Source organism: Pinus tabuliformis, chromosome 8, assembly GCF_031772625.1.
Source record: "Pinus tabuliformis cultivar Carrire ecotype Pingquan chromosome 8, CPIR1, whole genome shotgun sequence".
NCBI classification, from domain to species: domain Eukaryota; kingdom Viridiplantae; phylum Streptophyta; class Pinopsida; order Pinales; family Pinaceae; genus Pinus; species Pinus tabuliformis.
Window position 1 is genome coordinate 1,245,708,633 of NC_142294.1, and position 144,179 is coordinate 1,245,852,811.

The 144,179-nt window shown below is 38.5% G+C and overlaps 1 protein-coding gene across 1 annotated transcript; it reads right to left on the reverse strand.

Annotated features, from left to right (window-relative positions):
* Positions 1–42,453: 42,453 nt before the first annotated feature.
* LOC149239893 (chloroplastic import inner membrane translocase subunit TIM22-2-like) lies at positions 42,454–119,197 on the reverse strand. The gene is made up of 5 exons (XM_089373579.1): positions 118,899–119,197; positions 43,581–43,645; positions 43,263–43,335; positions 42,950–43,003; positions 42,454–42,843 (listed from the first exon to the last, which is right to left on the reverse strand). Exons 1-5 carry the CDS (start codon positions 119,062–119,064, stop codon positions 42,590–42,592), a joined length of 612 nt encoding a protein of 203 aa, XP_089229705.1. The 5' UTR covers positions 119,065–119,197; the 3' UTR covers positions 42,454–42,589.
* Between the last annotated feature and the right edge of the window lie 24,982 nt (positions 119,198–144,179).

The window sequence follows — 144,179 nt, forward strand, 5'->3', positions numbered from 1 at the left end:
TCCATGATATTCATGTTTTTGTTTGAAGAACACAAAGGAGTTAATAAGAACATAATAATATCAGAAGTAATTATCAATATAATAAAATATTTTTTCCTTTCCGATTTTCTAACAAGCCTCACTCACCTACTCTGTATAGAAGGAAGAGAATGTCTTTGTCTACACTATACTCATTATTCCATCTATATAATTGACATGGATAGTTCTTAGTGCTTGTGTTATTCAATAGAGGAAGACCTAGAGTTTGTGATGTAAACCCTAGAGAAGAAATGAAGATGAATGCTAGCACTAGAGATGATTTTACTCTTAGCAATTATTTTCCATATGGTAGGATGAAGGGTGTATTGAGGTCTAAAACAATTGATTTGTGTATGTATATATATATATATATACATTAAATGAATTAATCCTATGTACAGACATGGCTATTATAATAGGAACATTTACGATGTAGGCATGTGTTGGAGCCTATTTGAACTTTGAAGGCCTGGTTTGAAAGAAAGGACCTGAAACTCTATAGGACACTTCCTTTTCTAGTCCTATGGGGAGTATGGTTAGCGCACAACTTGGTGATTTTTTCAAAATAGATTTATTCCTACATTCTAGACTACATAACAAGTATGCCCACTATTCCAGCTCTATCAGACCCTTATTAATCCTAAAACAATTAGACAAGTGGGGCAGGTGACCATAGATCTTTAGATGCAGTGTGAATTAGTTTTTCGAGAAAATAATGAATAAATTCAATTGACATACTTATTTGTGATTACAACCTTTAAAATTTATGTTGTAGTACGGAGAGAAGAACATAAAGAAATTTGAGGTTTAAAGCATAGGGCTAAACAAAATCCTATGCATTAGATCTAAAGTAGAGAGTATGAAATGAAAGAAAATAAGATGCAAATACTGTCGAGCACTTCATTAAGGTTTCTTAAATAAAATTCACAGGTATATCAACTATTCGCACAACATTGATAAATTTGTTAATGAAAGAAACCAACAACTTCATTACACAGGTCTCAGAAGAAGAATAACACAAAAGAAAATCTATCAAGAAACACCTCTTTAGTTGTCCACTTTCAAGTTTTGATAATCAAGATGAAATGGGCTTCTATTACAACATATGATGTTACAACATCTATTATGGCATCTTTTGTTACAGCATCTGCTATTACAACATACGTTGTTACAGCATCTGCTTCTCAATCTATTGTTACCTATTTTTGTGCTTGTTTATTTGTTTTCTTGATCCCCCAAGTGTTGGTGTAGTGTTGGGTGGCAGAAACACCTCTTTGGTTTCCCACTCTCAAGCGTTGACAAGCAATATGAAATGAATTTCTAACCCCAATATGTTCACAGTATTTTTTGTTACAACATTCGATGTATGGTCATTGTTTCAGTAGTTTCAATAGTAGCAGTTGTTATAGCATCAGCGTTTGCAGTAGTTTCAACATTTTCAATAGTAATGGGTGTTACAACATTAGTTGTTACAAAATTTTCGACAGATTTAACATTAACATGTTGTTATGGCATGTGTTGTTACAGCATCTGTTATTACAACATTCGTTGTTATAGCATATGCTTCTTAATCTGTTTTTACCTATGTTTGTGCTTCTTAATATGTTTTCTTAATCCCCCAAGTACTGGTCTAGTTTTTGGTGGTAGAAACACCTCTTTGGTTGCCCACTTTCAAGCTTTGACAAGAAATATGAAATGGTTTTCTACCCCCTCAATTATTACAACATTTGTTGTTACAGCATCTACTTCGATGGTCACTGTTTCAGTAGTTTCAATAGTAGCAGTTGTTATAGCATCAGCTTTTATAGTTGTTTTAGCATTTTCAACAGTAATGAGTGTTACAGCATTAGTGGTTACAACATTTTCAGCATATTTAACATTGACATGTTGTTATGGAATTTGTTTTTATAGCATCTATTGTTACAACATCCATTGTTACAGCATCTACATCTCAATCTGTTGTTACCTATGTTTGCGCTTCTCAATTTTTGTTCTTGATCCCCCATGTTGTATCTTTGTAGACAATCATTGGCTAAAGAATTGTGCCAAAGCATCAATGTGATGTATTTATATGAAGTGGAGAACCCAAAAGATTCAAGAATTTCTTTATTCCTATAATTTTTTTCCCCTAAGACTAAACAATGTGTTGGTGTTTCATTATAACAGCATACAATTTTTATTAGTTTTTGAGGGAGGAATTGAGAAGAAATTAGAAGGCTAAACATTCTCCCTGAACATTTAATCATCTAATAATATCAGAGACGTATATATGAACCTCTATATTCAACACAAATATATCCAAGTACAACATAGAAGCGACAATCTAAATTTCTATGTAGTAAATTAAACTAATTGTTCAAATTCTAACTCAATTGTGAACATAACTTTGCAAAGATATGTCAGGGAAATTGATACTCAATCTAGCCCTTCCGAATGTCCTATATTATTCTCAAATGTATGTAGAAACAAACTATGAAATTACAAGAAGAACAAACAAGTACAAAATTGTTGTTATGAACGAAAACCAAAACCCTTTCATTATATCCAAGTTGAAAGTGTTATAGCAATATTACAAAAACTTGCTCCAGATATCAACTCTTTCTTATTCAAAAATAAGGTATATATAGACTTATTTACAAAATATCCTTTCTTAAAATATTTACATTCAAAGTATTCTTTATCCAAAACTTTGGATAATGTTTAAACAACCTTTAACTAAAAATAAAAAAATTGCTCCAAAAATGTCTGCAACTGCGCTTGATTTCTTCATTCAGGTTTAGTGTATTTGAAACTACTATGTTCTTGTTTCTCGAAATTCTCAATAGTTGTGATCTGTTACTAATATGTTGCATTGATAAGTTGAATTTATTGAACAACTTTGACCAATTTCTCCCATTCATCATCTATTGTGTAACTGAGATCAATCATATGTATGTATGATTCATCTGCATCAGTATACCTTTCAAAAGAAGGTTTTACTATGAAAAAGTGTTTGATTTCGTAGCAAATGAAAAGGTCATCAACTAATATTTGAAGTAGAGTCTCACCACTAGTATCTCCCTTGGTTCTAGCGAAATTTGTCATGTCCCCTCCCTCTCTGTTCAACAATCTTTCATATTGATATTTTGTTACCATCTGATCAGATGAATTCTTAAGAGATGGAGTACCTTTCTCTTATAGAATATAAAATTTTCTGTAGAATTTATTGAATTGCACTTGAATATTTTCACACTTTTCCTTTGTCTTCAGCATTAGAGTTTTCTTCATAAGAATTTTTCTAGTCTAAATAATTGATTATGTTTTGTCTTCAATTCCTAGTTCTTCAAGTTCTTCTTTGGACCTTGTGTTTAAAGCTTTTATTATATGAATTGCTTGTCCATGTTTATTTCCCAATTGTATTTTGATTTCATTAATAGATTCTTTGGCTCTTTCAATCAACTCCTCTTGTTCTACAATAATCTCTATGGACTTTCAAATATCAAACACACATGACATCATTCCTATCCAAATTTGTTCTTTGGCCTGTGATAAATTGCTCAAACACTATTCTAATTGTTTTTGTAAATTTGCATTGTTCTTTAGTTCCTCAACTAAGGTATTGTCAGATTTAATTTTGTTTATCTCAACTCTGTCTAATTTTTCGTTTAAACTATCAATTTCAACATCCTTTAGGTTAAGAGAAGATAATGTATGTGATAATATTTTTGTAGCAATACCTTCTGTGGAACTTGTTTCTGTAGTTGGAATTACTGCACTGCCAATTTGGGCCTTCTCTTTTAACAACTCGTCCATCATTTATTGCATTTTATAAATCTGCAGGTTATGTTCAATTCTAAAGGATAATGGAGTTTCCTTATCCTTCTCCAATTCCGTAATTTCTTGTGTTTGGGGATGCTTTGTTGTGAGCAGCTTCAATTGTCTTCTAAGTGCTCGAATATCTTCATTTTTCTTCTTAACAATATCTTGAGTTGCATCCACATTTTTGGGATCAAAACCTAATTTAATTACAAGTTCTTCCAATGATTTGATTCTAACATATTTCATCAGAGAAGAATACTTTTCCATTTTAAGTTTCGCAATAGTATTATTCAAGTAATTTTGAAATTTTTATACATTTGAAGTAGAACTAGTGAGAGAGGAATATATCATCTCATAAGTTTGTCTATGCAAACCAATCTGATCTATAGGATGGATTTGTTTAGTATTAAAAGATAAAAGAAAAGTCTTATAATCTCCAGCAAGTTTAGGAGTAGAAACTTTAGGTTCAATAAATGCTAACTTAAATTCACATTTTTAAATATCAAGAGTTGAAAGCAACCTGTTTTTAGCAGAAGAAGTTTGCTTCTAGAACTTTGTATAATTTACTAACTTCAAAGACTATTCTTTTTCTTGATTTCTGAAAACTCAAAAAAAAAGATGTTTTGGTTAGAAGAAGAAGGAGAATATTATTTTATCCCTGGATCCAATTCTTGCATTATGAAAATAGGGTCACCTGAAACAACCATAGTAGTTGGTGAAGAAATGTCGTATGATACAATTTTTTATACCACTTTCTCCATATTGTTTGTCTTCTTTCTCTTGTATACTCTGAACTATTCCATTTTTGGCTCTAATAAGCTTTGAGTTGTCCTCTTGAATTATTTTTCTTTCATTTGAGGTGTAACCAAAATTTTATGTCCTACTGACTGCTCCAAAGTTTGTTCTTTTGTCACTTCCTGCAAAGCGTTTTCCTCCCAAGTGTCCTTATTAGAAAACTTCTCTATCTCAGGCTTGGAAAAATGAAAATGAGGTGGGTATTTTTGTTGAACTTTGATGGTTGAATGGGGTCATAATGCCAAGTAAACCCCAATTAAAACTTCATTTGTGCTAATAATTGTTCCACCTCTTTGTCTATTGACCTCTGATTCACCATAAATGGTTGTACGTGTGCCTTCATTTTAAACAAGGTTTGTTTCATTTTAGGTAAAAAAATTCACTTGTTCTACATTTAGGATTTATCTCATGAATTCAAGCGCAAAAATATGCATAGGAAAAAAATTGGAAACTGATAGGGTGGAACTTCACACCCATACAATCTAATTTATGTAAAATGTTGGTACAAATACTAATAACCAACCCTTGTTTGTTCACTAAGCTACAAATCCTTTTGATTTCAGGTGAAATTACGGGAGGACTATCACTAATCAATACACTGTAGCATATGTGAATAAATTTGTTCACAAAATCAGTGAAAGAAAACTCCTCATAATTCCTTCTGACCAAGAAATTCCAATGAATCATAGACCATTGATTCCCTTGAAGATCGTGCTTTTGTAATTGTATTGGGAACATGTCTAACTAATAATATAAAAAAAAATACACCAGGATTGAATGATATTTAAAAGCTTTTTCAACTCTAAATTTAAAAAACTGGTCATGAATGGCCTTAGATAAAACTGGATGAAATTGAATAAGGTTTGTGATTTTTTATTTGGACAAAAAATCTAGAACTACTTCATCCACTTTCTCATCACTCTGATACCCTAAAATACAACATAAAGTGGATATGATTTGCCTTGAAAATTTTGGAAACATTAATGAAGGGTAATGTTGAGAATGCAACATGATGATGGAGCTTAGTGGAAAGAAGTCGCCTTCACTAAGTGGGCCCGTAGGCTATTTTTTGCGCAAAGTCTATTTTTAGACTATGTATATTTTTAGACATATGGATCATGGTCTATGAGTTGCAGGATGCTATTTGTGGATGATTGGTCAAGTTGGTAAAAATAGATGGACTTCTATTTTTAGACATATGGGCGGTTTCTATTTTTAGACTGTCAATCTAAGAATAGAACAGTCAAATATTATTTTCTCATAATAATATTTGGACTATAAACATTATCTTATCCTCTTGGAGCACTTCAGTTTTAGCTACAAATGTGGCACATGCAGCTGTCAGAAGGAAATACACTTTTCTTGTGGGTCAGTTGAGCTATTGCATGCAGGACTTCAGTTAGAACTCATGTGGTTGAGTTTGGTGGAGTTGATTGTGGAGTTGATGGAGTTGTGTTCAGTTTGACTTGGTTAAACTAGTTGTATTTTAGTTTAACTAAAGAATATACTAGTGATGAGTTGTGTGAATTAATTATTAATTAATTCACTAATTATTAACTCATAAAGCAACTAAAGAATACATCAGTTAACTCAGTGCATGTACAGTTCAGTGGAGACAGGTGTTAGAGGTTGAGATTGCTATCAGTTGTGACTATAGTTGTGCATGAGATTTGCACATGCATGGATGGAGATTTCCCATGAGGCTTGCGTAGTATAACCAAGGGAATTCAATTTCACAGAGTGATTGATTCTCATGCAGGATTGCACAGTGGAGGCAAGCAAATAGTGGAGGAGATTTGAGGCTTCAGATCTGAGCTAGTTTGTGTGTAACAGGTGGATATAGTACTGAGTACTTGTGAGGAGTATTGTACTATGTATTGTTACATGTTCTCTATCATTATAATATACAGATAGTGTGGGGTTTTCAGCTGTATTCTTTCCCCGGATTACATACTATGTTAATGTGCGCATGCGATTGATGTTTCATTGTTTTTAATGCTGCTAAATTGATGATCAACGTAGAGGAGGTTATGTATTGTGCATGTATTCCGCAATAGTGTATAATCGGGATAATCTCTGTGAATAAGTGTCATATTATTCAAAATTTCTACATGGTATCAGCGCAGTTGATCATCAGATCTATTATTCAGAAAGTGTTTACATTTTATTTCTTCGGGCAGAGTCTGTAATCGGGCCAGGTAGCCTCTGGATTCATCCTTCCTTTGGTAGGTGAGATATCCAGTAAAAGCCCATACAGCCAATCTCTATACGAGAAATACTTTGTTCTCACGAATTCTAGATCAGAGGCGGTTGAGTTTTGAGCTGGTGGAATTCGAATTTGCAGCAGTATTTTCTTGGTGTCAACGTTGCGATGTCTTTCAACGGATTGCGATTGGAGTATGCTCTTGAGGGCAGCTCAAACTATATTGCATAGAAGGACAGGATGGAGGCGGTGTTAGATGATAATGGGTTGAAGGAGTTCACAGAGGCTGAGGTCCCAAAGCCTACTGATACTGCGCAAGTTGATGCTTGGCAAAAGAAGATAGCAAAGTGTCGAAGGATTCTGTTGGAGGGCATGAAGGATCACATTGTGTCCAGCCTGCATGGAAAGGCTTCTCCATACTTGATGTGGAAAGCATTAACAGATCTATTCCAAAGCAAGAGCGATCAGAGGAAGCTGGCGCTCAAGGATAAACTCAGAAACATTAAGTGAGAGAAGGGAGACAGTATGCCCAAGTATCTCACGAAGTTCACTCAGTGCAGGGATGAGCTTGGAAGTGTGGGGGTGACTGTCGATGATGAGGACTTGGTGAGCTTGGATCTCCTTGGTCTTCCGAAGAGTTGGAATTCCTATCAGGACTCTGTCAATGGTCGGGAGAAATTGCCAAGATGGGAGAGACTTTGGTCAGATCTTGTGCAAGAGGAGATCAGGCGGAATACCAGGGACGGATCTTCATCAAAGGGACCTGATGAAGAAAATTGTGCTTTGGCTACCAAAGCAAAGAAGGGGAAGAACAAGAAAGCTTCTCATTCCAGTGCGAAAGGAAAGAAGCAGGACATGTCCAAGGTGAAGTGTTTTCACTGTCACCAGCACGGACACTATGCCACTAATTGTCCGCAGAAGAAGAAAAACAAGCAAGTTGTTGGATCTGCAGCAGGAGAGGCCTTAGCCTCGCAGTTTGAGCTTGATTTTTCGTTGATCGCATGCTTGGTTTCAAGTGTGATAGGATCGGTGTGGTTCTTGGATGGTGGAGTGTCTTTTCACATGACAGGAGATCGAGATTTGTTCTGTGATCTGGAGGAGAAAGATCTTGGAGTGCACATCAAGATGGGTGATGATGGTAGATACAGTGCGACCGGTATCGGTACCATTTCCTTTAAGAGGGATTCTGGTAAACCCTTCGTATTGAAGGAAGTGATGCATGTTCCAGGATTGAAGAAGAATCTTATCTTTGTGGCGATGTTAGAAGACAAGGGATATGATGTTGTTTTCAGCGAGGGAAAGGCTTTCCTACGCAGTAAGACAACTGGAGAAACCCGGAAGATAGGGTTCGAGTGAGGAACCTTTATCAGTTGCATGTAGATGGCTACGCAGCAATGGCATGCAATGCAGAATGATTGGTGAGCCAGGATGATGGCGAGCTGTGGCACAGGAGATTGGGTCACCTTCACCATGGAGCCTTGAAGATACTGCAGCAGATCACTACTGGGCTTCCTAAAGGTACTCTTGCGCAGTCAGATCAGTGCAAGGGGTGTACTTTGGGAAATTTTGTGAAAGCCACTTTTCACGAGAAGGATAGTCGCGCCATGACGATCCTTGAGAGAATTCACACAGACGTGTGTGGACCTTTCTCAGTAGCTTCGACAGCAAAGCACAAGTATTATGTGATATTTGTTGATGATTTCTCTCGAAAGTGCTGGATCTTCTTCATGCAGAAGAAGAGCGAGACATACTCAAAGTTCTGTGAGTTCAAAGCACTGGTCGAGAAGGAGTCGAGGAAGAAGGTGAAGGCTCTTAGGAGCAACAATGGTGGTGAATACATCTCTAGTGAGTTCAAGGATTTCTACAGTGTAGAAGGGATTCAAAGAGAGCTCATAGCTCCCCATAACCCACAGCAGAACGGGGTTGTTGAGCGGAAGAATAGAACGATCGTGGGTGTTGCATGGGAGATGTTGCATGATCAGGACCTACCCCTTCACTTGTGGGCGGAAGCATGCAATACTACAGTATATGTGCAGAACTGTTGTCCTCACAGGATACTTAGCATGAGTACACCCGAGGAGGCTTATTCTGGTAAGAAGCCTGATCTTTCTCATTTGAGGATTTTTGGTGCTAACGTTTACATGCATGTGACGAAGGATGCCAGGAAGAAGTTGGAGCCGACTGCAGAGTTTGGGATATTTGTGGGGTACACTGATACGCCCCACAACTATCGTGTGTATTTTCCAGACAGTGGCAAGACTGTTGTGCGACGGGATATAAAATTTCAGGAGGAGAAAGCCATGAAGTGTTCGCTTGAGAGGGAGCCACACTTGCATGTAGATGAGGAGCTATTAGTTCCTAAGGATGAGCTTTAGGACGTGGATCAGCCACAGGACGAAGTTCATGGAGTGGAAGAGACCACTCATGCAGCGCCAACCATCAGAGGGCGAAAGCGCTTGACAGAAGCTGAGCGACTGGCTCAAGATGCAGAGAAGGTTGTAGGACCACCTACAGCTCAACGTAGACAGAGACAGTCATCTGATCGGTACACTGGATACATGGCTCTTGTGAGCAAATGTGTTGTGACTGAGCCATCCTCTTTCGAGGAAGATGTGGAGGATCCCGCATGGGTAGATACCATGGTGGAAGAGTATGATTCGATTGTCAGAAACAGTTCATGGGAGATTGTCCCAAGATCGGAAGGGAAATCAGTGGTGGGTTCGAGATGGATCTACAAAGTTAAGCATGCAGCTGACGGGAGTGTGGAGAAGTACAAGGCAAGATTTGTTGCCCAGGGCCTTGCACAGATAGAGGGGATCGATTATGAGGAGACCTTTGCACCTGTCGCAAGGTATTCTTCCATACGGACGATTCTTGCTCTCTCGGCGCAAATGGGGTGGCACATTCATCAGATGGATGTGAAGACTGTGTTCCTCAACGGAGTCATTGAGGAGGAGGTGTACATAGAGCAGCCCGAAGGTTTTGAGATCTTCATCAGCGAGTCGCATGTGTGCAGGCTCAAGAGATCGTTGTATGGGTTGAAACAAGCACCACGTGCTTGGTACACACGGATAGACAGTTATTTCACCGGACTTGGATTCTCCAAGAGTAAGGCAGATCCTAACCTATACCAGATTGTGGTGGAGGGTAAGTTGCTTATCGTTGTACTTTATGTAGATGATTTGATTCTAACAGGTGATGAGCTGTTGATACTTTCATGCAAGGATGATCTTGCTAAGGAGTTTGAGATGAAGGACTTGGGCCTCCTTCATTATTTCCTGGGATTGGAAATTTGGCAGCGCAGTGATGGACTATTTGTTTCTCAGGGTAAGTATGCTTGGGAGATACTGGAGAAGTTCAACATGCATGGCTGCAAGCCTGTTGATACTCCTCTTCCTGGAGGTTGGAGGAAGGAGGATGCTACTTCAGCAGAAGTAGTGGATGCCACTATTTATTGACAGTTGGTGGGGTCGCTTATGTATCTTGTCAATACACGACCCGATATATGCTATGCTGTTAACTAGCTTTCACAAGCTATGGTTAAGCCAACCAAGCTATTCTGGAAGGCAGGAAAGCATGTATTGCGTTATCTTAGAGGCACATCGGGATATGGTTTGTGGTACAGACAGGAGGATGAGGTGAAGCTATGTGGCTTCACGGATGCAGATTGGGCAGGGAGCCCAACGGACAGAAAGAGCACATCAGGAGGGGTCTTCAGTATCGGGTCGACAACAGTTTCTTGGTACAGCAGGAAGCAGAGATCCGTGGCACTTAGTTCAGCAGAGGCCGAGTATATGGCAGCAAGTTTGGCTGCATGCGAGGCAATATGGATGAGGAAGATCCTGGTCGGGTTGTTCGGTTCTCACTTGGAGCCTACAGTGATTTATTGTGATAACCAAAGTTGCATTAAAATCTCAGCTAATCAAGTATTTCATGATAGATCCAAGCACATTGACATCAGGTACCATCATATCAGAGATTGTGTGCAGCGGAGAATCATGTTACTTTCATACATTCCAACGGAGGATCATAATGCTGATATCTTGACGAAGGCGCTCACCAGAAGCAAGTTCGAATACCACCGAGGCAGGATAGGGTTGCTAATAATCCATATCTTGTTGAGAGGGAGTGTTGAGAATGCAACAAGATGATGGAGCTTAGTGGAAAGAAGTCGCCTTCACTAAGTGGGCCCGTAGGCTATTTTTGGCGCAAAGTCTATTTTTAGACATATGGATCATGGTCTATGAGTTGTAGGATGCTATTTGTGGATGATTGGTCAAGTTGGTAAAAATAGATGGACTTCTATTTTTAGACATATGGGCGGTTTCAAATATTATTGTCTCATAATAATATTTGGACTATAAACATTATCTTATCCTCTTGGAGCACTTCAGTTTGAGCTACAGATGTGGCACATGCAGCTGTCAGAAGGAAATACGCTTTTCTTGCGGGTCAGTTGAGCTATTGCATGCAGGACTTCAGTTAGAACTCATGTGGTTGAGTTTGGTGGAGTTGATTGTGGAGTTGATGGAGTTGTGTTCAGATTGACTTGGTTAAACTAGTTGTATTTTAGTCTAACTAAAGAATACACTAGTGATGAGTTGTGTGAATTAATTATTAATTAATCCAATAATTATTAACTCATAAAGCAACTAAAGAATACATCAGTTAACTCAGTGCATGTACAGTTCAGTGGAGACAGGTGTTAGAGGTTGAGATTGCTATCAGTTGTGACTATAGTTGCGTATGAGATTTGCACATGCATGGATGGAGATTGCCCATGAGGCTTGCGTAGTATAACCAAGGGAATTCGATTTCACAGAGTGATTGATTCTCATGCAGGATTGCGCAGTGGAGGCAGGCAAACAGTGGAGGAGATTTGAGGCTTCAGATCTGAGCTAGTTTGTGTGTAACAGGTGGATATAGTATTGAGTACTTGTGAGGAGTATTGTACTATGTATTGTTACATGTTCTCTATCATTATAATATACAGATAGTGTGGGGTTTTCAGTTGTATGCTTTCCCTGGATTACATATTGTGTTAATGTGCGCATGCGATTGATGTTTCAATGTTTTTAATGCTGCTAAATTGATGATCAATGTAGAGGAGGTTATGTATTGTGCATGTATTCCTCAATAGTGTATAATTGGGATAATCTCTGTGAATAAGTGTCATATTATTCAAAATTTCTACAGGTAAGGCAGACTGTGAGTGGGAATACCAATCCCTTCAGGCGTGAATAATTAAAAAATAGCTACTCTTTTTTCAAAAGTTAACTTCTGATATATTTCCAAGATAATTTCACTAAAGAATGGGTGCAAAGAGTTGGGCAAAGATATGCATAGGGCCTTTAAAATGGACTCAAAAGTTACAGAAAGCAAGGTTTCATTGTTTTGAGCAATTATGGTTTTTTCATGAGGTAAGTACATGTCTGCACATCATACTACAAATTCTAGAAAAGGATGAGTTTGAGGAAATATAAATTGGGGTAAAAAGGACTCCCACAGAGAAAACGCATCATTATTATCTTGAAACCTTTGGAAATCCCAATTCTGCAATTCATATAGGTCAATGTTTGATTTTGTATCTTCTATTCCGCCTTCCCTACCACCTAAGGGAAATTCATCAATTTTTGGGAGGGTTTCATACTGAACCTAAGACTCTTTTCCTTTAGTTGAACTCATTTTGAACTATCAATTCATAGCAAGGAGAAGAATTACCTATAAAATGTACAGTTGTATTTCTGAGTTGTCTTTGAGGGCTTACTGTAATTCTACACTTTGATTTTCTATGTTTGGTGACTGAAAGAAAGGTAAGAGGGGGTAGACAAAGATGAGAGTGATTAAATTATGAACGGGAATGAAAACAAAATGGAATGAACATTCGGATAAGGGTTATATTTAGAATTAAATTGCAAACTGTATTCAGAATTAAATGGAAAATGGCCAATAAAATGGTGGAAGCAGATATTAATTAAAAAAAAAACAGGAATGGTCTTTTATTGAGGGGTAGGTAGTAAGTGGTAATGAGTGAGGGGGGTGTGCAATTCATATTTGCTGCCATGTTGCGAAAATTGTTTTGGAAAAACAAGTTCCCCCCCCCCCCCCCCCCCCCCCGCCCTTTCATTAAATGTTGAGTAAGTGGGTGGCCATGCAATATAACAAGATTCGTCGATCACCAAAGCATCGATCACCACTGTGTGGTGGAAATTTGACATTTTATTTATTAAAATAAAACAAAATAATGTATTGTGGCATTATACATTTGTGCGCACACTATTACAAAGTGCAATAAAAACAATCTTTTTTTTTTAATTTTAATCAAAATTTTGAAATTTTCAATGTAACAAGAAAATGTTACAACACCCCAAATGTTGGTGTAGTGTTAGGTGGCATAAACACCTCTTTGGTTTCCCCCTTTCAAGCTTTGAAAATAAAGATGAAATGGCCTTCTACCCCCTCCATTGTTATAGCATCTGATGTTACAACATTCGTTGTTACATCATCTGATGTTATAGCATCTGCGGTGATGGTCATTGTTTATGTGGTTTCAATAGTAGAAGTCGTTATAGTATCAGCTTTTACAAGAGTTTCAGCTTTTTCAACAATGATTGGTGTTACAACATCAACTGCTACAATATTTTCAGCATATTTAACATTGACATGATGTTATGGCATTTGTTGTTATAGCATTTGTTGTTACAAAATTTGTTGTTATAGCATTTGTTTCTCAATCTGTTGTTACCTATGTTTGTGCTTCTAAATTTGTTTTATGGATCCCCGAAGTGTTGATGTAGTGTTGGGTGGCAGAAACACCTCTTTGGTTGCCCACTTTCAAGTTTTGACAAGCAAGATGAAATGGCTTCTTTTTACAATATATGTTGTTATAACATCTATTATGGCATTTGTTGTTACAACATCCATTGTTACAGAATTTGTTTCTCAATCCTTTATTACCTATGTTTGTGTTTCTCAATTTTTTTTCTTGATCCCTCATGTGCTGGTGTAGTGTTGGGCGGCAGAAACACCTCTTTGGCTTCCCACTTTCAAGTTTTGACAAAGAAGATGAAATGGTTTTCTACCCACTCTATTGTTATAGCATATGTTGTTACAGCATTCGTTGTTACAGCATATTTTGCTACATCATTCATTGTAATGGTCGTTGTTTCAGTAGTTTCAATAGTAGCAGTTGTTATAGCATCAATTTTTACAGCAGTTCCAACATTTTCAATAGTAATGGGTGTTATAGCATCAGTTGTTACAGTGTTTTCAGCAAATTTAATATTGACATGTTGTTATGGCATCTATTGTTACAACATCTACTATTATAAAATCTGTTGTTACAGCATCTGCTTCTTGATCCATTGTTACCTATGTTTGTGCTTCTCAATTTCTTTTGTTGACCCCCCAAGTGTTGGTGTAGTGTTTGGTGGCAGAAACACCTCTTTGGCTGCCCACTTTCAAGCTTTGACAAGCAAGATGAAATGGATTGTTGTTACAACATCTGTCCTTACAGTATTTGCTTCTCAATTTGTTGTTACCTATGTTTGTGCTTCTCAATTTGTTTTTTTTATCCCCCAAGTGTTGGTGTAGTGTTGGGTGGCAGAAACACCTATTTGGATGCCCACTTTCAAGCTTTGACAAGCAAGATGATATGGATTTCTACCCCTCAATTTTCTCCTCAAGGTGCTACATCTCCTTCAAGACCACAAATTCAACTACTTTGATAACATATGATCCAGAAACAGTAGACCTATGGTATGTTTATTTCATCAACATGGATCATTGTGAAAATAAATATAAAAGAAAACAATGATGTCTCTAAAACTCAATGAATGTTTCCAATGCAATTCATTAATTAGTTATCAATGAAATTCATTTACAAAACCAAGACTTTGTCAATCCGAGTTCAAGGATCATTTATTAGTCCAAGTGAGTTAAATAATCATGCCCATGATGCATGGTTGCAATTCATGTAACCAATGCTCAACCTTCAACTTGTATACAATTGACCAAAAGAAGCATTTGTTGGGATCAATGTTCTTGACCAATAAAGGGCATAATCAACTGTGTTTGCATTAGCTTTCAAGCCTAATTCCAAATGGATTCCAACACCATTCTAATTCATCAATAAGAGGCTATTTCATAAGGAAGTTCAATTTTTTTAGTTGAAAATAGTTGCAACATCTAAAATACATAGTTTCACCAGTGAATAGAGATATATCATGCCCAATCTATGAAGTGAACAATGCTAATTCATAGATTCCAAAGATTATCTTGATTTTGACTTTGACCCCTAATTACTAGCCCTAGCAAACTCTACCTTGAATATATTCTCAAATTGTTAGGCAAGCACAAAAAAATTGCAACAATTGTCTATATGGAAAGTGTTTACCCTATAGAAGTTGCAATGAATAATCAGCTTATGATTTTAGTGCAGACCTGTAGAAACCCTTTAAGACAGCCCTAGGTCACCTCTAAGTCACCTTCCTTACCTTCATTCTTAGACTAAAGTCAATTTCTTTCTTCCTCCCAAAAGTCGTTGACTTATTTTGACCTCTAAGCTTAAGCCAAGGATGGAACATTCCCTCTATCTCCTAGTTATTTTACAAGTGAGCTTCAAACACGGCCATTTCTCCAAGATGTGACATAGACAAAGGGAAGCTCCCATTTACCACTTCTTGCAACTAAAGAGTCAACGCTACTAATTGCAATTGCACTTGTGTCATTCATGTTAATCCTTCTTCTCCACCTAGAGTTGACTCTAGTCTCATTCCTCATACCCATTTCATCTTCAACACCTTTACTATATCTAGTTACTCAACATTGAAAGGAAACATTGACCATTCCTTCACTTGAGTGTGGAAATGTAGTGTATATATATATCAAAAAATGGAGAGAGTTTGTACTTAAGCTTATGTACAATTGATAGTTAAATTGTATAACAATTTTTTATGATCTTTCCTGATGTTTATTAGAATTGTTGAATGTCTTACATCATTGGAACAACATCTTAATTGTAACTTATTTGAAATTCTATTATCGTATGTGCACTTTGATATGATGTAATATGATTATCGTTTCATTTAATATGTTCTAATATTAGAAATATAAAGAGAAATTAATTATTGCATGAACTAAATAATAGTTTTTCATTCTAAATGGTTTTTTTGCAGAACAAGGATCTTCTAGAAGATTTGAATGATCATCATCACATAGATCCAAATCGTGTTGAGTTTGATGTTGAGATGGCAAATGATGCTCATGATGACACAAATACAGATGACAACGAGGTTGATGTCGATACAAATGACGAGGATCATGATCATGATCACGATGGTGATGATGATCATGAGGCAATTGTTGGTAGTAGTCGGTGACATTCATGATCATATACATTGCATCATGGATCATTTTTGATATATTGTTATCATGTCAATTTTCATGGTTACTATCATATGTATCATTTTGATGGCCTCCGGTACCATATTATTGAGTGGTATCTCTTTTATATGTATAATTTTGACTTATATCATTTGGACATGACGTATCATATTGACTTGTATCATTTTGTCTTGCATAATTTATCATTTGTATTTATATCATTTGTACATGATGTATCATTTTGACTTATGTCAATTGTTGGACATGTATCATTTTCACATGTTATTTATCTACTAGTATATTTGAATTTCACTTGTTATAGTTATATATGATGATGATATTATCAGGATTGACTTGTCAATTTTTTTTATTAAAAGTGGTTGATGATTTCGATGCATATTTATTATGTATGATGGTTTTGATTTACTGCTCATGATGGATGTTGTTAAATTCACTTAAATTATATATATTTGACTCACTTGTTTTAATTATAGATGATCATGTTATACTAATTATCTTGTTATTTAATATATATAATGGATGTTGTGGATTTTATTTTTATGGAGATTTAATAAGTATAATAATGTTGTTAATTTATATGGATGTTTGTTTCCCTAAAAGTTCTTTATAAATGTTATCCTATAAAATATTTCAAATGCATTCATATGATTTATTGTATAATCATCTAACTTATTTAAGAGACATGATATATTTAACTAATTAAATTGAAATAAAACATATTAATTTAACCATATGCAAAACAATAATCATTTTTTGAAGCAAAAAAAAAAAAGCAACAATGGAAGAAAAATTGGAAGCCACACTAGAAGCAAAACTGGATGCCAAATCAGAATCCAAATTGGACACAAATCCTAGCATTATTCTCAACACTTTAGAAGCAAAAAAATAAGCAACAATGGAAGCCAAATTGGAAGTCACATTAAAAGCAAAACTATACGTAAAACTAGAAGCCAAATTGGAAGCAAATCGTGGCACTAATTCTGGTTATAAAACTGGCACTATTCTCAGCACTATTCCACGCATTATTTCTGGCATTATGCCTGGCATTATTTACAGCGTAATTTCTGACACTACTTCTAGCAAGATTTCTGGCGCTATTTCGGGTGATATTACTGACGCTATTTACAACGTTATTTCCAACGCAATTTCTGGCGCCAAATCTGGCACTATGGTAAACATACATGGTTGCACCCATTTTTGTGTCGGGAGAAGTGTCCAATTCGTGAACTGAAAAACTAAATTTTGACGCTATTTTAGGCACTATTTGCTTGTTCTATTGTAGTGTATATAGAGAACTCAATCAATAGGAAAACAAGTTATCCAAGGAGGATCTTCAACTCCCAACAGGTTCTTTTGAACAGTACGAGCTCCAGAACAATCAAGAAATAAATGGAATGGAATTCCATTTTTAAACCTATTAGTGAACACTTTTTTGTTTTTCCTCTTAAAATTTTATATAATCATGTACTAGAATAATCTTTTTTTTTTGGGACAATTTACCTTTATTTTTTTTAATCTGCTTTCCAAGAAAGTTGTATCAACCCTGATGGACCGCACAATGTATTTCTCTTTGAAATATAACTTTTTTTTTCTTATGGAAAAGAAAAACTTCAAGCATTGCCACCAAAGCAGGAAAATGATTTTTCCATTAAACCTAGTATATAATCCATCTCCAAGGCTCCTTACCACATAACTACACACACGTTATGGGAATTACACATGTAGCTTTAGAAGTTATTCGATTTGGGCATGATTAGACCTAATGTATTTGTTTGGGGTGCACCAACCATTTTTGTGAAAAATAATTATGGATCTTTACACTTTATGCATTAATTATAGGCAATTGAACCACGTGACAATTAGAATCAGCACCCTTTGTCATAGATTTATGATCCTTTTGATTAAATGAAAAGAGCTACTATTTTTTCTAAGATGAATTTATAGCCTTGATACCACAATTAAGGGTGAAGAAGGAAGATATTCCAAAAACTTCTTTCCAAACTCACTTTGGGCATTATGAATTCGTGGTAGTTCCTTTTGGGCTAATTAATGCCCCTATTGTATTCATGAGTTTGACGAATGGTAGGGCATTATGAATTCGTGGTAGTTCCTTTTGGGCTAATTAATGCCCCTATTGTATTCATGAGTTTGACGAATGGAGTATTTACGAAGTACTTGGATAAGTATGTACAAGTATTCATGTATGATATTATTATCTAATCCAAAACATATAAGGAGCATGAAAAACACTTGAGATATGTTTCACAATGCTTATGAGAGAATAAACTATAAGCCAAACTCTCAAAATGTTCGTTCTTCTCATCAAAAATCCATTATTTGGGTCATATTATTTCTAATGAAACCATTGGGATGGATCCAATAAAAGTTGAAGCTATTACTAAACGGACAGCACCAACAAATATGCATGAGGTGTGTGGTTTCATGGTTATGGCTAGTTACTATAGAATATTTTTTGAGGGGTATTCTCAAATTGCCAACCTAATTACATCATTTACAAGAAGGGAGCAAGATTTATGTGGAGCAAAGAATAAGAGCACGATTTTTCTAAGATTAAGTATTTTTTGACATCAACGCCAATGTTGAAAGTTCTTGATATGGATCAACCTTTTATGCTATGAATGGATCCATCCAAGGCAATATTGGGAACCCCACCTTCCCAATATGGGAGAGTGGTAGCATACACCGAAAGTTAAAACCCCATCAGCAAGACTATGAAACTCATGACATAGAGTTGACAGCAATAGTCCATGTTTTAAGATTATGGTGGCACTGTTTAGTAGGTCAGAAGTTTGGGTTAAAAATTGATCACAATGGGTTATAGCCTTATTTCCTCACAACATGATCTAAATGGAAGGCAGAGGCATTGGTCAAAGATCCTAAATGAGTATGACTTTGACATAACATATGTTAAAGGGATTTTAAACAAGGTCGTTGATGCACTTAGAAACAAAGACCTCAGATTTTCTTTGTAATTCCCTTAAAGTTGGATTTAAGGGGTCGTATCCTCCGTGCTCAAAAAAATGGCAGTTGGTGCCAAGACATAGAGGATATTCTTTTTGGACAAGCAATACGAAATCCCATGTTTGAAGAATGCTCTTTTGATGAGGATGGGATACATTTCTAAAAATAATTTATGTGCCACAAGGGAAGGTCTTTCATGAACTAATGTTAAGAGAAGTTGAACATTATTTGTATGCAACACATCCAGGTATAAAGAAAATGTATGTGGATTTGAAGCCTAACTTATTTTGGATATGTATGATAAAGGACTTGGTTGCCTTTGTAATGAAGTGTTGAAATGTCATCTTGTAGGTGAAGCATTTTCATCCTATAACCCTATTATAGCCTCATGACATTCCTGAGACTAAGTGGGAAGTGATATCGATCGATTTCATAATGAAGTTACCATTGACTGTTAGGAAATGCAACTTTATCTTTGTAGTAGTGGATAAACTCACCAAAAGAACCCATTTTATTCTGGTGAAAGATACTTATAAATCTCATGAGATAACATAGGTATTTATCATGGATATTGTGAGACTTCACGATTTTCTAAAGAAAATCATCTTTGACAACACCTCTATATCTACCGAGAAATTTTGGAATGTATTCCAAACAACTCTTCAAACTCTATTTAATTTTACATGGCACACCATTTTAAGACTAATGGCTAGACTAAAAGGGTTAATCAAGTTCTAGAATACATACTTCATATGTATGTTATGGACCAACAAACCATATGGGAAGAACACCTTCCACGGGTGGAGTTTATGTAATAATAATATATACTAGAGTTCTATTGGCATGGAACCATTTAAATAATACATGGTAGACCTTGTAGACATCTCTTAAGTTGGGATAGACTAGAAGATCGAATCTTCTTGGGGCCTAAACTCATTCATGAAATGGAAGAGAAAGTATATTTATTTAGGAAAATATTAAAGGAAGCTCAAGATTGTCAAAAGAGATACGATGATGCACACAGAAAGGATTGTAGCTATGAAGTGGGGACCACATATTCCTATAAGTTAAACCAAAGAAAATTTCCATCAAATACGGAAAGCTATCCAAATTATCCCCTCGATTGTGGGGCAAATTGAATTCTTGGAAAATATTGGACTTGTACCTTATCGTCATGCTCAACCACCAATATTGCATAGCATACATAATGTTTTTCATTTATCTATTTAAATTATCATATTCCTAATGCATCTCACATTTTAGATTGGAAACGACTAAATCAGTTGTAGCTCACCAACAAAGAGGTTCTAAAGGCAAATCCCATATGCATATTGGACCATTGTGCTTGGTAGCTCAAGGAACAACTAGTGGACCAGGTAAAGGTCTAATGTGATCTGTATACTCTGAGTTATGTTACTCGGGAGGATGCAACAATTATGCACCTGGAATTTCCACAGTTGTTTATTTGAGAAACTTTGAGGCAGAGTTTTGATTTTAAGAGGGGGAGTGTGCAATGTCCCTCTTATGTGAACTTGTGAAGTATATTTTATAGATCATTTTGATTACTATATTTCACATGTGTACATTTATTATTTAGTTCAACAATGAATCACATGGATGTAATTATGCGGTAGACATATTGATTATATTTTGCATGTGTACATATACTATTTAGTTTTTTATGAGGAAGCAATGATGAATCATATGTTGATTATAATGATGTGGTATAATCTAACAATGATGAATCATATGTTGATTATAATGATGTTGTATACTTTAACTTGTTTTGTTTTATATATGTAATTATGGACAATTGATATGGTATAAAATAAAGTACTAACGTTGTGAATTAGTAAAACTTTACAAGGAAAGCAGGGTACTTAGGAAAAAACTGATGACTTGTGGAAGGGAAAACATATATATATCGAGTAATTGTGTATGTGTGGGCTACAGGTTGAGGCCTTTCCAACTATATATGAGCTCACAATCAGGGCTTGATGAGTCTAGAGAAGATGTGGATTCTTTAATGATTGAAAAAGGTACTTATGTGATAGAGACAAGAACGTGGATTTTATCTTGCCTAATAAGATCAAGGGTTCACATAAGTAAAGGTGTGAAATCCTTACTCCCCAATTATTAGCTAACACTAAAGCTCTTGGAGGATTATGGAGAGTGATTAATTAGTCATTTGGGAATGTATAATTCAATTAATTATATATTGTGCATATAATAAGATAAGTAAGTATAATATATATATATATATATATATATATATATATATATATATATATATTATTGAAGTAACCATTAAGTAATAATGAATAATACAACAAAAATGGGAAGGGCACATGTTGATGTAGTTGTAGCCTTACAACATTGAGTTTAGTTTGAATTAAGAGGAAAAAATAAAAGGTAATAGATTGGAAATTGCATGAAACGATGAGGTGATGGTCATGGGTGTGTTTACAATTGGAACGTTGCATGAAAAAAAGGTGGTGTTTATCGTTGGTGGTTTTATAAATACAAGGGTCGAGGGGAGAATGGGGAGAACAAAGAGGAAATATATAGAAGTGTTGCCAAATTTTGGAATGAAGGGCGACTAAGCATAAATTTGAGGAATAGTGGTAGAGGATCTATGAACTATTGGGGTTGTCTGGTTGGTCACACCTTGAGATTGAGCTCATACATTTTCGGGTCTCAGGGGAAGGTTTTCCCTATAAAAGGCTTGATGGAAAACGAGTTGGTGGTTAGCAGTTGGCATAGGCAAAAGGTGAAGCTATAAAGGGAGTTTTGCTATGATAACGAAGGATGACACACAGGTAATAAACTCTCATAAATTCTAAAAATAATCATTATGAGAGAATCTTGAATAAAATAGTTATTCTTTACTGTTGAAATATTACTAAATCCAATACAAGCTAATCTTATTTGAATTTATGTGCAATTATTTGGTGAAAATAAATTAGTCTTATAAAAGTTGATCTTTTCAATCAATGTCAACTTTAGGGTGGGGCTAAGTTTCTTTGTACATAATTACCAAATTTTGTGCACAAAATTTTTCTTTTGTGAGAATCCTTGTGTTATTTCATATAATACATTTCGTAGTTGCTTCTTTGGTTTTCGTTTTATATTTAGTTGTACTTTGCCATTATATATTTAGCTACAAAACTATAGAAATCTAATATTCATGATAAGTATAGTTTTGTTATAGGTTATTCTAATTTTCATTATTCAAAGGGTAACTTATGCTACCTAACATCTTTCTTTTCATTCTAGTTATGACTTAGCTTGAATTAAATGTTGGACATTAGGTTCAGTGCTTCCCGTGTGTTTCACAACATGGACTAATCGCCTCTCGTGGATCCTAACTCTAGCGATTGTGGTGGAGAATAATGCCTACAAGTTTTGGTCTAACTGCAATCGTGATTCCAACAAGTGTTATCACAGTGACAAGTCTCGAGTTCGAAACTCACTCAGCGCGCATTGGGGGGGAGATTGTTGGACTAGGCTCCATGCTCCCCGTGTGTTTTGTGTCATCGACTAACTACCTCTCATGGATCCTGACTCTGGAAATTGCAGCGGAGACTAATGCTTGTGGGTTTTTGTCTAATAGCAATTGTGATTCCAACAGTGAACAAGTGGTAAGATAACTATTTCATGGGTTTATTGTGTTTATTAGCAAGTTTTCATATATATATATATGGAAATGAAATCATACGCAATTTGTTCTATTTTTATTAAATCTCGTTAGTGCAATTAGATTTGGAGGGTTTCATTCTATTAAAAAGCCAAGGTTTGAAACTCGCAGCAGTCGACAAGAGACACCCAAAAAAAAAATCCATCCGTGTTAACGGTTGGCATAGCCCAAGCCAAATATGATCCCCGAGTTATTTTGATGGCTTAGATGCCCCTACGTCACGCTTTCTTAGACCGCAAGACAATCCTGCAAGTCATGGACAAGCTAGTGAACAAAAAAAAATGCTCTGACTTTGAATGGATATCTGGAGCTAACTATTAAACTAATATGTCTAAACAAATTGTTTTTATTGTATAATATCCCTATACAATCCAAGTTATGTGAAGATAAATGATGAAGTTGTTGTGCATTGTATGGTTTTCTGCATGCTAGTGTTTTATGATCTCTGATTTATTTGTGTTTCCAATATTTGATTTGACTTTCCCTAATGTAAAAAAAAAAAGTTTCCCTGCTTGGTAATGTTGAATCAAGATATAGATGTAGTTAATCCTGCAAAAAAAAAAAAACATTTCGTTATGATTTGAATACATGAAATATTATAATAAAGTAGAAGTACACACCATGTACACTAATGTGAACATGCAACACAACTCCAATATAGATAAGATGATAAGTTACACAATAACTCCTTATATAATGGCAGAACCTCCTCAAAATACCCAAATACATTCATACATTTCAAATCACATGTTCTCAATTATAACTACATGATCTCTATATATACATATTGACACATTACACATGTCACCTTTAGGTATTGTCATTGCTTCTTAATTTAAGTCTAACCAAAACTCTCCACTTACAAATTGAATATATTAATAATAGTGATATAAACAAGTTATGATCCTTTTGTAAGTATACTCTTTTATATTTCTCTTTCCAATGGCTTTTGAATCACCTTAATTGGACATCCCAATCAAAGTTATAAACCCAAGGAAGGGCATATATTAATATACATGTACATCTAATGTGTAAATGTATATGTAATAGCGTCAACTTAATAATAAAGGGACCATACATACAATGTGTGAATAGGTATATAGAATTAGATGTATGAATGTATTTGGAGGGAGTTCTATTCTTTAAGGAGTTATTGTGTAACTAATCTCTCATATCTATTTTGATGTCGTGTTCCACATCACATTGGTGTACATGGTCTCTATTTTTGGTTTCTTATGATATTTTGAGTATTTGAAACATAACAGTTGGATACCCTATGTGTGTTATTTGCACGAGTTTAGTATTTTAGATGGATAAGATTTGTGTCAACTTTTATCATTGTGATTTTGATAGATCTAATCCAATTGTCTTGGTCTTGTATTGGGATATAACCATCTTTGCAAGAAACTTTGAATATATCATGATGTGTTATTTAACAATTTTGGCCCATGCTGTTGATATGAAGGATACTTGAATTTGACAAGTTGCTTATAGTCCATGGTTATGTTCCTCCAATTTCATAAGCGGTTAAGAGCCTAGCAAAGGGGAGGGTCAAGATTTTGAGATAATATCTTATTTTGTCGTATACAATGATAGTTCTAAAGCTTACAAGGTCAACAATCCAATGCAGTGGAAGATTGGGGTAAGTAGAGATGTGAAGTTTGATGAGAAAGTATGGTCACCTAAATCACAAGGATCTCCTTCAATGATTAAAGGGAATGAAAAGTTGTTCCAAAATCTAATTCACCTGTTAGAGAAGATTCAAATCTAGGTGTGGACAAATAGAGTTTAATGAATTATATAAACTCACCTTCTACTCTAGCTCAAAAGAAGTCATAGGAAGTCAAGATAGCTTACTTAGACATTGCAAGATGCATTGTTGCATGTAGAAGTGCCCTAGGTTTAGTGAGGGCATGTATACCTCCTAGGAGATTATAACCATATTGCATTGGCTACATCCATTTGTGAGTCTTACAAAAATTTTGAAGAGGTGAATTGTGAGGTCTTGAAGGAGGAGAATGGTATCTGGATAGCAATTCCTTTCCAAAGAACCATTATTGATTTCAACAATTTCACAAATTGCAAGCTCAATGGAGATGCTAAAGAAGATCATTGGTATTGGTGAAAATATTTCCTTAGTAAATAGTAAATGTTCTTTTTTTGGAGTTACTTTGAAAGTGTTTACACTATGTTTTAGGTTTCTCTATGTAATGTAAGGTGCATATTATATTATTTACCCTTGGTTGTACCATGATGGACATAAACACTATAAATAATTTATTCATGGATTGTTATACCCTGACTTGATGCTTATGTGGTGCACCTTTTTAGGAGGTTGGAGGCATATGTGCCTTAGTGACATCATAACATATGCACATTGAGGCTTAGTTGTTTACTTGGAACGAAAACCCATTAGGAGGAGAAGTGTTGGGCATCTAGGAGAGCATTAAACCCTAGGTAGCATTATGACACTTGATTGTTGCATGGAGGCTTACAAATTTCTTAAACACATGAGAAGTCTTCATGTAGGTGCAATGGACCTAGAGACACATGGCATAGGAGGAAGCATTAGAGCATTGTAGGCCTTTGGAAGTGTTGGACATTTCTTGTAGCATGATCACTATGGGACCTTTGCTTAATGGGTGTGCATAGATGAGGAATTGCCATGTATCACTTAAGAGTTGGAACACTTCACATGTGGACCTATCTAGTGATTAATTAGGTTGTTCATTATGGACATTATATTCACTTTGTTATTATTGGTCTCTCTCGCCTTTCATATAACTAAAGGTGGGAGAGAAAGCATTTCCATTTATCATATCAAATACATGTTGGGATTAGAGATGTGAGAGCTAGAGCAAACTCTTTTCTTCCCTGTATACTCTTCTTCATTGTACTTTTTCTCGTCTTTAGCACTAGGGTTCTTGTGTTGATGCAAAGAAGGATTTTGGATAAGAATTTCCCTAAGAATGCATAGGAAGGTAGGGTTTGAAATAATACCTAGAAAAAAAAAGAGCATTTGTTCTTATGGTTCTCTTACGAGAGAAGAATATGATTTTGTGACGTTTGAAAACCCTAATGCTACTAAGAGTGCTTCATGTGGAGAAGATAGAAGAAGACAAGGCTTCTTGTCTCTTGCACACTTATGTGATGCAAGTGTAGGTGCCAAAGAAAACTTCTTTTTATGTATGCTAGCTTATTGTGGACCTTCTCTAGAGTAACTAGCTTTAGACGGATGTGATTTCTAACTAGGAGTTAATTGCTAAGAGTTTCCTATGGTTTCTTTAAGATTCGGAAATCATTGGAAAAAAACTGCTTGTTATAAGTTTGAAGGACTAACTTGTGCAACCTTAGAAAAGTTATTGGTATATGCATTTAACTTCACCTTATATATATATATATATATGTGTATGAAGAGTTCCTTGTTGTCCAAACTCTATGGACGTCCAAAAGAGTTCCTTGTTGTCCAAACTTTGTGGACGTCCAGATTTGATTTTTAGAATATTTTCCCTTAATGATTGAATAGTTTCTAATGTTAGTTATGCACATTTATTTGGGCTCCCGATGATCAGAGTTTGTTAAGTGTATTTATAAGTTTGAAGGACTAACTTGTGCAACCTTAGAAACTTTATTGGTATATACATTTAACTTCATCTTTTATATATATATATATATATATGAATGAAGAGTTCCTTGTCCAAACTTTGTGGACGTCCAGATTTGATTTTTAGAATATTTTCTCTTAATGATTGAATAGTTTCTGGTGTTATTTATGCACAATTATTTGAGCTCCCAATGATCAAAGTTTGTTAAGTGAATTGACAAATATATTAAAGTTGTGGGCAGATTTATGGTTGTAATGATCTATTGAAATGAATCATTGTCAAAAATGTTTTAGCATTGATAAGTGTGCCCATTGGCTGTAAAATATTTTCCTCAAAGTACAATAGTTTAGTGTTTAGTTTCTTTAGCTACCTTGTGTATTTGGTTGAGCAGAAGTAAATATATATATTGTTGATATCTATATGTCAAATTCAACCTCGAAGTTTAAAGTTCACAACAAATAGATCCAAAAAACTGTTGACCTAGGTTGTCATTGATGTCAAATGGCAATATTCTGGATACTAAAGGATGACATGAAGCCAAGGGGATGCAGAGCAAATTCATGAAGAGACAGGAGCAAGGCCATCAGGATAGCCAAGCCATAAGCAAAGAGGAGCTACCTAAGGAGGCATATGAAAGCACATAACAGGATATTGGAGCAAGAGAGGCATTCATATATGCAAGGAGGTCTTTGGAAGACACTACCAAGCCAGAGGAGCAGATGGAGAAAAGAGGAGCAGACAGAGCTACAAGAGGAGCCACACACACACACACACATATATATATGCGAACAGAGTTAGAGGAGCTGCAAGAGGAGCTATAGGACGAGTCATATATATATATATATATATATATATATATATATATATATATATGCGGAAACAGAATTAGCGGAACTACAGGAGCAAACTAAGCGAGTAGAACAGAGCCAAAGAAGAGGAGCACACAGAGTTATCGAGGAGGAGACAGAGCCACCAAGAGGAGCAGACGGAGCCAAGAGGAGAAAACGGAGGAGCCATATATATATATATATATATATATATATATATATATATATATATGCGCCAAATAGAGGAACAAACAGAGCCATGGGACGCAACAAACACAGCTGGCGGAGCCATAGAGGAAGCAAACACAGCTATCGGGAGCTATCAGGAGCCATATATCCACAGATAATACTATCGGGAGCTATCGGAGGAAAAACCCATATATATATATACATGAACAGCTATTGGAGCAACATAAGCGAAGAAGCATAAAAACAAAGTTAAAACAGCGGAGCATATAAACAAAGTTAATATGCACGGACCCATGGGACCATTGCAATACGTTGCAATTTAATATCGCATCGGGAGCATGTATCGGGAGCAGTAAAGGCCCTGCCTCCGATTGCGATAATATACGCGGACCTGATGGCATATCACAGTGTGATTGAATGCTATATCGCATCCGCGGTAATCGCGATGTATAAGGGGCTATCAACCATAAAAAGCCGATTACGATATGTACGCGGACCCAATGCGGGATTGTGTTATAGTTGAATCTATTATCGCATCCGCCCATCGCAATGCTACATGGAAGGTTGTCTGACCAGAAGCGCCGATTTCGATAGAAGTATGGACCTGACGGAGTTATTAAAACAATTTAAAATAATATCGCGTCCGGGTATCGAGGAATTGGCTATGTTATATGCAAATCTGCCAATTGCGATTGTAAGAACGGACCCGATGCTATATTGCGATTTGTCTTAATGTCTTATCGCATCCATCGGCCATTGGCGACTGTCGATATGTTGCGAGCGCCGATTGCGATGAATGTTGTGGACCCGATACAGTTTAAATGCGGGTGAATTAAAATTGAAGTCCGGCTCTTTAATAAGTTTCGACTGTTTCACTCATATTTCCTATGTATTTACATATTTGCCTTGCGCGTGGTTTGAAGGGCCAACGATGCCGGTGGTAATGTGACATGTGGGCTCGCCCTAATGGTATAGTCTCTCCGAATGAAAGCCTCCGTAAACATTGTAAAGCCCTGTGTATGTCAAATAATTATGGATAAAAGGAGCGTTGCTACAGATTTAACTTGTAATAAGTATTCTCTGTGTATGTGGCCTCTCTTCCTCTTGTATGTGTCCTGTGAATATTGGAACGTTTGGATAGACAGAGGAAACTGAAGTTCGGGAAGCCGAAGAAGCAAGCAAGCGAGGAGGTAACTGAGAGAATAAGCGATCATTGAGGAAGCCAAAGAGCCTGCGGAGAAAGGAAGCCAAAGAGCCAGCGAGTAAGAGGAAATGAATGGACAGAGGCACAGGAATGCATAAAAGCAGCAAAAACAGAGGATTGTTGAGGCTGTTGGTATTGCGAAGAACCAGAGTGTGAGATAGCAGAAGCAGCAGCAGTGAATGTTGTTGAAGGTTGTTGAATGCTGTGGAAAATAAGCTAGAGGAGACAGAGGTAGCGAGAGGATGCAGCAGAACAGAAAGAGGGCAGCAGGGCTAACAAGACAGCAGATAGTCGAAGGGGAGAAGCAGCCAGCTGAGAACATAAGCTTGAACAAGAAGTTGTTCTTTATGCAGAGCTTAGTTCAGCTAACAGTAGACTGACTAAAGCTGCGTGAAGACATTATCAGAAGTCATGAAGGGTACTGGACACTCTGTGTGGGCAGTATGAAGAATTGGGAAGACTACTTCAAGAGAAGACTGGTTGTCATTGATACTGTAGTTTGGAGACTACAGTGAAGCTGTAAATAGACAGAACTCAGCAGAAAAGAGTTCTGAGAGAAGAAGTAAGCAGGATTGGAGTCCTTGGGGCTGGTGCCTCAAAAGCAAGAAGGATAGGAGTCCTTGGGGTTGGTGCCTCAGAAGTAAGCAGGATTGGAGTCCTTGGGGTCAGTGCCTCAGAAGCAAGAAGGATTAGAGTCCTTGGGGTTGAAGCCTCAGAACTTAACAGGATTGAAGTCCTTGGGAGTTGGTGCTCCTAAGTCCAAGATTGGTGTCTTGGAAAAACAGATTTGGTGCTCTGGAGGTTGGAGCCTCACCAAAGTCCAAGTTGGAGCTTGGCAACTGTTTGTGACAATCTATATATTGTATCTATTTTACTGCATAGTTATATTAATAAAAGCATTTATTCTTGCTGTTCATCTTGTGTTCTGAATATATATGTTTTAACTGGTAAAACAATAGTGGGAAAAAGAAATACTGATTCACCCCCCCCAGTATTTCCAACAAAAACCTCAAAGGTTTAGGTGAAATGCCTAAATTTGCATTGAAAAACATTTCCAAGAAATTTTAACTTAGTACACTACTTTATCGTGTTTTCAATGTTTTCAATTTTTCTTTTTATGGTTGCTTCTTTCCAAAGTAGAGCGTCATGAGGCACGATGCAGTCCCATTAGCAATGGGGATATAACCCATTAGGTACTTTTTTATGGTGTTTTATTTTAAACTTTTATTTTTGTAAGGTATAGAGATGATGTTTTATGGGAAAACAAATCTACATTCTTATAACAGTACTGAGACTTTCTCCACGTCCTACTCATACAATGGTCATTTATGAATAATCAACATCAAAATCGACCACATTTGAATAGTCGATAAATCAAATCTCTACAATTTAGGAGGGATTTTTTTTTTGTAACTAGGTTGAACTTGGCGAGGCCAGCCCGTCTACTAGATGGAAGAATGATCTACCCATAGTGGGATGTTATAACAAATATTGTGCAAAGCTCGATCAAGCTTGGATGCCCCTCGGGATAGTTTCATTCCCCCAAAAGTGACTTACATCCGCAACCCCTCCCCATGAGGTTTGAATCTGAGACCGGATGGGCACTAAACCTGACTTGAACCGACTTGTCTACACCCCATGGGTTAGGAGGTTTTACGGTAAAATAATACAACTAAATTCTCAATCTCAATGGCCCATACTCTATCAGAGTTTCTATGAAATTGGTTAGATCGTTATGTTTCCATTTTTTAATTAAGAATTCTACTAGGGTTGGCCCATAATCGATGGGAGTTCCTATGAAATTGGTTAGATGTAATGTCTCTGATTTTTTATTAAGAATTCTAGAATCCAAACTTAAGATTGTGTGGTGCAACACATTTCTCAAATGACTTTAAGTGGAGGTTCAAGTCCTCCCAAGGGCATACCTATTTATAACCATTTTTTAGAAATAAATATATTATAAAAAAATCACTATAGCTAACCAAATTTTTTACAAATAAATATATTGAAAAAAAAAATTAGGGCTAACTACATTTCCATGTATACCTTGTTCAAAAAATCCATTCCCCTTCTCTAATGCAGAATGTACAATTTCAATCTTCGATGTGAATTATTAATATTTGAAAAGAAAATCCATGTTTTGGAAAAAAAGATAAAATGTAACACAAGGTATGTTGCATGAAACATGGAAACATCTAGAAGTTTCCAAAATGGGAAACACCTAGAAACCATAGGTTTTCCCATTGTTTTCCACTTATGAAGAGCTTGTCACTTGTGATAAAATATGGGTGGAAAAATTTTGCAAATATACACCATTTGCCCCATGACAAGTCCACCATTTAACCTAGTTCATGCTCCTCTTCATTCAAAGATGATGTGTCCTCGAAATCCTCTAATCCACCAGCAAAACAAGTGAATGTGTCCCTTCAATTTATAAAGAAGTTGCACACAACCTTTGAAAGGCTTTCTTCATTCCATTGGCCACCTCCTTGTCTTTATGTGGGACCTTCCCCTTCCCATTGCTTTGAGCAATTAAACTTTCATCATAAAATATTAGCTTTAGATCATGTGCCAAAGTGTTGAATGGAATGTTAAAGACATTCCACCTCATAAAAATTATGGATCTCACATGCTCTACCAAATCAACGTCAACAAAAAGAAGAGTGGAAGTCTCTTGTATAATAATTTCCATAGTTTTCTCAACCATGGTATCCATGGCATTATAAATCTCTCACAAGAAAGGTTTGTTAGTGTCTACATCTAAAAGAAGCTTAAATGTAGGTAATGTGCACTTAAGAACGAGCTCTATCATGCTCCATTAATCCTCATCAATCAACACCATGTGCACCATACATCCCCCCCTCTATGAATCAACATATCTCACTTAGCCCAAGTTGCACCCACCATCGCACTCATGAATGCGATTTTGACCTCAACAAAGCGACGCAACATGAAATAGATTGAGGCATATCTTGTCTCAATGACTTTAAGCAATTCTAATTTGGAGTACTCTTGACATATTGTTTGACACTGGGGGTGGTTGGTGATGAAATTTATGATCTCCTTAGCCTACCCTATGATCTCCTTAATCCATGTAGTTTTAGCCTCAATGTCTTCTATAATCATATTTAGATTACGGGCAATGCAAAGAGTCCAAAAGTTATGATTGTATCTACTTTCAAAAATCAAACTTGCAACTTTACACTCATTGCACCACATTTTGTGCCCTACTTGTTCAATAGTAGCAAAGAAATTACTATCTTTCACCTCACCTAAAGAATATTTAGATTACAGGCAATGCAAAGAGTCCAAAAGATATGATTGTATCTACTTTCAAAAATCAAGCTTGCAACTTTACACTCATTGCATCACATTTTGTGCCCTACTTCTTCAATAGTATCAAAGAAATTACTATCTTTCACCTCACCTAAAGAATATTTTGCTCTTAAAAATATTGCTCCTTTTGGTGATGTTGCAATGACATTGATCAATGGACTATGCTTTGTATCAATGCATCCTTTTGCGATAATGGAAGCCCTCATGCTACTCTATGAGCTACAAATTGGATTGAAAACATCCTCAAGAAGTTGCCTCTTTTTCTTGAGCAAAAATGTTCTATATTTTTCATAATTTGGCCCCTTGAAACCTCGAGGGGCTATGTTAATTGCCCTCGCCAAATCTTGTCAATAGGGAATGAACCACATTAAAAAGGATACAAGAAGCAAAGATGGCCCTTGGCTTGGCTTCTTATTTCCCTTGCTTGTGGAGCGTTTTCAACAATTTGTTATCTTTAATTTTAGCTGCAAGTTCGGATATCTCTTCATCTTCTTGTATTTTTCTCTTCCTTGCTTCATGAACAATCATTGGCTCATTGCTAGTACCTAAGTCATAATCGTTAGTACTATCCACACTTATGCTCTTTCTGAAATGCAATCCTCACCTCTGTTAGATGATCCAAAAATACAATCTTATCATAGGTTATAAAATAAGAATAAAATAATTATTAATTTAAGATATTAATTTAATAATTATTATTCTAGAATGTTTTAGAATTAGTATATTGTTGTAACTAGATATGACTCTTCAAATGTGTCGTATCTTAGGCTCTATTTTAGGAGATTTGTTAGCTAGTTGGTTTGAATAGCATTTATTGTAAATGGACACTTGTTATTTAATAAGTGATCCATAATTAAAGGTAGTTAAGACATGGAGCTTATAAATAGCTCATTGCAAGAGTGTTTGGATGTTCGGGTGTAAACTCTTGCAAAATCAAATTATGTAATTATTTTTTCTGATTAATAAAATTACGTGTCTGAGGACACTTCTGCCATTATTGTGGTATCAGAGCTCCAGTAATGTTGCAGTGGATGTGAAGAGGAGATTCCAGCTCTACAAGTTTTTGAAAACTCCATTGAATTGATCAGCGAATGATTGATCTAGCAGAAGAAATGAGAGACCTGGACATCAGTCGGGATGCCATTCACGGAATTGAAATCAAACAATCGTACACCGTTGGGTTTGGTGCAGTGATGGTTGGTGCTATGTGGAAGAGGGAATTCCACGCGGAGTTGACATAATTTATGTGTATTCGCCTGATGTTTACGTGTTTGAAGAAGACTTGCAAACATTGTTGCAGCAGCGCCTTGTTATTTTCTCTAATTCTTTTTATTCTTTTATAATAGTTTCCTTCTCCGATTAATTTAAATCCTGCACTCCTCTCATCAGTGATTGACGACTCCGCACATATGTCAAGGGGAATTTAGTGTGCCAGTTGCTTATTGCTATGCAATATTTGGTGCCCAGCGAATTGCTTATTTTGTGCAAAAGAGCCCTTCATTCTCATCGGCAATGCCATGACGCCCACGCTATAATTTGCTCCGTTTCTCTTCCTCCGAACTTGATGATAAGCCAGCCGGCGACAGCCTGCCAGCAAGAAGCCAACCTAAGCCAGCAAGAAGCTAGCATGAAACAAAAATTCAGCCTCTTAAAGCGTTTTTTATTTGAAAGTTAATCGTTGAATTGAAGTTTGAAGAAATGAGAAATATTTTTTAATTTTGTAATGTTAATGGAGTGATAAGGATTTTTTTCTGTTGTTTGTAATTTTGTGAATTTTGTGGAGAAATAAGGAATATTGTATTTTGGAGTAATAAGGGGATTTCAATTGTAATTTTTGAAGGGATAAGTGTAACTCAAAGTAATTTTACTTTGAGAGGGGGTAACTTTTTTTACCAAGTTTTGCAAGAGCATCATTGTAAAAGTCAAATTTTGAAAGTTACCTTGTAATTTTTTGAGAAATTGACTAGAGCCAAGTGCAAAACTCAGTCATTTTTCTCCTGCTTCAACGACTATACGAGGGTCAAGGCCAAGCCCCGATAGATCGTGTTTTTTGCGTGGTGTGTTGTGTTGTCCATCTTGTCATTTCTGTTCTGATTCTTGGTGCGAAGTTTCAACGCTACAATGTCTAAGTTGATTAATTTGTTTTCTGATTCCGACAAACTTGAAGGCACAAAATCTTATAAAACATGGCATCATCTCATCAAAAACACTCTCATTTACAATGAATTATGGCAGGGTATATGTGATGGAGATGTTAAGCCGAATAAACCCACAGATGCAGCTGCACTAGCAAAATGGGAAGTTAAAAATGCCAAAGCTTTAGCTCTTATTAAATCTGTTGTGAATGATGAAATGTATGTCCATATAAAAAATGCTACAGATGCATGGTCTGCTTTGAAAACTTTTAAAGACCTCTTTGATACTCAGCCTGAATCAAAGAAAGTTGATCTACATTTAAATTGTTACAACAAAAATTGACTGAAGGAGGTGATGTACTTGAATATATCTCAAAACTTAGGAATATTAGGCAGGAAATCATTAATGTTGGTTTTCCAGCAATTGATGATCGCTTTATGGTCACAATTGTAATCGTTGGACTTCCTTCTTCCTACACGCATTTTTTGGAGACTTTACAATTAACTGGAAAATTAGAGAAACTAAAGTTTGATGAGCTCTGTGAAATGTTGACCCAACATGATAAAACTTTTGGGAAGAAGAAGAAAGTAGGTGAAGATGTTTTTCTCACAGAGGCTAGCACTAGCAAATCATCAACAGACAGTTCTCATGGCAGAGGCAGAGGGAATCAAAATCAAGCAGCACATAATGTACAAAGTCGAGGTCGAAGCCAAAGTAGAGGAAACAACTTTAACAAAGGCAACAACTCAAGAAGGAGTAATTTTCAAGGTAGAGGAAACAACCGAGGAAGAGGCAATTTTCAAGGACAAGGAAATAATAATCAAGGTAGAGGACAATCTCAACATAGAAGTCAAAGCAGAGGCAGAGGACAACTTCAAGAAGAGAAAGAGACTTAAATCAAATTGTGTGTCTAAGATGTAACAAAGTTGGCCATTACGCTGAAGATTGTCGAACTTCACTTAATAAAATTCCGAAGTTTCAGCAGCATTCAGCGCAATTTGCAAATGATCAAGATGATGATAACTCAGAATATGTTTTTACTTCCTCGCCAGCATCACAACTTTCATCCCATCTTAGAAGTGACTATGAAGATGCTTGGATCCAGGATTCAGGGGCAACTCAGCACATGACTTGTCGACGTGATTTTTTTTGGAATTTTCAAGATTGCCAACTTAATTCCATTTTTCTTGCTGATGATACAAAACATACTCCTTATGGAAAAGGAGCAGTTAAAGTTTTTCTCCCTGGCATTGGAGAAAAAATGATTTCCAATGTATGGTATGTACCAAGTTTTAAGAAAAATTTGCTCTCTTTAGTCACGATTCGACAAGCGGGACATCAGGTGATTATGGAAGATGGTTTAGTCAAGATTAATTCAGTCAAACAGAACTTGAAAATTGTCATGACAGGTTATGAAGATGGGAAACTGTTACGGATGAAAGGGACAGTTATTCCAAGGCATTCTGATTTTGCAGGGGCAGTGAGTACAGGTATTTCACCTGTAAGACTACAGCATGTAAGATATGCACATTTGAATTTTGAGAGTCTTTCCCAACTGCAAAAACAAGGAATGGTTAAAGGACTTCCCACATTCAAAAGGGAAAATGAAAAATGTGAAGCTTGCATTTATGCAAACAATGTCGAGAAAGTTTTCCAACAAGTTCATGGCGTGCAAATAGGCGGCTACAACTAGTTCACAGTGATGTTTGTGGACCACTACAAACTTCATTTGGTGGTTGCAAATATTTCTTACTATTCATTGATGATTTTAGTAGGATGACTTGGGTTTACTTTTTGAAGAACAAGTCAGAAGCATTTGAGAAGTTTAAAATTTTTCGCCAACTTGTTGAAAATGAAGTCAAAGAAAAGATAGGTACTCTCGGGACGGATAATGCTGGAGGATTCACTTCAAATGAATTCAAAACTTATTGCAGTGAAAATGGCATAAGACGACATCTTACTAATGTTTACACTCCACAGCAAAATGGAGTAGTCGAAAGAATGAATCGCACCTTGTTAGGAATGGCGAGATCCATGTTGACTTTCAAGAGGTTAAGTCCAACATATTGGGCAGAAGCAATACATACAACGGTCTACTTAAGAAACAGATCTCCCACTGCTTCTTTAGACGGAATCACACCTTATGAAGCTTGGTTTGGTTTCAAACCTTGAGTTAAACATCTTAGAGTTTTTGGATCAGTATGTTATGCCTTAGTTCCGAAAGAAAAACGAACTAAGCTTGACTCAAGAAATTTAAAATGCACAATGATTGACTATTCCGATGAGAAGAAAGGGTATCGTCTTTTGACCAATGGAAAATTCATTGTGAGCAGGGATGTCATTTTTTATGAAACTGAGAGTAAAAGTGTTGAAGAAATCGAAAATCTTCTTAACAAGTTAGAAACTAAGGGAAGTAAAAGAAATGGAAAAATGCAAAGTCAACCAACTTCACCAAATTGGTATGAACTTTATTTTCCTTCCTCTGAAGATGAGTCATCCAGTCCCTCTACATCAACAACATCATCTAGGTCTTCTAGCAGTTCATCTGCATCTCCAAGCAGCAGTGGTTCTTCTGATAGTGATTCTCCACACTCTTCACCTGAACGAAGAACATCAGTTTATATTAATCCTCTTTACAATGATGGAGATTTTACAGAAGCGCAAACAAGTGAGCACCAACTACCGAAATGGGCAGTTCAACTTTTGAAAGATGTAAAGCCTGATGAGCAGAATAAAACGGGCACCAGAAGGGCACATAGAAGTGAAGGCAATTTTGCCTTAATAGCAAATGATTTTACTAAACCTTCCACATGCAAAGACGCAGTAAAACATAAAGAATGGCAACAAGCTATGGTTGAAGAATATCAAGCAATAATTGATAACAACACTTGGAAACTTGTTGATTGTCCATCAAATGTTAAACCCATAGGATTCAAATGGGTTTACATAATTAAGTATAATCAGAAGGGAGAACTTGAAAAGTATAAAGCACAACTTGTTGCAAAAGGTTTTACGCAGCAGGAAGGCATTGATTATGAGAAAACTTTTGCTCCTACCGCTAAATGGAACACCATCCGATTAACACTTGCATTGGTCGCTCAGAAAGGATGGAAAGTTCATCAAATGGATGTGAAAAGTGCTTTTCTCAATGGGGATTTACAGGAGGAAGTGTATATGACCCAACCGCCAGGTTTTGAAATTAAAGGACAAGAACATAAAGTCTGCAAATTGATCAAGGCTTTATATGGATTAAAACAAGCTCCCCGAGCTTGGCATGCAAAGATGGATGAATACCTTAAGAAAGTTGGTTTTCAACGAAGTGAATCTGATGATACTTTGTATGTGCGACAACAGGGAAAATATCTGGTAATTCTTGTTATGTATGTAGATGATTTGATCATTACTAGCAACCATGATGATCATATTGCACAGGTGAAAAAGGAGTTACATGCAGGTTTTAAGATGACAGATTTGGGATTACTTCACTATTATCTTGGAATTGAAATCTTCCAACCTCCGCATCATATTTTCAGTTCTCAGAGTAAGTATGCAACAGAGGTTCTTCAACGATTGGGCATGCAGGATTGCAACCCTGTTCTCACCCCCATGGAGCAAAACTTGAAACTTTCAAAATTTGAAGGGGGGGAAAGGTGGATAGTACAACTTACAAACAGTTGATTGGCAACGATTTATTTGACAAATACTCATCCTGATCTATCTTATGCAGTCAGTATTCTTTCACGTTTTATGCAGGAACCACGAGACAGCCACTGGAATGCAGCCAAAAGAGTTCTCCAATATATCCAAGGAACAAAAGATTTTGGTCTTCCTTACACAAAGACTAAAAATTTTGTACTTGGTGGATATTCTGATGTCGACTTTGTTAGGAGTATTGATGATCGAGCATCAACATCAGGTTATTTAATGAACATGGGGTCAGCAGCGGTATCTTGGAGTTGTAAGAAACAAGCTACAGTGGCCACTTCTTCAGCAGAAGCAGAGTACATATCAGCATGGGAAGCAGCATGGGAAATTGTTTGGTTGCGCAGAATTTTGCAGGACTTGGACATTTCTCAGACAGAAGCTACATCATTATTCATTGACAGCCAGTCAGCGATCAAACTTGCTAAGAACCCAGTTTTTCATTCAAAGACAAAGCATGTGGACACCAAGTATCATCATATCAGATCTCTCATTATGAAAGATGTCCTCAAGCCAGTTTATTGTCCTTCCGAAGATCAAATCTCCGACATTTTCACGAAACCGCTTGGCAGAATAAAATTTACTAAGTTCAAGGATGAACTTGGTATCTGTTGTAATGTATCTTTGGATCATGGGGGAGAATGTTAGATGATCCAAAAATACAATATTATCATAGGTTATAAAATAAGAATAAAATAATTATTAATTTAAGATATTAAATTAATAATTATTATTCTAGATTGTTTTAGAATTAGTATTTTGTTGTAACTAAATATGACTCTCCAAATGTGTCGTGTCTTAAGCTCTATTTTAGGAGATTTGTTAGCTAGTTGGTTTGAATAGCATTTATTGTAAATGGAAACTTGTTATTTAATAAGTGATCCATAATTAGAGGTAGTTAGGACATGGATCTTATAAATAGCTCATTGCAAGAGTGTTTGGATGTTCGGGTGTAAACTCTTGCAAAATCAAATTATGAAATTATTTTTTCTGATTAATAAAATTACGTGTCTGAGGACACTTCTGCCATTAACATCCAGATTTATAATATGTGTACAAACATCAATGCCCTTTACCTCTTCATCCAAAATGTGAGCGTTGAATCGTGTAAGAGCCCTTGTAGGACTAGCCACTGTCAGATGAATCCCCACCACGCATTTGTTTGAGCTTGTTAACATACTTCCAAAGTGGATAGAATTCTAGCTACTTGTTTGCTAGAGGAGCTCTAGGGGCATTAGAAATGACAGTGAGAGCCAAGAATGTTGCAAAACATTTACTCAGCAAATAATTTTGCTACCCACGCCCTTCTTCTTGCTACCCAGAATCATCCTCTTGCAAGAAATGCACCAAAGCTTGCTCATAAATTTGCTACCCACACCCTCCTTGTTGCCCAAAATCATCCTCTTGCAAGAAATACACCAAAGCTTGCTCCTAAATTTTGCTAACCATACCCATCTTGTTGCCCAAAATCATCCTCTTGCAAGAAATGCACCAAAGCTTGCTCCTAAATTTTGTCCAAAACACAAGTTAAATGTTTGTTGTTGTTGTAGGAAGCTCTTTTTGTTGAACAAAGTGTGAGGTATGAGCACATGAAATGTTTTCTTATAGAAAAAAAGTTGTTATGGTTTCTAGAGAACTCTAAATTTTCTTTTTTTCAAATAAACGTAATAAAATAGTTAATTATGTGGAGTGATTAGATATGTTTATAAGTGGTTAATTAAGTGGGTTTTTGCCCCATGACGGTCCCACACTCTTACTGGTGCTTGGACAAGCCCAACAACAAAAAAAGGACATCAAGACGGCTCCGATCTGCGCCAAAATGACGTGGAAATGTTGTCATGTATATTATACGACATTTCCAAATCAAGTCATGTGCCCTTGCTGGTCACTTCAACAAGCCCACCCAAGAAAGAAAAGACATTGAAACAACTAGAATTTGCGCTAAAACAACATAGAAATGTCGTTGATTGTACCATATGACATTTCCAAATCAAGAACATTTCCAGGTTGTTTCTTACATGTTTTCACATTTCAAACCATTCTGAATATGCTCGCTCGGGTCAGGGGAGGGGGAGTGTTTCCTACAACATAGAACATAAGCAATTATGAATAGAAAAGGCAAGGTGGGAGAAAGATTAGAGACATTTGTATCATACGAACATGTAAACCCATCTAGAGGAGAGACTAATCTTTTTGTGCATGTTCAAGGGCAGGCGAGAAATTCTTTATAACTACTACACATACATGATAGACTTCAACCCATTCAATACCCAGCACCTAAACAAAGACTCCTTAGTCCTACTAGGTCCAAAGAAGACCAATGATAAGATTGACCCCCGTGTTGGCTTCTGTCTCAACTCTTTTTCCAACACTTTCTCCCCTCGTAGTCTACCTACCTTCTCTCTGTGTGTATGATTAAGAAATGTCAAATGCCATTTAAGTTGATTTCCCTTTGTTTTAATTAGTAATATAGTTTGTTCTTTAATTAATTAATCATATAGTTTCATCATGCGACTTTTATATTAAGGCTTTTTAAACAATTCTGACCAAAGGATTCAGGGTCACAACATACCTAATGAATGAATGTTATGGCATGGAGCCAACCTATTCGCTAATCTTGGTAACAAAATAAACCATTGAACTTATAAGCCCTAGAATCAATGACATTGGGAACCATCCAAACATACCATGTGAGATCCTTCTAGATATATTCCATGCTCAACACTTCCATGCATAGGGTCCAATATCCCTCCTTTGACCACTTGTCATGCACTAATAAACATATTGAGAGATCCTTCTAGATATATCCCATGCTCAACACTTCCATCCATAGGGTTCAATATCCCTCCTTTGACCAGTTGTCGTGCACTAATAAACATATTGAGAGATCTTACGCATGGATTAGTCTTCACATCAAATGAGAATAACAAATATATTCCTTTCAAAAAGGGATTGATTTTTTTTAACAATAAATTAAGTTAATATCAACAACCCACAAACCAATACTAGCAAGAACCTTGACTTGGCAAGGGGTGAGACATTCAAAGACATTCCCATATAGGGGTCCCTCTCCATGAGGATGCCTCTCTTCAAGCCTTCATCACAATTTGCCAATATTGATCATATATGTATAGACTCTACCCCCTCTTAGTTTTTAACATGTAACCTCCAAAAAGGAAGCACATATTCTTAACCATTAGAACCCACTCAAGTTTGATCAAAAAAGTATTCAATTTATAAGCATCAAAATCAATGACATGGAGAACCATCGAAACATACTGTGTCAGTTCCCTATAGATACATTACATGCTCTATACATCCATGTATAAGGTCTAATATCCCTCCTTTGAACAGCATGTGTGCACTAATAATCCTATCAAGAAAGCTCATTCACGGATTAGTCTTCACATCAGATGAGGATGTAACAAATCTATTTCTTTCAAAAAGGGTTTAATTATTTTTAACAATAAATAGCTCGTAGCTAGGTACTAACATTCTGCAAACAAGATCTATAAGAAACTTGTAACTTGGCAAGGGCTAAGATGTCCAACGACACTCCCATATGGGGGGTCCCATTCTAGGGGGGCACCTACCCTTCAAGCCTCTTCACAACAGGCCAATATTAATCAGACAACATGTACAGACTCTAACCCCCCTCAGGTTTTGAATCTATAACCTTCAGGGAGAAACACATGTTCTCAACCATTAGGACCACTCAAGCTATACTGAAAAGGGATTAAAATTATAAGCGCCAAAATCAATGACATAGGGAACCATCCAAACATATTGTGTGAGATCCTTCTACATATATTCCATGTATAGGCTCTAATATCCCTCCTTTAAACAGCTTACATGCACTTTAAAATCTGTTGAGGATTAGTCTTCACATCATATCAGGAGGATGTAACAAATATATTTTCTTTCAAAATGGGATAAAAGTTATTTCATTATTTCAGCCAGGTTATACATCATCAGGATTAATGAAAATTAACTGATTGGTAAGACTGACTGCAAGATTAGGCTAGTTTGATCTCATTTAGCTTTGATACTTACAGAACCTTCTATGAATCCCAAAAGAGGACAAAGGATTTTTCTAAAATTAAGGAACGACACAGCCCCTCTACTTAAGGGCCTCCAGGACAACGACTTTCTCTTAGGTTCCAGCAATCATAAACTTCCTTCTGGCATACTATAGTCTCCAATGTGGATAAAAGTTAAGATTTTGCATTGATGTTTGCCAGTAATGAACTTTAATCCATCATTTCCCATGGTTCACTTTATCCCCAAAACATAGCACTGTTGCTGCTTTCTTTTAACGTCTCATCATTGCTGCCTTGGTGACTCAGCATCCTAGTGGTTTTGATACCATTACACTTCCCTTTCATACAACAAACTAGTCAAAAGCATAAGCAATATTATGATTTTGACAATTTAATATTCAAATTTTACAAATATACTTTTCTTGTTGGCTTGCACATAGTGTACACTATACAACTGCAACTACTGGAGCATAATTCCTAAGAATGCTTCTACAAAATATTCACAAGAATAACACATTTTGAATGAAGACTCAATAATATGAAAAAACATTAAAAAATACAACAGAATTCCCCTCGTAAAACTAGTAAGCAACTGCTCAAATAACTGTAAAAGATGAAACAAAATCAGTACAACATTTGCTGGTCAAAAACATTACAAGGTAGGCTTCCTAAATGTCTCTAACTTTGATTGATATAAGGCTAAAATGCCTTCCAAACAAGGACAAGGCAGTGTAAATGGAGGAAGAACTGGAAAGGAAACCGGCAATGAACTAGTTTGGGCCTGTTTCAGCGACCTTGCATTTGACAGGGGAAGTGCAATTGCAGCTTGTCTTTTGTTAAGCCCCTCAATAATAAAAGAAAAGGCACCAAAAGTAAGACAACCTTGCATAAGAGCTTGTGGCGACCCTGGAGCACAAGAAAACACATGCAAAGAGAGAGCCATTTCAGACTAAGCCACAAAACGTAAGTCTTTGATGATCAGTTAGTACAACCCACAATTCTTTATAAATACCTGGCATACTCAGAGCAAGGCCAGTAACACAACCTGCAACACCTGCATTAATGACTACATAGCGAACCAATCTTTTAGTTTAGAAGCCAAACCTGCATTGTAGCACCTTTCAAGATAATATAGATCATTACTTGGGATAAAGGATAGAAAGAAAACCACTAGACATAGATATAGGATACAGGAATAGAAACAATATTGACCAAAAGGAAACTAATGACACTTCTGTCCTTTGCCATGAATATAAGAAAAATGCTCCATCAAAGAAAAATCATAATAAAATCCATAGATGAAAGAAAATAAAAGATGCTCATACCATCATCTTTCCCACGTAACTTCTTCAGGTAGCATACAACCAGACTGTGAACTCCAGATAGAATGGCAAAAGTCTACGCTCATGAGGAAAGCTTGTATTAATAAGAAAGCATGTACAGAATACCTTTATGACAGTATGATGATAGCCTTGTTATCGTAGAAAATAATTACAAGGAGGTAATCACAACATGATATTCCTTGACAAATTACAAGCTTTTTCCCAAGATTATAGGATCAACTATTCCAGTAAATGCTTAAACTAGGAGAAACTATTTAAGTAGATAAAAATCCCAAGATAGAAAGAAACCTAAGGCCTCACCTTTGCAGAGGAACCTCCCTCTCCAAGCGATCCTTTGAAACCTTTCCTTTTGACAAGCCCTGAACCTGGATTAATAAAATACTGAAATCGTAAGAATGGAATCTATCATTTAAACCAGAAAAAGTTGTATATGTTATTGCTGCTGTATATGATATACCAGTCAAAAGTAAGCAGCCCGTTGACCACAGACCAGCAAACATATTCAATATGAAAGATACGTACATGGGTAAGAAATCCATAAACTGATGAGTAGATAAGGCATTTATGTTCTTCGTCTATATTGTATAACATAACAATATTAAAGAAAGATAATACAATACAGAAAGAAGGTTCTATATAACAGCAGAATATCAAGGGGTTGGATACATTTGTAAAGTCCACATCTCAAGGAATCCCATATAGAGAGGATCCAGTAGTGCAAACCATGCATGATCTGATCCCAAATGCCAGTGCAATATAGCCAGTAGTAGAGATTATCATGTGCTCCTTATAACATTATTAAATCACTCAAGAAACTCCCAATGCAAAATATGTAAGGTGTTAGAAACTAATTTCCATTTCTTACGCAAATTGCCACATCAGTATGTAACATGTCTTTATGCTGCAGAAAAATGTAGGAAATTTAGTCGAGTAGATCTAATGCATGTAATCTTGATGAAATAAGTAATCTTATGCATGTGATCTTTGATGAAGTAAAGCATGCACGCAGCTTGCATGAACTGCAATTCATTGGGATTAGATTACAATATATATACATGCAAATTAGTTAGAAGCAAATGCACAGAAATTAGTCAAGATTGTGAAAATTCCACAACAGGAACCCCTACTGCAGCAACTGATGATATTACTCCTATTTGTTAAATTCCTTGAAACAAATTACTTGCAGTTTCCTACGGCAAATATCGTAATACATACACTGCAGCCTTCACTTAATTAAATATTATGTGGAGACAAGACACTAAGCAAGAAAGAAAATACAACATAATAGACATCGTTATTTTTGGACAAATGTCCCCAGAAAAACCCAATGCGGGAAAACCGGTGCAGCAGATCTGAGGGTTTATTATTATTAAGCAGTAGCAAATTCTGCATACATCTCTGAATACCTCTCGGGTTGTTCAATTACAGAGACAAATACTGGCAGAAAGATTTGTGAGATTACCTCACACAGTCATTGAGAAAATCCCGGCTGATCCGGATACTGAATGAAGCACCTTTGGCAGGCCCTACGTTGCCTCTCCGCAGTCCTCACGCAGTCCTTGCGTCAACCTCTCTAGGCACTATGTTACCCAGTGTGTCGATCAATTTTCTGCCTAGAGTCTCTGCTCTCCGCCTCCCAGTCTCACACCCCGGCTCCCGGCTTCTCAAACTAACTCTCCCCAGCAAAATCTTGGACTCTCTGCGCTGCCTCTGCATGACCCTGTGTTAGCGTCTGTGTCTGGGCCACTGGATCACTCTTTGCCTCTCTCTACTAATGATTCTCCGGCAGAGAAAATCTCTCTCCGGATGCTATCCCTGCCCCTCAACTGCAAGAAATCTCCTCAATCAGAATTTCCTCCTAAGAACTTCTCACTTCAGAAATTCGATCTCTTGATCTCTCGGTGTGTTTTCCAAATGACCCTCAAGCCTCTTCTTATATCTTTCTGTTTGACAACCAACGGGCTAGATTAACTCCTAATCAAAGGCTCAAATCATTTTGGCTTGATCTTCTTCTAGAAGTTACACCCACAATTAGATTAATACCCATAATATTTTTAATTTCCTAAGTTTAGACTTAGGGTCCAATTAAAAAATATTAATTATTTTAATAAAATCGTTTCTGGGTGGAATTTCCCAAAACACTTTTTGGGTTCTTTGGAATACATGTGCCCAAGCCTCCTTGCAAAATTTGAGGCCTAGAGCACTCCCTGCATTGTGTGATCCCCTTTGTTCTTTAATAATTATAGGGATGATATCCTCTGCATCTTAGCTAACGGTTGCCTACTTATGTCTCTGCTAGCTAGATGATCCAGTGTCCCCTCTGTCATTGGTATTTTAGGCTTGTTTGTCTGGTCTACAATTCAACAAGGTTTGGTTAAAGTCATCATTAGTTGTGTTATGTTATGCCTAGCTTTCCTTATATACAATGCCTTGATATCGGAGTTTCATGACTAGCTCTAGCTTGCTTTGTAATAAATGTCCTTGATTGAGTTCCCAAGAGAGTATGTGATGGCTTTGGATAGATCTCATTGCATGAATGACGAGACCTAATTGTGGCATAATTAACCTTGCAACAATTCTCTTCTTGATCATGGAGCATCCATCTAATGAATCCCATTTACATGTGAATACTTAATGTGTGACGCATGGTTTCCTTCACCAAGGCCCAACTAACCTAAGATTCATTTCATGTGCACAACAAATGCAATGTCATGGTATAATTAATAACATTCATTGATTGTTTTTGAATGTGTACATTAATTGATTACTTTTCAAATACTCATGCTTTTTTACTAATGGTAATGGAAGGCGCAATGAGTGGTTGAGAGAGGGTCTACGAAGTACACAAGAGTTATAGATCACTCCTGGAGTACCAAAATAACATAAATAGCTCTCCTTCTTAAATAATTTAGCTTATATCGCTGAGTTAACTATGAATGTTGCCATTTCGAGCAAGGAAGACTATACATTGGACTTTATGGGCAACCCTAGCTATTGGAAAATTGTTTGGATATCTTTGCACATCCTCCAAAGCATTTGGGATGCTAGAGGACCAATTTTCCTATCCTTGCGAAATCGTTGGGCTTCCTTGAAAATCTCACATGCTTGTGAAGCAATTCCTTCAAATTGCCAAATTGTAGACCTCTCTTGTCAAAATTGACATTCATCTTCAACTATTTGCTTACTTTTAGTAAATCAATGACTTCTCAAGGCAGCTCGCTCCATCTCACTCTCAAATGCATATCATTCATTTACCTTGGTGAAACTGACATGCCAAGAGAGTGACATCTCTAAGCATGGTCTATTTTCCTATAAAACTATATTGTTACCTTTCTCTAAAGAATAGCACTTGTCGACTCAATCAATCAGACCATGAACCCGACTCTCAAAACATAACTTCTTGTGCCTTGAGCCATGACTATATGATAATATTTTATTTACATATCAATCACATTCACATCTCTAGAAGCATAATCTCTCAATGGACTTTTATTTGTGTTCATGAATGCAAGATGCAAGCGCAACATATTTCAAGCATGTGACCATTCAATGTATACTTACACAATGCCACATGCTATTGCAATCATCTTCATATTCTGTATTCAATACATTATTTTGATCTATATAGATTCCTTCACATTATCCTATTTATTTTGGATATTCAATTGATAACCCATTTTGGTTTGATTACATTGGTGTCACAGTCATCTAATCCTAGCATTTGGACCCACCTTTTATCAAACCTTATATGATTTCAACCGTTGACCACATATTTTCATAGTCAAATTGAAACTCTTCCTAGGCTATTATCCATTTTTTACAATGATCTGGGCAAACTTACAAGACTGAATCATATCTAAACCATATGTATTTTGAAATTAGATCAGCATTACTAGTGTCTAGGTGAGATAGCAACATAGGAGTGCCTTACACTATGAACAATAGTGCCAAACTAGTTACAAATCATACCATGTGTAACGGTTACTTCCCCACATTCTTTGTGATTGGATATAATAATGGAGTCACCAGGAAAGATAGGAAATTGAAACCACAAAAGATGTTGGTTATCAAGGGATTAGGTTATACGTTGCATAGAAATAGGTTTAACTACCACCAGGACTTTAGCTAAAAATATCATGACAATTTTCACCAAATAAAGTTCAAGGGTTACATTAATAAGCCAATTTGAACCTTGTTGAATCAGCAACTAGTCCTCAAGTCACTACCTTCGGGAGAAAATTGTACCTCTTCAAAAAAATGTTTTCAAAAATAATTTATCGTTGAAGGGAACCATATGCCGCCATTCCAACAATAAAGACGTGTCATTTGAATCACAACCCAAGTCAAAGGAATAAGATATTAAGTTATACTCCAAAAATATAAAAGCATATAAGTTCCAAAGAAAAGAAATATCGGGGAGTGTAAAGTTCTATTTCAAAATATTTGAAAAAAGAAGGAAATATTCCATTACGATATAATTCCATTACAATAAGCTCACTTACAAGATAACATGCCATGAAATTCCATCCATTGATCCAAGACAATAGCTCCAAAGACAAATGATTTGCTACAAATATCAAAATGCATCCATAGATCCGATTTGCTCCACAAGGCAAGAAGGTTGAATTACACAAGAGGACGAAATTCCATGTGTGTGTGATGATGAGATACAAATGAATCTCTCCTCTATTTATATGAGTACGAATGCATATTTTAGCCTAAAAGCCCCTAAACCAGTAAAATAATGTCACAACAAGAAGCTAGGTCACAAGCTGACCTACTAGCCAAGACAAAATACTAATATAGGAAAGCACTAACATTTCTTTGAAATGATTCCAATCCACTGGAGGATTGTAACACACATAAATACGCATCAAATAATATTAGATAACCAAAGGTCACATGTCTAAATGCATGTCTCTTCAAGCATGTGACCATTCAATGTATACTTACACAATGTCACATGCTATTGCATTCATCTTCATATTTTGTATTCAATACATTATTTTGATCTATATACATTCCTTTACATTATCCTATTTATTTTGGATATTCAATTGATAACCCATTTTGGTTTGATTACATTGGTGTCACAGTTGTCTAATCCTAGCGTTTGGACCCACCTTTTATCAAACCTTATATGATTTCAACCTTTAACAACATATTTTCACAGTGAATTTGAAACTAGCCCTAGGTTATTATCCATTCTTTACAATGATCTAGGCAAACTTACAAGACTGAATTAAATCTAAACCATATGTATTTTGAAATTAGATCAGCATTACTAGTGTCTGGGTGAGATAGCAACATAGGAGCGCCTTACACTGTGAACAATTGTGCCAAACTAGTTACAAATCATATTGTGTGTAACGGTTACTTCCCCACATTCTTTGTGATTGGAAATAATAATAGAGTCACCAAGAAAGATAGGAAATTGAAGACACAATAGATGTTGGTTATCGAGGGATTATGTTATACGTTGCATAGAAATAGGTTTAACTACCACCAGGACTTTAGCTAAAACCATCATGACAATTTTCACCAAATAAAGTTCAAGGGTTGCATTAATAAGCCAATTTGAACCTTGTTGAATCAGCGACTAGTCCTCAAGTCACTACCTTTGGAAGAAAATCGTACCTCTTAAAAAAAATGTTTTCAAAACTAATTTATCGTTGAAGAAAACCATAGGCTACCATTCCAACAGTAAAGACATGTGCCATTTGAATCACAACCCAAGTCAAAGGAATAAGATATTAAGTTATACTCCAAAAATATAAAAGCATATAAGTTTCAAGAAAAGAAATATCGGAGAGTGTAAAGTTCTATTTTAAAAGGTTTGAAAAAAGAAGGAATTATTCCATTACCATAAGCTCACTTACAAGATAACCTACCATGAAATTCATCCATTGATCCAAAGACAACAGCTCCAAAGACAAATGATTTGCTACAAATATCAAAATGCATTCATAGATCCGATTTGCTCCACAAGACGAGAACGTTGAATTAGACAAAAGGTCGAAATTCCATGTGTGTGATGATGAGATACAAATGAATCTATCCTCTACTTATATGAGGGGTATGAATGCATATTTTAGCCTAAAAGCCCCTAAAACAATAAAATAATCTCACAACAACAAGCTAGGTCACAAGTCGACCTACTAGCCAAGACAATATAAAAAATTGCCCACACATGTGAGCCATAGGGCAGAATATGATGATGTCATCCATAAGTCAACCTCTCTAGGCCCTAGGTCATACGTTGAGGTCTCTTGGTGCCAAGTTGCGTAGAAGTCTCTAAAAATCACCTCCTAAGGGTTGGCCCTTAAGTCTCTATCAAAATCTCACCGTGGGCCCAAATTGCATCTCGGGGGTCAAAATGTGGTCTCATGGGTCTCCAAATAACCATGGTGCATGTCTCTTGCTCCAACGTTGAGGGCTTCCAAGGTGGTGCTAGCCCTCCCATGTCTCAAGGAGTGAAATCGTTCTCATCTGTGTTGAAAAATCTAGGGCAGCTAGATTAGGTGATTTCTCTTTACTTCGATAACTACTTGTGATGTATTTTTACTTAACTTGATTAGCTTCTTCTTACACTTGATTATTATTAGTGTTCTTTATCATCAAACAGCTACCCAACAATAAAATCAAAGAGACAATAGGACATGAGGTGTAGGCGATTAGCCAAGGAAAAAACCTCTCCAACTGAGAGGAAAACCCACAAGAATTCTTCTCTTTTTATAGAACTTCAATTGACGAATTTCAAGACCTATGGCCCTTGACAAAGACCCTGCAAGACCAAGTCAAACCTTGATTCCTGCAACTTCTGCAATTTCGACTTGCCCAACAGATTCTTCTGGAACTTGGACTTGCCCAACACATTCTTCTGCAACCTCGATATGCCTAGCAAACTCCTCTGCAACTTCAACCTACCCAACAAATTTTTCTGCAACTTCGACCTACCGAACAAATTCTTCTACCCATCACATGTAGAAACCCTAACACAAGAGAGAGAGAGAGAGGTCCAAAAACATTGATCTAGTTCTTCTCCTTCCTTTTCCTCCTTTTTCCAGCTTTTATCTTGAGAAGATCGAACTTGCTTGAGTGAGTCACAACGAGGTCGAGTTCCTTCTTATTTATAGGCTTGTGAGGGGTATGAATGGCTCTATTTAGGCTGACTTGTCCCTTCATGTAGGCCGACTTGATCTGTGTGCCATGACGAGGTCTTGGAGGGTCTTTTGATTCTATTTTGACTCAAATAAAAAAATTTTACAATATGTAACATGCCCAAATGGGTCTTCAATACATGACAATGACTCAATTGACTTTATCACAAACCTAGAAGCACTCAATGGGTGCTTGACCTAAAAATACATTTCCCTTGAACATGAAACCCATGCCTCGAGAATAATAATAAATTTATTTTTCTCTTTTCATTAAATACATAAAATCACAATTACATATGCCATTATGAAGACCGAACCTAGTTAGATATTTCAACACTCCCTCTTAACTAGGGAGGTATTCATAATCCATACAAGGTACTTAGACATTCTCAATTTGAAGAATTCTCATAAGAAGAGTCGGATTGGTAACCCATCTGTATAACATCATATCATCCAGCGTTGTCACATAGCAAGGCCTTGACTAACAGCGCTATCTCTCCACAAGATCAGAGCACAATGCTGGCGAGACCAATGATTTATAGACTCCCTCATCATTCTCTCTCTCGGAACATACCCCCCTCAAGTTCTCTCAGAGTATGTTCCACCAGGGCTATTCTTATCTTGGATTCCCATTCCTCAAAGAAAATTGGTCCTCTACGACTACTCTTATCTTGTATGCCCTACAACATCCTCAAAGAGTATCGGATGCCAAGTGAAGACAAGAATGATGTGTCTATCTCTCCTCGTGGCCTTCACTAAGACTTACGGTTGTTAGTCCTGGTCTAGTGCATGACACATGAAGTAGAGAACCATATATGTCACTCCTGCTTATCCAGGGATGACCAACCCATTCCATAAAAGGAATGTACCCAAGCTCCCTCTTAATCAGGGACTTGCTTCCACCAGCTCTCTAGGTGGAGATCATGGGACAACCAGTTGCTTGTAGGACTCCCTCTTTCAATGTCATGAGTTTCTTCTTTATTATGGAGCCTACATCTTTTAGGACTTCTTCGTAGGGCATCAACCATCCATCACTTTCATTCATGAATCATGTCAGTCATGTCATCCTTTATTTCATCGGAAAGCAATCCATTAGTCAATATCTGGCTTTTCTTTTATACCTTTCTACCTTCTTCACATCATGTTTCCTTCAGGATCTTTCATCCTACCACATGAATATCAGTTGTAGATGACATCTACAGCTCTTCCTTTGGTAGCACTACATTAGCCCATCCAAATATTGTGCAAAAATCAAAAATGAACATTAAATCAAACTTACCTTTATGATGACCTTTTCATCATGACATCTGCTTGTTGTCACATCAACATCCTACATACATATTGACACATCTCCAAAAAGATATACAACATCAAGGGTCTCTTTCTTTTTCAAACTCTATCAAGATCTTCAAATCTTTCCCATGGAGATATCATAGTCAAATCTTCTAGTCCTTGGATGTTGATTGCCTTCTTCATTGTTGCATTTTTCATGATCTCTTCCTTTCTTTATTCAAACATTTCCTCCTAGGAACTTCCAATCACAATTCCTTCAACTTTGTCAACCACCTCATATTTCATATGAGGGCATATTATGTTGATTTCATCTAGTCAATGTGTGAACCATGCCTTCATGCATCCTTTCACAGGAGGAGATCCCTTCTTTTGATCATGCTCTTGAGGTAGAGCATTCATTCATGATATCTGCAACCATATGACATAACTCTGTTTTATCAAGTACAAGCATACATACCTCAACTCTTTCTTTTGGTCATCCAGACTTCCTTCAGCAGCTTCCTTGATTGAAAGAAATTCAATCCCTTGACCTTCTGCTTCACTTCTTTTGACATCGTACCATCATCCCATGAATCCCATACAAGTTGAAATTTTGGACGAGACACTTGCTTCTTCCGGTAGGTGAACCTTTAAATGAAGATTCCAACGGAGGATCTTGATCATCCTTATCTTGCAAATGCTCCTTTTGAATGATGTATGATGAGCTCTATACTAGATGACTTTGTTTTTCCCATTAGTACTACTTATGCTTCTAATGAGGTTACCAAAAGCTACATCCTTCTATAGGTGACAACCTTAGACTTCTATTTCAGCTATCTTTCATGCTTCTTTATGATGATGTCACAAGTTCTGGCTTTCAATCGTATGCTTCTATAATGTCATGATGCATCCTATCATGCTTCTCATGATAGTTATACTTTACAACAAAAAACATGAAACAGAAATTTGAAAAGAACTAGGTGAGGAAGAGTATCTCAATCATAATAGAGAACTTTTACCTCCTCCTCCTTGGATTTCTTCTCTTCAGCTTCTTCCACTTCTTCAATGATATGAGCTTCTTCCCTTCCTCTTTTGTTGTTGTCCTTCTTAAGCTTTGGACATTCTCTCTTGCAGTGCCCATATTCATGATAGCCATAGCATTGAACCTTCGACATGTTCTTCTTCTTTTACTAAGGACCAAGCTTCCCAAACTTCCCTTTTTCTTCTAGCCATGGTAGAAAAAGCTTGAGCTTGCTCGCTTGATCCTACATCGATTTTTGCCATCAGCCTAGTTTCTTTGATTTAACACAATGACCATAGTTCATTAAATGGAGTAGCCTCCTTCTTCCCATAGATGCTTGATGTGAAGTTGCCCCATTCCTTTGGTAGTGCATTGAGCACTATGGTAGTCATTTCCTTGTCAGGCGTTATCTCTCCCAACTCTTGCAGTTGGTTCCTTATATCAGACACCCTCATAAAGTATCATTCCTTCCTTTTGTTGAGAAATCCAAGAGGATGACAAGTTAATTGATTTCTCTTATTATGGCATTAGTTTGTGATGTTTCATTATTATTATTCTTTCGTTCGATTTATCTTTTCTTTATCATGAAGACTAATGCCAAACAACAAATAGAAGAGGACACGAGATGTAGGCACGCAGCGAGGGAAAAACCCCACTGTAGGGGAAAACCTGATCAAGAATTCCCCCTTCCACTGTGTAGGAATTTACAGGGTAAGTTCCTCAGAAAGAATACCAAGAGGACACCGCTCACAACCAGATCTCAAATCAATACACCAGTATTTTTGACGTGGTTAAAACCCTCAGAGTGCAAGGAGGGAAACAGTCCACGGCCTGTCCCAACGTGGGTACAGACAATTTATTAATCAAAGAATGAAAATTTACATAAGCTTCTCTCATGCACGGATTACCCGAACAATGACCCTCCATGCGCTTTAAATAGAACTCATGGACCAATCGGGTGTCAAGCCACGGATCAAGTGTCGATAATACCGAGGTGAGAGTGAACCGTCGGATCACTACATATCGTGACCGTCGGATTGTAAGTTACAATATGTACAACGGTAAAGAAACACACTTTACCTAACTCTATACCTAACTCTAAACTAGACCAAGTTGAACTTAACTATATCCTATGTGTCGGAATATCCTAACATCCCCCCTTAAGAACAACTTGGGATAGGATTGAAGGATTTACAAATATGACACAATAGGAGAAGGAAGGAGGCACTAGAGCCTATCCCCCCTTAGCGACAACTTCCTGAACTCCAAGCATATATCGAAGTTTAGTGAACTTCGCCTCTGTGAGAGCCTTTGTGAAGATGTCTGCAACCTGATCATCTGTTGGACAATATTGCACTTCAAGAACATGGTCATGAATGAGCTTTCTGATGAAGTGCATGTGTAGTTCGATGTGTTTGCTGCGCTGATGCTGAACTGGATCTTTGCATAGCTGAATGGCACTTTGATTATCACACCAAAGTGTGGTTGGATGCTGCTGCTCAAAGCCAAACTCTGATAGGATCTGACGAAGCCACAAGGCTTCCTTACTAGCTTCCACGGCACCACGATACTCTGCTTCTGCTGACGAAAGAGAAATGGCAGCCTGTTTCTTACAGGCCCATGTAATTGGTCCTGAACCAAGAGTGAAGACATAACCGGCAGTAGACTTCCGATCATCAGGGTCACCAGCCCAATCAGAATCAGTGAAACCAACTAACAGAGGAGCTGCTTGGGCACTGTAATGAATCCCAAACTGTACTGTACCTCGAACATAACGAAGTATTCTTTTGGCTGCTTTCCAATGACTTTCACGGGGGTTTTGCATAAAACGAGCAACAAGGCCAACAGCAAAGGAAAGATCAGGACGAGTATGGGTTAAGTACAAGAGTTTTCCTACAAGTTGACGGTATAAGGTAGCATCAACTTCAGGAGAAGTACAAGAGACTGAAAGTTTGACTCCAGACTGAAAGGGAGAAGGGGCTGGCTTACAGTCTTCCATGTGAAAATGACGAAGAATATCACAAGCATACTTGGACTGGGAAAGGGAAATACCTTCCTTGGATTGCAAGACTTGAAGACCGAGAAAATAGTGTAAGTGTCCTAAGTCTGTCATTTCAAATTTCTTTTTAAGGATAGACTTCACATGGTTTATAAGGTTGGGATCACTGCCAGTAAGGATAAGATCATCAACATAAAGAACAAGGATGATAAGAGAGTCACCCACTTTCTTGGTGTAGACAGTATTGTCAGAATGACACCTAGAAAAGCCAGATTCTAAAAGAAAGCTATCCATTTTGGCATACCAAGCCCGAGGAGCTTGCTTGAGACCATAAAGGGATTTCTTAAGTCGACACACAAGGCTAGAGTCTGTTTGTATGAAGCCAATGGGTTGTTCCATATAGATTTCTTCCTGCAAGTCCCCATGCAAGAAGGCAGATTTAACATCCATTTGATGGACTTCCCATTTTAAAGAGGCAGCAAGGGAAAGAACAAGGCGGATAGAGTTCATTTTGGCAACAGGGGCGAAGGTTTCAGTGTAGTCAATGCCTTCAACTTGTGAAAAGCCCTTAGCAACTAGACGAGCCTTATGTTTATCAACTTTCCCATCTGGTCCATACTTGGTTCTGTAAACCCATTTGCATCTAACAAGTTTGCGTCCCTTTGGTAGAGAAACAAGATCCCATGTATCATTTGTCATCAATGAATGATATTCTTCATTCATAGCTGCTTCCCAATGTGGATGGCCTGAAGCTTCTGCAAAAGTGTCAGGATCATGATTTACTGGAGCTTGAGCCAGTAAAGAAGAGGCTCTTTCAAACTGAGAACGGGTACGTCGCTGATCTGTAGGATCACCGGCAAGATCACCTGCTGCATCCCGAGTAGCACGGACCCATCTTGGAAGTTGAGGATCCTGAGAAGGTGGGGGAGGATTATCATCCTCGCTTTCATCATCAGAAGAAGAAATGTTTTCAAAGATAGAAGAGATAGGAAGAGGTGGCACATCCGCCGGACTAGGCTCGCAGGCCGATTTATTTTCATCAAATTTTACATCTCTTCTAATGATAACATTTTTGGACTTAAATGGAATAAGTCTATAACCTTTTACATCTTCAGAATATCCAACAAAAGTACATTTCTCACTCTTAGGTTCTAAGGCTTTATGCTTTTCATCTGGAATATGGGCCCATGCTTCACTTCCAAACACACGAAAGTGACTTACATCTGGTTTAATGGAACTCCAGGCTTCTTCTGGAGTGATATTCTCTAGAACCTTAGTAGGAGTGCGATTGATTATATAATTTGCACAATTAATTGCTTCGGCCCAAAAACTAAGACTGAGTCCTTTAGATTGCAGCATACAATTAGCCATTTCCTTTAAGGTGCGATTTTTCCTTTCAGCTACACCATTTTGTTGTGGAGTGTATGGAACAGTATGTTGCATTTGAATTCCATTTTCGGTGCAAAAGTTGATGAATGCATTTTTAACATATTCTCCACCATTATCAGTTCTTAGCTTAAGAATTTGATGTCCAGATTGTTTTTCAACGAATGCTTTGAAGGCCAAAAAGGTGGTAAATACTTCGCTCTTGAGTTTTAAGAAGTATACCCAAGTGCGTCTGGAGAAATCATCAATGAAAGTTAAGAAGTACTTGCAGCCAGAGAATGAAGCAACAGGAAGAGGACCACATAAATCACTGTGCACAAGCTGTAAAGGGGCTGAGGCGTGCCAAGAGGCACGTTTGTCAAAACTGTCCCGATGATGTTTTCCGAGTACACATCCGGAACAAACACCATCTTTGCAAGATACCATAGGAAGACCTGTCACCATGTTTTCTTTACATAGATGCTGAAGGGAGCGATAGTTTAAGTGACCATACCGCTCATGCCAAAGTTTGCTCACTTCATCATTATGAGCAACAAATACTGAGGGAAGATGGGATGACCCAAAGTTGTGAAACTTATACAACCTTTTGGAATCATCAGCAAGACCAGTAGCTAGAATCTGTTTAGGATCTTTTAGATCCTTGATTACAACATCATGAGGTGAAAATTCAACAATTTTACCTTCACCTGAATGAGTTATCTGATAGACAGATAGAAGGTTGCAGGATAAGTTTGGAACACATAATACATCATTGAACTGACCATTGTCTAGATGAACAGTTCCAGTCCCTACAACATTAAGAGATCTATCATCACCAACATATATATTTTTGGTGTTACAATCATTTAAAGAAGAAAACATGGCTTGGTTTTTGGCCATGTGACAAGAGGCTCCAGAATCAATGAGCCACTCATGAGAATGAGAAGAAGAAGAAGATACATTTAATGCATAACCAGACTGAGATGATTGACGATGACATGCAGAAAATGCCGTTCCGGAAGTTGAAGTTGAAGTAGGCTCCAGATGGATGTTATGTTTCTTCATTGCGGCTTCCAAGGCTTCCATCTTCTTAAAGCATTTAGATTCTAAGTGGCCATCTCGATTACAAAAGTTACAATGTCTGTCAGTCTTCTTCCATTTGTTTTTATTGGTCTTGTCATATTGCTGAAATGATCTTTCATCTTGAGGCTGAGTTGGTTTAGGACCATTCCTTTGAGGATAAGACTTCTTAGGATTCTTTGAATTTGGTTGCTGCTGGGCGGCTAACGCTTTCGAGGAAGAGTTTCCAAGATTAAGAAGACCAAGGTGTAAGAGTTTTTCTTGTTCTCTTATTAAGGAATCACAAAAGGAGTCAAAGGAAGGGGGCTTGTAGTCTTTGCCTTGACAAATGAAAGCTTCCCTGGTAGAATGGAAAGTGGAAACAAATACAGAGTAGGCTGGTCCCAACTTAGTAAGGATGGAATAAATAAGGTTACCATCTTCTTTCTTAACTTTAACACCTTCCAAGAGATATCTAAGGGTTTTGAATTTGGACAAGAAATCTTCAATGCAAGAAAAATTATTAGGATCCAAAGTAAGCAACTCATTCTCAAGTTGATGGGCTCTAATTTCATTTTTAATCCCAAAAACTTTAGCAAGTTTTTCTAATGCTTCATGAGGGGTTTCAATTTCTGCAATGTGGAATCTAAGATCAGGAGAAACAGACATTCCTATCAAACCACGTGCTTGATCTTGTCGATTTTCCCATTTTTCGGCCTTGTCTTCATCTTTGGGTTTCTTCTCTTGGTCTGTGGCTATTCTGAAGAGACCTTTACTTCTAAGTAAATCTCCCATGTAGGCTACCCATTGGAAGTAGTTAGTGCTGTCAAGAATGACTTGGCATGGACTTTCCATTTTTTGAAAAACAACTGAAGCTGAAGATGCTGAAAGTAAGTGGTCCAATGGATAGATCTCGAAAAAATAGGCGGTTTTAAAAAAAAAACGGCTCTGAAAAAGGCTTCCGGATGAAGAAGTTATGGCTTTTTGAAAAAAAATTGTTGACGTTGCCGGCAAAGTGCGCGAATGTGCGGGAATGAAAAAATCCGCCCCCACAAAATGGAGACTTGAACCCAAGACCTCTACTCTCTTAAAAGGTCTTTGAACCAATTGATCTATACAAAAATATTTGAGAGAGAGAGAGAGAGAGAGAGAGAGAGGGGGGGGGCCTCGATTTGCGTGCTTGCCTTGGGAAGACTCTTTTCCCCTACAAAACACAAAACACAAAACCCAACACGAATATCCAAAGAAAAACGAACCTTACGGCTCGAAGTTAGCTTTAGCCAAAGAACTAGAAATTTAAAAAAAAATCTCAAAGTTAGCTTTTAGCCGAAAAACTAAATATTTTTCTCAATGTTTCTGATTTTCCGAGATCACACTAAGGTGCAGGGAAAAGAGCATACGCATGAGAAAAATCCTTTCTTTCTGTTTCTGATTTGCCCAGATCGCACAGAGTCGCAGGGCAAAGAGCATACGCAGAAATGAAAGGTATAGATCCGGAAAAAAAAGGCTAAATAAACCGAAACCGAAATAAGCAGAGAGAAAATGACAGTAAACTGCAAAAAAAAACACTGTATACCTCCCGATCTGAAAAATGACGCAGCTAGGGCTACCGGAAACCTTTTCGCGTGAAACGAAAGGGGTTCCTCACTGAAACAGATGCTCCGAACGCAACAGAGCAGTCCTCTCGGCCCGAAAGCAGTCAGAAACAGCAGATCTAGGAAACGACAGCCGCATGCAGTTCTACCGGCTTCAGATTTGGATCACCAACGGACGCGGCCCTCAAATAGCTTTGATACCATGTAGGAATTTACAGGGTAAGTTCCTCAGAAAGAATACCAAGAGGACACCGCTCACAACCAGATCTCAAATCAATACACCAGTATTTTTGACGTGGTTAAAACCCTCAGAGTGCAAGGAGGGAAACAGTCCACGGCCTGTCCCAACGTGGGTACAGACAATTTATTAATCAAAGAATGAAAATTTACATAAGCTTCTCTCATGCACGGATTACCCGAACAATGACCCTCCATGCGCTTTAAATAGAACTCATGGACCAATCGGGTGTCAAGCCACGGATCAAGTGTCGATAATACCGAGGTGAGAGTGAACCGTCGGATCACTACATATCGTGACCGTCGGATTGTAAGTTACAATATGTACAACGGTAAAGAAACACACTTTACCTAACTCTATACCTAACTCTAAACTAGACCAAGTTGAACTTAACTATATCCTATGTGTCGGAATATCCTAACACACTGTTTTAAGATTCGGCCGGCTTGGAACCGACTCAGTCAAGTTGGTCTGAGTCAAGGCCTCACCGAGTCAACTCGGCCAATGAACTGATTCGGCTGGGCGGGTTATTACTGAGCCGACCGAGTTGTCTAACAACTCGGTCGGCTCGATAATAACTCGGGCGAGTCCATGCCTACTAGGCCTAGTTGGATGACAGCGGCCTGAAAACTCATAAACAACATTTTTTTTTGGGATCCCAAATAAGTTTGTAATTTGCCTATAGTTTATTTGGGGTCCATTCCCCTCTCCTAAACCCTATAAAACCCACCCAACCCCTCTCATTTCCTCACAGCCATCTCATTGCATTTGAGTGAGAACTTGAGTGAGAGTTTGTGAGGAGTTGTGGAGTTTGTTTTTGGAGCAACAGTAAGGAGTCTTGGGCAAGCATTGTAGCAGGGGTGAGGAGCTTCTTGGGCGGCCATTTGGAGCAGCATTGAAGAGTTGGTTTGTTGGGGCAACCTTGAGGAGGCAGTGTGTGCCTAGAGGTATTTTTTTTCACTTGTAAAAATATGTTTTTGCTTATTAATTTTTATGTGCAAATCTGGAAATTGAAAAGAGTGTTTTTTGTGAAAGAAATGAACATTGAAGCAATGCTATTTTTTTGTTTTCATTTTCAGAATTTGTGCTTTCATTTCCAAGTCAAAAAATGGCACCTAGAGTGAGAAATGCTGCTTGGGCATATGTTGAAATGGTTCATAGTCAAATGCATTGCAAATTTTGCCATAGAACAATTAAGGAAGGTCCTGAGGGCATTAATAGGCTGAAACAACACTTGGTGGGAATTAGAGGCCAAATTAATCCATGTGAATCAGATGAAATTGGGGAGATTAGAAAGGAATTGTTAGCCAACTTTGAGAAGTTTAAAGAAGAAAAGGCTAGGCAAAAAGAGTTATAGGCTGAAATTGGGAGGAAAAGGAATATACAAAAAATGCTGGCTACCAACCCCCATTTTGATTTTGAGGGTTCTTCCTCTATCCCTTGTACTGATGCATCCAACCCCTTCTGATATGTTCCTCCCTCTTTGGAATCTATTCAAGAAAAGGGTAAGGGTAAAACGAAAAAGAAAGTCGATATGAATATCAAAAGTTATTTCACAGTCACACTGTTAAATTTGGACAACTAGGTCCAAACTCCATGTTCTGATGCTCAGATTAAGAGGCTAATATTTTTGTTGGATTCCTCTTTCTGAGAGGTGTAAAATCCATATAAAAATAGTCTTAATCCGATGAGCAGAACTTATATTTTGAATTTATTATTCTTAATAAATTATATGTGCAAAGGTCAGCCAGTTTTGTAATGTAGGCTCACATGCCCAACAGATGTGTCACACACCCTCATTGATGGATATATATATACAGGAAAAGTTGGAGAGAATTTGAACACAACACAACTCACATCTTCCTCTCTCATCCTAAAAAGTACGAGCTACCTGGAGGACGAATTTCAGCCACACGTGGGAAGGACGAAGAGGATTTTTCTGCTGCTAGGGTTTCTGCTGCTAGGGTTTCGCAGAAGTTTGACCAGCGTTGACTTTGGTCAACGCTTGGTCCAAAAAAAGCTGAAAACTTGTGGGAGGTTCGATTTTTGAAGGCCATACTACCTGGCACAAAAATCGAGGTCAAAGGGTTGACCGTTTTGCTGTTGCGTTGACTTTTAGCTTGCTGCCCCTGCGTTGACTTTTCAGGACAGCGTTGACTTTTGTAGAACTGACTTGGGTTGACTCATCTACTGGTTGGAGGGTTGTTGTGACACATGCTGGGCTGGCTGACCAAAGGAGACTTTGCTGGTTGAAGCATCCTGTTGACCGCCGAAACAAACACATACATTTTTCTTGTTTCTGATTTGTCTTCTGTAAGATCTGCTTATATGTTCTATCTGCATTTTGCTTATCTACTTGTATGATTGTTGTGAGAAAAGTGAAATTGCTCTTAGCATAGAACATCTACAAAACTTTACATGGTATCGGAGCTGAGGTGAAGACAAACTCTATCTATAGCAATCATCATCGAAGGAAATGGATTCCTCTAAGCTTGAATTCAGGGAGAATGACAAGCTGACTGGAAGTGATGACTTCCATGCCTGGAAGATGTTATTAGATCTCAAATTAGAAGATCATGATCTCCTAGATCATGTGACAGGGAAGATTCAAGAACCTCCATCAAATGCCTCTGCTGCTGTTAAACACAAGTATAAGAAGGGAGAAATCAGAGCAAAATTGTTGATCAGGGAATCCATAAATAAGAGTCTGGTTGCCTACATATCTGAACTAGGCACATCCAAGGAGATGTATGACAAACTGATACTTATGTTCTGAGTAAACAATGTGAACCAAGTGCTATTCCTCAAGAACAAGTTGAAGAATATGAAGAAGGGCCGAGACGAGTCTATTCAAACTTTCTTTATGAAGTTGACCGAAACCAGGAACAATCTGCTAGCTATTGGGGAGACAATAGCTGATCGTGAGATGGTTCTCACCGCACTTGGAGGACTTCCATATGAATGGCAAGTATTCACAACTACCATTCTCAACAATAATACCATCCCTAACTTTGATGAGCTTCTGTCTAGATGTATGCAAGAAGAAACAAGGATGAAGGAATTTGATAATGAAAGAAATGCTGCCTATGTTGCTCATTCCCGAAAGAAGAACTCTGGTGGTTCCAAGGACAAAGGAAGGACTAAGACTCAAAAGAAGAAGGGTAAATGTTTCACCTGCCATAGGACTGGACACTATGCTAGAGAATGCCCCTTCCAGAAGAATTCTCCCGATAGTGACGACAACAACAACAACCGAAGGAATGGGAATCAAAGAAATGACAAATCCAAAGGAAAGAGGAAGGCTCACTTTGAAGGAAACCATCCACCTTCTAAAAGGACCAGAAATACCAGGTATGAGGAGTCTAATGTTGTTGATAAAAGAAATGAGTATATTCTAATATCTGCTCTCTCAGCTGCATCTCCGCCCGACACTATGGATGTCTGGCTAATCGATAGTGGTGCCTCAAGACACATCACCGGATTCAAGGAAGCACTTTCTGACATGGTTGAAAGGGATACTAATCTAGAAATTATCCTTGGGGATAATGCCACTTATCCTGTGAAAGGGACCGGGACTGTGACCCTCCACTTGTCTCAAGGACAAGTCCTCCATCTACAAGATGTACTCTATGTACCCAAATTGAAGAAGAACCTTGTGTCTGTATCTGCCATGGAAGACAAAGGATTCAATGTAACTTTCTCTGATGGAAAGGTACTCATGTGGAAGAAGAGCTTCAAGGAAGCTATCTCAATTAGTTTTAGAGTTGGTACACTCTACCAGGTTGGAGGGAGTCCGTTGGGAGCTATGACTTGTGATACTATCCGTCAAACCGAACTATGGCACCGAAGATTTGGACACCTTCATTACAAGGGTCTTCCCGAAGCAAGGAAGGTGGTGACAGGGATGCCTGATTTTGGAAATAATCATAAAGGTGTATGTAAGGGCTGTGCTGAAGGAAAACATACAAGGGGACCTTTCCCCTCAAGTTCTGATCTTTCCGGTATGTTGCCTGTAACATCCCTGGGGGGATGTTCTTACTATATGACATTTACTGATGACTTCTCTCGCAAAACCTGGATATACTTCTTGAAGAAGAAGGATGAGGCTTTCATGTGGTTCCGTACCTTCAAAGCCTTGGTGGAAAATATGACCGGAAAGAAGATCAAGATTTTGAGGACTGACAATGGCACTGAATATGAGTCAAATGAGTTCAAAGACTTTTGCAGAGAAGCTGGCATTAAGAGGGAGACTACCACTACATATACTCCTGAGCAGAATGGTGTTGCTGAACGCAAGAATAGGACTATTGTGGAAGCTGCCCGTGCCATTCTATGTGACCAGGGTATTCCAAAGTTTCTGTGGGGAGAAGCTGCAAATACTGCTGTGTACATTCAAAAGCGATGCCCTCATTCCGCTTTGGACTCCAAAACTCCCGAAGAGGTTTTCTCTGGTAAGAAACCTGATGTCTCACATTTTAGAATTTTTGGATGTCCTGTCTATTTTCATGTGCCGAAAGAAAAGAGAAGTAAGCTGGATGCTACTGGGAAGAAAGGAATGTTTGTGGGCTACAGTGAGACTTCTAAGGCATATAGAGTCTATGTACCTAGTCAAAGGGAAGTAGAGATAAGCCATGATGTCACTTTTGACGAAGATGCTTCCCTGAAGAAAGTAGTAGATCTTCCTAGATCTGAAGAAAACCATGAAGAAAGACCTGGAAATCTGGAAGAACCCCAGGATGAGACTATGCCTGATGTTGAAGGGCCAATGGACCCTATTGATCCTTCCCCTTCTCTAGGAAAGAGGCCATCATGGCTCAGGGACACCCTCGAAGATGCTGAGGGTCATGCTGCCCCAAGGGGAACATTCCGAGAAAGCAAGAAGCCATGTAGATACCAAGGGTATCTAGCTGCCATGGGAACTATTATACAATCTGAACCTGGATCTTTTGAAGAAGCCATCAAGCATCAAGTCTGGAAGGATGCTATGCATGAAGAATATGAGGCTATTATGAAGAATGATGTCTGGGATGTGGTCCCGAGACCGAAGGACAAATCTGTTGTCACCGCTAAATGGATCTACAAGATTAAACATGGATCTGATGGGAGTGCTGAAAAGTTTAAGGCAAGATTTGTTGCCCGTGGCTTCTCTCAAAAGGAAGGAATTGACTATGACGATATATTTGCACCTGTGGCTCGATATACCACCATCCGATCCATCATAGCCCTTGCTGCTACGCAAGGATGGAGTCTTCATCAGATGGATGTCAAGACCGCTTTTCTGCATGGTGCAATAAAGGAAGAGGTGTATGTAGAACAACCTCTGGGATTTGAAGTTCAAGATCGAGACACTTATGTCTGCAGGTTGAAGAAAGCCCTCTATGGGTTAAAGCAAGCACCTAGAGCTTGGTATGAGAGGATGGATAGTTACTTGATGAAGTTGGGCTTCACTCGAAGCAATGCTGATCCAAACCTTTACTTTAAGGTTGAGGAAGGAAAGCCTCTCATTCTAGTGCTGTATGTGGACGACCTCTTCCTGACAGGTGATGACCCTCTCATTCATCAATGTAAGAGGGAGCTTGCTGCTGAGTTCGAGATGAAAGACCTAGGACTGATGCACTATTTCCTAGGCCTGGAGGTCTGGCAGAGACCTGGAGAGATTTTCCTATCTCAAGGAAAGTATATTGTGAAGCTTCTGGAAAGATTTGGGATGGTGGACTGTAAGTTCGTGTCGACACCAATGGAACTCAACTTTAAGAAGTTGAGTGGCAGCGCTGCAGGGCCTATCTTGGCCAATCCTACTGAGTATCGTCAACTCATAGGAGCTTTGATGTTCTTAGTGAACACCCGTCCGGACATATGTTTTGCAGTGAATACTTTGAGTCAACAGATGGTTGAGCCTCATCATTTTCACTGGGTTGGTGCCAAGAATCTTTTGAGATATCTTCGGGGCACGATAAACCATGGGCTGAGATACACTGCCGGGAGTGTGATACTCCGGGGATATACTGATGCCGATTGGGCTGGCAGTGTGGTGGATCGTAAGAGCACATCTGGATGCTGTTTCAATCTTGGTTCTGCTTCGATCTCATGGATGAGCAGGAAGCAGAAGTCGGTGGCTTTGAGCACCGCGGAGGCCGAATACATTGCTGCTAGTATGGCCTGTTGTGAAGCAGTTTGGTTGAGGAAGCTCTTTAGTGAGCTGTTCCAACATGTGCTAGATACCACTGTAATACTCTGTGATAATCAGAGTGGGATTCGTATGACTGAGAATCCTGTGTTCCACGACCGATCCAAGCATATTGATATCAGGTACCACTTTATCCGGGATATGGTACAGCGAGGCGCCGTAAGGCTCGATCATATAGGAACTGATGAGCAGGTCGCGGATATTCTCACTAAGCCCCTGGGGAAGGTCAAGTTCCTAACCTTCCGTGAGAGTCTTGGTGTCGTGGAAAGACCCTATGATGTGGGTCCTGTTGGACGATGAGCTCTGGGAGCTCTGGGGGGCTTTGGGGATAGCTTCTCGAAGATATAAGCACTCATAATGCTTCTGCCCCACTCTTGTGATTATTGAGCTGATTCGCCACTCATTTAATCTGTGCCCCGTATGCATCCTACCCATTGAGTTCAGGGCTCATGGGAAGTACCTCTCATTTGGCCAATGAGGTGTGGAAAAGCTAGAGACTATTAGCAAAGACTGATGGACGCATCAGAGATTGCCGTACTCTCTATCTAGGATGGCATGGTCCAACCACTTGATCTGGGATCAAGATTTGTGAGGTCTGGGACCTCTGGACTGATTATGTCAGTCGGGGAATGATGTCTTTGTGACTGACCCACTTCTGTTCTGAAATAAAGAAGCCAGCAAAGCAAGTTTCGGCGGGATGACTCACGATGTTAATTGCACTAATAGATGGAGTTCTCCCTAGTTGAGAGGGAGTGTTAAATTTGGACAACTAGGTCCAAACTCCATGTTCTGATGCTCAGATTAAGAGGCTAATATTTTTGTTGGATTCCTCTTTCTGAGAGGTGTAAAATCCATATAAAAATAGTCTTAATCCGATGAGCAGAACTTATATTTTGAATTTATTATTCTTAATAAATTATATGTGCAAAGGTCAGCCAGTTTTGTAATGTAGGCTCACATGCCCAACAGATGTGTCACACACCCTCATTGATGGATATATATATACAGGAAAAGTTGGAGAGAATTTGAACACAACACAACTCACATCTTCCTCTCTCATCCTAAAAAGTACGAGCTACCTGGAGGACGAATTTCAGCCACACGTGGGAAGGACGAAGAGGATTTTTCTGCTGCTAGGGTTTCTGCTGCTAGGGTTTCGCAGAAGTTTGACCAGCGTTGACTTTGGTCAACGCTTGGTCCAAAAAAGCTGAAAACTTGTGGGAGGTTCGATTTTTGAAGGCCATACTACCTGGCACAAAAATCGAGGTCAAAGGGTTGACCGTTTTGCTGTTGCGTTGACTTTTAGCTTGCTGCCCCTGCGTTGACTTTTCAGGACAGCGTTGACTTTTGTAGAACTGACTTGGGTTGACTCATCTACTGGTTGGAGGGTTGTTGTGACACATGCTGGGCTGGCTGACCAAAGGAGACTTTGCTGGTTGAAGCATCCTGTTGACCGCCGAAACAAACACATACATTTTTCTTGTTTCTGATTTGTCTTCTGTAAGATCTGCTTATATGTTCTATCTGCATTTTGCTTATCTACTTGTATGATTGTTGTGAGAAAAGTGAAATTGCTCTTAGCATAGAACATCTACAAAACTTTACACACACCCTCCTCTCCATCAGATGCACATGGTCCTCAAGCTAGTAGAACTTTGCAGCCCACTTTAGATGACCATTGGAAGAAAAATTGAGGGAGACTGCTTGTGATTACATATGTAGATGGTGGTATGATGTTGATATCCCCTTCGATGCTTCTCGTTCACCATATTATGAGCCTATGTTTGATGCCATACATGTTGCTAGAAAAGGCTTCAAAGGCCCTAATATGCATGAGATAAGGGGGTATCATTTGCAGAATGAAATTGCCTCCATTAATGAGTATTTGAAAGATTTCAAAAAATCATGGGCAAGAACAGGGTCATAATGTCAGATGGATGGAATAATCAAAGAAACCGTACCATCATAAACTTTCTTATCTTCTACCCACAGGGAACCATGTTTCTAAAATCAGTTGATGCATCTGATAAGGTAAAAGATGGGCACTTGTTGTTTCAACTATTGGATGAGGTTGTTGAGGAGGTGGGGGTGGCTAATGTTGTTCAAGTCATCACAGATAATGCCTCTAACTATGTTCTTGCTAGTAAACTATTAGAGGAAAAACACAGAACCATCTTTTGGACCCCATGTGCTGCACATTGCATAGACCTCATGCTTGAGGATATTGGCAAATTAGATTGGGTCAAAAACATTGTAGATCATGCCAAAAGCATAACAAAATTTATCTACAATCATTCATGGATTTTGAGCCTGATGAGGAAACACACAGGGGGCAGGGATATTATTAGGCCTGCCATCACTAGATTTTCTACTCATTTTTTGACATTGCAATCTATGCTTTCACAACATAGAAACTTGCAAAAGATATTTTCCAGTGAAGAATGGAATCAAAGCCAATGGTCTCACAAACAGGAAGGCAAAGAATTGAAAAAGAAAGTTAATGAATAAATATTTTGGAGAAAGGCAGCAAAGATTGTGAAGCTTGTTGAGCCACTGGTTAAGGTGTTGTGGTTGGTGGATGGGGAAAGATCGGCTATGGGCTTCATTTATGAGGCTATGGATCAAGCAAAGGAGCAAATAAAGAGGGCATACAAGGATAAAGTGGCCAAGTATGGGCCCATTTGTGCAATCATTGATAAAGGATGAACAATCAACTCCATCGCCCTATATATGCAGTTGGGTATTTTTTGAACCCACGGTATCACTATAAAGCTAAGGAGATAGGAGCTTTGAAGGGGGAGGTTAGAGATGGATTGATCGACTGCATTGATCGCATGATCCCATTGGAGTGTGATCAGTTGGAGATACACTGATAGGCCACAACCTTTTGCAATGCCTCAGGTACCTTTGGGAAGAACCTAACAAAGATTGCAAGGGACGCAGATGAGCCAGGTAAACAAAAAATTTCAATTTTCAAATTCTTAATACTTATTTTGTTAAATCGTTTATAATTTGAAAGTTGGATATAATTTGTAATTTTGTTGAGCTAACTCATTACACTCCTATGTTTTTTGCGCACAATGGTGGGAGGCTTTTGGTAGCCATTGTCCTGAATTGCCGAAGTTTTCAATTCGTATTTTGAGTCAAACTTGCAGTGCTACTGGGTGTGAGCGCAATTGGTCCGCCTTTGAGAGGATTCACACGAAGAAGAGAAACCGTTTGGATAAAAAACAGTTAAATGATCTAGTGTCCAATATGACCTCTAACTCAGACGCAACCAATTGCTGAAACAAAAGCCCTAATTCAGATCCCATTGTGTTGGAAGACATTGATCCAACATCAAATTGGGTAGTGGAGAGTCATCCAGCAAAGTTTCATACTGATGAGGATATTGATTATGATTATGAGACGATAGCATCACTTGAACATAATGTTCAGTTGAATGCAGATCTTGATCCACTTGTACCAACCTCATCCTCAAGGCCAGCAAGTCCTCAAGTTGCAAGCGCTTCCTCTACTCAGCCACGACAGAAGCACATATCTCGTCTATCTCAACTTGCAGCTGCTACACAGCCTACTAGTGCTACCACTTCTACAGTTGCAGTTGAGAACGATGATGAGGAGGAGCCATGGGGCCCCCTGTCTGACTTTGATCCAGAGGTTGATCCAGATGATCTTGGCTCCTCTAGCAGTAGCCAATAGTACTGGTCACAGTTTACTTTTGTTGTAGAGGCCATTTCTAGCCTACTTGGTTATGTGTTTTTGTTTTGATCTCTATATCATCATCATGTATGTATTGGACAGTGCACTAGGTGCCATTTTGATATAATGGATACATACATGAGCCTACTTTGATAATATGTTGTCTTCTATCTATATTCTAATGCTGTGTGTTTGGAAACATGAATGAAAATATTTAAAATTATGTTTTTTTATAAATATATATATATATATACATATATATATTTAATGTATTTTTTACAATGACCGAGTCATTGAAATCGAGTCAGCCAAGTTGATACCGAGTCAGAATCGGAGTTTTAAAACATTGCTTCCTTCAGTCGATTGAAAACAAGATGAGATGACCAAGACCCTCACAACCTAGACTAGAGACTCCTTCCATCAAGTCAACCTTGTTTATTCTTCTTCAGTTCTTAGTCCTGTGTGTAGTAGTTAATTCTTCAATGTGTACTCAACACATCTTTCTTGCAACTAGGAGATCACCTTTGACAAATTTCCGTGAGATGCATCAGTCATGCTTTGGTTCTTTATGTAATGACACATTCAAGTAATAGGCTTCATATTTTCGTTCTATATGGGTAGTAAACATATGATAACTCAGCCACATAACAAAGTTATGTCTCGGTCCTGTAATGATATCCCTGTCTTCGGTCTTGTAGAAATAGCAACACAATCCTGTAATAATGGCACAGATCGTTCTGTAATATAGTTTCAGTCCTTAGTACTGTGGAGATAGCCCAAGCTTCGGTCCAGCAATGATGACAAACACTGTAATACAATCATGCCTTCGGTCCTGTGGTGACAGCCCTAACTTTAATCCTCGGTCCTATGTTGGAAGACTTAAACATTTCGGTTTTGCAACTTTAAACTTCCCTTATTGTGATACACCGAGTTCTCTTACTGTGATACACCGAGCTCTTTTGAAATTTCTGAGCCTCATCTCTAAGGTACATTGAACTTGTCACTCTATAATATCCGAACTTCTCTTTGAAATTTTGAACCGAACTCATGTTTGCCATTTTGATCGAAGCTTACACGCATATATATATTTGTTTCCCTTTGTAATGAGCCAACATGAGTCCAATTAGTGAAGCCGACTTGTTGACAGTTAATTTGAAGGCTAACTTGCAAGGAGACTTGATGGAGGAGTTTTTGACCAAACAAAATTGAACTTTTTTTTACTTAAATAAAAATCCTAAAGCCTGCAATGGAGGCTTGACCTATGACAAGTTGACCCAAGCATGAAACGCATGCTTTAACAAGTCAATGCAATTAATAATAAAAATTATTTTGCCTTCTTTTGATAAATAAATTTCATTTTGACTCAAGTACAATTATGAAGACCAAAACCTAGTTACATTCTTCAACACTCCCTCTTAACTAGGGAGGTATTCATACTTACATATATCTAAAGAGGTACATGGAAGATCTCAAAACACATTATCTACGAAAAATTTAGGCACCGCAATGCCATGGACTAGATTCCTGACCAAGGAAATCTATCCAAGGTCTCCATAGTTTAGGCACCGCAATGCCATGGACTAGATTCCTATCCAGGGCAATCTATCCGGGTGGGACTAAGATGGACTAAATCTTTCAGCCACTCTAGGTACCATCAGGCTTACTTGCTAACCATCAACGTCGGGATCCAAGTGTGTGTCCAAGGCCGGAGCTCTATGACCAATGCCACCCTCCCTACTTCAGGATCCAGACAACAACACATAGTGTCAACCTGATGTCTTCCCAGGCAATGTTTCAGTCACAAAGCCTCAACATTCTCGATTATTCCAATCGGTAGCAACTCCTCCTTGATCAAATAGATCAAAGGCAACAAATCTCTCCCGATCAAGTTGATCGATAACAACAAGCATGTACAGCATACTATCAAACCTTCAAGATATTTACCTATACAGACACAACCCCAATCAGTAACAAACTTTCAAATGTACATAAGTAAATACAAACCTTCAGGGTCTATCAAACAACTTGATGTTGCTTTCCAAGTTATCACAGTAGGACTTTTAACCTAAGAAGATTCCTTAATCATACTTCTTCCTTTCCTACTTCACATGCAGCAACATTTTCTTCAATCAGATCCTGCTTTCAGTAGCCCTTCAAAATGCATTCTCCAATTTTCTTCTTTCAAGTGTTTCGCATGACCATTACAAGCCCTCCCTCTTAACTAGGGAGATTTCTTCTATCCAAGCTCCCTCTTAATCTTAGGGAGATCAATTTCTTCTCATGGCATTGGAGAATCTTTCGTGGCTTCCATCGTTCTTATCAGAGTCATTCTAACATTCATATATCATGCTTATCATATCAATTTTACTTACAGACATCTTCACTATCTGAAGATTACGTATGTGCACAACTTAGATAGCAAGTACCACCAAATCTATAGAAGCATGAAGTTAGCCATATCAAAATCATACAATGATGGAAGCAAACTTGAAGATAATCAGCAAGAAACACATACTTCTATATTTCAAACTTCTTGCCCACGATTTGATACAAAGCCTAAATCATGTCAACATCAATCTCTTTATATCTAGAGCCACAATATTTTCTTCAGAGATATCTCAAAGCAACAAGTACAGTGCATCTAACAACTTCCATAATTCATATGTTTCTACTAGGATTTCATACAAACCCTAGATTTCATACATGAGTTTCAACAATTAAAGCCAATACAACTCTATCAACAATATGGCTAGCTTCTACTAGGGTTTTTTTAAACCCTAGATTTTCATTTTCTAGTCCTCAATAATCACAATACAATTTCATAGATTCCAAATTGTCACATTTGAAACAATATCTTCATATATTCGAGAACTTCTCGTAAGGTTTGGCTACAAAACCCTAGAATTCACAAATAGTATCATTCTAGAACATCAGACTTCGACTAGGGCAGAACCCTAGAACTTATGACCATCATCAATTAGGTCGACACACAAACACATTAAAGTCATACATATAACAAACTTGATCAGGCGAACAAACATATACGTAGGGATTCATTCCTAGGTCATAAGGGTCTTGCTCATAAACCCTACCAAACCCTAAAGATCTAAGGTTTCACAGCAACCCTTATTTTACCAAAGCCTCAAAGGTTTGGGATTTCAGACATCACCATTCAACCCTAATAGATTAGGATTTTCATAACCATATCAAAACTCCAAACGTGACATCATCAAAGCTTCAAACATCAAACATTTTCTTTAGACTTCATCAATAACCCTAAGTAGACTAGGGTTTCACACATTATCATCGACATACCCTTAAGTTAGGGTTTTACAAAGAACCTTTTTAGGGTTCCACAAGAATAATCAAAGATACGAGGAGGGTAGATTTATCTAATGATGAATCACCCAATCAAGAATCTTTATGATTCAAGAGAGCTAGACACGAGAATGTTAGCAATGTAACGCAAATTTTCAAAATATGATGAACGTACCTTTTATATTAAGAGAATTTTATAAAGTGTATAGTCTAAGACATACCTTGGAATGTTCATTGGCAAACCTTGTAAGGATTCCTCGAAGTGTTCTCCTTTTATTAAGCCATGGTATTTTGTACCTGTAATAAATACTTTCAAGCAAAACATGTGATACCAAGAACATGATATTAATTTCTTAATCTAGATTTTCTATGTAACAATGGAGGATGGAATCCTATGATATCGAAGATCAAGTTATTCCTTCTTCCAATCAACACTAGGACTTTGCTTGACATCCTAGATTACTTGTAAACCCTAGAAGATAAGGATTAAGGTTCTAATATGAGATTTTTGTATGTTATCTAGGGATTACAATCTTTACCCTAGACTAACTATAAACAAGGATTATATGAACCATTTAAGATTAGATATATTGAAAATCTAAAAGCTCATGAATATATGTACCTTGTGTTTACATACCTTTGATTTGATAGCCCATTAGACTTGTTGCATATGCATCTTGTTAAGTAAGGAACAGTGACAATACTTACTTGATTTCTTTGAGTTGGTTCCTTGTGCTCAAGCCTCGGACTATCAATTCAGATCCTCAAAGAGTAAGGCTTGTATTTCTTTCTCCACATGACAGACTTCGGATTCCTTTCACAGTCCTCAAATGAATGCTTTAGATCTCGAATTAAGCTCACAATAGTGCTCAGAATTTTTTAGACCAAACTTGGATCGCCTCATAGAAGTAATTTGGACTTCAAACTATTCTTCAAGTGTAGGAGGACTACAACTGTTCTTGTAGCATGTTGGTGATAGTGATGAACCACTGCTCAGCCCTTAAATGATGAACTTCTGCATGTACTGAAGGTTCCTTCAAATTATATATCTTAACTAAGGAGGCTTTAGACCTTTGTTTGTCTTGAATGCCTCGATCTACTCTTGACAATGAATTCAATCTCAGACAGTGACTTTGCTCCAATTCCAAAATCTTCTTACCAATAAGGTGATTTATCTTTTCTTTATCATCAAGACTAATGTCAAACAACAAATAGAAGAGGACACGAGATGTAAGCAAAACCCCACTCTAGGGGAAAACCCGATCAAGAATTCCTCCTTCAGTAGATTCAAAACAAGATGAGACAACCAAGACCCTCACAACCTGGACTAGAGACTCCTTCCATCAAGTCAGCCTTGTTTATTCTTCTTCAATTCTTAGTCCTGTGTGTAGTATTTCATTCTTCAATGTGTACTCAACACGTCTTTCTTGCAACTAGCAGATCAACCTCGACAAATTTCCGTGAGATGCATCATTCATGCTTCGGTTCTTTATGTAATGATACAATCCAGTAATAGGCGTCATACTTTGGTTCTATATGGGTAGTAAACATGTGATAACTCAGCCACATAACAAAGTTATGTCTCGGTCCTGTAATGATATCCCTATCCTTGCAGTGATATCCCTGTCTTCGGTCTTGTAGAAATAGCAACACAGTCCTGTAATAATGGCACACCATGTTCTGTAATATAGTTGAAACTCCTCGATACTGTGGAGATAGCCCAAGCTTCGATCCAGCAATGATGACAAACACTGTAATGCAATCATGCCATCAGTCCTGTGGTAAAAGCCCTAACTTTAGTCCTCGGTCTTGTGTTGGCAAACTTAAACATTTTGGTTTTGCAACTTTAAACTTCCCTTACTGTGATACATCGAGTTCTCTTACTATGATACACTGATCTCTTCTGAAATTTTTGAGCCTCATCTCTAAGGCACACCGAACTTGTCACTCTGTAATATCCAAACTTCTCTCTAAAATTTGCACCGAATTCATGTCTGCCATTTTGACCGAAGCTTACATGCCTATATATAGTTGTTTCCCTCTGTAATGAGCCGAAATGAGTCCAATTAGTGAAGTCGACTTGTTGACAGTTAATTTGAAGGCCAACTTGCAAGGAGACTTGATGGAGGAGTATTTTAACCAAATAAAATTGATTTTTTTTTACTTAAATAAAAATCCTAAAGCCTACAATGGAGGCTTGACATATGACAAGTTTACCCAAGCATGAAACCCATGCTTTAACAAGTCAATCCAATTAATAATAAAATTTTCTTTTGCCTTCTTTTGATAAATATATTTCATTTTGACTCAAGTACAATTATGAAGACCAAACCTAGTTACATTCTTCAACACCTTTGTTATCGTCATCTTATAGAGCTTGGTTCTTAATAATATCACTTCTCCTGCAAAACTTACGGAGAATAATTCCACTAGTTTGTCATAGATGCCTTTTCACTTTTCCAATTTTGCTACATAAGAATTCTTTGAGCCCTTATTTCCTTTTTCATGTATTCAACTAGAGCTTAAGCTTCTAACTTTGCAGGTTTAGTGACAGAACCCTTAACATGCTCAACGACTTCATTTTCTATGAGGATCAAATCTACCCTCTTCTTCCATACAAGAACGATTGACAACCCAACCAATTTGTTACTCTCCTTGCCAAATGAAGTCATTTTGATAGTGGATTCAAATGTAAATATAAAGATACTTGTCAAGTGAAGATGCTCCTTGATGTTAATATCTTCAACTTTATGCCTTCTTGATTTTGATGATGATAGAAGATGTCTTCCTTCAAAAGTGATCCTTCAACGAGAGGGAAATCACCTCGAGTCCTTGATGATGATGATTATGCTTCTTCCTGCTTCTCTAGAATGTAGACACTTTTAGATGCTTCAATGTATAGTTCTTCTATGGATGAGCTAGGGTTTTCAGGTCTTCTTACAACTTCACATTTCGGCCTTTCTTCATATTTTAGGCTTGCTATTATAGGACTGCAATTTCAGCTTCTCCAGCAGAAACCCTAGGACACACGTGTCGCTGGAATATGGAGAGACTTGCCTCCTTTCGACTTCTCTTGACCTTGACTCCTCTTGACAATTCGGCTTGCTAAGTAGTCCTTTAACCCAAACTTTGGCTCCATTGAGTGACTGCAATTTTCGACTTCCAGATGATGCCCTAACCTTCGCACATGTGGAGGAGAATTAGCCCAAAACAGAGCAAGAAATGCTTCGCTCTTCTTTATTCTTCCTTCATTGGGTATAAGGCTTCTTTCTCTTTCTTGATCGAACTCTTCTTGATGCTTCTTAGATGCTTTTCTAGTGCTTCAACCCTTGAGTGTCCTTCTTTAAGTTGCCTTTCCTTGTCTTGACACCTTAGCTCTAATACCATGTTGAGAAATCTAGGCAGCTAGATTAGGTGATTTCTCTTTACTTCGATAATTGCTTGTGATGTATTTTTACTTAACTTGATTAGCTTCTTCTTACACTTGATTATTATTAATGTTCTTTATCATCAAACAACTACCAAACAATAAAACCAAAGAGACGATAGGACACAAGATGTAGGCAATCAGCCAGGGCCAAAACCTCTCCAACTGAGAGAAAAACCCACAAGAATTCTTCTCTTCTTATAAAACTTCAATTGACAAATTCCAAGACCTATGACCCTTGACCAAGACTGTCCAAGACCAAGTCAAACCTTGATTCCAACAACTTCTGCAATTTCGACTTGCCCAATAGATTCTTTTGGAACTTAGATCTACCCAGAACATTCTTCTGCAACTTCGATATGCCCAGCAAATTCTTCAGCAACTTCAACCTACTCAGCAAATTCTTCTGCAACTTCGACCTACGCAGCAAATTCTTTTGTCTAGCAAATTCTTCTGCCCAACAAATTCTTCTACCCAGCAAATTCCTCTGCCCATCATATGTAGAAACCCTAACACGAGAGAGAGAGAGCCCCAAAAACTTTGATCTAGTTCTTCTCCTTCCTTTTTGTCTTTTTTCCAGCTTCTATCTTGAGAAGATCGAACTTGCTTGAGTGAGTCACAATGAGGTCGAGTTCCTTCTTATTTATAGGCTTGTGAGGGGTACGAATTGCTCTCTTTAGGCCAACTTGTCCCTTCATGTAAGCCGACTTGATCTTTGTGCCATGACGAGGTCTTGGAGGGTCTTTTGATTCTATTTTGACTCAAATAAATTTTCTTTACAATATATAACATGCCCAAATGGGTCTTCAATACATGATAATGACTCAATTGACTTTATGACAAACCTAGAAGAACTCAATGGGTGCTTGACCTAAAAATAAAGTTCCCTTGAGCATGAAACCCGTGCCTCAAGAATAATAATAAAATTATTTTTCTCTTTTCATTAAATACATAAAATCACAATTACATACGCCATTATGAAGACCGAACCTAGTTACATATTTCAACAATCTGGGCCCTAGAACAGCTGCTCTTCCTCTCAAAGTGCTAAGGCCGGTTGGGGCCATGCTAAGTCTAGGTGCATCATCCCAAAAAGTCATAAAATTTAGGGCAAAGTACCAAAATGTTGTGGGTGGTGGAGGTGCCCAAGGGTGTATATGATGCTCAGTTGTTGCTTGGAGTCCCACGTCTCTCAACGCCTCACCTATGTTGAGAAACCAATAGGCTAGCAAATTAGGGTTGATTTCTCTTACTTCATAATTGCTTATGAATGTTTGTTGGCTTCGTATTTCTTTTATTATGTTCTCTTCATCTAATAATTACCAAAACATAAACATGAAGATCACAAAAGACAATGAACACAAGATACAGGCTCCAAGCCAGGGCAAAAACCCACAAGGGGGAAAACCCAACCAACTTCTCTTCTTATAGCATCGGATCAAAGTGAAAAATCGAAGACCCAAAAACAAAGACCAAGACCTCCCACAAGACCCAAGCCAGCCCTCCTTCAAACCTTCCTCAACCAAGTTAACAATGGTCAAATCTCTTCAAATCTGGTCAAACTCTGATTTCCGACCTTTGCAACTGATCTGAAATTTTCAGCCCCTGCAACTATCTGGAATTTTCGCACATGTGGTAGAATAGTGTGAGTTTCTCTCTCCTTTGATTCTTGCTCTCTCCCCTTTGACTTTTGCTTGTTTTCTTACTCTTTCTTGCACAGGAATCGAAGTTCTGAAATTGGTGCTACAATGAGGTTAAACTGCTTCTATATATACACAATCCAGGAGGTTGAATTTATCCCTTCCGAGACCAACTTGTCCACGCAGGGCGACTTGATCTTGTGGGTGACAAAATGACTCTTTTGACTCAAATAAAATTCCTTTTTTTCTTTTTCTTTCAAAAGTCCAGAGGGACTTGACTCAAGTACAATAGATTGACTCACAAGAAATTTTCTCTTGACTCAATACGCTCAAGAAGCATGAAGAACATGCTTAACTAATGAAATAATAATAATCAAAATTTCTTTTTCTTCCTTTTGCTTTTTACATGAAATACATATTGATACAAGTACAATGATAATTATGAAGACCGAACCTAGTTACATTTTTCAACACTCCCTCTTAACCAGGGAGGTATTCATAATTACACACTAGAATACAAGGATACTCTCAAATTGAAATATTCTTATAAGAAGAGTTTGGATTGACGAAACCTAGTTACATTTTTCAACACTCCCTCTTAACCAGGGAGGTATTCGTAATTACACACTAGAATACAAGGATACTCTCAAATTGAAATATTCTTATAAGAAGAGTTTGGATTCATAAGCATCATCAAGCATCATCATAACCAGCATTGTCAATTACAAAATTGCAAGTCCTTGAATGACAAGCTCTAACTCTCCACTAGATTAGAGCACAATGCTAGGAAGCATACATTTGGACATCAACACCACCGCCTCTCAAGGCACATACCCCATCTTGATGTTCACCAGGTATGTCCTTACAAGACTATTCTTATCTTGGATTCCCAATCCTCAAAGAATATCAATCCTCCTTAGGACTACTCTTATCTTGGATACCCTACCCTTATCCTCAAAGAGTATCGGTCCTCAGGACTACTCCTATCTTGGATTCTCAATCCTCAAGGAGTATCGGTCCCAGATGCTTATCCAATCCTCCATTCTCCCTTCCTGTGCCTTCACTAGGCTTACGGTTGTTAATCTTGTTCATAGTGCATGACACATGGAGAATATGGTGTCCCTCATCACTCCCTCTCAATCAGGAGAAAATCCTCACTCCCTCTCAAATAGGGAGACATAACCACAAGCCTCAACTTGTCTCATTCATCAGCTACTTATTCTGTCGTGGAGATCTAGGTGTAGCTTGCAGGGCTCTTATCTCACATCACATCATACCGAGCTTCGACCTTTCTAGATCTTTGTCAATCTTCCCATAGCACTATCATGTCATCAAGTAGTTCAATAAACATCTTATGGAGCCAAACTCTTTCAACGTTGATCACACAATCTATCTTTGTGACAGGGTTTTTTCCTTCGTCCATTTTAAGAAATTATATCACTTTCCACTAATCATCAGTGGTTTCTCTATTAGCAATAGTACTTGTTAAACCAATCAATGAAGAGCCAAATATAGCTCCCTCTTTCAATTTGAGGAAAGTGAACTTCTTCTAGATCATAATCGAATCCATCATATCATCAGTTGATCAACAATCTATATCATGACTTCCTGTATCAGTTTGTTGCCTTTCCTGAATTTATAGTGTATACACTTCTGCTATATATTCTTCCTAGAAGTCATACCATATCCCAAACATTTTGATGTCTTTCCTCATCATCAGATTTGCCAAAACGAGTGATGTTACTTCAAATTTCAAACTGTAAGATCCTTCAAATCACTTTGTGTTTCTAGCTCCCTCTAAAGTCGACATTACTTCCTTCCTCATATTCTTCAAGAAACCATGATGATCAATATCAACATTTGTGTTGCTTATTTGTTATGTTGCTATATCGAACAACCATATGGAAGAGTCCTGACTTTCCTATTTGACCAAGACATATCATGCTTATGCTCCCACGTATATTTATGCATCACGTTCTTCCTTCAATACTCTTTGAAGACATGAATCTTCTTATATCTAATGAAGAAATTTTTCTAAGATAGGCATACTTCTTCCTTTCATGTTGACATTTAGTTTACTTCTTTTCAACGAACTGCTACTATAACCTTCTTTGAAAATGTTGAGATTCCTTCCTTAAGATGAGAAATGCTTCAATTATGCTTTCACACTACTCCTAGACTATATTCATACCTTCAAACTTCTAGATAACTTTTGATGTTGCTTTTGAGATCTTCTGGTGGAATATACTTCTGCCATGTTACTAGAATTCTTCCATACATTGTAGAGACTTGATCCTGCTAATGGTTTAGCATCTATAATAGATTCTTGTAGTCCTTTTCTGCTAAATCACTGCTTCTAGATCAACATGATACAATTGTAAATGTTGCATTAACTATAAAGTGTTTGATGGCCCAAATCCTTCTATCCTTGCTTTCTAGAAGATTAGATGATTGCTTCCAATCTTTTGTGATACAACTAACAATGGAGACTCTAACTTTTCCAATGTTGTATGCTCCTTTCCATGATACCATAATTTGCAAATCCCAAGACTCTTCTACAAGTGCAACTGCAACTGCTACTCTAACTATCATCTTCTAAAAAAGAGAAAACAAATTGCTTGTATACCTAGTAATAGTAAACTCCTTCAATAATAGAGGTCCTTATGATCTTCAATCTTTGGTTTCTTCTCAGGTTCTTCATCTTCTTCTGCAATATGAGCTCCACTTTGTTCTTTCCTCTTCTTGTTCATTTTGTTATTAGGATCCTTGGGAGAATCCCTTTTAAAGTGTCCATATTGATTGCACCCAAAGCATTGTACTTTGCGTTGAGAAATCTAGGGCATGAATAGTTAAAAGATTTCTCTTCTTGATAATTGCCTGTGATATACTTTTACTTCTTAGCTTATAGTCTTTTCTTCATTATATTATTATTGTGTTCTCTTCATCAAGACAATTACCAATATGCACAATAAAAAACAAGGGACACAGTATGTAGGCTTGTCAGCCAAGGCCAAAACTCTTAAGAGGAAAACCCGATCAAAATTCTTCTTCTAGATCTTCAATTGATGAGTACCAAGACCATGACAAAGACCCTCGACTCTAGTATCCTCCCAAGAACCTTGTCACTAACCTTAATGCTCTGCCTCTTCCCTTTCTCGACTCTCTTCTTGATCTTGAAAAGCTCTTGTCGGCTCCTTCTAGAGAAACTCAATCTCTATCCTTCACACTGCTTTTTCTCGACTTCCCTAGAGAAACACAGTCTCTATGATCTCACTGGCTTTCTCTAGAGAATCTCGGTCTCTATATCTCTATCTCGATCACCCAGAGCAAGTACTCCAGAAGAATCCTTCCTTCACTGACTCCAGAAGAAACCTTCTTCGTTGCCCCAGAAGAATCCTTCTTCGCTCTCCCAGAAGAATCCTTCTTCACTCTCCCAGAAGAAACTCCCCTTCATTATGCCCAAAAGAATCCTCCTTTGTTATGCCCAAAAGAAACCTCCTTCAATATGCCCAAAAGAAACCTCCTTCGTTATGCTTAGAAGAATCCTTCTTATCCCTTCTTCGCACTTCTCTTTGTAGCTGCTTCTCCGCACTTCTCTTGATCGAATGCAAGTTGAGTTGCTTGCCTCTAAGTGAGGCCGAGTGTGGTTATATATACACCTCCTCTCATGTACTTTAGGCCGACATGATCACAAGACGTTAGGCTGACTTCTTCTAGGATGTTCTTCCATCTTTGTAGGCCAACTTGAAGAGGATAAGTGACAAGGTCTTGGAGGATACTTTACAAGTTTGACCTTTTACAAAGTGTAACATGACTTCATTAAATGACAATGACTCTTACATTTTATGACTAGATGACAAATATTCCTAAAGACTCTCGATCAAAGTCTTGACTCAAAAATAAAATCTTTTGCTCATGAAACCTGTGAAGCAAGCAATACAATAAATTTATTTTTCTTCTTTACATCTCATCACATAAAATCATAATTACATGTCATTATGAAGACCGAACCTAGTTACACTTTTCAACACTTTGGACATGTCTCAACCTCCACGTGGCTAATTGTTCTTCTTGTTGTATTTTCGACGAGGTTTAAATCTCCAAATGGATCTAGCAGCAAAAGCTTGAGACTGTTCATTGTTGGGTTCGGTGTCATCCTTGGCTTTCAATCTTGTTTCTTCTAGAACACGAAAAGCCCATAGTTCATCAAAGGATGGAGTATATTTCCTTGAATAGATGTTGGTCACAAAACTCCAATCTAGAGGAAGAGCAATGAGTACGCAAGTAGTTAACTAGGAATCAATATGCCTTCTCCAAGCCCTTGTAGTTGATCATTCAATTTCGAGATTTTCACAAGGTATGAAGCCAAGTCTTCATCTTTTGATAACCTTGTTTTGTAAAGTTGATTCCTCGATGATATTTTCTGACTTGTAGTATTGACAGCATATAATCTTACCAATTTGTCATAGACTTCTTTTAATGTGCCCAAATCTGCAAGAAAGGGGATAAGATAATCTTTGATGGACTCAATGAGAATTATTTCAACACTAACTTTTCCTTTATTGTACTTGACCAATTCTTGAGTCTTCTGCTTCTAAAACTTTGCCCAAAATATGATCCATGACTTCATTTTCTATGAGAACCAAGTTGATTCTCTTCTTCCAGGCTTTGAAGTTTGATGACCCATCAAGTTTGTTGCCTTCCTTACAAAAAGATGCCATTTGATTTGAAGTTAAAAGATGCCATTTGATTTGAAGTTTGAGACGTGGAGTGTAATAAGGTACTTACTTGCCAAAGATGATGCCTTCAAGTATCTTGATGCTACCAAAAGTCTTCAAGGATGTCCTTCTAGGATGGTTGGAACAATAATATCTACTTGCCAAAGATTATGCCTTCAAGTATCTTGATGCTACCAAGAGTCTTCTAGGATGGCTGGAACAATAATATCTTCATGTTGCTTCAATGATGATACTCCCAAGAATGTAGATGATGTTCCCAAGAATCTAGATGCTTCTGGAGTGATGTCTTCAATAGAGATGTCTTGAAAGATGAGTGATTATAAAGAACTTTCCAATAGAGTCAAAAGAGAGAGATTGCTAAGATGATGGTCTTCTTCAAAATGATGACTACTAATGATGATTATCCTTGTGCCCCCTTAAATATAGTTGCTACAAGTAGCGTCTTCCTTTGTAGTGAGATGATTATTGTGGAGACGCCTCCAACTTCGGCCAACAAGAGTGATCTTCAAGCTACCTTCTCCTCACCTTAGCTCTAATACCATGTTGAGAAACCAATAGGCTAGCAAATTTGGGTTGATTTCTCAAACTTGATAATTGCTTGTGAATGTTTGTTGGCTTCTTATTTCTTATGTTCTCTTCATCAAACAATTACCAAAACATAAACATGAAGATCACAAAAGACAATGATCACAAGATTTAGAATCAGATCAAAGTGAGAAATCCAAGACCCAAAAACCAAGACCAAGACCTCCCACAAGACCCAAGCTAGCCCTCCTTCAAGCCTTCCTCAACCAAGTCAACGATGGTCAAAGCTCTTCAAATTTCGTCAAACTCCAACTTTCGGCCCCTGCAACTAATCTGAAATTTTGGGCCCCTGAAACTGTCTTAATTTTTCGCGTGGCAGAATTAGGGCATGAATAGTGCGAGTTTCCCTCTCCTTTGACCTTCACTCCTTTGATTCTCGCTCTCTCTCCTTTGACCTTTGCTTATCTTCTTACTCTTTCTTGCACATGAATCGAAGTTCTGAAATTGGCACTACAATGAGGTCAAACTGCTCTTATATATACACATCCAAGAGGTCGAATTTGTCCCTTCTAGAGCCGACTTTTCCAAGCAGGGTCGACTTGGTCTTGTGGGTGACAAAATGACTCTTGACTCAAATAAATTTGTTTTTCTTTTTCTTTCAAAAGTCCAAAAGGGACTTGACTCAAGTATAATAGATTGACTCATGACAAATTTTCTTTTAACTCAATGAGCCCTGGAAGCATGAAGAACATGCTTAACTAATGAAATAATAATAATAATAATTTATTTTTCTTCTTTTTGCTTTTTACATGAAATACATATTGATACAAGTACAATGATAATTATGAAGACCGAACCTAGTTACATTTTTCAACAACCTATGGGTGTCAATATGCTCCTTTGAGATCCTGGTACCAGTTAAGGTGATTAGGCCCTGGATGTGAAACCACCTAACAATCACACCACAAGGTCTAGTGAAAGCAACAAACCATCAAGAAAAATAGTCATTTTTGCATCTAAGTAGACCATGCTTAAAAGTAATGGCATATTTGACACTTCAAACAAGGATTCCCTTCCAAATTTGGGGCTTTGAACTCACAATGGTGTTACCTCCCTGGGTAGGAGTGGCTAAAGGACAACCCTATTAGGTGTTTTCAGCCCTCCAAGGGGGGGTAACATTTCCTCATCCACCATTCAATCAATAGGTGTTATGTGAATAATGATGATAACAAAGAGGAGAAAACTTCATGGCCAAGTGCCATGGTCAAAGGGACCAACATGAGGGGGATCCACAACCGGAGTGTATAGATGTGGGGAGGGAGAGATCATGGATGCATGAGTTACCAACCCAACCTTTGTTTTTTCCACCCCTCTTGTGTGTCTTTTACTTTTTCTTGATTTTTCTTTGTATTACTACTCGTAGCTCAAAGGGTTAGAGCTTGCTTTGTATGATGTTATTACCCCTTTAATGATGAGACAACTCATTGCCCATTAGGGTTTGGGACATGCAAGGGTTCCTTTTTCATGATGTATAGGAGCAATATGGTGCTCAGGAACCAGGTGATGGCCATAAGGGGTGAGGTAGAGCTCATGTGAGGGCTTTTTCCCATGTGCTAATGTGTATGTCTCGACCATCTTTTGCATTTTGATGTTCTTTCTTTTATTTTTTGTGGCCATTATATGATTTTTCCTTTTTTTTTCGCTGCATCAACCTCCCAGTGCCAAGTTCCAAGCCCTACCTAGGTAAGAGGATGTGTGGGTGCCAAATCCCAGAGAACCAATGGTCAGTTGAACTCGCAGAATGAGGTCAAATATAGGGCTTCTGATGTAAGATGGAAAGTGGTATGGAATAAACATAGATGGAACACGTTATCTCAATTAGGACTTCCCAAGTAGTGCCCCTCCTATACCCATTGGGCCATTAGGGGAGGTCCCACTGGACTAGGATCAAAGATTAACTCCCCATTTAAAGTGAGGGAACAAGATGACGGTCAAAGCCCCTCCTTCCAAGTCACCCCATAATCCACACCAAATGCCCAAATACAAACAAGCATAAGCACTCAATTGCAAAATGAATAAAGTGCCTTTGATCGAAGGCCCACCTTTGTTCATGTGCTTCTTGCAAGATGGGTGAGAAGACATATGATTGATGCAGAAGAAAAAATGAATGGCACATCATCCTCGGCTAGTGGTGGCTACAGGGGTTGTTGGATGGCCGGATGGAACAGATGATGGGAGAAAAAATTTCTCATATGGTGTCACCCACTTTTGGTGGGTAACACAGCCAAGTCAAATCCAATCAACCCCTTATGCTAGTTGTTTTCCTCAATCTAGCAAGTCAAACCCCGCTTGTGGACAAATACATTATGTAAAAATATTTTTCCTTGACATTACTTACTTAGTCTCCAAGTTGTGGGTAACAAGTCAATTAATTATTTTTGGGAAAGGGTTTAAACTAGTTGTTATAAGAAAATTTATATAAGGCTAGTCCCTCCTTCCATTATTTTTGTTGTTGAATTGTGAGGAGATCATTATGCCATAATAGAACTATCAATTTTGGGTGCAAACATTTTGTGGGTTAATTTTTCTATTCTTCTTCTTATCTTTTGTAGAGATTGTGCTTCATAAGATATTTGTGGGTACACCAAGTCACAGCTTCTTGAATTGATCCACTGAAACATTACAAATCACGTGGAAGGGAAAACTAGGGTGTTAGTCCTCATCTTCTCTCTGTTTGTGATTAGGGTTATCAAATCCATTATGTTGGACAAACCCTTAAAGAGGGTTCCTACAATAAGGACAAGATGTCACTCAACACCATAGGTGACTCAATGGCCAAATGTACTTCAAGGGAAATCGCTCCTAGTTGAATTTACGGATTAGTATAATCGTCTTAGACGAGAGTGAGTGAGATAGTCTTTTTGACTCCAATCTCATCTCCTCGCCCAAACCACAAGGCTGATCTAGAGGGGATTGTGATTGAAATTTGACACTCAAAAGAGGTAATTTACAAGGCCAAGATAAGCCTCACTGCAACAACCAAAATATTTTTAAATTTTTAGTTTTTTAAAAAAATAAAAAGGCAGAAAGTAATAAATTACTTGCTTGTGTTTTAAATCTATCTCTTAGCTAGTTTTATCACACTTGGGTTTTGCTATAATCTTATCCATTTGACCCAAGGAAGGTACACTATATTATGTTGTGTAGGGAAACAAATCTAAAGTTATTTCCAGCCGTTGCACAGGGGATTTAAAGATCTGCCATACAATTTACAGCAGCAATATTTGGGTGATAAATGAAACCCTTACTCAAGGGTTTAATAAAAAATGTATGTATTCATAAACCCTTCTCTTTTTCTCACTTTTGGGTTATATTTTATTGATTTCTTGAAGTGATAAACAATTTCCAGCTTGTTGGAAATTAAATTATGCATAAAAAATAAATCTAGGTTTTGACCCCATGGGGATTTGACCCCTTCGTTGAATAAACAATTTTCAGATTACATTTTCATTAGTTTGAATCATCTATTTTTAATGTTGGGATGATTTTATTATTAATTATTCATTGTGCTAGCCTTCCCACCCATAGATCCAACCTTTTATAATGTTTATACACTTGTTGGTGGCTCTCCAAGGGAGATTTAGCTTGTTGTTTTCTATGTTTTTTCCGTGTTTTTACATATCTAAGGTGCAGTTACTTTATCATTTACAGCCATTTACCAAGGCCTACAACAATGTATTCATCTCCCAATTGGAAAGGGCTTCTAACACTCAATTTTGTGCGATTCTAAGAGCTATTTCTTGTATTTTGAGTGTCTTCTTGCTTGCTATTCTACATTTTTCTGCAAGTCATATCATTTCCAAATAAACAATAAAGCAATAATCAACTCCTATCTTCCCCCCTACACCCCATTTTAAAGCACTAGTCTTTTAATTTCTTTGGATTAGCATCTTTGTAGGTAATCCTCCCATAACCTTCCAATAGGAGTTGGGCTTAAAGAGTGGCGACTCATGCTGAGGTGACATCTTTTGACATTGTTTTGAGTGCTCTTTAGGTTGTCTACGAAAGAAAGATGCATCTCCATCTTCAGATTTCAACCACAAGCTATGCAATTTGAGGCACCACATTTCCTCGTCAAACCTGAGAATCTTATATAGCTTTTGAAAGATCGTGCCTTTTGATTTTTGGTGTTCATCCTCCATTCTTTTGTACAGAGAGGCCAGCTGAGATTTGAGTTGCTCCTTTTCAATCACCAGAGGGATATAAGAAAGCTTCACCTGCTCTTTAAGAGCTAGTTTGATTGCTTTCAACTTTTGATCCCAAGTGTATACTAGAGATCCTGTGACCCATTTATGCCATTCTGTTGAGATTATGTCCATTACCATGGGATCTTGAAGCTATAAGGAAGTAAACTTGAATGGTAATGGCCTGAAGTCTTGAGATTTCTATATATGCAAAGCAATTGGGGTATCATTTGAACTAGTCAAGAGAATGATTTTAGATGAGATAATGTTGTCCTATAGAAGGATGTCACTATGCAAAAGAATCGATCAATCCTTGCTGCGATGTGACCAGGCCCAAGCCTCTTGTTCAACCACGTGAATTTCCTTTACTTAGTTTTATATACATATCCCATTCAACAATAAGGTCCTCCATTTTTTCTCAAAAGGGATCCTTGACTATATTCCCTCCACTTTTTTCTTGATTATTAAGAATTGCATTGAAATCCATTGTAGCGATGTTATTATAAGAATACTCAAATTCTTTTAAAGCTATAAGATTACACCAATAATTTTATTTTTCTCTATATGGAGCGAGCATATTTGAATACATTAAAAGCACATGTTGGTGGATGAAACTTGACAATATCCAATGCTAAGTCTGATATGTGAAATCCAGAAGGAGAGAGTTGCCCCATAATGTGCATAGGCTCCCAAAAGTCCCCCTTGAACTGGATGTTGTGTCTTCACACCTTTTCCATTGTTGCTTGCATGTTTTTTATGGCTTCTAAAGCCTCTAACCTGGTCCCTAGGGAAGTAGGATGGTAGGTTTTCAAATTTGATTAATCTCTCAATGTTTCTTTTGTATCAATTACCCCATCCTTTGCAATTCCAGGAGACTATATTCATTATTTCACCAAGAGTTTTGGCTATTTCCTTGTGACAGAGCATTGACTCCAGAATTTTTGGTAATTCTCGATCCAACTCCTAAAGAATTTTTCTATAATTGCTTGAATTCCCATAATATTTCTTTTGTTAGTTGTTTCTTCTTTGTTTTCTTTTGTTGGCTAACCAACTTTAGGGCACTTTTCTTCCATTTCCTCTTCCTCTTTGTCCTCTTTTACTAACTATTGATGAGCCTTTTTCCAAGTAAGAATACATGAGGAAAATTGTTGCTTTTCTGGAATAGCATTAATTTCTTCAAACCAATCTGATAGAATGTCCTCATTATCTAAAGGAGACATGGTTTCTTGTATCTCCAAAATAGCATGCACATTGGGTGGAAACAATGAAGCAAGGGCAGTATTTAAGCCCATCAATATTTCAAAAAAGGGATCAAGTCTTCTTGGTATATAATTTCATACCTATTAGCTTGAGAAGTTAAGCTACATCATTTTCTGCAACTTGAAGAGTTTTGACATTGTTTTGCAGATTAGCTAGGAGGGATCTGATTTGCTTGTGGCTAAGATGGTGCATGCATGGAGTCATAAGGGGCCAATGGGCCTAGAGTTGAGAGGGTTAATTTGGATTGCAAAGAGGAGGTTGATTGCTTAGGATTCATCTTCTTCTTTACAGTTTGCCACTGGTCTTCTTTGTCTATACCCAGCCGAGATGCTTGGGCATTTTTTTTGCAACCCAGTGCAATATGCCCATATTCATGACATATCTTGCATTTGAAAAGTAATGGTTCATAGTCCAAGCACTGTACATGCTTCCAATTATCTACGATTACAAGGATTGCTTCCAGGAATTGGTAAATTTCCTTGAAACTCTGCAAATACTTAGATGAATAACTGAACACTGAAATCTAATTTACTTTCACCAAGATACGAAGTCTCTTAACACACAGAGATAAAAATACATGCACAAACTGACACACTTATTTTCTCAAGAAACCCAACAGGAAAAACCTGCTTGCTTGATGTGGTTATTATTGATTGTTCTTGAACACTTGGATCTATTACAAAGCAATCTGTCTCCTTGAAAAAGAGTTTTGCTTCTCTCTCAAATCTCAGCCGATACAATTGATCTTGGTTGGCCTTGATCCTACTTGATCTCGGCCCTTCTAGCACACAATTGTTCCTCTGCAGCCTCCTTGACTTGTTCTGCAAAACCTGCTCTCTTCTGCTTGATCTTTGCGCACTAGAGGCTCCTTAATCCTTGCGCACTAGGTCCCCATTTCCCAGCACACATCAACCCCTATTCTCTAGCGCAGATCAGCTCCTATTTTATAGGGGAAATCCCTATTTCCTTGTGCACTTGACAGCCCTACTTCTAAGGACCCAACTCCTCTTCTCTACGCAAAACCAACTCCTAAAAACAATTCCTGCGCTCTCCACAATCAAGGCTCTCTCACAAACTCGTGAGCTTTCTCTTGTCACACAAACCTTTATGCACGAAACAATGAATTCTTTGTGCCTCCATCCTCCTCTTTATAAGCCCATTTCGAACATGCAAGGAGGCCCAATTCAAATTTAGAACTCGAATTCTAATTAACGAGTTAACTGAGAGTACTTCTCATCCTTTCTCCAATCAACACTGGATCTCTTAACTCGTTCTCACTCCAATCAACACTGGAGACTCACTCTAACTGAACTTGTAACTGCCACCTCATTCTGTAGTCAAACTAATGAAGACTCCTCTTTAACTGAAGCTCCAACTCTACGCATGCTAACTTGATGATTATTCCAATAAACTGGTAATAACTCATCCTAACTGAAGTCTAACTCATGAGGAAAATTCGAGGTCTTCAATAGCTAAGGCACAAGCTAGAAGACCTTGCTCGCTACATTTTCAAAAGGAATCCCTTTTCAGGATCAACCTTCACACAGATTCTTGTGCATGCAAACATGACAACCTTAGGTTCAATCTTGTCTAAATAGCAACCTCAAGTAAATCCGTAGTTGTTCATATATCCTTATTCCAACAATGCAGTGGCAAGTGTGGAAGGTAAACCCAAACTAGAATGGCCAAAGGGACATCAAGCTAATGGTTGAAAATTTGGAGTCCAACTATTTAAATGCATTCCTTGGGTGTTGAAGAAATACAAGTCATTTCTGAAAATGAGGTCCTATTCTTCTTTGGCTTCAAACGGGAAGGCATAGAAATCCCTTTTGCAAAAGTAATGGGTGAGTTTTCCATTGATCAAGACTTGCCAATTTCTCTAGACCTAGTTTGCCATGGATCTAAGGTATTGTGAAATGTCAGTGACCTAGCTAATCAGACCACACTCAACAAGAGCCAAGGTCGTGTGCCTTGATGAGGAAACACGTACAAATAACCTCTAGGATGTTGTCAAGCTTTTCCACAAAACACGAAGACTAAGATTTTGGGGCCTTCCCAAGTGTCGAGACCAAAGCATGGAAGGCAAGCGCTTCAAGATTTGGAGGGGAGGAAGGCCCCTCCAGAGTCTAAATACATGGTTGATGAGCCCTAGTCGAGGTAGGAGAGATAGCACAATGGTATAACAGAAATATTACACACCACCGAGTTTTTTTGAAAACATCACACTTGCAACTCGTCATCTTTCATTTTATTATTCATTGATAACTTGTCTACTAGGAATTTGTTTGCGGATAGTATTTCTTTATGCTTTCCTAGAAGAGATCATGGATATTATTTATTTTATTTGTGAGGGACTTGAGCTCTAACTCTATTTAAGAGGAGCTACCTCCTATTGTAATGGTTGTTGAAAGTTTGAGAAAACAATCTATAATACTATTGTTGAAGACCTTTGAAGGCCATGAGACCTCAATGGACTTGTTGACGTTTTGGATCCAAACTTGTCAAATATGAATGATGGAAATTACTTGCAAAGAAATCTGTTTCGAAGGGCTAGATGTTGGATGACACTATCTCCTTTAGAAGTATTTAATTGTGGGTCATTTTCCTCTTAGATATCTTTGTCTTTATTGCTGGGAATGTTAATCTTGTATCATTATTTTTAATTTTAGTTGGCTGCAAGTTTACATACCCATTGATAGACACACCTTCATGCATGTTTAGAGGTTCTCCTTCATTAAGGTTCCTCCAACTAAATTATTTGCATTTGTGGACAATAAAGGATACTTGTAGCTTCTCTATCCCATCTCTGTTCTGTCCCTATCTCATGAGAAAACAGCCCACAAAGATTGCTCCTTTGACTCCATAAGCCCAAAATTTGTTTAGGACTAGTCTCCCTTTCAACCACCTATAAAATCTCTAAAAACCAATCTTTTATTTTTCTGTTTTACAAATCTGAAAAAATGTTTCACAGAAAATCATATATCAGATTGCCTCCTGAGTCTGACCCTCATTCCTTGCGACCATCATATATTGGACTCGTCTTTCCTAGAGATTCCCCCTTTGTGCCAAAGGACAGTTGGCCTAAAGAGTGTGAAGAAGCTACTGTAGTGATAGTGGGTATCCCCTCTTTAGTACATGTCAAAATTGGCAACTAGGGCCAAACTCCATGTGGGTCATCTTATTTATGGCAGCTGATATTTTTCTTGGATTCCTATCATCGAGAGGTGTAGGATTGATCTAACAATCATCCGATTCCGACATGTATTCATGGCGATACGAATTTATTTGTATTTCTCGACAATTTGTGAAGGTCTGCCAGCGCGTAAAATAGTGTTGCACACCCCCAGCTAAACCTCAACGTAGGATATAAATAGAGGAGACCTTGAGGTATTAGAGCACTCATCTCATCCTTTCATCTCTTCCTTGTCTCTTGGGTATACGAAGGAAGGAGGACGCATATCTCTTGGGCAGCATTGGAGGAGGACGCAGTTAGGGCAGAGGAGGACGCAGTTAGGGCAGCAAGGACGCAGGAAGGTGCAGCAAGTGGTTTAGGCCTGCGTTGACCAGCGTATTGCCTCCTTTGACTGTGGCCTTCTATGGGCAGCCTCTCCTAGGCTAGACGAAGTGCTGGACAAGTCTGCGTTGACTGTTTGAGGGCACATTTATGACAGTGTTGACTGGTTAGGGCTGGCTGCAGTTTGCTGTAGCATTCATTGCTGATTTCACCATCTTACTTTGACTGTTTTGGGCTGCCATTAATGCTGTTGGAGACCAAGCTCTCCTAGGTTGTCTTGGAGACATTTTGGGAGCTGATTGATCACCTTTGCTACTGCTGTTCAAAGGTTTCATAACTGCTGTTGTAAATCATAGATTTGTGATATTTTACTATCTCTCTCTCTGCTGAATTATTGAAGAATATAGAAGAATTGATCAAAGGGTTTCCCCACATTGGGGTTTGTCCCTAAGCTAGTGCCACATCTTGTGTCTCTTGTCTTGGCTTGTCTTCTGTCGATTTCATTTATGTTCTATCAGCATTTTACTTGTATGTTAATGTGATTGCTATACTGAGAATTGACATTGGGCTAATAAGAAGAATTGAAGTAAATTGCTCTAAGCATAGAACATACCATAATTTAACATGGTATCAGAGTTGAGGTGAAGACAAAACCCAAGCAAGAGCAAGAGCAATCACTGAAAACAGTTGGAAAAAGTCAAAAAGGCTTCATGGGTTCCTCATCACTCTTCCCTGTTGAAAACAAGCTCCGTGAAAAATCTGACTATCACGGATGGAAGATGTCTCTTGATCTGACATTGGAAGAACAAGAAGTGTTGGACTATGTGAGAGGCAAAATTACGGAGCCTCCATCAAATGCACCAACTACTACAAGGAACAAGTACACTAAGGGTGAAGTCAAAGCAAAGAAGATCATCCAGGACTCAATTGACAAGCATCTGGTGCCCTACATTTCCGAGTCGAACACCTCCAAAGAGATCTACGATAGACTGGTAAGCTTGTTTAAAGTTAGTGATGCAAATCAAGTTTTGTTCCTCAAAAATAAACTAAAGGATATTAAGAAGGGCAAGGACGAGGACATTCAATCCTACTTCTTAATGATCACTAAGATCAAGAATGATCTCCTATCAATTGGAGAAGTCATTTCTGACAGGGAACTAACTATCACTACCCTTGGAGGGTTGCCATCAGAATGGTATGTATTTAGAACCACTCTTCTCAACAATGATCAAATTCTGGGATTTGAAGAATTGATGGCGAGATGCATTCAAGAAGAGACAAGGATGGTGGAGCAAGAAATGCCTTCAAGCAAAGGCAACCCCACTGCTTTCTCCTCTCATGCTAAAAGGAGAAATAATTATGGGTCTAAAGGTCACTTCAAAACGAAAGACCGGATCGAAGGATGGAAGAAAGGGAAGATGCTTTGCTTGCAATAAATTTGGCCACTATGCGAGGGAGTGTCCAAATAGGAAGGACACATCTCATGACGATGATCAAAATCACTCCCGAGGCAACTCCAACCACAATCAAAGGAATGGCAGGTTCAATTGCAAAGGAAAGAGGAAATCAAGGAAGTGGTCAACCCTCCAAGAAAGCAAGGAACTCCAGGTATGAATCAAATGTTGTTAACAATAAGAAAGATGAATATTATCCGATATCGGCCCTCTCCACTACCTCTCCTCCGGACTCGTTGGGCAATTGGCTTATTGATAGTGGTGCCTCAAGGCACTTCAATGGTTACAAGGAAGCTCTCTCTAATCTGATCGAGAAGGAAACAAACTTGGAGATTATTCTTGGAGACAATTCCACCTATCCCGTAAAAGGTGTAGGGAATGTTACTCTTCAATTAAATCAGGGTAACATAATTCATTTGCAAGAAGTCCTCTATGTACCTGATCTCAAGAAGAACCTGGTGTGCATTTCGGCAATGGAAGACAAAGGCTACAAGGTGGCCTTAATCGATGGCAAGATACATGTGTGGAAAAAGAATTTTAAAGATGCTTTCACTCTTGGGTTTCGAGTTGACTCTTTATATCAAGTTGGAGGAAGTCCGTTGGGAGTCATGTCTTGCGACACATCTCTTTAGTCCGAACTACGGCACCGGAGGTTTGCCCACCTTCATTATAAGGCTCTACCCAATGTGAGAAACCTGATGTCTCTCATTTTAGAATTTTTGGAAGTCCCGTATATTTTCATGTGCCAAAAGAGAAAAGGAGAAAATTGGGTGCATCTGGAAAGAAGGGAATCTTCGTGGACTATAGCGAAAATTCTATGGGCTATAGAATCTATGTGGCTAGTCAAAGGGAAGTCGAGATAAGTCATAATGTCACCTTTGACGAAGATTATGGCTTTTAGCAAGGTTGACAATCTTCCTATTCTAAGGAAAACTAAAAAAAAGATGACACCAGGAAGCCGAATGAGAAGGAAGATGAGACGATGCCCAAGGTGGAAGAATCTATGGATCCCATTGATCCCCCTCCGCAAGAGCCTTGCTCTTCTAGGAAGAGGCCCTCATGGCTTAGGGGGACACTTGATGCTACCGAAGGACATATCGCACCTAGAGGGACTTTCCGTGAAAGTAAGAAGTTGACCAGGTATCAAGGATACTTGACCATTATGAGCACCATCATTCAAAATGAGCCTTCATCATTCAAAGAAGCCGTGAAGCATCAAGTATGGAATAATGCTATGAATGAGGAATACGAGTCCATCATGAAGAATGATGTCTGGGATGTGGTCCCCAGACCCCAGGACAAAACAATTGTCACCTCGAAGTGGCTTTACAAAATCAAGCATGGAGTTGATGGAAGTGTTGAACAGTACAAGGCTCGCTTTGTTGCTCGAGGCTTCTCTCAAAAGGAGTGTAGATTATGATGAGATATTTGCACCAGTTGCCCGACACACCACCATCCGCTCGATCATAGCCCTTGTCGCTTCGCAAGGATGGAACCTACATCAGATGGATGTCATGACCGCATTCTTGCAGGTTGAAGAAAGCCCTCTATGGGCTTAAGCAAGCACCCCGAGCTTGGTATGAAAGAATCGATAGCTACTTGATGAAGCTGGGATTCACTAGGAGTGAAGTCGATCCAAACCTTTACTTTAAGGTTGAAGATGATAAGCCTCTCATACTGGTGTTGTATGTTGACGACCTCTTTCTGATAGGTGCAAACCCTCTCATTCACAAATGTAAGAGGGAGTTGGCTTCCGAATTTGAGATGAAGGACCTAGGACTGATGCATTATTTCCTAGGGCTGGAAGTCTGGCAAAAGCCAGGAGAAATTTTCCTATCTCAAGGAAAATATGTGGTGAAGATATTGGAGAGATTTGGTATGGTGGACTGCAAGCCTGTGACTACCCCGATGGAGCTTAACTTCAAGAAGTTATGCGGTAGTGCTGTCGGACCTATATTGGGTAATGCCTCTGAGTATCGTCAACTCATCGGAGCATTGATGTTCTTGGTGAACTTCCCATCCGGATGTATGTTTTGTAGTCAACACGTTGAACCAATATATGGTTGAGCCTCATCACTCACATTGGATTGGTGCCAAGATTCTTTTGCGATATCTCCAGGGCACAATCATTCATGGGTTGAGATACACTGTCAGAGATGTGAGGATACATGGATATTCCGACACTGATTGGGCAAGGAATGCGGTGGACCGAAAGAGCACTTTCAGGTGCTGTTTCTCTTTGGGTTATGCCTCGATATCCTGGATGAGCAGGAACCAAAAGTCCGTGGCTTTGAGCACCGTTGAGGTAGAGTACATTACTGCGAGTATGGCCTCCTGTGAGGCTGTCTGGTTGAGGAAACTCTTCAGTGAGTTGTTTGGACATACGCTGGATACTACCGTGATCCTCTGCGACAACCAGAGTGGGAATCGTTTATCTGAGAATCTCATTTTTCATGATCGCTCCAAGCTCATCGATATCAGGTACCACTTTATCCGAGATATAATACAGTGAGGAGCAATAAGGCTCCATCATATTGGGACAGATGAGCAGGTCGCCGACATTCTGGTGAAGCCCCTGCGAAAGGCCAAATCCTTGACTTTCCGAGAACGACAAGGAGTCGTTGAGAGACCCTCTTATGAGGGTCTTGTATGATGCATACAGTGAGCTCTGGGAGCTCCGGGGGGCTCGAGGTACTTCTTGGAGCGACCAGCAACTGTAGGGTGACTCGCCCTCCCCTAGTGGTGCATTGTGTATACGTTGAATGGTTCAGCTTTCCCCTATGATACCCCGTGGCGACATGTAGGCAAGATGAGTGGTTCATCCTTATCCTGCCGAGACATCCTACCCATGCAGTCTGGGACTCATGGGAAGTACCTCTCATCTGGCCAATGAGTAGGGAAATAAGGATAGGACCATAGTAGTACCGGAGGATGCATTGTGTATCTACCGTACTCCCTATGCTAGGATGACATTGATCTGGGATCAATTGGAACTGACTTCGGGTCAGTAAGAGTGATATAACTCACTCTCTTTTGGAACTGATATGGATCAGTAAGAGTGGTATGACACACTCTCTTTTATCTGGGACTGACTTCGGGTCAGTAGAGGATGTTATGATACATTCTCGATCATTTCTTCTTCTTCATAGTTCAGCAAAGCAATGCAGGGCAGTGCATTTGATGGCAGAGATAGTACCGACAGACAGATGGATTCGTAGATGGAGTTCTCCCTAGTTGAGAGGGAGTGTTAAAATTGGCAACTAGGGCCAAACTCCAAGTGGGTCATCTTATTTATGACCACTGATATTATTCTTGGATTCCTATCGTTGAGAGGTGTAGGATCGATCTAACAACCATTCCATTATCTCCATGTATTATGAATTTATTTGTATTTATTAACAATTTGTCAAGGTCGGCCAACATGTAAAATAGTGTTGCACACCCCCAGCTAAACCTCAAGGTGGGATATAAATAGAGGATACCTTGAGGTATTAGAGCACTCATCTCATACTCTCATCTCTTCCTTGTCTCTTGGGTATACGAAGGAAGGAGGACGGAAATCTCTTGGGCAGCATTGAAGGAGGACGCAGTTAGGGCAGAGGAGGACGCAATAAGGGTAGCAAGGACGCAGGAAGGTGCAGCAATTGGTTTAGGCCTGCGTTGACCAACGTATTGCCTCCTTTGACTACGGCTTTGTAGGGAAGCCTCTCCTAAGCTAGACGAAATGCTAGACAAGTCTGCGTTGATTGTTTGAGGGCACATTTATGACAGCGTTGATTGGTTAGGGTTGGTTGCAGTTTATTGTAGCATTCATTGTTGATTTGACCATCTTACCTTAATTGTTTTGGGTTGTCATTGATGCTACTGGAGACCGAGTTCTCCTAGGTTGTCTTGGAGACATTTTGGGAGTTGATTGATCACCTTTGCTACTGTTGTTCAAGGATTTCATAACTGTTGTTGTTGATCCAGGTGGATATTAGTGACCACCCGCTAATTCCACTTGGATCCCCTCTAGTGCTTCTTACAGTTTTTTCAGTTTCCTTAATTATAGCACAGTTTACTATTTTTAGCAGTTTTTCGGGTCCTAAACTTCCGGAGCCGTTTTGAGGCCCTAAACGACGTTTTTTGGGAAATCTACCGCCAGCGATTTTTCTGTCTAAAAATCGTCTTTTCCGTCGTAGTCCTCGGAGAGATCTTTCCAACGGGCTATCATGCACGTCAAACGGAGATAGTACGACCAATTCGCGACCCCGGGAAGTTGATGTACCAACTTACCCAAAAACGGGGCCCACAATTTGGCGTTTCATCTTCTAGGGTTAGGTTTTGGAATGTGAAGGGTTTTCCATTGTTTCTCAACAATAAATAGGCCTTCGAGCCTCATTGTAAGACAGTTCAGAGGCATGTAGCCACCACATCTCTTCTCAGAGATAAGCTACCATCGCCCTAGCTGGTTTATTTCCATTTCTGTTTGTAAGCATATTTCAGTATTTTACAGTAATGAAATAAGGTATTATTTCCGCTGCATCTCTGTCTTTATGGTTATCTCTGTATTTTATTGTGTTCCTGTTTAAATCCGAATCAGTTGTAAATCACATATTTGTGATATTGTACTATCTCTCTCTCTGCTGAATTATTGAAGAATATAGAAGAATTGATCAAAGGGTTTCCCCGCATTGGGGTTTGTCCCTAGCTAGCACCACATGTGTCTCTTGTCTTGGCTTGTCTTCTGTCGATTTCATTTATGTTCTATCAGACATTGGGCTACTAAGAAGAATTGAAGTAAATTGCTCTAAGAATAGAACATACCATAATTTAACAGTACCTCTATGGTCTTACTTTTGCTTTAGGAATTTATCACATAAAGTAAGAGTTTGGGGTGTAACACCACCAAATCCTCTGGTACTCTTCATACCAACAAATATAAAAGTGGAACTGATAAGGTCCTTGAAAATCTCCCACTCAGTTATGGGTAAATCATTCTCCACTCTAAGTATCTTCATGAAGCACTCCCACCAGGTTTGGCCATAACCCACTAGCTTCAATAAGGTAAATGTTATTCGTTACTCCTCTTATATTATGCACACTGAAATAAATTTCTAATTATCATAAGCAACAACCAATGATTTAATTTAACTGCATCAACCTTATCTTCAGAAGGCTTGATGTCCTCTCTCACTTCTCCTTAAAATAGAGGTTGGGAAGATGTGCTGCTAGCACTTGTTGTTCCTTTCTTAGGCTCTTATTTATCTTCAGGTTCGTCATTAGACCTAGAATCCTCACTAAAACAAACATGTTCATCTAAAAGTCTAAACATTTTTCTGGGCCCACCATTAATACTGCCATACCCCTAGGAATCTCATAGGCATGTACTTCCTGTCTTGCAAATCTCTCCTCCAGTTCATCATTTGCTATATTCTTGTACTAATCTGCCATGGATAGGTCTTGAGGCTACTTTCCTCACCTTCCTAATGCCAATCACTGGATCTTGCAACTATTCTTTAGAGACCCCAAAGAAAATCACTTTGATACCAATACAATCCATCACTGTTATGAATATTCCACAAGATAGCTTGTTGGAATATATCTTTAAAAAGTCACTATAAATATAGTGAGAGTTGAGACCATATTGCATGGTGATTAACTATTATCAAGTTATAATATTAGAAGCATACCATTTTTAACATGGAAAACAACTTAGAAAATAAGAACACACTAGATTGGTGAAAGGAACATATCATTAACACATTGAACATAAGATGTACTTCATAGAATTCCATGAGAGTAAAAACTCCAGCAAGAAATAAGAAAGAAGGATTGTGTCTTGCTCTTTTCTTCTCAAATATACATTACAAGATACAAAGAAAGATAGGCTAGTATGGGGTAAACAACATTGTGGTGTATAATATGCTACATGTGGTGTTGATCTCCCTTTGATTTGTTCTAATGTTTCACTCATTTGAACCACTCAACTATGAAACAAAAACAATAATAATGAAACCCCTTTGTTCTGTTGTGACATAGTTTTTTTATCCAGATTGGATCATTATATTGTTTGTCATCCATCTCGATGCTTTCAAAGTGGGAAAAGTGGAGGAAACAGCTCACGGACCGTTTTTACTGGTGGGACCCAACTTGGCAAAACGAGATTTGAAACCTTACAAGAGCGTTTTGAGGCATCAAATGATGTTTTTTGGGGCTAATACTTTGTCTATATAGCACAACACCTTTTCTCGTATTCTACACACACAAACCTTTCCAACAGCACAAGAATCACGTCAATCAAAGTCCGTATGCAAAAGTTATGCCACTCAAAAGTTGACCTTCCTGTTTACACCATCATAATTCGAGAGAATGCCACGTTAATCCATTATTCATGGAAAAGGGGCTAGCCACATGATTATGATGTAGAAGACTATAGAAGAGTCTATAATGTAACTATGATTAAGAGTTGAGGTAGTCAAACCTAACCACTAGTAGAATATCGGGTTGTGTTATAATCGGGCTAATAGGAGGAAAAGGGATTCCATTCTTTCGAGTGCATTTGTTCCATAGCTAAGCAAATATAGCCAAGAGGGACGAGAGATAGAGCACACACAGAGGATTTGTGCATTGTAGCAGCCCACAAGCCACAGGCCATACTTCTTTGTATTCACAGTCATATTTCCATTCAAAGAAAGTGAGTGGAGCAGCCTCACCTTCCAGCTGGGTTTTTCTCTCGAAAGAGTTTCCCAAAGCATATCTTGTGTCAAAATGTGTGTGTGAGATTTTATTTTTCCATTCTCTATTTTCGGCATAATTTTAATTTGTATTCATGCACTATTAATAGTAAATCTATAATCATAGCAAACCGACTGAAGCCTATCCTTTCCAGACACATATCCTCTAAGCAGTTTGCTTTCCTTCAGCACAGACAAATTCATGAGGCTATTGCCACAGCTCAAGAACTCCTCCACACTATGCAGATGAAGAAGCAGAAAGGCATGATTCTGAAGGTGGACCTCTCAAAGGCCTTTGATAGAGCTAATTGGCTCTACATTAGATTATTACTGACTCACCTAGGCTTTCCTTATGCATATATTAAATGGATCATGAGCTGCATTAAAGATGTATCTTACAGTGTGTTATTAAATGGGGAAGCCACATCTTTCTTCCTCTCGGAGAGGGGACTCAGGCAGGGATGTCCACTCTCCCCCCTACTTTTCTTACTTATCATGGAAGGATTAAGCAGGGCCATCATATCTGCACGCAATAGAAATCAACTGGCTGGCATCAAGATCACTGAGAATTTTTATCTCACCCATCTATTATTTGTTGATGACATTCTCATTTTTTTAAATGGCAGTATTGGAGATACCACGGTCCTCCAGAATATCTTCAATCTTTTTCAACAGGCAACCGGGATGACAATAAATGATAGTAAATCTACGATTACTACCTTTGGCTGCTCACAACATGAGATTATATTTACCTCACAACGCTTCCCCTTTACCTCTCTGAATCTGGAAGACGGTCTTAAATATCTGGGCTTTAGGCTTAAGCCTCACGGATACAGGATTGCGGACTGGATGTGGCTTATTGCAAAAGTGGAAAAGCGCCTTCAGGTTTGGTACCATAAATACCTATCCCGTGCAGGAAGATTAGTCCTTATTAAAGCTGTGATTGAAGCCACTCCTATATTCTGGATGACCCTGGCTTGGATACCGAAAGGTATATTGAACAGACTACAAAGCATATGTTGCAGATTCTTATGGAAAGGCAATCAACCGGGTAGGTTATTTGCCTGGGTCAAATGGGACACAATAGCAAAGCCTAAGAGATGGGGAGGATGGGGCATCAAAAGGCTTGATCTTTTTTCCAAAGCTCTGGCGGCAAAGCTCGGCTGGCATCTTATCACCACAAACAGTCTCTGGTCCCGGGTTGCACAAGTGAAATACATCTGGCCCATGAACCTGATGGACTGGTTCAGACAGCAGCACAGAACAAGTAATAACATCTCCAATATATGGAAGGCGGTTATAAATGCATTACCACTCCTACGTGAAGGCATAACATGGAGAATAAAGGAGGGCAATGTTGTTCGTATTGGCACGGACCCATGGGTTGGTTGTGGCAATGCACACAGACTACCGGCAGACTTGATAAGGCATTTACACAGCAGGGGTATCACCCACATCAAACACATCGGTGACAGGAACAATTCCTCCTTTCTACAGCAGGCATGGAAATCGGCTCTTGATCTGGACATCCCTATACAGTGGCGACTTGATTGGCAGGAATACACGGATGCTCTTACACAGGCACACATCCGACTATCTGAAGGACCAGACGAGATTATATGGGCCTTCGCCAAACACGGAACATATTCTCCAAAAGAGGGTTATATTAGATTAATGGAACCATTCAAACCCCAGAACATAAACCCGACTTGGAGATTACTCTGGAAGCTTAAGGCGGCCCCTCGTACCCGCTTACTGATGTGGAACATTTTGTTTGATAAGATCCCTACAGGGTCAAATCTGATGAAAAGATCTTTTCATGGCCCTTTCTGGTGTCACCTGTGTCGCAATGATGAAGAGAGTACTGAACATCTCTTCCTAAATTGCCCCACCTCTAAGGAACATTGGAATTCCATCATTACTCACTATCCAAGCTTAAAAAACTGGCATGGACACAACATTCTGGATGCCTGGAGTACATGGTGTCAAAACCAAAATGGAAAATCCAGAAACATGCCTCTTCTAGTTTGCTGGTCATTATGGATTGCTAGAAATCATTCTATTTTCAACCACAAAACACCCCATTGGCCCGCCATCTTGCTCCATACCATTGCGGATTATGATCTTCTTCCCGAGGAGGACTCCAATGCCCCTCCCCGCACCATTATACCAGAAATCATAGACAAATCAAAACCGTGGGCATACTTTGATGGCTCTACGCAGGAGGCAGGATGTGGTGGCGGAGCCATACTCTACCTAAATGATACACATTGTTTCAAGATCCAAATAAGTTTAGGCAGGGGAACTAATAATTATGCTGAACTCTGTACTGCTAAACATCTCATTCATTTTGCATTGGAAAAGCATTGCAGACATCTACAGCTGTTTGGTGATTCCAAAATCGTTTGTAATTGGTTAAATAATGCATCCCACTGTAATGCATTTTCATTGAGGCATATATTAGAAGAAGCACAAAGATTGATATCTTCTTTTGACTCCTTTGCCTGTCGCCACATTTACAGGGAGCAAAATACAGGGGCAGATCACCTTTCCAAAGAGGCAGCGCTTAGACAGGGCAATGACTGGTTGATCTAGGAGGAAATAGATGGGACCTTCCACCAGCATTACCACAGACCTTTTGTGGAACTTAGAGAAAATGGGCTTTAAGCCCTATAATATTTTCTGATAATCTTGTATATATCATGTTTGTATTTACAACTTTTTGGTCTATATTTATGACTTTGGATATACAGTCCAGATTTTGATACTTAGTTTCTCTCTCTGCGAAGAGACAGCTTTCAATTTTGATCTTGTTCTCTCTATGTTAGAGAGCAGGCATAGACACAGTACAACAGATAACAGACTCCCTGCGTGGAGATACAACTGTTTCTTTCCTTTTTTCTAGTCAACAGTTTTTTGAACTTGACAGGCAACTCTGCCTCCATATGCATATGCCTTAGCATCTACAAAATGTAATTTCTCATATATCAATAGAAATTACGACTTTTTTCCATGGGGAAAAATAGTAAATCTATAGATCCAGAAATCTAATAAAACTATAGTAGTGTAGAACTTCATATTTTAAATATAATTTTATTAGATCTATTGTGATGAACTGTACAGTGGAATATCAACGATAGTTTATGGATCATATTGGTATCAAAGCAAGTTTCTTTAGGTGTATTGTGGAGATTTGCAAGGGATCTAGATTGGTTGGGCCAAAAATCGTAAAACCCTAATCATGGTCGAAGACTCTGTGAATAACCCTTGTGATCCTACAAAGGAGAGGTTTTCGCCACTAGAACAAGAAGTCGTTGATATAAATCTTAACATAAATCTCCTCACGGTGGCCCTAATCAATAAGCTTGGCATATTTGGAGAAGATGGGAGTTCAAATGCAAATAACAAATCAGAAGAGGGATAAGAAGAACGGGAAGAAACGGAGAACCAACCAAAGAAAGAACCTAGAAAAAATCAACCTAGTTCAAGTGTCGTGAATCAATCACAACCCCTGTTTAAAATGTGGAAGCAAAGGTCGATATCAAGCCATATCACGGTGAGATCGATGCTCTGAAGTTAAATCACTAGTTGCAGCAATTGGAAGTGTATTTCAATGTCCATCAAATTGAGGAAGAAAAAAAGTTTTCATTTGCGCGGCTGAAATTAGAGGGCCATGCCCTAACTTGGCAAAAAAAACCACACAAAAACCCTGAGGTTGGAGGGGGAGCTTACAGGGACTAAGTGGGAGGACTTCAAAACCCTCATTAAGTCATAGTTTTACCTTATTGGGTACGTAGAGGACCAGTGGATCTGGTCGCACTACTTCAAGCAAAAGTCGAGACAAAGCATGCAGAAGTACACCACAGAGTTCAAAAAGATGGCCATAATGTTGGGTATCTCCCCAAAGAACCCAGATGTATTCCTCAAGTATTTGGGGGGTCTACAACGCCATTTGTGGGAGCAAGTGATGTTGTTCAAGCCCAAATCAGTGGAAAAGGCTTATGTATGGCACAATACCTGGAGAACATAGGCTTGAAGAGAGTGCAATCAAGTGGATTGAAGCAGAAGGAGCAACAAAACGCTTCTAAGGAGGGGAAGAATAAGCAAAAAGGGGGGAAAGATAAAAAGACAACAACCACCACACACCAATGCAAAGATCCCAGTAACCACTGTGACATTGACGGCCATATAGAGGAGAAGTGCTAGAAATTGCATCCAAAGTTGAACTCGAAGTACAAAAAAAAAGACAAGAAGAAGAATCTCATGGCCATTGATTCAAGCTACCAATTTGAAAGCAACTCGAACGTGGATGAGAAGATCGTCTATACATCAATGCAGAAGGAGGTGAACCTGAATAGCCTTCAACAACAAGAAGAGAAAGAAATTACCAAACTCTTCCATATAAAGATACAAGTTAAGAAGACAAAGATTGATGCTCTACTTGACTCAGGATTGCAGGCAAATCTCATTGCAGCAGAGTTGGTCAAGAAGTTGGGGTTGGAAGTTCGAGATCATCCAAACCCATATCCACTGGGATGGGTAAATAAGGATATAGAGTTGAAAGTAACAAAACAGTGCAAAATTAGATTTTCCATTAGTGTTGATTTTATTGATAAAGTAGAACTAGATGTGGTTCTCCTTGATATATGTGGAGTCATGTTTGGCAGTCCCTACATGTACATGTGAGATGTAATATTCATGTGGAGAGGCAACCAGTATTGGCTCGTCAAGGATGGAAAATAATTCACCATCAATGCGCACAAAGGCAAGTCGAAATTCCACCAGTGAGTGCCAACCAAGTGATCAGTTCCAGCAAGAAGTATGTTTTATTGTTTTTAAGAGAAAATTAGTCTATAGAAGAGTCAGCAAGAAGCAAGGCATCCCTAGAGGGGTGTACTAAGAAACAGAAACAACAATTGGAAGAGTTGCTACAAGACACAGGGATGTCTTCTAAGAGGCTAAAGGGAGAAGTGGAGCACAAGATCCAGTTATTGTCGAACACTCCATTGCCAAACATAGGGTTGTATAGGCAGTTTATTATATAAGCAAGTGAAGTGAAGAAACAATGGAAACAGTAGCTAGAATAGGGTGTCACATCACCATGTGGGTCAACCATCATCATTGTGCCAAAGAAAGACGAGACTTGGCAGATGTGTATAAATTACAGGGCGTTAAACAAAATCACGCTCAAGAACAAGTACCCTCTGCCCCAGATAGATGACCTGTTGGATTAGTTGCAACAAGAAAAATACTTCACCAAGATGGACTTAAAGTCTGGATATCACTAGGTTCGAGTCAAAGACGATTTTACCTGGAAGACCGCCTTCAAAACCAGCCAAGGTTTGTATGAGTGGTTAGTCGTGCCATTTGGCCAATGTAATGCACAAACTACGTTTATGAGATTAATGAATGATGTATTATGCTCTTTTATAGATTCATTTGTTATTGTCTATTTAGATGATATATCGGTATACAATGCTACCTGGGAGGAGCACATATCACATTTGACGCAGGTGTTGGAGACATTAAAGAAGTACCAGCTACTAGCAAATCTCAAGAAGTGTGAGCTTGCATGGCAGTGTTTGGTGTATATGGGGTATGTGATAGGTGGAGGAGAGCTGAAGATAGTTCCTACCAAGATGGAGGTCATCATGAAATGGATAATGTTTCTGAGGTCAAGAGTTTTATTGAGGCAACACATTACTTGAGGAAATTCATAGCCTCATTTTCAGCAGTAGCAGCACCGCTCTGCACCATAATAGCAAGCGGCAAGAGTTTCCAATGGGAAAAAGGTCTGCAGAGGGCTTTCAAGGAGCTAAAGAAGAAAATTAGTTAAGCATCAGTTCTAGCATTCCCAAACTTGCAACAACCCTTTGAAGTGGAGACAAATGCGAGTGGGTATGTTATGGGAGCGGTCTTGATGCAGGCAAGAAGGCATGTATGCTACCATTCTGAAGTATTTCTTGGGCACTTCTTAACTACCCTACTTACGACAAGGAGCTTTATGCCCTGGTGCAAGCTATGAAGAAGTGGAAGCACTATCTGATGGGAAACGACACAGTAATTCACACATATCACCAGCCACTACAATACTTGCAAGCCCAGAGTAAGCTACAGCTGACCAAGCACTACAAGTGGATGAGGTTTCTACAACGGTTTCATTTGGTGATCAAGTATAAGAAGGGCAGCACAAACAAGTTGGTTGGCATGCTTTCAAGGCCACCCACATCAAAGATCACGGCTTTGGGGACTCTTATGCACATAGAGCCATTCACCCATGATGCATACAAAGAGACATATTCAAAGGATGAGGACTTCAAGGAGGTGTTTCAGCAATTGCAGAGTTAGAGTCATGTGCACGATGCCGACAGCACTGTTGACTACCATCTCTAGGATGGATTACTCTACAGGTTGGATAAGCTATGTGTTCCTAAAGGTCAGGTATTTTAGTTGATTAGAGAGGCTCACACCTCCAAGGTTGCAGGGCACTTTGGTGTAGGGAAGATCATGGCCAACTTGCAGAGGTATGTGTATTGGCCCAAGATGCAAGAACAAGTAGCTAGGTTCATAAGAGGATGTATGCTTTGTTGTACCAACATGCCTAGCAATAAGAAACAGGGTCTATAACGTCCTTTATATGTACCCACTAGTCCTTGGGAAAGCATTTCCATAGACTTTGTGGGAGGTTTACGAACAACCAAGAAGGGACATGACTACCTGTTCGTGGTAGTTGACAGGTTCAGCAAGACGTGTATTTTGATGCCCTATAAAAAGACCATTAATGGGCAAGAAGCAGCGAACTTGTTCTTTGGATAGGTCTAGGTGCACTTTGGGATACCAAGGAGCATCGTTTCAGACAGGTATACGAGATTTCTCAGTGCATTCTAAACAACATTGTGATATACATAGAGTTGAAGAGATCTACAACATTCCATCCACAGACAGATGGACAGACAGAAGTAGTCAACAGGACTTTGTTGTAGCTTCTGAGGGGATACAACCAAAAGTATCTGAAGACCTAGGATGAAAATCTAGTATATATACAACATTATTACAATAGAGCAGTCCACACTTCTACAAGAAACTTCCCATTTGAAACCTGTTTTGTATATTTGTTGCCTTCACCTTTGGACATTGCATATGGGCAACAAGGAGGAGTGAGGGAACATCTTACAAGAGATGACTTGAGGGCTGAAAAGTTTGTAGAAAATATCAGGGAGATCCATATACAGGTACAAGGGACTGCAGAAGTCATAAGAGAAATATAAGGCCAGGCATGATTAGCATAGAATAGAGAAATCAATCAAGGTGGGAGACAAAGTATGGCTACAGTTGAACAAGGGAAAGCTACAAAGACCTGGTAAGAAAATCAAGGCTCTGAGGGTATGGTCCCTTTGAGATGCTGGAAAATGTGGGTGATAATGCCTATCGACTTAATTTACCACCATATATGCACATTTACTCAGACGTGAACGTAGAGAATTTGAAACTCTCTGAACCTTCCATGTTAGATCAGGAAAAGGAACAAGTCCTACCTTATGTGGAGTATTTGACACCAGATGCTCAGGTAGAGTTGAAAGAAGATACAATAAATCTACAGATCCATAAATCTAATAAAACTGTGATAGTGTAGAACTTCAGATTTTAAATATAATTTTATCAGATCTGTTGTGACAAACTATCCAGTGGAATATCATTTTATCAATCAGTTTTTAACATGTCCTAATACTTGTTACGATTAGGGTATTTAGACCTTCTATGTCCATAGCTCTAGATGTGTGAGTAAAGTTTGTTGATGTGGCATCCACTTGACATTATGGAGGTGAACACACGCATATGTAAACTTCTAGATACCATAATTTTATCATACATACTCCGATTGAGGAGTTCATTGGATTATTAAAAAGTTAAAGTTCAACATGAACTAACCCTTGGGGAAGCATGCTACATCGATTCAATTTTAGGCCGCAGTTTTCAATTTTGGCCCCACTAGGTGGATTCCAAGATCGATGCTAAAAATAACACATACAAGTCCACAAATATAATTCTTCACCCTAGGAAGTACCAAGAATGATAAAAAATATATAATGATCTAACTTGTATCCTTTGAAAGATATTTGCGAATGAAATCAACTCCTACACATCTTTGGTAAAGCTTTGAGCATTGTTGTTAAAAAATTGTGAGACTCTAAGTGGCATTATAAGCACTAATCACATCCCTTCCTAATCCAAATCTAGCAATTCTACGTAAGACCAAGTGAAATTACCTCATGCTCGAACATCCCTTCTAACGTTGACATTCCCCTAAATAAATTGTGGAGTTGGTTTTTAAACAAGATCAAGGGTAAGACACCTAAGTGGTACAATCTTAACCTTCCCCCTTCTTGTAAAATAATGATGGTATTTAGAATTTTGAAGACTTCCACTAGATGCAAATTATGCTTTGTGGGTAAAGATGTTAAGAAGGTTCAATTGAAGTAAAGAGGTCCATTCTAAAAGCCTAACCTCAATTAATTGGATAGAATTTATTTTGCCAAAGAATAAAAGAAACATATGTTGAAATATGTAACTAGGTTCGGTCTTTGTAATGACATATGTAATCATGATTTTATATATTTTATGTAATGAGAAAAATAAATTTACTATTGTTGTTCTTTAGGCATGGGTTTCATGCTCAAGGAAATTTATTTTTTAGGTCAAGCTCCCATTGTGAGCTCCTAGGGCTTGTCATGGAGTCTTCAAGTCATTAAGTCATTGCTATCAAACAAGTTCGCCTACACAAGCAACAAGTCGACCTAAAGACATTTACAAGTCGGCCTAAAACATTGATGAGAAGCCTATATAAAGGAGGCTTCAACCTCATTTTGAAGATACACTTCACACACTCAAGTTTGATCACAAGGAAGAGAAAAAGTGCAAAGAAGAGAAGGATGAAGAAAGAAGAGCAAGGACAAGATTTCTGATTTGGTTTTTAGGTTGTTTCTCTCCACACGTGTGAGGAAACTAGGGCACATCCTAATGCAGCAAATCAGAAGAACAGTCACCTCAAGAAGTTTGAATCAAGACAAGGAAAGGATCTATCTTGCAAACTAAAATCACAAAGAGACTAGCTCAAGTCAAGCGAAGGAGAAGAAGGGCTAAAATTGCCCTAATCCTGTCACACGTGCAAAATGTACAGTCAAGCCGAGAGTTCCAAGAAGAGAGGCCGAAAATTTCAAACTAGTGTTGTAGGGCCGAAGGTTGGCTTAGTGGGTCCTGACCTAGGTTCAGAGTTAAGTTTGCCAAACAAATCCCTACACTACTGGCCCTTTTGGCATCAATCCACAGAGAGTCTCAGCTGAAGCAGTATAGGGGATGTTGGAACCAAGTTTTCACACCCAAAGATGAGCTTGCTGTCGTTTTAAGGCCTAAACCTTCCTTTGCGCAGATCGATTAGCCCTTAAGGCTTATCGATATGACTTCCTTTTATCAACCTCTAGACCTTTGCGAAGGTTTACGACTATCTTTTGCGAACCCTAAACAGGTGAATCAACCACTTACGTGCCTCTGTGATTACTCCTAACTCTGTTATTACCCAAATCAGCTTAAGTATTTGATATTTTTAACATGCATTAAGATATTCTTCGCGTAAATAGATATTATTACTTGCGTTCATATGACAATACAAATTGTGTAAAATCACGCATCAATACAGTATTAAATCATAAACCCATCATTCATCATAACATAAACGCATTGATTCATAACAAAAGTAAATGGACAAAACACAGATATTTCCAGACTAATCTCTTTATTGATACTTCAGTTCTACTTACAGAATCAAGACTACCCTGTGCACTCAGCTGCAGGGGTCCGCGCACTCGGCTGCAGACTTTACTCTAGGCCTCTGCGCACAGCTACAAAGCCTCTCTTCTACGCTAAGACTTTTCGCTCTTCACTTCTAATGACCCATTACATTCATTGATCTCTCTACTATTATGCCTTAGACTCTCTAAGACTCTCCTTTTTATACAATCCCATGGTCTGCAGACCATGGGTAGATCTATTCAAGCCGACACAACTTACATAACAAAAGGGTAAAACCCCTTATGACACTTAACTATCTATGCGCTCCGCGACCACAGCTTTCAAAGACTTTACACTTTACCTAAAAACTTGGGCTTTTGCCCCAAAATTTGACCACAGGGGACCCTGTCCCAACAGTAGGGCCGAAGGTTGCGGACAAAGAAGAGATTGCAGTAGCATCAAGAAGAAGTTGACTTTGACTTAAGGTAAGTTTGACTTGGTCTTGGGGGAGTTTTTGGTCAAGGGTCTAGGTCTTGGAATTCGTAAATTGAAGGTTCTATAAGAAGAAGAATTCTTGTGGGTTTTCCTCTTAGAGTTGGAGAGGTTTTGGCCCTGGTTGATCGCCTATATCCTGTGTCCTTTGTCTTAATGTTCTTTATGGTTTGGTAGTTGTTTGATGAAGAAAAATACTAATAATAAACAAGAGAAAGAAGAAGCTAATTAAGTGAAGTAAAAATATATCACAAGCAGTTATCAAGAAAATAGAAATCATCTATCTAGCTACCCCTAGATTTCTCAACATGTTATCAAAGCTAAGGTGACAAGACAAGGAAGGGCAGCTTAAAGAAGGACTCCACACTTGAAGTATTCTTGGGAACCTCGCTCAACCATCACATCGAGAAGAAGGAGACCTCAAAGACCCTATCTCTACTCAAATAAAGAAGAACTACAAATGGAGCATCTTGAAGCATCTACATCAAAGAAAAGCAAGGAGAAGGCATTATCATCATCATCAAGGAACCAAGGTGATCTCCCTCTCTTTGAAGAATCACTTTTAAAGTAAGATATCTTCATCAAGAAGACATCTTCTATTATCAACATCATCATCAAAATCAAGAAGGCATCAAGTTGAAGATAATGTCATCAAAAAGTATCTCCACAAATAAGTATCTTTATGTCCACATCTGAATCTATCAAAATGACTTCATTCTGTAAGGAAAGCAACAAATCGGTTGGGTCATCAAACTTTCTTGCATGGAAGAAGAGGATTGATTTGATCCTCGTAGAAAATGAAGTCGTTGATCACGTTAAGGGATCAATCACTAACCTCCAAAGGAAGAAGCTCAAGCTCTTGCAAAGTACATGAACGGGGAAATTAGGGCTCAAAGGATCCTTATAGAATCCATCAAAGATCCTCCCATACCCTATGTATCAAAGTTGGAGACATCAAAAGAAATGTATCATAAGCTAGTATAATTGTTCTCCGTAAGTATTGCTAGAGAAGTAATATCATTAAGACAAGAACTCTACAAGATGAAGATATCTAAGGAAGATGGAATAGCCTCATACTTTATGAGGGTATCAAAAATAAGAGACCAACTACAAGAATTGGGAGAAATAATGTCCGATAAAGAAATGACCACCATAGTGCTTAACGCACTACCGAAGGAATGGAGCAACTTCACATCAAGCATCTATTGAAAAAAGGAAGCTACCCCATTCAATGAACTTTGGTCATTATGTAAAATTGAAGAAACCAAGCTGAAGGCAAAAAGTGATGTAGGATCAAACGAGTAAGCACAAGCATTTGCTGCCATGGCTAAGAGAAAGGGAAAGTTTGGTCCTCAGAAATAAATTTAAAAAAAAAAAAAAAATCCAATGCTATGGTTGTCATGAATATGGGCACTACAATAGAGATTGTCCTCAGCTCAAAAAGGACAACAACAAAGGAGGAAGGGAAGAAGCCCACGTCACTGAAGAAGTGGAAGAAGTTGAAAAGAAACCATCAAAGAAGGAAGTAAAAGATCTCTTCTATGATTGAGATCATCTTCTCCATCAAGTTCTTTTCAGTTTTTGTAAATTATAGCTATCATGGTAGGAAACATTAGAAGCATGATAGGATGCATCATTCTAGGAGATGGCATCATAAGGGCATACGATTGAAGCAAGAGCGCATGACATCATCATAGAAAGCTTCAAAGATAGCTGAAATAGAAGTCTATGGCAATCATCATTAGAAGGAAGTAGCTCTTGGTAACCTCATTGAAAACATAAGTAGTACTTATGGGTAGAAAAAAGTCATCTAGCATAGAGCTGATCATACATCATCATTAAGAAGGAGCATTTGCAGAAAGAGGATAATCAAGATCCTCTATTGGAATCTTCATTAAAAGATTCACCTCTCTTGGAAGCAGCGTCTCGTTGAGGATTCCACCTTGGATGGGATTCATTGTTTGGAAGAATGATGGTATGATGACAAAGAAATGCAGCACGTCGAGTTGGTTAAAGCACTTTCAATCAAGGGAAAGAAGTTGTTGAAGGAAGTATAGATGAGCAAAGGAAGAAAAGAGGTATGTATGCACATGTTTAATGAATTGAGTCATGTCATCATGTAGTTGTAGACAGCATGGATAGATCTTCTACCTCATGAGTATTATCAAAAGAAAGGGATCTCATTCGTTGGAAGGATGCATGAGGGCATTATTGACTAGATGAAATCAACATAATAAGTCCTAATATAGAATATGAGGTGGCTAACAAAGATGAAGGAACTATGGATGGAAATTCCTGGCAAACAATATGTGAAGAAAGAAAGAAGAGATCATGAAAGATGCAACTATGGTCACATAGAAAAGGAAATCAACATCTGATAACTAGAGGAATTGGCCATGATATCTCCATCGAAAAGGTATGAAGACTCTAATGAAGTTTGAAAAGGAAGGAGACCATTGACATTGAATATCTTGGAGATGTGTCAATATATATATGAGCAGGATGTTGATGTTGTAGCAAGCAGATGTCATGATGAAAGGCCATCACAAAAGGTAACTTTGATTTGATGTTCATTTTTTATTTTTGAACAACATCTGGATGGATTGATATAGGGCTACCAAAAGAGAGTTGTAAATGACACCTAAAACTAGCACTCATGTGGTTGGATGAAAGATCCTAAAGGAAACATGACTTGGAAGAGGTAGTTGTATGAAGAAAATCCAGATGTGGATTAGAAGATCACTTTTCGATAAAGAAAAAGATGACATGACTAACATGGTTCGCGAAGAAAAGTGATGGATGGTCGATGCCCTACAAAGAAGTCCCAAAAGATGAAGGCTCTAGAGTCCATATTGTAGAAGATAAACTTCATGACATCGAAAGAAGGAACCCCACAAGCAGTTGATAGTCCCATGATCTCCACCTAGAGCAGAAAGTTGTTGGAAGCAAGTCCCTGGTTAAGAGGGAGCTTGGACAAGTCCCTGAATAAGAGGGAGCTTGGGTACATTCCTTTTATAGGAATGGGTATATCCTCCTTAGTTAAGAAGGAGAGATAGACACGTCATTCTTGACTTCACTTTGGGAAGAAAGAATAGAAGATTGGGTAAGCATCTGGCATCCGATACTTTTTGAGGATGAGGTAAGGCATCTAAAATAAGAGTAGTCGTAGAGGACCGATATTCTTTGAGGACTAGGAATCCTAGATAAGAATAGTCCTGGGAGGACATACCCTGTGAACACCCGGGTGGGGTATGTACCTTGAGAGACAATGACGAAGGTGTCTATAAGTCATTAGTCTCACCAATATTGTTCTCTGATCTTGTGGAGAGATAGAGTTGTTAGTCAAGGCCTTGTTATGTGACAATGCTGGTTGTTATGATGCTAAATAGATGGGTTACCAATCCAAATCTTCTTATGAGAATTCTTCAAATTAAGAATGTCCAAGCACCTTGTATGGATTATGAATACCTCCTTAGTTAAAAGGGAGTGTTGAAATATCTAACTAGGTTCGGTCTTCATAATGACATATGTAATCATGATTTTATGTATCTGATATAATGAGAAAAATAAATTTACTATTGTTGTTCTTGAGGCATGGGTTTCATGCTCAAGGAAATGTATTTTTTAGGTCAAGCTCCCATTGTGAGCTCCTAATGCTTGTCATTGAGTCTTCAAGTCATTAAGTCGTTGTCATGTATGAAACACCCATTTGGGGCATGTTACATATTGTAAAATAAACTATTTGAGTCAAAATAGAGTCAAAATAACCCTCCAAGACCTCGTCAACTGCTATCAAACAAGTCGGCCTAAAGACAGTTACAATTTGACCTAAAACATGGATGAGAAGCCTATATACAGGAGGCTTCAACCTAACTCTGAAGACACACTTCACACACTCAAGTTCGATCACAAGGAAGAGAAAAAGTGTGAAGAAGAGCAGGACGAAGAAAGAAGAGCAAGGACAAGATTTCTGATTTGGTTTTTGGGTTGTTTCTCTCCACATGTGCAAGGAAACTAGGGCACATCCTACTGCAGCAAACCAGAAGAACAGTCACCTCAAGAAGGTTGAATCAAGACAAGGAAAGGATCTATCTTGCGAGCTGAAATCACAAAGATACTAGCTCAAGTCAAGCGAAGGAGAAGAAGGGCTAAAATTGCCCTAATCCTATCACACGTGCAAAAGGTACAGTCAACTGCAAGAGGCTGAGAGTTGCAGGAAGAGTGGCAGAAAATTTCAGACTAGTGTTGCAGGGCCGCAGGTTAAGGACGACGAAGAGATTGCAGTAGCATCAAGAAGAGGTTGACTTTGACTTAAGATAAGTTTGACTTGGTTTTGGAGGAGTTTTTGGTCAAGGGTCTAGGTCTTGGAATTCGTCAATTGAAGATTCTATAAGAAGAAGAATTCTTGTGGGTTTTCCTCTCGGAGTCAGAAAGGTTTTGGCCCTGGTTGATCACCTGTATTCTATGTCCTTGTCTTATTGTTATTTATGGTTTGGTCATTGTTTGATGAAGAAAAGTACTAATAATAAACAAGAGAAAGAAGAAGCTAATTAAGTGAAGTAAAAATATATCACAAGCAGTGATCAAGAAAAGAGAAATCATTTATTAATTTGCCGCTAGATTTCTCAACAACATAGATCTTGTGGATATACATATTCAAGGCAATGCATTGAGTCAAATGGGTCTCCAAAAGTGCATAATAAGGCAATGAATCTTACATTATTCTTATCAATATAAGAATGAGCTAAGTTGCAGGAAGCTTGGGGGTGCTTTGTTTTTTGATGCACAAAAGATAATATGAAATGGCCCAAAATGCCCCAACATGTTTTGGGAGGCGTTTCACAATTGGAAAATGTGGCACGAACTCAGGCCCGTGTTTCAAGAAAGTTTTAACCTAGAAAGTGCACATTTCAAGCCCATGAAATCACTTAAATCGTTCACCAAGAACCCCAAAAAACACCAAAATTAAAGAAAAAACATCCTTTTTAGAATTGTCATTAATTTTTAATATTGCTTTTTAAAGTCATTTAGATTTCTTTATATTTACTTTCAATTACCTTTGAAGTCTTATATCCTGAGTTTTCTCCACTCAACCATGGATGTTAGGCAAGCTAGCTCGAGCAGATCTCAATACATTGGCTCTACCAAAAATTAATATGTTGGTGGTTAGGCTTTTGGGCACTCTAGATTTTGGATCCATGTGCATTGTATATCTTTTATTCAAATCTATCCTCTCCTTCTAAAGTTTTAGTTATCATGCTTTAGCTTGGATCAACACTTCATTTTATGCATCTTTCTTTTTATAGGAGTCGTTTTGTAGTTCCTGCTTTGTGACACCATCATTGTATTTGGCAATCCCATTGACCTACTTCAGTGATCATAGTTGGACATTAATAAAATTATCAATCTTATCTTATTAACTTAAATTTTAATATTTAAAAGATGTTTGGTAATTGAATCGGATCCATTTGGACCTCACACACATAATATAGACATTGAGTCATTTTTCAATCTTCGACATACTTATGAGTTTTTCATCATTTCAACATATGTTCATAAAAACATCTTGTACCCCTACCTCCCACACGCTTAGGGCCAAGAGTTGAGTAATTCTGAGATGAAAGCCTAAAAAGGAATTGGTTGTTCAATGGTGACAATTAATTGAAACCTATAAGCTTCCCAATGACAAATTGACCATTAAATAATGACAAATTAATCATAATGGCATTCCTACTAAATTCTCATTTATATTTGTCATTTTAATTTTCTTAATCATTTTATTACAAGTTTCAAGATAATGTGACATTTACCCAAAAAAAAACTATTTGTGAAACATTCATATCTTTTGTGTCTTTAAAAACTCGTGTTTCCCCCTTTTCCAAAGTTTTGGGGGGGTAATGTTTCTATGTTACACATGTTTCGAAAACTCATACATCTTTCGACATTTTGTGCAACTTAGGGACTCAACAAGCAAGACGTAAAAAAGGCATCAAGGGACCCTTCAATCTTCATAACATCATCAAATGTGCAAGAGATTTCAACATTGAGGACACTTCTATGAAGAGAAACTGGAAGAGTTGGTAGGAATGTTAGAAAATGGAAAGTGGCAACTTATTAAACTTATTTTCTTTTACCTTGATACTTGCTTGTGAATCTTAATCTTCTTTATGTTCTTTTAGTTAGATATTTTCATCAAACAATATCAAGAAACAGCAACAACAAAAGAGGACACAAATATAGGCTCTCAGCCAGGGCAAAACCCCTCCAAGGGGAAAACCCGGAAACTCTTCTCTTCTTAGAATCTGCTTCAAATGAGATACAAAGACCCAATCCCTAGACCAAGTCCTTCTCCCAGTACCAAGTCAGGCCTTCCTCAAGTCCTTCAATCTGCACCAAACTGCTACACACTGCAACTTTAACCTTCCAACTACAGCACTGCTACTCGACCAACAACTTCAACCTGCAACTTCGGCCTTGTTGCTCCTGAAGAAACCCTAATATAGCCATCTTTTGGGACCTTCCAGGAGCTGGATAGCTCTTCCTAAGGCCAACGAGGTCTAGACAAAGTTTCCTTCCTCCCAACTACAAGTTTTTGCACTTCATCCTACTGCAACTCAGACCTACAACTTCGGCTTCATCCTACAACCAAGAAACCCTAGAATTTCACACGTGTGAGAGAGATAGAGCCCAAAAACCAAGAATTTTTGTCCTTCTTCCGTCTTCTTGACCTTCGCTCCTCTTTTTGCAGCTACCCAACTATAGATCGAACTCTTTCTTTTAGATCGAACTTGTTGAGTGAGATCTCCAAATGAAGTCGAATTGTTCTTTATATAGCCTTCTCAAGGGGTTGAATTCCCTCCTTTAGGTTGACTTGCACTCTTGGAGATTTCGGGACTTTCTAGACTCAAAAATAATTCTTTTTACAATTACAAATTGCCCAAAAAGGTCTTATAATCATGATGTTGACACCTTTGACTCATGACAATAAATCCTAAGACCTAACAAACCCTAGAAGCACGAAGAACATGCTTTTACCTAGAAGACCATCAATAATGAGCATGAAACCCATGCTTTGATAATAATAATTGTCTTTCTTCTTTTCTTGTTTGTTACATAGGATACATATTGAAATTAGTACAACAATTATGAAGACCGAAACTAGTTACATTTCTCAACAAGGAGATCTTCGTAAATCTGCAAAGAGATCTAGTGGGTCATGGAAGGGGTTTTTCCATTAGTTATGATAGCATTTAGAACCTTTCAACCAATGAAGGCTCTTTAGGGAGAATCGATTGTGCAGCGAGGAGATCAATCAATGGAAGGACCATTAAGACTTTCAAGTTGAGACCAGTTACAGTTGATAGATTTAAGTAGGAGCTGAGATTTTCTATGGAGCAACAAAACTATCTTTTTTAATATTTTTAAGATTTTCTTGAAGAAGAAAAGTATAAGAATAAAGTTGTTGACCCATTATCAAAGTTGGAATTATGTGGTATCTTTCTCAACATTCAAGTCAACAAAATTGTACAAAAGATGGTCCCTAAAACTTTCATTCAAACCAATATAATAGAATATAGAATCTAGAGTATGAATGTAAATGGCTTAAAAGGGCACAAAATATTGGGCATGTGAGGATTTCCTTCAAATTGAAGCTTATTGCCTAGCTCATTCTATTCATAGCACTCCCAACCAAAGATAGGCTTCAAAACCTGACCTCACAAATGGAAATCGCAACTATTATAGGAAACAAGAAAATATTAGTCATGTTTTCTGGATGTAGTCGTTAACTAATGAGATTTCGATTTGGATATAAAGATTTCTTGTAAGGATGTTCACTTGGCAGGCCACCTTTCTTCGGGCTCATCAATGTTGTCATCAACCTGTTTATAGTGTTTGCCGGCTATCAAAATCGTCACCTTACATTTCCTCTGGTGAAGAAAACATGAGGACGTTAAAAGATTGGCCCAAAGAAAGAATGACTAAAATGGGTATGTTTCGTTTCTAGATTCTATAGTTATTCGCTGCACAGCTCATCCAAGTACCTTGAGGAAAGATTGTGATACGTTAGATATAGGCATTGCGATATGTTAGATATATCAGTTTTCTTCCCAAACAGAAAGGTCAGTTAGCTTGTCAGTAGCTCCCATTTTGCATTAAATTGGAAAATTAGCAGATAAACTTCAGTAACCATCAATTTAAAAGCTTCCAAAATATATAAGCCAATAGGAAACAATTGAATCATTTCAAGAATGTCATAACTCATAATACATCAACGAGTACTGTTTGCTGATCTAGGGTCTACTGGTTGGAAGGTTCATTGCCATGCAAATGACCCAGGCTCAGACCCTGGCGAGCATAAAGCCTAGACTAATATGTGCGCTGGCCGAGTTAGATGGCTCCCCTCCTTGGAGTGGGACAGTGAAAATGTGGAGTTGGGATTCATAGATTCCAATTTCCCATAGATCCCAAAAAAGCATTTACCCTTGCCAAATAGAAAAAAGCATCCGCATGAACTTCTTTAAAGAGTTTGGACAACACTTGCAAAAACCCAAATAGCCTATCTCCACTGGCCCTGCTAAATAGATTAACGGAAATTGCAACTACTTGGAAGAATGTGAAAGCCATGGAAAATCCAGAGTGCCGATGTGCCGTTTTCATTGAGGGTACCAATCGATGCACTTGATAAGTTTGGCACTGTTTGTATGATAATTCCAGTTAACATACATTTTCTTAGCAGAGCTTAGAATCTGGAAATTAAATATCTGTTCTTTGTGGTAAATTTTGGGCACGATTCAACAGGTTTTTGGGTTCTTAAACGACCTAATTTGATTCATTAACAAAGTTAAGGTTTACTTCGCTTTAAGAAAATAATGTTATATGATGAAGGATAAAGGTGTGAACGAACCGAATCCAAAGATGGAGCCCATGACAGCACCCGCGGCCGCATCCCCTGCAAATTTGAGCAGGCAGACATGGGGGCCATTGTAACCTTCTCCTTCCGATGAGGTGTCTGGAGTGGTATTCTCGCTTTCAGTATCGGGGTCGGGGTTTGAAGAAGAAACCATTGCCATGTTTCACCGCTATTATCCTCTTTTGGTTCAGAGCTAGGGATTACCACCTACGGATTATCACGTGAACGTAAAACCCTGCTGCGTAAGCTGCAAATGTTCATACCTCCGTTATCATTGCTTATGTAGGATATTTATTGATTATATAAAATTATTTAACCAGCGGCCAGGTACATTTTATTTGTATTTAATAAATGGCATTACACGATTGTATCATTATCCGTATGGGCCATTAATTTTAAAAATTTGAATTGTTTGTAAGCTTGAGTGGGCCTAATGGTTAAGAGCATGTGTTTCCTTGTAAGCGGTCGCAGGTTCAAAACCAAAGGGGGGTAGAGTATGTATGCCTTCGTAGACTTAGCAGTCAAATCGCTGTGCGGAGGTGGGTCCCTTGTCCCACAAATAAGGGGGTCTCATACACCAATTTGGTGTCTAGCTTGGCTGTGACCTTAAAAATAGATATTATTATTATTATTATTATTATTAAAAAAAAAATAGAGGAGGTTATGTTGTTGAATTTTGCAATGTATCATGGTATCATGGTTGAGACATATTGTTAAAAAGGTTTGGGAGAATAAAGAAGAATTGGGTAGTTGGGATGGTGCAATATTGCCTTCTTATCTATGTCGGGTTGCTGTACGCGACGATTGTAAGGAATTTGTTGGGTTGCTGTCGGTTGACACAACATATGTACGGATATTGTATCACATTGTAATATAATTGTATCATGTTGTAATATAAAGTTTCTTCCATGGGGATTTCCCCTTTGAAAAAAAATCATGTTGCTTTGTTGATTTCAAAACAGCATTTGACACATTTTCTAAAGATAAGTTGTGGTGTAGAATGCAAGAACTTGAAATTCTCTTGCATTATAGAGTCGTTGTCCATAGACTTTATAAAGAGGTGAAAGTCAAAATTAGTACATTAGCGGGGATTTCGTAAAGTTTTAGAAGTGACATTAGAGTCAAGCAAGGTTGCCCTCTATCCCCTACTCATTTTGGTTTATATATTGATAAACTAGAAGAGTGGTTAAACTGCAAGGTGGAGATGGTGTTCAGTTGGAGGAGTTTGTGATAAAGCTTCTTTTATATGTTGATGATCTTGTATTGAATTCTAAATCGGCCCATGGATTGCAAATGCACTTATATGCCCTTGAGCATTTTTATAGAGCAGTGGGGATGCAAGTCAATACTAGAAAGACCAAAATAATGATTTTCTCTAATAAAAGGAAGTAGAGCAAGTATACGTTTTTCTTTGAAGGCAACATTCTTGAAGAAGTAAATGAGTACAAGTACCTCGGGATTGATTTCAAAAACAAACTTAATTGGGAGGACTGCAGAAAGGAGAATTTTAGGAGGGTGGAAAGCACTATATGCTCTTCAAAACAGATGTAGAGAGGCAGAGTTATGGGATTGGAAAACGACTAAAGTGCTTTTTGGACTCCTAGTTTGTCCAATGATGTTATATGGGTGTGAATTGTGGGCTAGCAAGGGGGTCTCAAAATGGAAACAAATTGAGAAAATCCAAAAACGTTTGACCATGAGCAAGTTCAAAATAAAAAGTTTGATACCTTATGAGATAATGTTTAGTGAAATAGGAGCGCCTCCCATCAAAGCAATTGCTATGGTGCAGCTCATTTGATATCTAAAAAGAATTGAGCAAATGGTTGTAGGTAGATGACCTAATGTTATCTTCAATGAAGGCACGAATGAAAGGAAGAAAACATGGATGAAACAAAACTGCACATGGATGTAAAAATGGAATATCTACCTCAATGTATGTCCCACAAATAGCAAGGAGCTAAAGAATTTTGTTATGGAGAAGTTTCGTAAACGGGTATGGGGAAAAGAGTTGGGTAGAAAGAAAAAGTACTACATTGAGAGATTCAACCCTACGTGTGATCTACAACAAAAAGAGTTCATTGGAGCTAGCATTTAGTGGAGGACAAAGGTTCTTATTGCTCAATTAAGAACCAACTTGCATCAACTTTAGTGTGAAACGGGACAGTGGAAAAAACCTAAAGAAGCTTGGGAAGAACAGGTGTGTACATTGTGCACGTCTGGGGTAGTGGAATCGAAAAAACACTCTTAACCTTATGGTCGTAGGTTTGAACCCCACGGTGGGCATTTACTGTTTTAGCCTGGTGAGCATTAAAGTTTTTGCCTGAATTTTACATTTCATTTTGGAATGTGATGCATTCAAAGACATCATAGAAAGTTATGGGAATATGTTAGCATCGGTTTCTTGACATTGTCTTTTCAGCGAGGGGATTGTTGGAAGGTTGGGCCAGCTCATCATCAATTTGAATAAGAAAATGATTGAATTGCAAAAGGCGAAAAGCAGGGAACTAATAGTCCTATAGACTATTTTTAGTCTCGTGGATGTTAAAATATCATTTCATTTCATTTTACATGTTAATTGGATGTAGTTTCAATGGTAGAGAAAATTGTTGTTATTTTTTCACTTTTGTATTTCAGATAGTTAATATTATAATGAGTACATTATTAGTCTCTACTAAGGCAGGACTCTAGTAATCGATATACCTTTTGATCATTATTAGTTTTGCATTTATCATGGCAAATTATAATGTCTAACTCTATAAATAATTAAAGTATTTTTTAGGGTTCTTTACATCTCTCCCATGTCACCCGTGAAATTTTCCCACTTCAAGAACCTGCCACTTTTCACGAGGATCTTGTAACCTGATTAAACATATTTATAGAAATTAATACATATATGAGTGTATATTATCAACCTGATAGTTACAGTATTCCCAAGTTATGAACCAAATCGTATAAGAGGTTGTTACTTTGTTAATGTAACTGAAAGTTGATTTCTTTCATGTCAATCATGAGGCCAAGGGCTTTGATCAATGATTTGAGGTACCAAATCATGTGGAAATGATAGAATTATTTCCATTAAGCATTGGTTTCGGTTCAAATACAAACATGACAGACAAAAAAAATTATCGTGTCTTTTGCAATCGAACAAATTGATTATGTTTCAAGGTATTTTTATATCGAGACCTTTATAATTTATGAATTCTTGATAATTGAGTGAAATTAAATGTTAGATAAGGCTAGGTTTGTGCCTTTTGCATTATTTGCAGCAGATATGTTCCAACAAAAGCTCCAAAGCAGCAGTCAACAACTCAATTGGCTATGTTTTATAATGGAATGCTGAACATTTAGGATGTGTCGGTTGTAAAGGTATTATTTTGATCTGAGCAATTTCATGTTTTTTTTTTTCGGAAAATCGTTTATATCTTTAATACTTTTGGCGTCATCTGATTTACCACAGACTTATTCTGTCACTTTCATGGCAAGCTAAAGCCATTATTAAGTTTGTTGAAGATAATAGCTTGACCATGGCAAGTTATAATGTTTAACTTTATAAATAATTAAAGTAATTTTAATTTAATTTATATATATATATATATATATATAATTTTAAATTTAAAAAAAAAAAAAAAAAATAAATAAATAAATTGTTAGCATTTCATTGGCTAAAAATTTAGATGTCTTATTTCAGGGTTCTTGACATTTGTACCATGTCGTCCATGAAATTTTCTCACCCTGAGAACTCGCTAATTTTCACGGGGATCTTCAAACTCGATTAAACAAATTGATAGAAGTTAATACATATATGAGCGTATATTATTAAAACAGTTACAATGTTCTCGAGTTTTGAACCAAATCATATCGAAGGTTGTTGCTTCATTAATGTAACTGAAAGCCAATTTATTTCATGTCAATCATGAGGCCAAGGGCTTTAATCAACACTTTGAGGTATCAAAGCATGTGGAAATGATGGAATTATTTCCATGAAGCATTGGTTTCGGTTCAAATACAAACGCGATAGAAAAATATATTATCGTGCCTTTTGCAATCGACCAAATTGATCTGGTTTCAAGATATTTTTATGTTTGGACCTTTATAATTTATGAATTCTTGATAATTGAGTGAAATTAAATGTGGGATAAGGCTAAGTTTGTGTCTTTTGCACTATTTGCAGTAGATCTATTCTAACAAAAGCTCCAAAGCAGTAGTCAACAATTCAACTAGCTATGTTTTATAACAGAATGGTGAATGTTTACGATGTGCCCACTTAGTGTTGAGCCCTGAAACTACATCTCTCCTACACATTTTCCTAGACTTTTTCCCCTCACCAGTACCTCATAAGTTATCAAAGATCATTGCATATTGATTGTAAAAGAGCATTTAAGTGGTTTTCTAACCATGTTTTTGTGTTTGCTATTTGAATTAGATTTTGCTCATTAGCTGCTGAATACAGCCACTTCCCACAGCTGATTCGACTTTCCGCAGCTGTTTTTGTTGATCTCTAGGTTGCAGGTGTCATCAAGCAAAACAAGGCACGTGGGCAGTCCAGGAATGATCTGGACATGGATCAGGTCCTATTGGTTCGGCCAAATTCGCAAAGGAAACCTTTGGTCAAACGGTGGTCAAACGAAGAGTTCTACAGCAAACAAGTCTCTGTTTTCAAACACGTGAAGGGTCCGAGACCATTTCTAGATCCATGGGTTCATTTTGACAGCTGTAGACTGCCTCCACGACGCAAATCCAACAACCATCTTTTGATAGATTGAATGATCTTGGCAACCATCATGCTAAACTTACAGATGCTGTCTTTTTACGTGTTCTCTGTTGAAGGTGTTTCATAAGAAAACAATTATGTAATTTCCCTTATATATATCGCATTTGCAAACGCATGTAGAGTTGGTTCTTGATGTCGTTTTGTTGTTAGTCATTGTACTGTGCCGTGAACTGGTCCTGCTGTTGTAACGAGAGGAGTCTTCCTCTGTTTTGCAATACAATAAAACTTTGTTTTATATGACTGTGTGAGTGTAATTCCAGACTGATAGCGTGTTGACCAAGGCTGTGCAGAGGGCCCCTGCTGGCTGAGGTTTTGTTTTCTTTTCTGTAAAGTTTTTATGTGTTGTTTCTTTATTTCCATTGCACATATTTCATAATTTGTTCACCCGTGTATATTTCATAAGTTAGTTATGATACATTACATTCCTGTACATGATTTTTCAAGCATTGTATATTGTTGCTAACACTGATCAGTGTGTGTTTCAGGATAGGCTAGGCCCAGGCATTTTCATACAATTTTTAAAATAACCAGTGACATGAGATTAACCTCTCTATTGACTTTGCTTTTCTTAGCCTTTCAATTTCAGTTATGCTTTGATTTCAGTTTTATTCATTTGCTTTGTTAGTTAGTTTAGATATCAAATTCCTCATATCATTGACGTTATCTCCAAAGCCATAGCTTAACCCCGAAAAGACTACTTGGCGAGCTATCGGACTATGAATGATGTGATTTGATGTTAGCTTTATTTTTCTGCAATTAGATATCAATTCCTCATGTCATTGACGTTATCTCCAGAGCCATAGCTTAACCCCGAAAAGACTACTTGGCGAGCTATCGGACTATGAATGATGTGATTTGATTTTAGCTTTATTTTTCTGCAATTAGATATCAATTCCTCATGTCATTGACGTTATCTCCAGAGCCATAGCTTAACCCCGAAAAGACTACTTGGCAAGCTATCGGACTATGAATGATGTGATTTGATTTTAGTTTTATTTTTCTGCAATTAGATATCAATTCCTCATATTATTGATGTTATCTCCAGAGCCATAGCTTAACCCCGAAAAGACTACTTGGCGAGCTATCGGACTATAAATGAATTGAATTGATTTTACTTTTATTAGTTTGCAATTTTTTATTTGTTTGAGTGCAGTAGCTTAACTCATTTTTTTTTTTGTATTTAGACAAGCAGCAGAGATAGTGATTTCATGATCAGTAGTTCATTATTTGTTTGATTTGAATAGCAGCATATTTCCATTTTTGTTCAAGTACTAATTTCATTACTAGTATGTTTTAAGACCTTCTGAAGTGTTAAGTTTTGGAAATCATTATAGAGGACATAATTGCCTTAAAATCTATATCCATACTTGCTTTCTAGAGTATTCTTAAAACTCAGAGATAGGATTTCCATTCACATTAGGAGATAAACGAAGATAAAACCCCCAAAACAAAATAAAAATTGAAAACGATAAAAAGTAAGAAACAGGTTGTCTTGCACATATAGTGCGCCACACTTCATCAGTTTACCACTCCCTGATTGATAATTAATGTAGCAATATAGGACATACTAAATTGACTAAACACTTAGAAGGTATTATTTTGATTCGAGCAATTTCATATATTTTTATGGGGAAAAATGTTTATATCTTTAGTACTTTTGGCATTGTCTGATTTATCACAGACTTATTCTATCATTTTCGTGGCAAGTTGCAACTATTATTAGTCTTGTCATAGATAATAGCTCGAGTAAGAGAACAACACCTCAGATTAACAATAGTAAAATCAAACATATAATGAAATCACTCCCTTCTAAGCTATGTCAAATGCTAATAATGAAGATAAACTTGAAAGACTTTCCATAGGTGAGATGTAGATCGTAGATATTTTATACTGAAAAATGTGACTAGTAGAATGTGAGAGGATAGTAAACCTTATAAAAAGGTTTTCTAAACTTAATTTGATTACAGGTTTTGGGAATACTCCATATTTTGATGGACATGAGCAAAGTCAATTTTTTGGTTTTGCTCTTGTCCATAGGATTTTGAAATATTTATGAAATCTACATTCTAAATAACAAAAATCTCAATAGAATAAGAACGTTGTGTAACAAAAACCTTAATGCAATAAGAATAGTCGTTTTGCAATAGAAAATTGTTTTTAACATTGCTTATTGTTTCATTCTCAGGCCTGGAAATTGCCTAAAAATTATCTGTGCAACACCTCCTCCAAGAGCAAAAGGAGAGGTAAGCAAACTCTAGATCATTAAAAGCAATTCTCTATATCAAAAAGATTGAATAACAAATTCAACGAATAAATCATTGAGTTATAATTACTTTTGGTTTAGATTTAGATGAATGAATAGGCAAATGTGTATTAAAGTGATTATGTATTTTGGCGCATAATCAATAGTGTCGTTCCTTAAATCACAATGAACACTACGACATCACCTTTGAAAGCACACGACCATATCTTCCTTGTTGGGTTGTGTTATATTCTTTCCACGACTAGCCCACGTAGTTAACCGGGGGGTTAGAAGGGGGGCAGAACCTCCCCTTCATTGCGCCGATTGCGTGGGGGGGGGGGGGGGGGTCACAGGGGGTTTGAGGGGTGCAGGTAACCCCACTCTATTGTTTTTGGACCCTATATTAGGTTGGGCGGACCTACCTATGGTTTTGTGCATGATTTTTCACACATGGTTTTGGGCGCGATGCTTTTCGGTCCGTGGTTTTGGACGCGATGGTTTTCGGTCCATGGTATTGGATGCTTCGGCATGTATAAATATGTATTGTAACATTGAAAGGAACATAATGAAAAATCAAGTTGGTAGTCCCAGTTTTGGGATCCAGGGGAAAATCTCTGTGTATATGTATTTTATGTGTTATGCACTCGCATTTTTTATTTTCTGTGTTTTAGAATTTGTATGCAGGTAATTTTTGTACGGGGTTAAAACCTACATTTGGTATCAGAGTTGTTTTGGCTTCAAGGGGACGCCTTTGTTGCTGAGGGGTTTCGCTCGGGCCTGTGGTAGACCCTGTTCAGTGGGAGATCTGTGGGATCAATTCTGGTAGTTAAAGAAGATGGTGAGCAGTGGAAAGATAGAGATCGAGAAATTTAATGGTCAGAGTTTTGAGTTGTGGAAACTCAAGATAGAGGATCTTTTGGTGGATAAAGATCAGTGGATCGCGATAGATCCGGGTACTAAACCAACAGGAGTGTCTGATGAAGAATGGGAGAAGTTAGATTGGAAGGCAAAGAGCACAATACGATTGTGTGTCTCAGATTCAGTATTGTTGAATGTATTAGGGGAAGCTACGACGAAGGCTTTGTGGGACAAGTTAGGGACTTTGTACCAATCTAAGTCTCTGGTGAATAAACTGTTCCTACGGAAAAAGCTGTATAACCTGAGGATGAAAGATGGAGACTCGGTGACAGAGCATCTGAATGCATTTAATACTGTGGCAAGTCAGTTATTTTCTGTTGATATTAAAATTTCAGATGAAGATAAGTGCATCAATTTGTTTTGTTCTCTACCAGATTCGTGGGATAGTCTAGTTATTGCAATAGGTAGCAATACAACTGCCTTGCATTTTAATGAAATAGTCTCATCCTTGCTGACAGAGCAGATGAGACGAAAAAATATGGAGAGCCAGAATGGTGATGCCTTGTCTATACGAGGACAGTCCTAGAACAAAACAAGAATAAGTCATCGAGTGGGAGAACTGAACCTAGAGGGAGATCTAAATCTCCAGGAAAACTTGTAAAGTTGGTGTGCTGGAAATGCAGAAAGGAAGAGCACTACAAAAGCGACTGTAAATCTAAAGCTCCTGACAACGGAAAGGTATCTGATGATTCTCCTTCTGCAGAGGCGAAAACCACCTCAGATGAAGGTGGGGATGTGTACTTGGCTTCTTCAAGTACACATGTAGATCATGAGGCATGTTTGATTGACTCGGGTGCATCCTTTCACTTCACTCCCCATAGAGAGTTGTTCTGCGAGTATGAGAAATATGACGGTGGTGATGTCTTCTTAGGGGATGACAAGAAGGCTAGAATCGTTGGTCATGGAAAAGTAAAGTTGAAGTTGCAAGGTGGAAGGGTTAGAACACTTTCGAGTGTTATACATATTCCTGCATTAGCCAGAAATTTGATTTGTGTAAGCAAGCTGGATGATGCAGGTGTAAAACCAGTGTTCGAGAAGGATACCCGCAAGATGGTTCGGGGAGCACTAGTATTAATGCATGGAGTTTGGATTGGAACTCTGTACAAGCTACAAGGTAGCATTGTTGCTGATGGGTGCAACAATTATGTGGTTCCTGAAAGTGGAGCAGAAAATCTAGTGGTCTCTGGAGAGAAGACCATGCTGTGGCATCAAAGGCTTGGACATATTGGAGAGAAGGGCCTTGAATACTTCATGGTAAAGGTATGGTGGAAGGCATGAGTAATAGCTCTCTGGATTTTGATTTCTGTGAAAATTGTGTATATGGGAAGCAGAATCGGGTGAGTTTCCCCTCTGGTGGTAAGAGGGCGAAACAAATATTAGAGCATGTGCATAGTGATGTGTTTGGACCTGTGAAGGTTCTGTCACTAGGTAAGACTGTGTACTATGCATCATTTATAGATGACTTCTCAAGAAATACAAGGATATATTTCCTTAAGAAGAAAATTGAAGTCTTTGACAGGTTTAAAGAATTTAAGGCTCTGGTGGAAAACCAGACAGAGAAGATAATAAAGGTGCCGAGGACAGATAATGGTGGAGAGTTTTGTAGTAAGGAATTTGAAGAATTCTGTAAGAAGTGTGGTATATCACGACAGAAGACTACTCCATATACACCTCAACAAAATGGAGTTGCAGAAAGAATGAACAAGACATTGATGGAAAGGGCAAGAACCATGCTCAGTGGTGTTGGGTTAGGACATGAATACTGGGTAGAGGTGGTGGAGACAACATGTTACCTAGTCAACGGATCACCTTCATCAGCTTTGGAGGATAAGACTCCACAAGAGGTATGGACTGGTAAGAAACCCTCTCTTTCACATCTGAGGGTATTTGGATGTGATGCATATGTACATGTTCCAAAGGAGAAACGAACCAAGTTGGATAGTAAATCTGAAAAGTGCATCTTTATTGGGTATAAGGATGGTTTAAAGGGTTATAAGCTTTGGAACCCAGTAACAAGGAAGGTTGTGTACAACTAAGATGTGGTATTCAGAGAGGTGAAAGATGTTATTAAACATGAAGTCCAACCAAAGGAACTTGAGAAGATAGAGTTTGAGCTAAAAGAGGAAGAATTAGACTCTACAACATAGGAGGAATCAGAAGATGAAAAGCCACAAACTCCAGGTGTGAGAAGATTAGTTCGAGAAAGAAGGCAACCATAAAGGTATAGTCTCTGCTTTCTGTTCAAATTTTGCTTTATCTATTATTGATGATGATCCCAGAACTGTGAAGGAAGCAGTAGATTTAGAGGATGGAAAACTCTGGAAAGAGGCCATGGTTGATGGAATGGCATCTTGTTAAATTGGCAACTAGGGCCAAACTCCATGTGGGTTAGCTTATTTATGGCAGCTAATATTTTTATTGGATCCCTCTCGTCGAGAGGTGTAGGATTGATCTAAATATCATCCGATTTCGATAAGTATTTATGAAGTTATGAATTTATTTATGTTAAGGACAAATTGTTAAGTGGACCAGCATCTTATGTAGGCTCAGAAGCCCAACCGACGTGTCTATTCAACCTCTGTGTTTTTAGTATAAATAAGAGAGGATTTGGAGTCATTAGAGACATCCTCTTCATGTGTGATCTCCTCTCCATGTCTTGGGTTTTTGGAGAAGGAGAGAGACACCATGAGTGATACGCTGGTCCTCTAAGTGTTGCCCTAGCCGTTGTACGTTGCCCTAGTCGCAGAGATCTGGCCGCAGTAAAGAAGCCCTCATACGCAGCCAAAGGAAAGGCCCTAAATTACAGTCACGTATGCAAACCTATATGTTGGCATGTGAATGATATACGTTGTTTATAGTGGATACGCTGGTTTCATGCCATCATGGTAGATATTCACACGTCAATGGTCATGCTGTCCACAGTCAATGTTCACACTTATACGCAGCCCTAGCTTATACGCTGTAGTGGAGCCTAGCCGCATTAAGGGAAGGAATAAACGCAGTCTCTGCTGGCAATGAAGACACATACACAGGTCATAAAGGTCCGCAGGCAAAGGAAGACAGAGATATTCTTACGCTGGAGATTATATACAGTTCACACACTGTCCACGATGGATTACATGCTGTACATGATGAGGTTATACGATGTCATAATGCAGTGATGGAAATTCAACGACGTCATGTATATGCAGGGAAATTCAACGCTATCATGTATACAGTAATAACGCAGTCATGGAAACTCAATGATGTCATGTATACGCAGGGTATACGTTGTTATGTATACGCAGAGCATCATGGTATACACAGACATTAATGTATACGTTGTTATGTATATGCAGAGCATCATGGTATACGCAGACATTAACATATACGCTGTTATGTATACGCAGAGCATCATGGTATACGTTAGACATTAACATATACGTTGTTATGTATACGCAAAGCATCATGGTATACGCAGACATTAACATATACACTATTATGTATACACAGAGCATCATGGTATACACATAGCATGGATACTATATGCGCAGACATAAACCCTATCCGTTGTCAAAGGTGACTGATATCTGCACCATGGTATAATCCCAACATGAAGACTCTATGCATGATATACGCATGGAGAATACAACATAGAAGCCACAACATGAACAATGCATGAAGCCACAGTAAAGGCATGAAGCTGCTGGGAGCCACAGTCAAGCAAATTACTGTCTTGCTATGACTCAATGATGAGATAAGGGTTCAATGAGGAGATCCTTGGCTTATGTATCATCAACGTATTCCTGTGGCAAAGAGGATCTATGAAATCCTTTAGCAGCATTATCATGATCTGGGCAGCATGATGATAAATATGAGCATGGGTAGCATGATGATGAATGAGATCATGAGCATGGGCAGGTTGATGATAAATAAGACCATGGAAGATGCAGCATGATGAGCGGCATGAAGATGAAAGCAGCTCAGTCATCAAGGTTCAACACATGTGACAGTACAACAAGGTGTCACACAGTAATGTGCAGTAAATGAACGAGATGCAGAACTACGATAGGTGAAGCTGTTACCTAGGAGAATCAGTTGAAGCAGAATGTCTTCAACTGATCTCATGTAACATCGCTATAGGAGAGGATCTATGCTCAGATCCAGGAAAAACTTTTATAATGAAAGCAACATCCAATGTGTTATAGAAGGCATTTAAATACATGAAATCTCTACCTGTACGCCAACGAAAATGGAATCATTTGTGATGAACAAAATCTAAAACCCTGAAATTTGAAACATGGAGAGCAGTTTAACTTGTTCGAATAGTGGCGATCTGATAACGGTGCAAACAATGCACAATGATAATTTTTTTTCTGATATTCAAATTCTAGTTCTTTCCAGAGAGGGTAATGGGCAGTAGGTTGTTTTGGAGTGGCCAAGTCCCCTAAACACATGAAGAGAAGGCAGATTGAGAAACAAGATTCATCAAGGTAGAGGGATTAGTGCTTTGAAGAACCCTTTAATCTTTTGCATGTAAATTCATGAATTTTTGTGTTCATACCACTAATGGGTAATGATACAAGAAATTGTGAAGGATTTTCATAGCAAAATCTCTTGGGAAATTCACTTTGACAAAGTTCAATATTTGCAAAGTGAGATTTTTGAGTCAATTAGTTCTTCCACAAAACAAAATATTATTGCTAAACATTATAAAAATTACTTGAGGCAGCTTGGAACTTCTGAGCATAAACAAAAATTTGAAAACCCTCTAAGAGAGGGATTGTAAGGACTCGTGATCACATTGAGCAATTACATGGGATCAACCAGTAGCCCCAAACAATTGATTTCAACTGCAAGGTATGGATTAACAACGATCAATGAATTGTACATAGAGGAACCTTTGTCCTATGCCAGGATTTCAAGAAGGCATTCCTCTAAAGTATTGAGACTCTGCTTCAACTCCTATGGAATAGTTTCCCGATGTGCCACAAAGCTCTCTATCACTTTACTAAAATAAAATGTTGTAATCTCTGCGACCTTCAAAACTGCATGAAACATTATAGTAACTGCCTTGTGAGGTGCCAAACCAACCCCTGAGCAAGCTAGCATGCAACTATGGAATTTTTCATTGAAGGGTTATGATTTCAAGTTTCTGCTTTGTAATCTTTGTGAATCATTGGAAAACTCAATATCAAAATCAAACGTGACACAAACTAGGCTTTTTAAGAGAGGCTATAGAATTTAAGAAACAAAATACCGTTTCTTGAAAGATTGTGGTTTTTGTTGTGATTCAATTCAGGTTGATGCAATTACTGGTCTAGGTTAGACCTCTACACCTCCTCAATGGTATATAATATGCACATGGTTTTCAGTTTATGTGTGCACACATGATGGCTATGTCATTAACAATTTAAATTAAATTAATCTCAACCCTAGGTGAAGGCTTCTTTTAGAACAATATGATTCATAGACTATAATATGTTGTCAAATAATGTGTGCCATTCATTAACCATCATATCTAGTCGAGAATATTTAATTTTTTTAAGACAAATTTCAAGGAAGATAATTGGTTGATCATGATGATTTGGAATATTCAAATTGATGAGGATGTAAACTAAATCAAGATCTGTAGGTAGGCCTATTCTGCATTATAAATTATCCAATGATTTTAGTTCTAATGTCCTGATTCATGAATGTTGTGATTCTTAATTTTGAATATGTTTTTAAATTTTTTAAAAACAATTTTTTGTACATAATGTTTCCCTAAGGTATCTAAATCCCGCCTTTTCAAAAATATGGTAAATCCTTATGCGTCTGGTGGTAACTTAGCATAATAGATACTATATCCTAAGCTTGAAGTTGTTAGCATGGTTGTTCCAACTTCATAAAGGTTAAAAAGCACAAGTGTGACAATATTTCCCCACGGTCTCTAGATCCTGCCTTTTCAAAAATATGGTAGATCCTTATGCATCTGCTAGTAACTTAGCATAGCAGATATTAGATTATAAGCTTGAAGTTGTCGGCATGGTTGTTCCATCATCATAATACTTGAAAAGCACCAAGTGTGAGAAACAAGGCACTTTTTGTATGTTCATTAACAGACAAAGGGATAGAAATAGGCCCTCAATTTGCTGAGATGGGAATACAGAGTATATGGCACTTGATTTCTCTGAAGTCAGGGGAATTTGGATTCATATTATCAAGTGATATGGACAAATGCTACATTCCTATTGTGGAAGTTTCAAGAAAATGTTGCTCAATGCAAGCATGGAAATTTCATGTCAGCCTTGAGGTTCGCTGGATCTATTTAGTATGAACTTTCAGTCTCGCAGATGAATCTATAATATATTTTTACAATAATATATATTTCACTTCTTTTTAATTAAATACACAATGCCATGAAAATTCACACAATAATATATTTTTAGTATGATATTGCCATGAAGATTTCATCTTACTTAAGACTTTAAACTAGACACCATCTTACTTTAAGACTTAAAATATGTACCAGAACCCTTGGGAAATGAGGTCCAACCTGGTGTTTATAAAATATGGAACCCATGGTAATGTGCAACCACATTTTTATTGGTTTACTTGTCTGCTTCCATCTTGGTCATGGTTTTAATGAATTTAATATGATATCAGGTGCATCTATACTGAAAAAAGTCTATGTTCATGAAATTATAATAGACTTGAAGAGAGCACCCGGTGACACTACTTTGTTCTTAAGGTTTTATCCGTGGATGTTAATTTTTGCCATGGTTTTCTGGATTATTGATGTTCAACTAGTTTACATTTATCAGTGTACTATTTTTTAATACATATGTTAACTTTTGTCATTGTTATCGACTATGAATTTTTAACTTGTTTACCTATATTATTTTATATATTTAGTTCTTTATCACATATGAAAGTTTTCACACAACCCAAAATGAAAAAGACGAATCATAGTATTGTCCTCTAAGCATTATTAAATTCAAAATGTCAAAGTCCTACTACTAAGATTTGTAATCTTGGCACTATCTTACTTTAAGATTTTAGCTAGATAGATAGCAAATAATGTCCAATATGGTGTTCATAAAACCTAAAATCCATGGTAATGTGTAGTCACATTCTTACTGGCTTACTTGTACGCTTCCATCTTAGTCATGGTCAGGGTTTTGGAAAAAAACAATGAATTTAATATGATATCAAGTGCATCTACATTGAAAAAAGTCTACGTTCATGCAATTATGATAGACTTGCACGGAGCTCCTCGTGATACTACGTTGGTCTTAATGTTTTATCAGTGGAGGTTAAATTTTTTCATGGTTTTCTGGGTTGTTGATGTTCACCTCATCTACATTTATCAATTTACTGTTTCTTAATACATATGTTAACTTTCTCAACTTTCTTCATGGTCGGTTATGAATTTTCAATTTGTTTACTTATATTATTTTATGATTTTTTAATATGTTATTAATTTTTGCGACTTGTTTATTTTTATTATTTTATAGGTTTGTAACCTGATATTCTTGTTTGTTATGGTTTATAAATGTTAATTGTTATATATAAATTAGATATTATTATTAAGAAATTTGATTTTGTTTACTTGAAGGATGGATTTTTAATGATATAGAATTTTGAAAAATTAATTTTAAATTAAAAAAAATTATTTATATATATATAGATAAAAATATATATGAAAAATTATAATATGGATAAATAAATTTTTAATTTGAAAGTGATTTTTTTTTTCAAATTTATTCTTATCACTTGGTTTATCATAATCCAAGGAGCAGGAAATTGTAGGGACATTTATACCAACGGAGCATTGTGTATAAAGCCCTTGAGTCATCATCGCGAAGTTGGCAAGTCGGGCACATTGGGCGAACACGCTTAACTGACGAGTTGGCGAGCGCGCGACGGGTGAGACAAGTGGGTCGCACATAACCGGCCAGTCGAGGGGTGTGTCCGAACAACAAGTCGGGCCAACCAAACGATCCAAGGAGTGTCGCACGAAGTCATGTGCGAAAATGATTAAGTGTTGGTGGGTGGCGAGTTTATATGGGTGGGAGGTCCCACACATGGGCGCCCCACACCATGGTCGACGTTAGAAGATGGCGAAATGTGGAAATGGAGGGTCAGCTTGGCAGTGGTCGAAGCCCTCACCATGAACGAGCGACCATATATATTGACAGGCGATTTGGTGGAGAAGGCATAAGTGAAAAGTTCAAGTCTTGGAAGTGCGAGCAAGGTATGCGAGCTGCAGGCTTCAGTGAATAGGTGGAAGGGCGAAGTGCAGGCGGCGGTCAAGGCTAAAGCACAGAGCCAAGGCAAGAGCATAGTCATGTAGAACTGTAGAGCGAGCGGGCATCGTAACCGTAGGCGAGTCGGCGGGTTAGTTCGCAGGTTGACAGGCCGATGGAATCGCAGGTCGAGCGGGCGGTATAACCGCAGGTCGGGCGAACAACTGAACGCATAGGGTAGGCGCACATAGAAGTGCGACGAGTTGAACGAATTGGGGCAGGGCGAGTCGCCAGGCGGGCGGTGCACCCACAACTCGCGCTGACGGGCAGTTCGGGTGAGCAATGAATAGAGGGCGTCGCGAGTTGGGTGACACGACAATTCGGCAAGCGGACAGGAGCGCGTCGAGTGAAATGGGCAAGCGACCCGCGAGTCGGTGAAACAAAGTGTGAGCGCTGTGTTAGGTTGGCACGGTGTAGGCAGGCTACAGGGTGTGCGCCGGGTGGGCAACACGACCTACAGGGCTGCACGAGAGAACCGAATGATAGGCGCAGGTGAACGGTGAATGGTGGAGGGTGGCACGTGGGCACCTCTACCCGATGAAAGGTGAGGCTACACGGTGGTGCATGCCAGTTGTAAAAGTTAGCAAGTTTTTGAGAGTTGGAACTTGGGGTTCCTCTCCAACTGCGAGCTTTATGTAAAATTGATATTGTAATTATTATTGTGGGTAGGCTCATATCGTAGGGAGTTGCCCCTCCCATTATTTATCTGCTGTGCACTTATGTTAAAATGATAATGATGATGAATATGTTATGAATGTTTTCTAGTGTGCTTACGAAGATAATACTTGGAAATTGAAAAATAAACTAAGTATGGAATGTTAGGTGTAGTCCACACTTGTGAGTATTGTTAAAAAGAAAACGGGTGGTGGTGCCGCACCCCCCTTCGTGTGGTTGGAAGAGTACTGCTAGGGTAGGGGCGTGATATTTGGTATTAAAGGCCTTTATTGATACGTGATGAAGAAGTTTGAATACTTGACATTCATGACATGCGATTTAGATATACAAGTTGATTTAGTTGAAGTTTTGGGTTTTGAAGGCTGATGACTGTTGAGGGTGAAGTAGGTATCGAACACTTGCTGAACGAATGAAGATGGTCGAAACAACATTTCAAAAGCTGAAAGAAATGGGTGATTATTGGAAAGAAGAAACGTAGAAACACTATAAGGCTTTTGTACAAGAGTGGGAACCCTTGATACATATAGGAAGCAAGATAACAGCTTTGTTGGAAGACTTGAATAATCTTCATGTGAAGACTGATGAACTCAAGGGACATGATGAAGAGATCCAGTAGGGTGATCTTAAGCTCCAAGAACTCATGGATGAGAGAGTTCGATTGAGGGAGAAAAGCACCATGGCGGAGGAAAAAATCAAGAAGCTTGAGGACGAGATAAAGAAGGAATTTCTTGGTAGAAAGGTCGTTGTGATAGAGCAGGATGAGCTCGATTACATTGACAAACTTGGGGACTATCACCGAAACATTCATCCAGATGTTCGGAAACTTATTTCACTTCATATAGAAGGAGTCAATGGGTGCTTGATTGGTGTACTTAAGCAGGAAACGATGGAGGACAAGCTTGGAGGGATTCAAGCAGAACCAGGAACGATTACTTAGATGAGCCAAGTAAGGGGTTGAAGTACCTTAAGAAATAAGTCAGGTCGAATCACAAGTCGATAGACTCTTCTGAAGTTGAATTGTTGAAGAAGGTAGATGAAGTAAGATGCAAGATCAAGCCGAAAGAGGATGGGAATGCCTTGAAGCTGAGTTTTGTGCAAGTGATCGTATGTGGAAAGAGATTTGCAGCTTTGGTGGACATGGGAGCTACTCATAGTTTCCTTAGTAGGAAAGCAGCAAAGTCTTTTGGGAAGAAAGCTGGAATGGGTAGAGAGTGCAGTGCTTTCAAAGCAGTAAAATCTACCATGAAAGTTGTGACCGGTGTGATGGAGAACATTCAGGTGAGAGTGGGCTCTTGGTTTAGAAAGTTGGACTTGGATGATCATTCTATGGTACTGGGGCAAGACTTTTTAGAGGTTGCACAAGCCATACCAATGGTGGACCGGGACATTCTCTTGATTATTGCTGGAGAACTTTGTTGGTTCCAATGAATAGAAGGAGTTTCTTGGGGTATAGACCAAGGATGGCTTCTATGACTTTGTATCCAAAAGATCCGAATGTGAAGCATGTTGATGTGGAGCAAAGAGGACTTGGGTGTATGACTCAAACAACGAAGGAAGGGAAGATATTAAACTTCGTTGCAAGAGCTAGAAGGAAAGACGAGGGTGGAAAATAAATTTCACACATTTTGAGACACTTGACAGGAGCATCTTCTACCAAAGATCTTCACAATGGAGTTGTAGATGAAGGAAGTTCGAATACTTCTTTAGTGGCAGTGGTTGGGGAAGACTACACAAGCAGAGATCTAGCTGGCATAGTGGAGTTTTGCAGGTATGCAATGGGCATATATGACTTTCAGTTGACGAAAGACAAGCTTGAGAAGCTTGGTTGCACACATGAGGAGGTTGGAGATGTGCACAAGTACTTGAAGACACAACATCAATATGATACATGGGTGGATGAGAGTGAGGGAGGGAACTTCCTTGCCCTACTTTCTCGATAGACAACCTTGGAGGTAGGTTGGTGTAGTGGCCTTAACACTTAGAAGGGCTGCACCACCTTGGCAAGGGGCCTTGGGAGGAGGCTTATTTATTTGACAAGTTGATGATGCTGGGATGTATGTGACTGCATAGCAGCACATTGGCATTAACATCATGAACAACATGTTGTAGATGGGATGGGCATACCATGGAACTAAGCATGGCTTATTTTGGAAAAATTCTTGATCGAGTTGAGATTGTGACAGGATGCTGAGAAACAACTAACGGTGGCATGGAGAAGGTACATTCTCATGGGTTGAGAATTACAGTTGGATTAGCTACCCAACTAGTTCAATGACATGTGGGCATGCAGTGCACCGAGTTTATGTCAAATAGATGTCTTGGTTTCGAATAAGATGTTGTGTTGGATGGAGTATTATGCAGAGATTCACATGATGGAGACAATTGTATTACATATGCTGCAAGGATGTTTACAATATATGAATTGGTAGAAGTCATGGATTAAGGAGACTTCTGTTTATGGGACATAGACCAATGGTTTATGCGACATTGAAGTGAAGGCAGACAGTATGGGAATCTTGGGATGTTGGAGCTGATAACACTTTGCGACAGTGGTTGATTGACAGTCTTGTTGACAGATGGTTATTAGGAAGGAGAATTGTCGAGGACGACAATGACTATAGGTGGGGGAGGATGTAAAGCGCCCAAGTCATCATCGTGAAGTTGGCAAGTCGGTCACATTGGGCGAACATGTTTAATTGACGAGTTGGAGTTGGCAGGCGCGCGATAGGCGAGACGAGTTGGTCGCACATAATCGGTGAGTTGAGGGGCGTGCCCAAACGATGAGTTGGGCCAACCAAACGAGCTAAGGAATGTCGCAAGAAGTCATGCGCGAAAATGACTAAGTGTTGGCGGGTGGCGAGTTTGTATGGGTGGGTGGTCTCGAACACGGCCACCCCACACCATGGCCGACGTTAGAAGATGGCGAAATGTGGAAATGGAGGGTTGACTTTGCGGTGGTCGAAGCCCCCACAATGGACGAGCAACCATATATATTGACGGGCGATTTGGTGGAGAAGGCATAAGCGACAAGTTCAAGTCTTGGTAGTGTGAGTTGCAGGCTTGGGTGAATAGGTGGAAGGGCAAAGTGCAAGCGGTGGTCAAGGCCGAAGCACGGAGCCAAGGCAAGAGCATAGTCACGTAGAACTGCAGGGCGAGTGGGCAGCGTAACCACAAGAGAGTCGGCGGGTTAGTTCATAGGTTGACGGGTGGGTGGAACTACAAGTCGAGCAGGCAGTATAATCGCAGGTCGGGCGGACAGTTGAATGCAATGGGTGGGTGCACACGGAAGTGCGACGAGCTGAACAAGCTGGGACAGGGTGACTCGCCAGGCGAGCGGTGCACCCACAACTCGTGCGGATGGGTAGTTTGGGTGAGTGGTGAACGAAGGGTGACACGAGAGTTCGACAAGCAGACAGGAGTGCGCCAAGTGAAACGGACAGGTGACCTGCGAGTCGGGTGAAACGAAGTGTGAACGTGGTGTTAGGTTGGCACGATGTAGGCAGGCCACGTGCTGTGCACCAGGTGGGCAACACGACTAGGCAAGGCAACACGAGACAACCGAACGATAGGCGCAGGTGAATGGTGAACGATGGAGGGTGGCCTGTGGGCACCTCTACTCGATGAAAGGTGAGGCTGCACTGTGGTGCAGGGCAGTTGTAAAAGTTAGCAGGTTTTTGAGAGTTGGAACTTGGGGTTCCTCTCCAACTGCGAGTTTTATGTAAAATTGATATTGCCATTATTATTGTGGGCAAACTCATATTGCAGGGAGTTGCCCCTCCCATTATTTATCTGATGTTCACTTATGTTAAAATGATAATGATGATGAATATGTTATGAATGTTTTCCATTGTGCTTACGAAGATAATACTTGGAAATTGAAAAATAAACAAGTATGGAATGTTAGGCGTAGTCCACACTTGTGAGTATTGTTAAAAAGAAGATGGGTGGTGGTGCCACACCCCCCTTCGTGCGGTTGGAAGAGTACTGCCAAGGTCGGGGCATGGTAGCTGGTATTAGAGGCCTTGATTTTCCACAGGGCTTCACTGAAGATTTGAAGAGAAGTTGATCTCATTATCACTTTGTGATAGTTGGTATCAAAGGCCTTTACTGATACGTGACGAAGAAGTCTGAATACTTGACATTCGTGACAGGTGATTTAGATTTATAGGTTGATTCAGTTGAAGTTTTGGGTTTTAAAGCCTGATGATTGTTGAAGGTGAAACAGGTATCGAACACTTGTCGAACGGATGAAAATGGTCGAAAGAGCATTTCAAAAGCTGAAAGACATGGGTGATTATTGGAAAGAAGAAACACATAAACACTATGAAGCTTTTGTACAAGAGTGGGAACCCTTGATACATATAGGAAGCAAGATAACATATTTGCGGGAAAACTTGAATAATATTCATGTGAAGACTGATGAACTCAAGGGACTTGATGAAGAGATCTAGTAGGTGATCTTAGGCTCCAAGAACTCATGGATGAGAGATTTCGGTTGAGGGAGAAAAACACCATGGCAGAGGCAAAAATCAAGAAGCTTGAGGACGAGATAAAGAAGGACTTTCTTAGTAGAAAGATCGTTGTGATAGAGCAGGATGAGCTCGATTACATTGACAGACTTGGGGACTATCACCGAAACATTCAGGCAGATGTTCAGAAACTTAGTTCATTTCGTATATTAGGATTTAATGGGTGCTTGATTGGTGCACTTAAGCAGGAAATGATGGAGGACAAGCTTGGAGGGATTTAATTAAAGCAGAACAAGGATCAAATTGCTTAGATGAGACAAGTAAGGGGTTGAAGTACCTTAAGAAAGAAGTCAAGTCGAAGCACAAGTCAATAGACCCTTCTGAGGTTGAATTGTTGAAGAAGGTTGATGGTGTAAGATGCAAGATCAAGCTGAAAGAGGATGGGAATGCCTTGAAGCTGAGTTTTGTGCAGGTGACCATATGTGGCAAGAGATTTGCAGCTTTGGTGGACACAAGAGCTACTCATAGTTTCCTTAGTAGGAAAGTAGCAAAGTATTTTGGGAAGAAAGCTGGAATGGGTAGAGAGTTGAGTGCTTTCAAAGCAGTAAAATCTACCATGAAAGCTATGACTGGTGTGACGAAGAACATTCAGGTGAGAGTGGGTTCTTGGTTTGGAAAGTTCGACTTGAGGATCGTGGACTTGGATGATCATTCTATGGTGTTGGGGCAAGACTTTTTAAAGGTTGCACCAGCCATACCAATGGTGGACTGAGACATTCTCTTGACTACTGCTGAAGGGAGAACTTTGTTGGTTTTGATGAATAGAAGGAGTTGCTTGGGGTATAGACCAAGGATGGATTTTATGACTTTGTATCCAAAAGATCTGAATGTGAAGCATGTTGATGTGGAGCAAAGAGGACTTGGGTGTATGACTCAAGCAACAAAGGAAGGGAAGTTAGTAAACTTCGTTGCAAGATCTAGAAGGAAAAACAAGGGTGGAAAATAAATTTCACACATTTTGAGACACTTGACAAGAGCATATTCTACCAAAGATATTCGAAATGGATTTTCAGATGAAGGAAGTTCGAATACTTCTTTAGTGGCAGTGGTTGGGGAAGACTACACAGGCAGAGATACGATTGGCATAATGGAGCTTTGCAGGTATGCCATGGGCATATATGCCTTTCTATTAACGAAAGACAAGCTTGAGAAGCTTGGTTGCACACATGAGGAGGTTGGAGCTGTGCACAAGTACTTGAAGACACAACATCAATTTGATACATGGATGGATGAGAGTCAGGGAGGGAGCTTCCTGGCCCTCCTTTCTCGATAGACAAACTTGGAGGTAGGTTGGTGCAGTGACCTTAACACTTAGAAGGGTTGCACCACCTTGGCAAGGGTCCTTGGGAGGAGGCTTCTTTACTTGATAGGCTGATGATGCTGGGATGTATGGGACTGCGTAGCAGCACATTGGCATTAGCATCATGAACAACATGTTGTAGATGGGATGGGTATACCATGGACCTAAGCATGGCTTATTTTGGACAGATTCTTGATCGAGTTGAGATTGTGACAGGATGTTGAGAAACAACCGACGATGGCATGGAGAAGGTACATTCTCATGGCTTGAGAATTATGGTTGGATTAGCTACCCAACTAATTCGATGACATGGGAGCATGCAGTGCACTGAGTTTGTGTCAGATAGATGTCTTGGTTTTGACTAAGATGTTTTATTGGATGGAGTATTATGATGGACGACACATGATGGAGACAATTGTATTACATATGCTGGAGGGATGTTTACAATATAGGAACTGGTAGAAGTCATGGATCAAGGAGACTTCCTTGTTATGGGACATAGACCGATGGTTTATGCGACATTGAAGTGAAGGCAGGCAGTATGGGCATCTTAGGATGTTGGAGCTGATAGCACTTTGCGACAGTGGTTGATTGACAGTCTTGTTGACAGATGATTGGTGGGATGAAGAATTGCCGAGGACGACAATGCTTTTAGGTGGGGGAGGATGTAAAGCCCCCGAGTCATCATCGCGAAGTTGGCAAGTCGGACGCGTTGGGCAATGCGTTCAACCGATGAGTTGGCCGAGTTGGCAGGTGCGCAACGGGTGAGACGAGTTGGTCACACATAACTGGCGAGTTGAGGGGTGCGTCTGAATGACGAGTCGGGCCAACTGAACGAGCTAAGGAGCGTCGCATGAAGTCATGTGCAAAAATGACTAAGTGTTGGCGAGTGGCGAGTTTATATGGGTGGGCAGTCCTGCACATTGGATTCCCACACCATGGCTGACATTAGAAGATGGTGAAACATGGAAATGGAGGGTCGGCTTGGCGGTGGTCGAAGCCCCCCCATGGACGAGTGACCATATATATTGATGGGAGGTTTGGTGGAGAATGCATAAGCGAAAAGTTCAAGTCTTGGAAGTGCGAGCAAGGTATGTGAGCTGCAGGCTTGGGTGAATAGGTGGAAGGGTGATGTGCAGGCGGTGGTCAAGGCCAAAGCACGGAGCCAAGGCAAGAGCATAGTCATGTAGAACCATAGGGCGAGCGGGCAGCGTAACTACAGGAGAGTCGGCAGGTTAGTTCGTAGGTTGACGGGCGGGTGGAACCGCAGGTTAAGCGGGCGGTATAACCGCAGGTTGGGTGGACAACTGAACGCAGCGGGCAGGTGCACACAGAAGTGCGACGAGCTGAGCGAGGGTGCGTGAAGAGCTGGGGTAGGGCGACTCGTTGGGCGGGTGGTGGGCCCACATCGCTTGTGGACGGGCAATTTGGGTGAGGGGTGAACAAAGGGCGCCATGAGTTGGGTGACACGAGAGTTCGGTGAGCAGGCAAGAGCGCGCCGGGTGAAATGGGCGGGCGACCTACGAGTCGGGTGAAACGAAGTGTGAGCGCAGTGTTGGGTTGGCATGGTGTAGGCAGGCCTCAAGGTGTGCGCCAGGTGGGCAACATGACCGGGAAGCGCTGCATGAGACAGCCGAACGATAGGCACGGGTGAACGGTGAATAGTGGAAGGTGGCCCGTGGGCACCTTTGCCTGGTGAAAGGCGAGGCTGCATGGTGGTGCAAGCCAGTTGTAAAAGTTAACAGGGTTTTGAGAGTTGGAACTTGGGGTTCCTCTCCAATTGTGAGTTTTATGTAAAATTGATATTGTCATTATTATTTTGGGCAGACTCATATTTCAGGGAGTTTCCCCTCCCATTATTTATACGCTGTACACTTATTTTAAAATGATAATGATGATGAATTCCGTCGTGCTTACGAAAATAATACTTGGAAATTGAAAAATAAACTAAGTATGGAATGTTAGGCGTAGTCCACACTTGTGAGTATTGTTAAAAAGAAAATGGGGTTGTGGTGTCACACCCCTTTTGTGTGGTTGGAAGAGTACCGCCAGAGTAAGGGCGTGACAATATGAATTGTGGTGACTTTGTTCTCCTCATTGCTCAATATACAATTGTAACAAAATTGTAGGGACATTTATACCAACAGAGCCATGTAACAAAATTGTAGGGACATTTATACCAACGAAGCCATGTGAGTTGTGATGACTCTGTTCTCCTCAATATGCAATTGTAACAAATTGCAGACTCCTAATGGCATACTAGGACTGCGATTACTCTTTACAATTCTATATTTTTCATTAGTTATTTCAATAGTAATAATTTAAGACACTATGTCACGTTGCCACTATGCCAAATTTATGTTCATATGGAATGACTCACCAAACGCCTAACTTTCTTAATGATTCATGTTCATCTGGTTTAATATTTTAATAAGCAATATGTTATTATTATTTTTAATATAATTTTTTTCATTATTTAAGAAAAATATTTAATAAAATATTTTTATTTTAAAAACTAATCCAATATAATTTATGATTGTTTTCATGATTTAATATTTAAGATATTGTAA

What these genes read in the sequence shown, in the direction of transcription:
- LOC149239893 (XM_089373579.1), bottom strand. Translation starts at nt 119,064, where the DNA reads ATGGCAATGGTTTCTTCTTCAAACCCCGACCCCGATACTGAAAGCGAG. An exon ending in GGGCTCCATCTTTGGATTCG is followed by an intron (nt 43,646 to 118,898) that starts GTTCGTTCACAC and finishes TTATTAATCCAG; the next exon opens with GTTCAGGGCTTGTCAAAAGG. An exon ending in AGGGAGGTTCCTCTGCAAAG is followed by an intron (nt 43,336 to 43,580) that starts GTGAGGCCTTAG and finishes TCATGAGCGTAG; the next exon opens with ACTTTTGCCATTCTATCTGG.